The sequence below is a fragment of the Dipodomys merriami genome, unplaced genomic scaffold, assembly GCF_024711535.1.
Source record: "Dipodomys merriami isolate MVZ:Mamm:240054 unplaced genomic scaffold, mDipMer1.0.p SCAF_13, whole genome shotgun sequence".
In the NCBI taxonomy this organism is placed as follows: Eukaryota; Metazoa; Chordata; class Mammalia; order Rodentia; family Heteromyidae; genus Dipodomys; species Dipodomys merriami.
In genome coordinates this window covers 4484500-4601292 of record NW_027202604.1, presented here as the reverse complement: position 1 = coordinate 4601292, position 116793 = coordinate 4484500, and the positions used below count along the sequence as shown (strand labels likewise).

General features: G+C 43.3%; 2 protein-coding genes across 2 annotated transcripts; both read right to left on the bottom strand.

Annotated features, from left to right (window-relative positions):
• Positions 1 to 21166: 21166 nt before the first annotated feature.
• On the bottom strand, positions 21167 to 46564 carry Tkt (transketolase). The gene is made up of 14 exons (XM_070018524.1): positions 46402 to 46564; positions 36595 to 36712; positions 35385 to 35498; positions 34533 to 34630; positions 31006 to 31197; positions 29690 to 29808; positions 27070 to 27263; positions 25625 to 25789; positions 24520 to 24676; positions 24252 to 24382; positions 23283 to 23366; positions 23081 to 23174; positions 22021 to 22143; positions 21167 to 21452 (listed from the first exon to the last, which is right to left on the bottom strand). Exons 1-14 carry the CDS (start codon positions 46506 to 46508, stop codon positions 21277 to 21279), a joined length of 1872 nt encoding a protein of 623 aa, XP_069874625.1. The 5' UTR covers positions 46509 to 46564; the 3' UTR covers positions 21167 to 21276.
• Positions 46565 to 54172: 7608 nt separating this feature from the next.
• Dcp1a (decapping mRNA 1A) lies at positions 54173 to 111851 on the bottom strand. Its single transcript, XM_070018519.1, has 10 exons — positions 111599 to 111851; positions 109404 to 109444; positions 106296 to 106423; positions 84775 to 84841; positions 77107 to 77245; positions 75316 to 75429; positions 62234 to 62992; positions 60563 to 60628; positions 58709 to 58927; positions 54173 to 58394 (listed from the first exon to the last, which is right to left on the bottom strand). The coding sequence occupies exons 1-10, from the start codon at positions 111791 to 111793 to the stop codon at positions 58314 to 58316; spliced, it is 1809 nt and encodes a 602-aa protein (XP_069874620.1). The 5' UTR covers positions 111794 to 111851; the 3' UTR covers positions 54173 to 58313.
• Positions 111852 to 116793: the final 4942 nt, after the last annotated feature.

Sequence of the window (116793 nt, the reverse complement as noted above, 5' to 3'; positions counted from 1 at the left end):
TTTAAATCATGGATTCAGAATCATTTCAGCCTATTAGAGACCTTTGCATCAGTAATAAGTTAAAAATAACACTTCACAAAATACGCTTGCATTGAACTAACTTGTTAGCTTAATTGTTCTTGAATACTCTTTTTGAAAATAAGATGTGCTTGAGCTGGGAAGGTGGCTCAGTGGTAGAATGCTTGCCTTGCATGCATGAGGCCCTGAGTTCGATTCCTCAGCACCACATAGGCAGACAAAGCCAGAAGTGGTGCTATGGCTCAAGTGGTAGAGTGCTAGCTTTGAGCTGAAGACCGGGGGGACAGTGGGCAGACCCAGAGTTCAAGCCCCCTGACCAACCAAAAAAAAAAATTAAGCACACCTTCTTTTTCTTTTTCTTTTCTTTCCTTTTTGTTTTCTTTCTTTCCTTTTTTTTTTTTTGTTATTGTTGGTTGTGGGGCCTGAACTCTGGGCCTGGGCGCTGTCCCTCAGCTCTTCAGCTCAAGGCTAGTGCTCTACCACTTGAGCCACAGAGCCACTTCCGGTTTTCTGGTGTTTTTTTTGGAGATAACAGTCTCACGGACTTTTCCTGCCCAGGCTGGCTTTGAACTTCAATCCTCTGATCTCATGAGCCACCGGCATCCAGCTAAATATATTTTATTTTTTTGGTCAGTCATGGGGCTTGAACTCAGGGCCTGGGTGTTGTCCCTGAGATATTTTTTGCTCTACCACTTTGAGCCACAGCTCCACTTCTAGTTTTGAGGTGGTTAATTGGAAATAAGTCTTTCCTGCCCAGGCTGGTTTCCAACCTTGATCCTCCCATTGCAGCCTCCTGACCAAGTAGGATTACAGTTGGGAGCCACCAGTGCGGCTAAAGTGGCCTAAACACTTTTCTAAAGCTGTCTCAGGTATATCAGGAGCTCGCTCTCAAATACTCCTGTTCATGATGACCCACAATGTACCTCCACCTGGCATGTGCCAACAGGGCTAATGGCCAAGAATGTTGATAGGACACAGACTTGGAGTCGGATCTGGAGTAGGATCTATACCCTTCTGCCCCACCTGAGTGGCCTTGAGCTACTTCCTAGGTGTTATAGTTTGGATCCTGAATCTTCTTCAAACACCCATGTCCTTGGAGTTAACTGAGCCCCAAATTACCAAGAAGTGAAGAGTAGCTATGATCTCACTTGTAGCCCAGGCTGGCCTCAAGCTTAAGATCCTCCTGAATGTTGGGACTAGGTATGCACCACCTCACCCAGACACTTGTGTTAAAGATTTGCTCATCAGCCTATGCTCATATAGGGAGGGGATGGAATCTTTATGAAGTGGGTTTAATGGAAGAAAGTGAGGGGACTGCGGGTACACCCTTGAAGGAGACATTGGAACTAGGGTCCTCCCTGTCTTTTGGCTTCTCCACTGCAAAGTGGACAGGTGTCCTTATACTGATATTGTTACCACTGGCTTAAAGTAACAGGGCCAGAGTTGACTACAGACTAATAACCTCTGCATTGAAAGCATTGAGCCCAAATAATTCTTCCTTCCTTTTAAGTGGGTTGTCTCAGGCATTTTGTCACAGTAGGAAAAGTACCTCCTGAGCCTCCGTTTCCTCATCTGCAGGGTGCACATAGAAGTACTTTTACTGTAGGTGGTAGTTATGTGGCCCAGGAGTGGAAAGCTCTTATGGCGACCTGGAACTCATCCTTACTGCAGAGATGGAAGAATTCTTAACTCTAAGAGCATTTTACAGCTCTTTGTGCTCGTTTGGCCCGGTAGCTATGCTTAAATGGGATGCATGGCTGCTCCCAGGCTTAGCGCAGGAGTCCTACCAAAAGCAGGCACAATTTTCCCAGCATGGGAATGGAGGTAAGAGTCCTGGCTTGTACCTCAGGAGTGGGTTCCAGGCCCTGGAGTAGAGTTCTTCACTCCCTCTCTGCCACCAGCCAGCTCAACAGGAGGAAAATAAGTGCCTGAGGTTGATACAAATAGCAAGAGGGTTTCATGTGGCTTTAAATTATGAAAAAGAAAATTTGAATGTCAAATGCCCCAGTTCTTGGCACAAGTTAAAATAACATGATATGAAGGGTGCTAATTACCACTGTCACAGAACTTCGCTGAAAATGGCAGTAGCATTTGCAGAAAGAGCAAGTAATGCCTGTAACATGGCCCCTCCGCTGCCCTATTCCACTACAGCCCACACAGAAACTTCTTTTCTTTCTTTCTTTTCTTTTAATCAGCCGTGAGCCTGAACTGAGCACTGTCCCTCAGCTCTTCAGCTCAAGGCTAGCGCTCTACCACTTGAGCCACAGCACCACATCTGGCTTTTTCTGCTTATGTGGTGCTGAGGAATCGAACCCAGGGCCTCATGCATGCAAGGCAAGCGCTCTACCACTGAGCCACCTTCCCAGTCCTCCCCCTGCCCCCCGAAACTCCACCAGTGACCTTCCCCACATATTCCAGAGGCAAAGGGCATGGGGTGGGGTGAGGGAGGAGAGCCTGGAGGCCTCCAAATGTGGTCCTGCTGGTAGCATCCTGAGTCTATTGAGGCTTGAACTTGGGGCCTCATACCTGCTGCACACTCTCCATGCCTCCAGCCTTTTTGCTCTTTTAATTATATTTCAGTAGGGTTTCTCATTTTTGCCTAGGGCAAGCCTTGAACCTTAATCCTTCTAACTCTACCCCCTCCCCCCCCATCTAACTGGGATCACTTGGATTCTTGGTGTTGGGGGTCTTGCCAACTTTCCACCTGGACTGACTTTGCACCATGATCCTCCAGATCTCTATCTCTTGAAAAGCTGAGATTATAGATGTGAAATAATATGGCTGGCCAATACTGATGCCTCTTGATCCAAAGGCTGAGGGCTTCTCTAGTGCATGACCCAGAAACGAAAGCTGGCCTCATTAATTCCCTCTGTGAGCATTTACATTGCTTGGTGCTTGTGGAGCTCTGCAGGATGGAAGGGCAGGCCCTGTTGTCTCCAGGGAAGGCAGGTGTGAAGCAGGCAATTACAGGAGGAAATAGTGTGGAGACCAGGGAGTCTACAGGGACTGTGGGTCTACAGCAGAGGTGCTGGCTCTCTGTGGGTGGCCAGCAGCTACCACAAGGAAGAGCTCCTGGAAAAGGGAACAATTATTCTGGACATGCAAAGAATAAGTAGGTCCCAAAGTGAGAATGGCAAAAATTTTTAAAGCTGAATGATGTTGGTGAGAGGCAGTGGGGTCCAGCAACAGTGGAAATACAAATTCCCCTTGGCACCATACTCTCACAATGAAAGCAACCTTAATCTTGGTGATAGCGTCCAGAACATCACAGGTGAGAGGGCTGACTGCCAAATGGTTGGTAACAACAACAACAACAACAGCAAAGGACCAATTAGGAAAAAGCAGAATGTCCTCAGCTGGTGACAGATGATGAATGAAAGCTGAGGCTCTGGGGTACAATACTGGCTTTCCCACTCCCATGGCTCCACGAAGCTCCCAGGTAAGCCCTCCTTCCCCAGAAGCAGAAGGAAGGGAAGGTCTACTTACCCTCATGTCTTTTCTGAAGCCTGAAACAATGCAGCACTTAGCTGCCTGGAGTCAAGGACACAGACACTCCTCAGGGAGTTAGAGCCAGGCCAGGAGGGTAAGGGAGAGGTCTGGAAGAATGAGGACAATGGCAAGAGTTTGACTTTCATCAGTAATGTGTTATTTATTTGCTTATTTATTTATTTAGTGCTGATCCTGGGGCTTGAACTCAGGGCCTGGGCCCTGTGGTTATTTTTGTTTGCTTGCTTGCTTGGTTTTTGTTTTTGTGGCTCAGTGGTAGAGCCTGTGAGTCAGGTTCAATCCCCAGCACAACTTAAATAAATTCTGGGACCTTGTGGTCCCAAATGCTCCCAAGAGGGAAGAGATTACCATCTAGTCAACTCACTAGGGGGGGGGGACAAACTTCACAGGGAGACCCTATGTGAAAGACAGACTGGTAGGATTGAAGTTGGGGTTCAGGGGTAAAACGCTTTCCTAAACTGGAGGCCAATCCCAAATAGGGTGGGATGTTCTGAACAGGCCAAGCGTTTCCTGGAGGGGAGAGTGTGATGGAAATTCTGTAGATGCTTATTTTAGTCTTGTGCTTGTCTGTATGTTCAAGAGGGCTCATAATGATTAAAGTGGTTTTTAAAGACCAGGTAGGCGGACTGACTCTTGACCTGATGGCTGGTCACCCAGGTGTCCCTTTTTATGATTTGTTACTTGGTACTTTTTGTTCTATGTGATTTTCTTTAGAGAAGAGCCATTTCACAGTTGTGAGAAGTTAAAAAGGAAGGAGTAGGCGAGAGGCTGGGTGAGAAGCGCAGTCCTAGCTAGGGGAAGCCGCCAGGGCCAGTGTAGGGTTGGGGAGCAGGGAGCGAGGAGGCCTGGGGAAGATGTGGGATGGGGGAGGGTGCAAGGGCTGCCGGGGAGGATGCTGGACAAGGGTCAGGTTCAGGACCCAAAGAAGATGCTCTGTCCCCCAAGCAGCAGCAGGCCCCCTCCCCCACCCTGTGCCCTGTGTGTGTGCTGGGGCCTGACTGGGGGAAAGGATGGATTTAATGGAGCTCCTGGTCCTGGTGTGGTGGGAGGTAGTTGCTGTGGTCTATAGCTGGTGGCAGCCTTTTCTGACTGGATCTGGTGGCAGCTGCCACCAGATAAGGACAGGGGGTAAGGACAGGCAGAGGCACAGGGCCAGGGCTGCTCTGTGCCCCCCAAGCGATCCCTCTCCCCACTGCAAACTGGGCTTGTAGAGGCTGGAGGAGAGAGAGGTAGCACCCAGGGGTGGTAGAAACCATTAGTTTTTCTGCAGGAAGCAAAAAAATAAGCTTCAAGAGATGGAATGTGTTTAAACTTTATGTACTGGTCCTAAGACTTGAACTCAGTGCCTAAGTGTTGTCTCTGAGCTTTTGTGCTCAAGGCTAGCATTCTACCACTTGAGCCACAGCTCCACTTCTGGCTCTTGGTAGTTCATTGGAGATAAGAGTCTCATGGGCTTTCCTACAGGGCTGGGTTTGAATCACAATTCTCAGAACTCAGCCTTGCGAATAGCTAGAATTACAGGTATAAGCTACTTGTCACCCTGGCAAGATCCTTTTTTTTTTTTTTTTTTTTTTTGGCAGTACTGGGATTTGAACTCAGGTCCTCATGATTGCTAGACAGATACTCTACTACCTGAGCTACACTCCCAGTCCTAAGCATTTTTTAAAGCTTAGGCCAGCCTGGGCTGTAAGCCTCCTCCTTGTGTTTCCCTGTGTCAGATACATACCACTACTTCCATCTGTTCTGTTCATAATTGGAATAAGAAGCACACACCACTTCATCCAGCCATTTGTTGATAATGGGATTTTGAGAACTTTTTTTTCCTGGACTGGCCTTAAACACAATCCACAATTATCCCCCGAGTAGCTAGAATTACAGGCTTGAGACATTGTAGGTGGCTAAATTTCAGAATACTTCCATCACCAGAAAAGCCATACCCTTTAGCCATCAGCTCTGCTTCCCCTGTACTCCCAGCCCTAGGCAACCACTAATGTACTTTCTGTCTCTATAGAGATTTGCCTATTTAGAATATTTTAGATAAGTGGAATTGTAAAACATGTGGTCTTTTATGACAGGTTAAGTGCATTCCTTTCCATGGTTATATGGCAGGCTGCCATATAAACTTACCACAATTTTATCTATCCAAATAAAGGATATAGAATTCTGCTTTAAACTGTTGTAAGAAAACTGTCACGAGAAATAGAAGCCACTACTTCAGAGGCCAAATTGTGAGTCTTTATTGGAGAGCTGGAGGTCTGCTGGTGGACCCTTGTCTCAAAGACCAGCAGCCCCTAATGTAGCTAGCACAAAGTTTATATAGGCCAAGGCCACACAAGGTGGGTGGAATCAAACCTAACAAAAGTGTTATACATAGGACACTTAAACCTAATAGAAATGTTAAATATAAGCAAGCCATCTAGTGAAACAATCAGGGGAAATCAAGGACCAATTACCAAGTTGGTGCATAAGCCCAGTTTCCTTACTTCAAAACTAAGCTGGGAAAAAGAAGCAAGGGTCATGGGCTGGAAAGGTGGCTCAGTGGTAGAGCGCTTGCCTTGCATGCATGAGGCCCTGGGTTCGATTCCTCAGCACCACATAAGCAAAAAGAAAAAAGCCGGAAGTGGTGCTGTGGCTCAAGTGGTAGAGCGCTAGTCTTGAGCTGAAGAGCTGAGGGACAGCACCCAGGCCCAGAGTTCAGGCCCCATGACCAGACCCAAAAATAAATAAATAAGAAGCAAGGGTTGGGTGGTGGGGCGGGGGAGGTGAGGTGAGAGGGGGAAGAAGCTGTATTTACTTTCCTATCTGGACAAAAAATACAACTTAAAAATCTAACATAAAGCTGGGTGCCTGTGGCTCATGCCTATAATCGGAGACTCTTATCTTCAATAAGCCACTCCAAAAAACCAGAAGTGGTTCTATGGCTCAAGTGGTAGAGCACTTGCCTTGAGCTGAAGAGCTGAGGGACAGCACCAAGGCCCAGAGTTCAAGCCCAACAACCAAAAAAAAAAAAAAAAAAAAAATCTGACAAAGATTGAGCATGGATGTAATCCTAACTGCTTGAGAAAGCAGAGCTCATAAGATTGTGGTTTGAGGTCATCCTGAGCATAAAAATTCAAGAGACTGGGCTGGGAAGGTGGCTCAGTGGTAGAGCGCTTGCCTTGCATGCATGAGGCCCTGGGTTCGATTCCTCAGCACCACGTAAGCAAAAAGCCAGAAGTGGCGCTGTGGCTCAAGTGATAGAGCGCTAGACTTGAGCTGAAGAGCTGAGGGACAGCGTCCAGGCCCAGAGTTCAGGCTCCACGACCAAAAAAAAAAAAAAAAAAAAAAAAAAAAAAAAAATTCAAGAGACTCAATCTTAGTCAATGGCTGGGCATGGCGGTGTGTGCTACAAGAGTAAATATAAATAGGAAGATCACAGTCCAAGCTGGCCCAGGCATGAAGGGAGACCATATCTTGAAAATAACTAGCAGGTCGGGCATCAGTGGCTCATGCCTGTAATCCTAGCTACTTAGGAGGCTGAGATCTGAGGATCCCAGTTCAAAGCCAGCCGGGGCAGAAAAGTCCATGAGACTCTTATGTCCAATAAACCACCAGAAAACTGTAAGTGGTGCTGTTGCTCAAGAGGTAGAGCGCTCTCCTTGAGCTGAAGAGTGCAGGGACGGTGACAGAGTTCAAGCCCCACAACCAACAAAAAGAAAAAAGAACTAGCAGAAAAAGGTACTGGCAGGGTGGTAGAATGCCTGCTTAGCAAGCTCAAAGACCTGAGTTCAGACCTTAGTACCAACACTAAAATATAAAATCTTGACAAAATGGATGAAACAGCAGTGTCCAAGACACTGGAGACCAGACAACAAAAGATAGTCATCTCTTAGAGGAGTGAGTCCTGTGCCTGTGACTGCCCAGCTTTGCAGTCTATATATGGTCTCAAGGCTGCCAGACAGAGACTGGCAAGCTGGGCCTACCTAGCCAGTATGGACTTCCTAAGATGAAGTCCAGTCCTAGCAGACTTCCCAAAATGGGAACATGAAATTGAACATCCAGGGAGGTCAAGGTAGAGTTCACAGGAAGTTCTTCTGGGGACAAGAGAGCCTTGGAGAATGAGGAACTATCCCATCCTGGAGGAAAGAACCGTCTGAATCGAGCAGAAGGAATATTCTCAGAATTCACACAAGTCTGAGAACAATGTCTGTTCCTATAGGCAGACCCAAGAGAATCAACTGATTTCTAAAGAAGTGAAGCACATTCCTCAACAAAGCCTGAGAATATGCATAGAATACAATTTAAGGTAAAATTGACAATGTATAACATCCACTAATAACCCTGGCTACTCAGGAGGCTGAGATCTGATGATCAAGGCTCAAAGCCAACCTGAGCAGGAAAGTTCATGAGACTCTTATCTCCAATTCATCACCAAAAAGCTGGAAGTGGCATTGTGGCTCAAGTGGTAGGGAGACAGCACCCAGGCCCTGAGTTCAAGCCCCAGGACTGGAACAAAAACAAAAAATTACCAAGCATGTTGAGTATGGTGGTGCATACATACCTATAATCCTAAAACTTGGGAGGCACAGGGAGGAGGATTACAAGTTTGAGGGCTACATAGGAAGTTCCAGATCAGGCTAGGCTACATAGCAAGATTCTGTCTCAAAAATAAACAACAGATGAGTAAATGAAATTAAATAGAATATATATATATATATATATGTGTGTGTGTGTGTGTGTGTGTGTGTGTGTGTGTGTGTATGTGTGTGTGTATACTATATATGTGTATATAATATATATATATATATATATATATATATATATATATATGCTGGTAATAGGGCTTGAATTCAGGGCCTCACATTATCACTTGCCTTTTTCACTCTACTACTTGAGCCATGCCACCAGCTCTATTGTTTTTGCTGGTTAATTGGAGATAAGAGTCTTGTGGATTTGTCTGCCCAGCCTAGCTTAGAACTACAATCCTCAGCCTCCTGAGTAGCTAGAATTAGAGGCAAGAACTATCAGCACCAGGCAGATGACATATTTTAAAAGCCCAAATTACATTTCTATAGATGAAAACTGTTGTCTTAATAACTTATGCTCAATTACCAGCACATTAGACATTGCAGATGTATTGATTAGTAAACTTGAAAACACAGCAATAGAAACTATCCAAGAAGAAATAAAGGGATATAAATAATTTTAAAAAAATGAATATGGATGCTCAATGGTAGAGCATTTTGTTTATCATGTGCAAAGAGCTGGGGATTTGATTCTCAAAAAGACCCTAGAACATTACAGTTAGGGTGCAATTTCAAGGTATCTAATATATGTGAAATTGGCATCAGTGGGGAAAAAAGGAATGAGATAGAAAAACTATTTGAGGAAATATGGTAAAACACATTCTTTTTTTTTTTTTTTCCAGTCCTGGGGTTGAACTCAGGGCCTGGGCACTATCCCTGAGCTGCTTCTTTTGCTCAAGGCTGGCACTCTACCACTTGAGCCACAGCCCTACTTCTGGTTTCTTCTGTTTATGGGGTACTGAGAAATCGAACCCAGGACTTCATGCATGCTAGGCAAGCGCTCTATCACTAAGCCACATTCCCAGCCCCAGAACACATTCTTAATTTGTTGAAAACTGTAAAATTTGTACCACCAACAAGCTCAAAGAGCTCCAAGCACAATAAACCCAAGTAAAAACTATATCAAAACACACAAAATGAAAATCTTAAAAGAAGCTGGAAAAGCCAAGTACAATGGCTCATACCTCTAATCCCAGCTATTGGGAGGAAGGTATTGGGAGGATTAATCTGTCAGACTTTTTTGCTTAGGCAAAAAGAGAGAGAGAGAGAGAGAGAGAGAGAGAGAGAAAGAGAGAGAGAGAGAGAGAGAGAGAGAGAGAGAGAGAGAGAGACTCTAAGCAAATAAACTGGGGCATGATGGCATGAGCCTGAGGTTCTAGACACATTGCAGGTTGTCAGAAGGAGGATCAGTCTGAAACCTGTCTAGGCAAAAATGAGAGTCTTAGCTGAAAAAATAAGGTAAAATGAAAGAGCTCAAATGATAGAGCACTACCTAGCAAGTACAAGGCCCTGAGTTCAAATTCCAGTACTTCGAAAAAAGTATCATAGAAAAATTTCAGTCATACAAAACTGAAACAATTAATCTCTAGAATTTATAAACATTATTAAAAGAAAAAGCCTTCAGTAAAGAAAAATTATTCCAGATGGGAATACAAAAGGAACAAAGAGGGCTGGGAAGGTGGCTCACTGGTAGAGGCTTGCCTTGCATGCATGAGGCCCTGGGTTCGATTCCCCAGAACCACATAAGCAAAAAGGTAAAAAGCTGGCTGGATGTGGTGCTGTGGCTCAAGTGGTAGAGTGCTAGCCTTGAGCTGAAGAGCTGAGGGACAGCGCCCAGGCCCAGAGTTCAGGCCCCACGACCGGACCCCCCCCCCAAAAAAAAAGGAACAAAGAAGGTGTTAGACCTCTAATAAATGGGAGAGGCATCTGGTCTTTGCTTGTAGAAGAAGGCTAATAGCTCCAGGATTCAAAGGATGACTTCTATCCCATTATAGAAGTCCATGAGGAGCCAGGCTCTGGTGGCTCACACCTGTGATCCTAGCTACTTAGGAGGCTGAGATCTGAGGATGGTGGTTCAAAGTCAGCCCAGACAGGAAAGTCCATTAGACTCATATCCAATTAACCACCAGAAAACCAGAAGTGGCAATGTGGCTCAAAGTGGAAGAGTGGTAGCCTTCAGTGAGAAAATTCAGGGATAGTCCTTATGCCCTGAGTTCAAGCCCCATCTCTCTCTCTCTCTCTCTCTCTCTCTCTCTCTCTCTCTCTCTCTCTCTCTCTCTCTCTCTCTCTCTCTCTCTCTCTCTCTCTCTCTCTCTCTCTCTCTCTCTCTCTCTCTCAAACACACACACACACACACACACACACACGCAGGCATGCATGCACACACAGAAGTCTATGACTATATACAAAGCAGTAAAGCTATCTGCATGCAAAAAACAAAAGGCAGGAAATCTCAGCAGTGAATCTGTACATGAAACCTTCTCAACTGCTCTCACAGTCTTTTCAGGTTTATCTAGTGGCACAATACTACTGCTTATCCTGTTATCCACTTTATGGAGAAGTTATTCACAGAATACCTACTCTGTGCTCAACCACATCCTTGGCTTTGGAAGAAAATAAAGCTGACCCAGATACTCAGGCTTTAAGGATCTCCCAGTGTATAACAAATCACCCTCAAAGGAGGTAATAAACACAAGAGGGAGAGCAAGAGGTATTCCAGCTACAACTACAGAAAGATCATCTCCATTGAAACCTTCTGAAGAATGAGCATTGAGAAATATTTACTTAAGAGAGAATGCATCTTTTTTCTTTTACTTTTTTTTATGGTTGTGAGGCTTGAACTCAGGGCCTGGGTGCTGTTCCTGAGCTTTTTTTGCTCAAGGCTAGCACTCTACCACTTTGAGCTATAGTTCCACTTCTGGTTTTGTGGCAATTAGTTGGCGGTAAGTCTCATGGACTTCCTGCCTGGGCTGGCTTTGAACTGTAATCCTCAGACCTCAGCCTCTTGAGTAGCTAGGGTTACAGGTGTGAGCCACAGGTGCTGGGCATCTTTTTTTGCTTATCTGTTGGCAACTTCTTTTTTTTTTTTTTTTGTCGGTTGTGGGGCTTGAACTCTGGGCCTGGGCGCTGTCCTTCAGCTCTTCAGCTCAAGGCGAGCGCTCTACCACTTGAGCTACAGCGCCACTTCCGGTTTTCTGGTGGTTTATTGGAGATAGGAGTCTCATGGTCTTTCCTGCCTGGGCTGGCTTTGAACCGCGATCCTCAGATCTCAGCCTCCTGAATAGCTAGGATTACAGGCGTGAGCCACCAGCGCCCAGCTCTGTTGGCAACTTCTAATTAAAATATTAAGTATCTTCTTAAAATATTTGAATTTCTCCTGCCTCTGCCACTTTAACTGTGTTTGAAACTGCAAGGGAAAAGCTGAGGAAAAGAGGGAAAGAGAGGTGGGGAGAGGGAGAAGACGGAGAGGGGATAAAGTAGCGGAATGCAGGAAGTTGTTTCTCACTACCAAAATATCTAGATTTACCAATGCCAGAGATGGGTGTAAGAGGATGAACTTAGGGCTTGCAGCAGGTTTGTTGGATGTGTAAGAGATGTAAAAAGAGACAATAGTTTGGTTGGGGAGGTTTAGGAAAACATTTATATTACAGTTCAGTTATTCTATGAATTTATTTCCTTGGTTTAGTACATTCTTGTTTCAGAATTTCAGCCTATCTTGTCTATGCTGAAGAAAGCTGCAGCCAGGCTTTATCTTGGACTTGGAATCTGATAAAATATAAACATCTCCATTCTGAGTTGGACATGGTAGATATACCTGTAATCCCAGCTGTTTGGGAGGTGGAGGCAGAAGGATTGTGAGTTTAAGGACAGCCCAGGCAGTAACAACAACAACAATAATAATAAATAGATGCCAGTGGCTCATGCCTGCAATCCACGCTACCTAGGTTGAGATCTAAAGATTGTGCTTCAAATAATCCTGGGCAGACAAATCAGAGACCCTTATTTCCAATTAACCATCGAAATACTGGAAATAGAAGTGTGGATTAAGTGGTAAAGCCCCAGCTGTGAGCAAATGTGCAAGGTCCTGAGTTCAAGTACCAGAAAACCAAAAATTGGCTGGTTCCTTTGGTTTATTCCCTGTTGTCACTGTTATTGCCACTTGTCTTGTATGTAAGTTTATCTGATTTGGGGAAGGGAAGGGGAATCAGAAATGACGAGACAAAGGGCAAAGGGTGAACTAATGCAACAGCAATACTCAATACTCACAAAATACTACTTTGGAAATGAACTTTACAATTTGGGGGGGGGGAAGCAGAAGAAACAAGGGAGTGGGTAACACTGTTCGAGGAAATACACTCATTACTTATGTAATTGTAACTCCTCTGTAAAAATAGGTCAGGTCAGCTGGGTGCTGGTGGCTCATGCCTGTAATCCTAGCTATTCAGAAGGCTGAAATCTAAGAATTGCAGTTTGAAGCCAGCTCAGGCAGGACAAGCCCATGGAACTTTCATCTCCAGTTAACCACAAAATGCCAGAAGTGGAGCTACGGCTCAAATGGTAGAGTGCTAGCCTTGGAGCAAAAAAGCTCAGGGACAGTGCATAGGCCACGAGTTCAAGCCCTAGTATTGATGGAAAAAAAAAAAAAGGTTGAAGCATGATGGCACGTGCCTGTCATCCCAGCAACTGGGAAACTGAGACAGGATTACAAGTTCAAGGCTAGTCTAGGCCGTGTACATCTATATCATCTATCTTTATATATCGTCTATGTCCACATCTGTCTATATAGTAAGATTTGGTGTCAGAAAAACAAATGAAAAAGGTACTGCTGTACTTCAGCAGTAGAGTGCTTGCCTAGCATGCATGAAGCCCTGGTTCAATTTCTCAGTACCACATACACAGAAAAAAGCCAGAAATGGTGTTGTGGCTCAAGTGGTAGAGTACTAGCCTTGAGCACAGAGAGGCAGCTCCAGGACTGGCAAACAAACAAACAAAAAACAAAATGAATAAGTATGTTTCAAGTTCCAGATGAATTGTTTTAAATGAATTTCTTGTTATGGTAAAGGTACAAATACACAATTTATCATTTAATGCATTTCTAGGTGTATAATTTAGGTGCAGTAAGTAAAATTTCACCTCATCTCCAGAATATCTTCTCAAACAAAACTCTGTACACAGTACACAATTTCTCTCTAGTCTTCCCACCTACAGACCTTGACAAAGCAATTCTCTTTCTGGCTCTAGGACTTTGTTGTAGGAACCTCATATAAATGGAATGAGATAGTTTGTCTTTTTTTTTTTTTTTTTTTTTTTGGTCATAGGGCTTGATCTAAGGGTCTGGGCTCTGTCTCTGAACTCTTTTGCTCAGGGCTAGCACTCTACCACTTAGAACCATAGTGCCACTTCCATTTTTTGAGTGGTTAATTGGAGATAAGAGTTTCACAGGGACTTGTCTGCCCAGGCTGGCTTTGAGCTGCAATCTTCAGCTCTCAGCCTCCTGAATAGCTAAGGTTACAGGCATAAAACACTGGTGCCTGGCAGAATTTGTATTTTTGTATCTGATTTATTGCACTCAGAAATAAGTGCAGGTCTAAGAAGGTTAACCGTGTTGTAGCATGTATCAAAGTTCACCTCTTTTTCAAAGTTGAGTTCTGTTCTGTTGTGTATGGTTATGTTTTGTTCATCCATTCATCCGTCAAGCTTGATGCTCCTTCCCATTGTAAATAATTGTGAGTTTTTGCTCTTAATTCATGTAGTATATCTACCCTGCCTTCACCCCTAGGACTGGGTATTAAATTCAGCCCCTTGTGCTTACAAGGCAAGTGCATTACTTCTTGAGCCAAATCCCCAGTCCTAGAATTTAATTCCTAATTCAATATTTGTGTGTGTGTCGTGGGACTTGAACTTAGGGCCTGGGTGCTGTCCCTGAGCTTTTTTGCTCTGGGGTAGCCTTCTACCTCTTGAGGCACAGTTCTATGTCCAGCTTTTTGGTTGTTAATTGGAGATAAAAGCCTCAGACTATCCTGCTTGGGCTAGCTTCCAACTGTGAACTTCGGATATCACCCTCCTGTGTAGCTAGGATTATAGGTATGAACCACTGGCACCCTGCTCCTCTTGTTTTCATTTATTGTTGTTATTTTGTTTTACTATAGCTGTCTTAATGGTTATTTCTTCTTGTGATTTTGATTTGCATTTCCCTAATAGGTAGTAATGCTGATTATCTTTTTCTGTGCTTATTGATGGGTGGCTTTTTAAATGTAAATTTAAAATGGAAAATTAGCTTTATGTTTATTTAAATTAGCAAGTCAGGATAAAGGAGGTACCTATGAAGTTAAAAATATTTTTATTTTTTTGGTAGGTCATGGGGCTTGAACTCTGGGCCTGGTTGCTGTCCCTCAGATCTTCAGCTCAAGGCAAGCGCTCTACCACTTGAGCCACAGCATCACTTCCAGTTTCCTGAATGGCTTATTGAAGATAAGTCTCATAGATTTTCCTGCCTGGGCTCGCTTTGAACCAGGATCCTCAGATCTCAGCCTCCTGAGTAGCTAGGATTACAGGCATGAGCCACTGACGCCGGGCAAGTTAACAATATTTTTGTAGATAGGTGCTGGTGGCTCATACTTGTAATCTTACATACCTAGGAGGTTAAGATCTGAGGATCATGGTTTGAAGCCAACCTGGGCAGGAATGTCTGTGAAACTCTTATCTCCAATTAACCACCACAAAACTAGGAAGTTAGTCTTTAATTTTCTTTTTTTTTTTTTTGTCAGTCATGGGGCTTGAACTCTAGGCCTGGGTGCTGTCCCTCAGCTCTTGAGCTCAAGGCAAGAGGTCTACCACTTGAGCCACAGCACCACTTCCAGTTTTATTGGTTTATTGGAGATGAATCTCACGGACTTTCCTTAACTTTATATAGTTCAAAGTCTGAAGAATGTTTTAGACAGGTTCTCACTATGTAGCCCAGGCCTGCCTCCAACTCACTATCCTGCCTCAGTTTTCTGAGTGATAGATTTATAAATGTGTGCCACCCTGACCAAAAAGCAAAATTTATGTGTATCTTAAATATAAAACAGGAATATTCAGAGAAATTTCTGACAGGCACTTTCTGGCTCTCATTAGAGGCCTGGGATTGTTTCTCTTCCTTCTTGATAATACAAGTACCAAAGAGGACAAGGCTTGCATGGGATCTCAAGTTGTTGGTGTGGGAACTATGTAGTTAACCAGGACCCTGGGCTCATGTCTCTGTCTGCCCATTGCCTCACCCCAGCAGTGTGTCTAATACCTGGAGGCCTGACCTAAATACTACTTAAGATATAAAAGGTCTGACGCTGTAAGGTAGGGGGTATGAGTCAATGAGGAAACAGAGACCCTTTTGATAGGTGAGGGAGTTGCCTGCTTCCACACCCCCTTGGCATCTGATTCCCTTATATTGGGATTTCTATTCTGGCAATCAAAGCCCCATCTCCCAGCCCCAGTTCACCTCCCTCTACTCAAACATGATGTTTACTTTTGCACAAATAAATGACTCCTGAAATGGCACCCATACTCCCTTCCCTATTTCTCTCATAGTTCACTGTCAGTCATAACCCCATCTATACCTGGAGGCCTTGGCTTAAATGCCCTCCTCTCCCAGAAGTCTTTGCAGAGCCTCCCTCCCTACCATTAAGCTCGATATCCTTTTTGGTTTCCCTTTTCTTCCTGTTGCCAAACTGACTTTTGCTTTCCCAGCCCTAAGGGTTTAGATGCCAACTCAGACTGGGGCAGGGTAGGAGGCAAAAGAGGAAGTGGAGCAGAGTGGCCAGGCTGAGGCCTGAAGAGGATGAGATGGTTCCAGATGAAGCTAGAGGGGAAGGAGGAGGCCACGCCTTGGCCAATGGCTGGGCTTCATGCTGTAGCGATGGGAGAGGGGGATATTTCAAGCAGAAGAGCAATTGTGTTAGCTTTTAGGAGTTTTGCTTGGGCTGCCATGTAGAGGATGAACTAGACAGATGGGCAGAGGTTAAGGCAGCTGAGAGGTCACTGACTACCCCTGTATTGGAGAGAGGGATGATAGAGGTCTGGATCAGGACAGAATGAAGGCAGAAGGCAGCTCATTAGGGATTACTAACTTCAAATAATGACTCTGCTTTAAAGGAAAGACCATTCTGAGGCAAGGATGAGTGACAAGAATTCAAGTTACTTGAATGTGCCACCATGGAAGAGATTAGTTACGTGAATTTTTAGTCACAAGAAAAAGAAAGCAGGAGGGGCTGGGAAGGTGGCTCCATGGTAGAGTGCTTGCCTTGCATGCATGAGGCACTGGGTTCAATTCCTCAGCACCACATAAGCAGAAAAAAAGCCGAAGAGGTGCTGTGGCTCAAGTGGTAGTGCACTATCCTTGAGCTGAAGAGCTGAGAGCGCCCAGGCCCCACACAACCACCACCAACAAAAAGAAAGCAGGAAAGCAATACACTGAACAAGTATATTGGTGGGAGCCTCAGGTATGGGGACTACAGCAAAGTGAAGAAATCCCTCCTCCAGGTTTTAGATGTCATCTTATAGCATCCTTAGCTTTAGGGTTGGTGGAGTTAAAGGTCTGCTAAGCCTAATGATACATTCACAGAAAAATTGGATAATGACAAGAATGTTCCGTCAGATACCTAAGTTAAGCCAACCGACTATTCAGTGACTTAACCCCAGATAATTTTGGCTCACAATCTATAATTTCTCTTAATCCTCATGCCCTCCTCAACTGAGATTGAGCAGTCTGCAGGACCTTCAATATAAAGGCAGCTTCTTCAGAGTATGGATCATTTAGGAGGTAAAAGTCCATGAGCCCTAGTGCTCTTTGGAAGCAGACCTGCTAAGTCTCACAGAAGCTGAAGAATGGTCTGTTCTTCATCCAACACGCCAGTACTATGTGCATTCCAGGAGGCACTGCAATAGCCCTGGAGCTACCTTCTCTGTACTGCAGGTGGCACCCAGGTCCCCAATCCACAGGGGCCACCACCACAGATAAAACGATGCAACATGGGCCTTGAAAAATAGTAGACAGAGCCAGGCGCTGGTGGTTCACGCCTGTAATCCTAGCTACTCAGAAAGCTGAGATCTGAGGATCACGGTTCAAAGCCAGCCCGGGCAGGAAAGTCTGTGAGACTCTTATCTCCAATAAAACCACTAGAAAACTGGCATTGTAGCTCAAGCGGTAGAGCGCTCACCTTGAGCTGTAGAGCTGAGGGACAGTGCCCAGGCCCAGAGTTCAAGCCCCACGACCGACAAAAAACAAAAAAACAAAAACAACAACAACAACAACAAAAGGAAACTAGGGGGGCTGGGAAGGTGGCTCAGTGGTAGAGCGCTTGCCTTGCATGCATGAGGCCCTGGGTTCAATTCCTCAGCACCACATAAGCAAAAAGAAAAAAGCCGGAAGTGGTGCTGTGGCTCAAGTGGTAGAGCGCTAGCCTTGAGCTGAAGAGCTGAGGGACAGCGCCCAGGCCCAGAGTTCAGGACCCATGACTGGACCCCCCCCCCCAAAAAAAAAAAAGGAAACTAGGAGACAGGGAAACTGTGAAGGCCTGAGTCCTTAAGATCAAGAAAATTGTGACAAGATCTTAACTTCAAAGCTCTTCACCCCCTACCCTGGTGGATCTGGGTTGCAGCATGTGCACTGGTTCTGCACATCTCCAATAACTTCCTCAAGGGTTAAGGCTTGTTATCCAGCTCTAAACTGTTTTTCAACCTTTTGGATATGCAGGAGTAAGGATAGAAACTTCTAGTATTTAAAGTATGTTAAAACTCTAGTGAGCCGTGCGCCAGTAGCTACTCAGGAGGCTGAGATCTGAGGATCACAGTTCAAAGCCAGCCCGGGCAGGAAAGTCTGTGAGACTCTTTTTTTTTTTTGGTCTGGTCGTGGGGCCTGAACTCTGGGCCTGGGCGCTGTCCCTCAGCTCTTCAGCTCAAGGCTAGCGCTCTACCACTTGAGCCACAGCGCCACTTCCGGCTTTTTTCTTTTTGCTTATGTGGGGCTGAGGAATTGAACCCAGGGCCTCGAGCATGCAAGGCAAGCGCTCTACCACTGAGCTACCTTCCCAGCCCCAATCTGTGAGACTCTTATCTCCAATAAACCACTAGAAAATGAGAAATTGCTCTGTGGCTCAAGCGGTAGAGCGCTCTCCTTGAGCTGAAGAGTGCAGGGACAGCGCCCAAGCCGAGTTCAAGCCCCACAACCGACAAAAAAAAAAAATAAAAATAAAAATAAAAACAACTCTAGTGAAAACACATGTGAAAAACATTAACTGAGTGTTCAAGTCTGTTTTCTTTTTTTTTTTTTAATTGTAAAAACCATACAGAGGGGTTACAGTTACATTAGTAAGGCAATGAGTACATTTTCTATGGAGCATTGTTACCCCCTCCTTTGTTTTCCCCCTACCATCCCTTCCCTCTCCACCTCCCCAACTCCCCTCCCCTCCCACCCCCACACCAAAGTTGTAAAGTTCGTTTTCAACATAGTCTTGTATATCTCATTGTTACAATGGGTCAACCTGTATTCTTATTTCAGCATTTTGTTACTTCCCTTCCCCTCCCCCAATTAGAAAAATGTAGGGCACCAAAAGATTCAGGGCACCAACATCAAATACAGTGAAAACAGGGGTTATACCGTGAGGGAAGAACATACCAAAGAAACAAAAAAAATCACATAGTACATTATAAATACATTAAAGACAATAGCAAGAAAGAAAAAAACAAGTTGTGTCCCTATCTTGGGGTTCATTTCGCTTAACATCATCTTACATGGTGATATGTACATATTGACCTTTTCTACTTGTCCTAGACATATACTAGTTATAGCAAATAAGGGAAACCATGAGACCTATATTTCTTTGGGCCTGACTTAGTTCGCTTAATATAATCTTTTCCAAGTCTTTCCATTTCCTAACAAATGGGGCAATGTCATTCTTTATGATGGTGGCATAGAATTCCGTTGTGTATATATACCACATTTTCTTGATCCATTCATCCAGAGGGGCATCTGAGTTGGTTCCTTATCTTAGCTATGGTAAATAATGCTGCAATAAACATAGTTGTGCTGGCAGCTTTAGTGTGGCCTTGTTTGTGATATTTGGGTAAATGCCCAAAAAGTGGGATTGCTGGGTCATAGGGAAGCTCTATGTGGAGTCTTTGAGAACCCTCCATACTGCTTTCCAAAGTGGTTGAACAAATTTATACTCCCACCAACAATGCAGCAGCATTCCCTCCTGAACCTGCAGCATCTGTTGTTATTAGAGTTCTTGATTACAGCCATTCTAACTGGGGTGAGGTGGAATCTCAAATGTTGGTTTTATTTGCATTTCTTTTATGGCTAGAGAAGTTGAGCATTTCTTTATGTGTCTATTGGCCATTCTTATTTCCTCTTCAGAGAAGTTTCTCTTTTAGTCTTTAGCCCACTTATTTATCTGGCAGTTGTTCCTTTGAGGATTTGTTGTTGGGGGATTTTATTTTTTGAGTTCTAAGTATATTTTAGATATGTATCCCTTGTTTGTTGGATGGCTAGTGAAGATCTCCCAATCTGTGGGCTTCCTATTGATCTTGCTAGCTATGTCCTTTGCCATGCAGAAGCTCTGCAGTTTCATGCAATCCCATTTGTCCAAACTTTCTTTGATTTGTTGTTTCTGGGTCTTCGTTAAGAGAATTTCAGCCTGTGCCAAGGAGCCCTAGAGTTTCTCCTATTCCTTCCTGTAATGTTTTCAGGGTGTCTGCTTTTATTTCGAGGTCTTTGATCCATTTGGAGTTGATTCTGGTGCAGGGTGATATATAATTCAAGTCTGGTTTCTGAAGGGAACACAAAACTACATCATGAATGACTTGGTGGACTAATAACATCTTTGGTGAGTTAACTGTGACAGAGATTGAAGCAGAAACACATTTTTTGGAGAGATGGGATGTTAAGTGCTTCTCACTGTGGCAAAGTACCTGACACTAACAATTTAAAGGAAGATTTATTTCTGTTGTTTCAGAGTGGTGCCTGGATGTTGATTCTGGCCTGTGGTAAGGCAGACCATGGCAGGAACATTGCTGGAGGCAATAGGAAGCCACCAGGACAAGATAGAGCCCTCAGTGACTGTCTAGGCCACACCCCTGAAAGTTTCCAGACCTTCAAAATAGTTCCATCATTTGGGGACTAAGCCTTCAATACAGGAGCCCATGGAGTACACTTCATAGTCAAACCTTAATCTAGGGAAAGTATTTGCTTGTATTGGAAACAAAGTGTTGCTCCTGGGCAGACCTGGTTGGGGTGGTTAGTAGCCTGCTTAATTTCAGCTCCTTTTATTTTCCTCTGGTCCTGTGGCTTGAATTCAGGGCCCGAGCACTGTCCCTAAGCTTCTTTTGCTCAAGACTACTGCTCCATCACTTGAATCACAGTGCCATTCTGGCTTTTTCTGAGTAGTTCACTGAAGGTAAGAGTCTCATTGACTTTCCTGCCCAGGCTAGGTTTCAACCATGATCCTTAGATCTCAGCCTCTTGAGATCTAGCTAGGTTTACAGGTGTGAGCCACCAATGACCAACATTTTTTCTTAAACCTCAAGTTCCAATACCCAGAATGGTATTAGTATGGAGAAAACTGAACTTAGCACATCTGGGCTGCTATGAACTCAATTGCCTCCTACAAAATCCATAGGTTGGAGCTTCAAGTATCTGTATTTGGAAGCAGAACTTCTAAGAAATAATTGTGGCCTTTTCTTTAGGAGCTGACCATATTAATTCCTTTGTGGGGGCCACAGGGCACAAAAAATGAAGAGGCTGGTTTCTCACTCCTACTTTTTTTTGAAACTGAGTATCATTATGTAGCCCAGGTTGGACTCAAATTCATGATCCTCCTGCTTCATTTGAGTGACTGGATTACAGGAACATGAAGTGTCACCTGGCTGTGCTTGGGAAGTAGCAGCAGTTCTGAGAGTGGAGAGCAGAAGCTGAACAAGGGGAGGTGAAGCTTTGAGATACCTAGGTCCTGGCCCCAAACCAGGTACACACCAGCCTTCCCAATTCCCCTCCACCCTTCTTGCCAGAATCATCCACAGCAAAGAAAAAGGCCTTGAAACCATTCATTTTTCTCAAAACATATATTTACCTCTCCTCTCAGTACATCTTTGAGCACCTTTGCCAGAACCAGGAATGTGCAGGACCCCTTCCCCCCAATACCTGTGCCCTTCCCTAGGCCTTGGTAACAAGGCCCCTCACAGCTTGCACAATGGCGTCCTTGTCAATACCGAACATCTTCAGCAGCTCAGCTGGCTTCCCACTTCTTGGTACTTGGCCAACAGCCAGCCGGGTGACAGTGACTCCAGGCTCTCCCATTACTGCAGTGGACACAGCCTCACCTATGCCACCTGGGCAAAGGGAAGGAGGTTGAGTCTGATGAGGAGGCCTCTGCCCCTAGTTTGAATTTATTCCCTGAGATAAGGATGGCTAAGATTGCATATGCTCTATCCTCTAGCCAGAGCAGTCATCTCTAACTGATCACAGTACACAGTGCACTTTCTGCGCTTCATCTTAGTCTAAGTCTGTCTCTACCCCTGGAACCTCTCAAAGGAATGAATGGTGAGTACTTGGTAGATGCTTGTGAAGGATTCATTAAAGATAAATTCAATATTGCTTTTCCTGTTTGAGTTTGTATAACCACCTTCTTTATCTGAGCCCCAGGAGGACAGCTGTGGCCCAGAAAACTTAGAGCTGTCTGGGAGCAGATGGGACTTGGCCTACTAACAGGCTTCAGACTCAGCTTGGGAATCTAGATAACTGGCAGCTGCTGGCTCGGCTCTATGGGCTCCTGCCAATCAGAAAACCAGCGAGAATTCCAACCCCACTGCTGAGAGAAAAAGGTGGACTATATCCCTGGAGGAATGCCCTTGGACTCTGGCCCTGCTCCAGCCTCCAGTCCAGCACAGCCCCTATTACCTTCATAGTAGTGATCTTCCACTGTGAGGATCCTGCCCTTGGTAGCGCGAGCACTTTCAAGAATGAGCTTTTGGTCCAGGGGCTTGATGGTGAAGGGGTCCAGCACACGGATGTTGATCTTCTCTGTGAGGGAAGAAGGCATGGGCATGGCTGAAGGGAGGGCTGAGTATTGTAGGGTGCCTTACTAGCAATGGATCTTCAATGCCCAATGGTGGAAATGTGTTTTCTAAGGGTTTGCACTGAGAGTCTAGCCTGCAGCCTGTTTCTACCCTGGGAAGAACCAATTGTTCTCTTGTTAGGATACCTTTGAATACCAAGGAAGAGCCACAGGGAAGGTACCAGCTATCTGAAGGCAAAGGCTTATGGAATGACAGGAAGGGGAGCAGTATCTGGTGAGGACCTCATAAAACCACTCCAGAAGGAAAGATCTAAGTCTAACACGCCCTGCCAAAAGTCTAACACGCCCTACCTGGACCCAACTGGTAGGGCTGGGCTTCCCTGGTTCCTCCAGTTCTGTCCTGCTAGCTATAGTCTCCGTCAAGCTTTCCCAAGCCCCTCTTTGCTCCAACTTTTCCTAGTTGATTCCTATTACTCTGAGGTCAACTAAGGATGCCATGCCAACCCTCCACTTTTTGGTGCTCAACATGACTGACATCGGTGTAGTGACATCTGTTTGGTGATTCCATTGCAGGACAACCTAATACCCACTCCCTCCTCATAATATCATTAACTAATATCTGCACAGTCACAATAATAAAGACAATAAATACTAAATCTCGCTAACTTTATCATCACAACAGCTCCGTGGGAAAAGTGCCAGTGTACAAATGGGAAACAGGCTTGCTGATAGTGAATAACTTAATTAACTAGTGCTAAGCTGAGTTGTGTTTCTAGTCCCACCAGCAGGCTCCAGTGCCTCTGATCCGATCAGTATACTAGTGCCACTGGACCAGGACTGTGCCCAATGCAGCCCCACACTTAGCATTCACAAGAGGCTTTTAGTTAGTGCCATCATCATGTAACTAGATGAGACTCTCTCTTCAGGTCCCTTTCACCTCACCTTTCTTCAGCAGCTCAGCAGCAGCCAAGGCCTCGTGTAGGGTCACTCCAGCTCCAATCACAGTCACTTGATCATCCTTGTTCTTCAGAACCACCTGGGGGTGACAGGTCAATGAGGCCAGGGTGGAACCTGACTGCTAGGAGTGGCAGCAGGGTGGGTTTGGCTTGCTCTAAGGGGCCTTACTGGGTAAGAACACACTGACCTTAGCTTGTCCAACCTGGAAGTCCTCATTGTTATTGTAGATAATGGCATTTTCTGGGCGGCTGGTCCGGATGAAGCAGATGCCCTGGGATCAAAACAGATAAAACTGAAGAACACAGGTGCAGCAACTCAGATCTCAGGGGATATAGTCTTTCTAAAGAAGTCTACCCTCCATGTGCAAATCTCGTAGCCCATCAACCCCAAAGGGAAAAGGGGTAGGAAGTGAGGGGTAGGTAAGATAGGTAAGTTAGGCCCTCTCTCTGGAGAAGCCTGCACCTCCTTAAGCACACCTGAGAACCTTTCATGGCTTTGCCAGCCCCAGAAGCATCAGGTAGACTGGCTTCTGGGTGGGGGTACTTTTCCAGAATATATCAGCAGGACCCTAGCCTCAGGCAGAGGAAGAGGTCTACCAGGGGGCAGCTCTTGATCTGGATTATGTGGCTCAGCTCATCTTTTTCTGTCTTGGAGAATCCAACTAAAGAAGGGACAATAGACATGACTGTATAGACATAAAATGCCAACCTGGCAGAGAAAAGATTAGTAGAAGTGTGTGTGTTGTGCTGATACCAGGGACTGAACTCAGGGCCTTACACTTTATTTTTTTCACTCATGACTGGTGCTCTACCACTTGAGCCATATCTTCAGTCTAGTTTTGGTTTTGCTGATTAAATGGAGCTAAATCTTGAGGATTATTCTGCTCAGGCTGGCTCTGAACCAAGAGCTCTCAGATTTCAGCTTCCTGTATAGCTAGGATAACAGGTGTGAGCTACTAGTACCATCTTATTGTGTGTTGTTTTTCTTTGTCTAACTTCTTTAAGCTACAGACAGCAAGAGCAATGTCAATAAGCAACTCTCTAGGGCAGCAGATGAGCAGCCCTGTGTTTTCAGTGTCTCTGTAGCTGGCCTCCTCTTTGGTCTCTTTAGGGACAAACTGCTTCTGGGAAGAGAAAAAATAGCCCTCCCGACCAACCTTTGTATTGGCTGCTAATTCCACTGCCTTCTCAGTAGCAACTCCATCACTTGGGTAAAAGACAGTTGACATGGGGATTGACCGGAACATTGCCAGATCTTCTAGGGCCATCTGTGAGGGCCCATCTTCTCCTGTGGTATAGGAAAGGAGAAGTTGAAATAAGATCCCCATCCATGGATTTCCCTATCCTGGATCCTCGTCCAATCCCCCATCTCCTCTTTCTGATTTAAAGTCAAGTTACATGAGCAAGGTTCCTAGCTAAACTCACCAATGGACACGCCACAGTGAGAGCCACAGAGGTTGATGTTGCTCTCAGAAATGGCTGCCATGCGAATCTGGTCAAAGGCCCGGGTAAAGAAGGCTGCAAATGTGCTGCAGAAGGGCACTGTCCTGTTGCGTGTGGCACAGCCTACAGCGATGCTCACCTGGGGGGCAGGCAAGGTATGTTAGTCCCTATGAGGCAGTTAAGAGGTTCTTGTATACCCCGGACTCTGCAGTTTCATGCCAATCCCATGCTTCTACTACTTGAAATAATCATTTCAAAAGTTCTCTTAAACTTTTTCTTTGGAGCTGTTTTTCTAACAAGCAAATCATCTCACTAAGGTTTCTGGAGTCCTTGCTAGCCTCAAGGCCTCTCTCTGCAGAGACCCTGAGGTCCTCTGCACCTTTCCTCCCAGATCTGAGGGCAGTGGCCTCATGCCATCTGCGGTTCCAGGCCCTAACCCCTCACTCAGAAGCACTATGGATGATACAAACTATGTTCTCCCTCAGTTCCTAAACCTGTCAGCTCATATCAGTCCTCTTTCCCTACACCGGGGGCCACTCTAGCCCCTCCACCCTGCCAGAGTAGTCTGGACTCGGTAGTTTGACAGACAACTTTAGGTTCTGCTGGAGAAAGAACTGTGGGCATATTAGTGGCTTCCAGAAGGTGGAAGCTCCCTGTCCTTAAGGGCCTGCAAGACCGTTCCTGGCCAGGATGAGTTATGTTAAAAACAGGGCAAAACATCTTTTTTTCATATATGCATCCCTCATAGTGTCTGTAGTAAGAGCCTATACACATAGGTTCAGCAGCCAATTAGCTGCTAAATCCATTACATTTCAGCCTCTTGGTTGAATTGCCTTCTTTGACCTCAGTAGGTCCCTTTCTCATCGTTTCTACATAGAGTTCTTCCTATGTGCACCCTCCCCTCTTATACACACCTATTCACCACAGCATATCTGGACTTAACAACCATGAACTGTAGCTACTGAGGGTCAAAGGTCTATGTAAGATCCTAGTAGGTCTTATGGTCTCCCTGGGCTGGCCTACATGGTCAATATGGCTGCCCAAAGGAGCAAGAGGGCTCGGACTACAGACCATTCCTGGTACGCACCATGTTCTGCTCAGCAATGTAGCACTCAATAAAGCGGTCTGGGTGCTCCTTTTTGAAGATCTCTGAGAAGGTAGAATTCTTGGTGTCCCCATCCAGGGCAATGATGCGGTCACTGGCATGGCCCAGCTTGGCCAGGGCCTGTCCATAGGCCTTGCGAGTGGCTATCTGTAGGAAAGAGAGCAGGAAGCTCTGAGTACCACTGGGGCATATTATGTATAGGGATATGTCCTAGAGTCCTGCCTGCCTCCTAGGCTTCTGAAGTTTTTAGGGAGAAGGGTAAGACTGGGGAGTCAGAAAAAAGCAAGACCAAGTAACAGGTCTTCTGGAAAAGTGTGTGTGTGTGTGTGTGTGTTTGTGCGCGCGCGCGTGCACGCACTAGTACTGAGGCTTGAACATGGCCTCTCTTCAGCTCAAGGCTAGCACCCTACCACTTGAGCCACAGCACCACTTCCAGTTTTCTGAGTGGTTTATTAGAGGTAAGTCTCACATGGACTTCCCTGCCCAGGCTGGCTTTGTACTGCAATCCTCAGATCTCAGCCTTCTGAGTGGCTAGAATTACAGGAGTGAGTCACCAGCACCTGGCTGGCCTCATATTCTTTTTTTTTTTTTTTTTTTTTTGGCGGTTGTGGGGCTTGAACTCTGGGCCTGGGTGCTGTCCCTCAGCTCTTCAGCTCAAGGCGAGCGCTCTACCACTTGAGCTACAGCGCCACTTCCGGTTTTCTGGTGGTTTATTGGAGATAGGAGTCTCATGGTCTCTCCTGCCCGGGCTGGCTTTGAACCGCGATCCTCAGATCTCAGCCTCCTGAGTAGCTAGGATTACAGGCGTGAGCCACCGGCGCCCGGCTTGGCCTCATATTCTTGCTCAGCTTTTTCATTCATGAATGGTGCTTTCATTTAAGCCATACCTCTACTTCCAGCATTTTGCTGGTTGATAGGCTCACTCAGGGGAAGGCCCTGGTTCAGGACCCTTGGTCTCATCTGACACTCTGTTCTTATTTCTGCCAGTAGCTATCTGTATGACTATGAACAAGTTCCTTGTCAACTCTGCACATTCCAGAGCTGGCTGTGCTCAAGGCAACTGACAGGAAACAGGGATCCTTAGTTTAACTCATGTTGCCTAATTGATATCTTTCCCAATTTTTTTTGGGGGGGTTAGTTGTGGGGTTTGAACTCAGAGCTTGGATGCTGTCCCTAAGCCTCTTTGTGCTCATAGCTGGTGGTGCTCTACCACTTGAACCACAGTGCCACTTCCTGTTTTTGAGGGATTAATTGAAGATAACCTCAGATCTCAGCCTCCTGAGTAGCTAGGATTACAGGCATGAGGCACTGGTGTCCACCTCCTTTCCCAACTTTCTAGAAGATACATGTTAGCTGTAGGAAACCAGAGAACCAGGACTGCCTCACCGTCAGCCACACCATCACCAGAAAATGTTTTAACTACATACCTTGTCCCCAACTTTGTAGCTGGGAGGGGTAGGCATGCGGATGTTGGCAATGTCCACTGAGGGAGCATCCTCCTGCGGGGGAGTGGCCAAGATCTTCTTTTTGCTCTGGACCTGGCTAAAGATTTCCTGGATGATTTGTTCAGCCATGTTTTTGGGAAGAGGTTTCCCATGCCACGCCTCCTTATCTTCTATACCTGCAGGTACAGCATAGGAGGACAGAGGGACAGGTAAGGCAGACACTCTCAGACAGAAAAAGAGGGTATACAGAAGAGAATTATACTGATACTGCCTGGTCCTCCTTCGCTGAATGGTAAGGAGAGGGAACACCAATATGCAGATGTGTGTGACAAGGGACACAGCCTCTTCCCCTTTGCCACTGTTAATCCACCCTAGGTCCTACAGCTTGCATAGGTATGCTTTTGGAAACCTCTGGCTGCTTGTGAATAGCTGTGAGGGAGCCTTTCAATGAGAAGGGGAAGGTTACAGTCAGAATAGAGTGAGCATTACCAGGTCACCTGATGTATCTGTAAATGGCAGAGTGGAGTCTGCAAGCAACTATGTATGTCTCTGCCTCAGAGCCTTCATGTATGGGAACCAGAAAGACTTAATATCCCTCTCTGAGGTTACCTCAGATGTCACTGCAGCCTAGGACAGACTGATGTTTTTACGAGCCTTCAGAAACTGTGCATAGTTTTTATCTGGGTAATCTAGGGGGTTACCAGGTAGCAGCAATGAGACCACAAAATCCCAGTGCTCTTACCTTGACAGCTACCTGCCCCTAAAAGGCTCCCAGCATAGTACCTTCATCCTCATCTACCCACATACATGCAGGCAGGCAAGGGGACTGCTACCCTATCCCAGGCTGGCTGGCATAGAGAAGCTGACCCAGGGCTAGAATCAGGTCCTTATAGTACCAGGCCTTCACTGTCCCTGGGCAGTTCTCTGACCACTATTTTTTTTTTAAATATGTATATAGTTTATTTTTATTTTTTCCAATTATTGTTATTTTAGAGGTAATATACAGAGGGGTTACCTTTACATACATCCAGAAATAAGTACATTTTCTTTTGCGTACTGTCATCTTTTTGTATATAGTTTAAAATAAGCTTTTAATTATGGCTACTCAATAAGCTAAGATCTAAAGATCAAGGTTCAAAGCCAACTTGGGCAAAAAAGATCTAGGAGACTCTAATGTCCAATTAACTAACATGAATCCAGAAGTAAAGGTATAGCTCAAGTGGTAGAGTACTGCCTTGAGTGAGAATGATGATCCTAATCTCAAGCTCTAGTACTAGCAATAATATTTAAAAAAAATTTTTCGGCAGTACTGGGAGGGTTTGAACTCCAGGATTTGCTCTGCTACCGTCTACTACTTAGTCATGCCTAAAGAGGTTTTACAGATAGGGTCCTATGTTTTTGTCTGTTGCTGGCCTCAGACCTCCTGAGTAGTTGGGATTAAGGCATGTACTACCAAGTCCAACCATCAATAGGACCTGGGTTCTCAGGAAGTTGAACCCTGAAGGTCATAGTTCCAAGTCAGTCCTGGCAGGAAAAACATCTGTGACTCTTATCTCCAATTAACCAGCAAAAAGCTGAGAGTGGAGTTGGGGCAAGTGGTAGAGTGCTAGCTTCAAGCAAAAAAACTAAGGGACAATGCCCAGGCCTTGAGTTCATACCTGGGCTGACCTCTAAATGGCTATTGAGATAGTACTACAATACACACACCAGTGTGGGTATCTCTTCCAATATGCTGATTTCATCTTTTTGGATATATGTTATAGTGAGACCAGTGGACTATACAGCAGTTCTACTTTTAGTTTCTTTGTTTTTGGCACTATTGTGTTTGAAGTCAATATCTCACACTTGCTAAGCAGGCACTCTACCACTTTTAATTTTTGAGGAAGCTTCACACTATTTTCTTTGATTTTCTCCTTTGATGTAGTGCTGGGGATGAACCGAGGGCCTTGAACATGACATATTGTTTTCAATAGCAGTTGCACTAATTTGTATTCCCACCAACAATATGTGAGGGTTCCCTTTGGTCTGGACCCTTATTAGCATGTTCTTTATCTTTTTGATTACAGTCATTCTATAAATGACTACTTATAGTCATTTCCTTATCATTAAAATGGGCAAGAGCCTCTGGGAATCAGATGTCTGCCTCACTCTCAAGCCTGGAGCAGAAACATCATCAAAGCTCACACAGGCATTTACCAAGAACTTACTGAGAGGTACCCACCACACATGCCAAGGGAGAACCCAGACCTTCCAAATGCAGTAGGTGGCTGGAGCTAGCAAAATATCAGCTGGGGTGTGATGCAAGAACTACTCAATGTTTTTACTCACAGGCTCTGTTTAAGACACCCCCCCTGCCCTCCCCCCCCCCCCAGCCTTTTCCTTCCTTCTGCCAGCACATGCCATTCAACTAAGACCAGGCTGATCTGGGCTCAAATCTTGGCTTAGCCATACAGACCAGAATCACTTCACAGAATTCCGCATTTCTTGCAACCCTTCCTTGGAGCCCAGTGTATACAGGGAGAAGATAGGGCTGGTACTTCCCTAGGCACAAAGGACTCAGAGTGACATGACATGGCCCAACCCTCAGTCACAGGGCACATACCTGTGATCCCACGGCCCTTGAAGGTCTTGGCAATGATGGCTGTTGGCTGGTGCTTGGCTTGGCCAAAGGCCTTGCACAGCTCCTCCACACTGTGTCCATCCACAATTATGGTGTGCCAGCTGGTGACAGAGGTGGCAGAAGTTGGAAGTGGCCAGGTGCCAAAGTGCCCTGAAGAACCCCCAAGGAAAGGCCTGGCACCAGCCCTGCCTGTATCCCACACAGTTGGATCCCAAGCTGGAACACCTAAGGTGTTCCTGTCTCCAATTTGGGCTTTCCCTTCCTTTTTCACATTATTTTACTTCCTAACTTGCCTCTTAACAAAGCTGTTTTGGGGACTTGGTAGGTCTGTTTTCTCTTAGATTCTTGAACATCCTGGCTCAATGTGTATATATGGATAACTCATTTGATCCTTCCACAGATACTGGAAACCTTTATAAAATAAACTATGCACCACACACTGGTGGCTCACGCCTGTAATCCTAGCTACTTAGGCTGAGAGCTGAGGATCACGTTTGAAAGCCAGCCCAGGCAGGAAAGTCCATGAACTCCAATTAACCTCCTGCCCCAAACTGGAAGTGGAGCTGTGGCTCAAAGTGGTAGACTCTAGCCTTGAGTGAAAATGCTCAGGGACAGTGTCCAGGCACTAAATTCAAGCCCTATATCTGATAAAAAATAAAAATAAAATGAACCACACTATTCAATACACGGCAAGGGGCTGGGTCAGGGTGACCTCTTTATGCATTGCTTTTATGGAACAGGCGTATTAGTAGTAATAAAGACAGCAGCAAACACACCATATGCTTGTTTTTTTGCCAGTCCTGGAGCTTGAACTCTGGGGACTGTCCCTGAGCTTCTTTTGCTCAAGGCTAGCCCTCTACCACCTGAGCCACAGTGCCACTTCTGCCTTTTTCTGTGTATGTGGTACTAAGTAATCGAACCCAGGGCTTCATGCATGCTAGGCAAGCACTGTACCACTAAGCCACATTCCCAGCCCCATATACTTGCTTTTTGTAGGCATTGTGCTGAATGAATACATTTAAGTTTACAGCCCAATAAGGTAGCTAATGCCCTGTTTTACAGAAAAGCAATGGAGACGCTGAAAGAGTAACTTGCCAAGGTCATAAAGCAAATTAGTAATAAGGCCAGGGCTTAGACAAATAAACTTGCTTATGACTGAGCCTTAGCCCACAAAGTCATAGTGGTCGCTTGAACAATGAATGAAGTCCAAATGTCCAGATTTGGAATTAACGTGGGAAAATGCTATGGAAGGGAAACTGTTAGCTGGGGTTTAACCTCCCAACTTTAGCTTGACTTACCCAAAAGCCTCACAGCGCTTCTGGTAGATGTCCACTTGGTGCTGTAGTGGGGCTGGGTCACTTTGGCCCAGGCGGTTGATGTCAAGAATGGCAACAAGGTTGTCCAGTTTGTAAATGCTAGCAAAGGCCATGGCTTCCCACACTGAGCCCTCGGACAGCTCCCCATCTCCCAGCATGCAATAGACCCTGTAGCTGTAGACAGATGATGGGAATGTGGCCAGTAAGAGACAGAAGAGTGGGGGATGCTGGGGTAACTACCCACTCTGGGTAAAGCCCCCCCCCCATAAGATTAGAGGAGTCCCAGAACTTGCTGGGTGGGCCACAGGACAGACCACCTAGGGGAAAATGGGCATAACCAAGGGCAGTGGAAGACATACTAGTATGGGGTCAGGGTGCTTCATAGGTAAGCTCTTCCCAAGCACCTTAAGACTGGTGCTGCACCTGGCCCTTTCTCCTCCCAGGATCTCTTCTCACTGACAAAAGGCAAGCCTGGTCTTCTCAAAGGCAGTGTGCCAAGGTAAATGAGCATGAAACCTGGGGTGCTTACTCAGAGAACATTAGCTTCCTGGCCTCAGGGGAGGGTGTAAAAGGGGTAAGGCTAGAAGTGAGGGAATGAGTTCAGAGACCCTGACTCTGCTCCTGAGATATGAGGGGATAGGGATGATAAAGATTAACAAATCCTTCACAGGTCACTCAGGGCACCCAGGAACTGGGGACATGACTGGTACTGAGTCTTGTGCTGAATAACATCCTCTTTCAGATGAGTTCAGTTGTTATTCTCTAACTGACTCAGAATGATCAAGGGACTTGTCTGAAGGTCACACTGTTGGGAAATAGCTGAACCAAGACTTAACACTTCTGATAGTAGCCCAGATTGCTCAGGGCACTGCCCTTTTAGCCTGCCCAGTGCTCAGCTGTGTAGCTCCAGCTGCCCTCCTGCTTGTCTCCTTGCAGCAGAACCAAGACACTGCCTGCAAGAGGCTGGGCAGGCCAGCCAGCGCTGTCAGCATGACTCAGCACTTCCGCAGGCCCGGTGACAGGGAGCTTCCTGCACCCTCCCTTTGCCTGGTGCTGGTCCTAGGGCTTGAACTCAGGGGCTGGGTACTGAGCTCTTTGTATCTTTTGCTCAAGGCTCTACCACTTGAGCCACCGCTTCTTGTTCAGCTTTTTGGTGGATATTTCCTGAGGCCTCCACCAAGCCAGGCCACAGGAATCATAACTTAGAGAAGCATTTTTCCCTAGGCTTTTCTGGAACTGGATCCTGTCTCTAAGCTGTCTCCTTCCTCCTTCAGGTTAACAGGGTCTGAGATCCTGAAGCTTTCTCTGGGAACACAACCTCAGGAGCCTGACTCAATTCCAGGGAAGCTGACTGAAGCCAAGTGGAGGACAGCATAGCTCTGGGCCTTAAGAACAGAGACAAGGAAGCCTATTAGCGCCAGGTAGGCATCCTGAGGTCCTACAATCCTGGGAAAGGGACTGTGAACAGGAAAAGGGGATGGTGATAGAGAAACCTGAGCTAACCTGAGGTGGTATTGCCTGAATAGTCAAGATTTAGAGCTGGGGGCTACAGATGATTGCATGGAGGAAACATACTGTTACATTTAAATTAGGGAGAAGTTAAGAATAAATAAAAAGTCCATTTGTTTTAATATGCTTTTTTAACTTCCAAAGGAGACAGCAAGAAACAGTGCCAGAAGCTGGATCTGCTTTATCAGGATGCCAGCTCTCAGTGCCTGGCCAAGCCTGATAATCCCTTGGTGCCCTGACCCCCTCCCTCAGGTAGTCTGAGGGCCTACTCAACCCTGGCTCCATACTACCCTGGCCTCTGGGAACCTGCCAAATCTCTTCTCCCTGTACTGGCCTTTTCTATTATGATGGGGTCAGGAAATGATTTCTCAGAGGGAATTATTTCAAGCAACTGTAAGAAATAATTAACTCATGTCTCTGTTCTAAGGCCCAACAAAATGTTCTTAAACACACATCCCATTCTTTGTGACTCTCTCTTCTCTTCACGGTGAATCACCTCTGATGTAGCTGAGCCTGTGCCAAAACTCAAGCTCTGCTGCTAGGTGACTCTGGCTTGAGGGGCTCTGAGTCTCCTAAAGAGCTGTGTCAGGAGTCCTTGCTGGGAGGCGGGACCTACATGCAGAAAAACATTCCCCACAGTATGTCATGTGGTCAGGCTTCCTAAAAGACCCTCTACCCATCAGTCCCATCACAGCTGGCTATGGCCCGTCTCCTGTAGGAAATGGGAAGTCGGGAGCCCGGAGCCAGGGTTGGGCCCTCCACTCCTCCCATCAGCCTAAGCCTCATCAGCTTTACTCCCCTAGGAAGAGCCTTGCCCTAGGCTCCCTCAGAAATCAGCCCAGGGTCTCCTTAGATGTGTCCTCTGCCTCTTCCTACCACCCACCAGAGGATCTAGGCAACTATCTTTCCTGGTTTCCTCATCCACAGGAGGGTAACTCCTCACACCCATCCTCATCCCTGAGGGGCTTATCAAGGTGAAACCTGACAGCACATGGGCACCAAGCATGGAAAAGGGAGTAACGAACCATTCTTGTGAATGATTCTTCTTAAAGAGACTGTAGCCTCTGTCCTTCAGGCCAAATGTGGCGACAGCAGGTCACCTTATAGCTGAAATGTGTCCTGAGGACAGTGGGTACTTTCCTAAAAACCACCTGATGCTAAGCAGCAAACCTGTCTAGCCAGACTGGAGCTACTGGAGAGTGGGTATCAATGGGACAAGGAGGAGGAATGGAGAGGATCAATATGGTCAAAGTTCTTTATGTGCACATGTGAAAACAGACAATGAAACTTGTTGAAATTATTTTAATAAGTGGGGAGAAATAAGGGAGATAGAGGACAGTGATGGGATATGTTGTCCACATGATAAAAATGCACAGTGAAACAAACTCCCCTTGTCCAGCTAATGTATGCTAATAGAAATCTTAAAAAAAACAAACAAACCCACAAAACACTGCCAAGCCAGGCTCCTCACCTACTCTCTACAGGGTTAGTCTCTCTGATGGCTGACTTTTCCCTGCTGATATGAGATCACCTGAAGACTATAGAACGCTCTAGAATACATAGCCTAGCCCTTTCTGAAGATAAAGGTTAGGTAGCCTGGGCTCCTGGTACCTATTTAGACATAGGGTGGGGAGGCACATCCTTCTGAGATTTCTGGGATACAGGCACTGGGCTTAAGGGGGTAAGGCAGGAGCTACCCAGCCAAAGCACTCTGGGTAGAAAGCATGTGGTAGCACCAGGCACTCAAGGGCCAGCCAGTTGCTACTGAGAGGCACTGGGCAGGTCTCTTCGCTGGGTATACTTCCTTAACTGAAAACAGGGCTACCCATGCTATCCTCAGCAGGTCTTTTTGAGTTCAGAACAGGACATGTACATATGCTACTCAGCCCTAGCCAGGCAGGAGGCAGTATAGCGGTGGCTGAGGGCAGAGAGTAAGGTTGGGCCACCAAGAACCCCTCTTCAAAATTACTGATGGTTAGTGTAAGGAGTAGGGGTGTTACCTGGCTTTGTCGAAGTATTTGCCTGTGTAGGCCATCCCACAAGCGGCCCCAAGCCCCTGGCCCAGGGAGCCAGTGGCCACATCAGTGAAAGCTTGTTTCTGTCATAACAGAGAACCACAGTTATTCATGGAGAGAAGAGAGAGTTGTGTAACTCAACCTAAGATCCTGCCCTTACCAGCCAGGGCAGCCAGGGCAGCCATACCCTCCCCGACCCCCTCCCAGACTGGTTGAGCCCCTTCCCTGCAGAAGGCCTTTTCCCAGAATGTGACTTCTCATTCTCATAGCAAAGTAACTGTGCGTATGGGTTCAATTCCTAGCTCTACCCTCCAGCAAATCATGTGACCTCAAATTGGGGACTAAAACTCTCTAAGCCCCAAATTGAATCACCTATAAACATAGTCTACCCAATATTAATGTAGAATGTTTGGCCTTGGTGAGGACCTAGACCCTGGTGGTGGTTTTGTGGTAACTCATTACTTCCAATATTTGAATGGAGGCTAGCTGACACCTTGAAGAGCAAGCTAGGTTGCTTCCTGGGAACTAACATTCTGCTGCTATCTCCTTATTAATTCCCCAGTGACTCTTCCAACTATATCTGTTCCTGAGCTGGGCAGCCCAGTTGGGAAGGGAAGCTTGGAGGGGCCTTCCTCAAGTTGAAGCTGAGGCCTCACCCTGTGTATAGCATGGGGTGCATACAATGGTAACCTAAATATTCACACCTTTCCTTCCTCATCTCAGCCCCTTCTTCTGCCTTTCTAGCTTTTCTGTGGATGCCGTTTCCCTCCCTCATGGACTGGGAAGAGGAAGTGGAGGCAGGGGCCTAGGAGGTTCCTGGCTGATAGGTGCACTTACAGGGACAGGGTGCCCATCCAAGTCAGAGCTGATCTTCCTCAGGTTCAGCAGTTCTGCCTCAGGCAGAAAGCCAGCTTCAGCCCAGACCGCATATAGGATAGGAGCTGCGTGGCCCTGCAGGGAAGTCAGCAAAGGTGGTCAAATGGAGAACCAATACCTGGGGCTATTCCTGCTGCATGCTGGGCCCCAGAGCCTGGATAAGCTGGCAAGACAGGGTATTCATTTCAGAGAAGGAAGCAAGTGAAGGCCAATTCTCCCCTTTCATGCCTCTCTAGCCTCTTGGTTTCCAGCCCAAAGTTCCCACAGCTAAGGCCAGGCAGACATTACAACAGGTGCAGGGCGCACAACTGTGTGGCTAGATGAGGCCAAAAACCAGCAGGCAGCCGGCTGCCCTAATCCTGGCATATGAGATACTTAGACAATCTTATAACTCCTACTACAGCCTAATCCAAGACCAGTGGCTGCTGAGCTACGCCTGAGGACAGGTAGATCTTAAGCAATTGTTGCATGGTTTGTAGCTGTAACTTTTATCAGAAGAAAGACAAAGAATCCCATCCCAAATCCGGCTACAGGGGGCTGGGAAGGTAGCTCAGTGGTAGAGTGCATGCCTTGCAAGCATGAGGCCCTGGGTTCAATTCCTCAGCACCACATAAACAGAAAAAGCCGGAAGTGGCGCTGTAGCTCCAGTGGTAGAGCGCTAGCCTTGAGCTGAAGAGCTGAGGGACAGCGCCCAGACCCAGAGTTCAGGCACCATGACTGGCAAAAAAAAAAAAACAAAAAAAACCCCACAAATCCGGCTACAGGATCACCACTCCTGGGGGAACACACCAGTGGGAAGCCCCCAACTAACCCAAATCTGAATTTGAGTTCTGCCTATCAATACTCAAACGGAGTGAAACACCTGGCCAGAAAGACACAAAGTTTCTACTGTCCTCTATTATTCTTTTCTGGGTTAGAACCTCATTCATGGACGTGGCTCCATGGAAGGGTAGCCAATTGGAATACCATATGTTCTTAGCTTGCTAGGTGGGTTGGCACAGAGTCAGACAACAAAGAAGGGATCAGGATGAGCAAGTAGAGGAGGATTCTTTGAGTGGTAGGCCAGGCCTGGGCTTAGACTGGGAGTTAAGTCTCCTGAGACCACTCACCATTCTTGAACCCACATGACACCTGGCTCCAAGCAAAGGCTATGTGGCAGCAGGACTCTTACCTTGGAGAGTACAAAGCGATCGTTGTGCGGGTTCCGGGGATCCAGGGCCTTGTAGCGCATGGTGTGGAAGAAGAGGACAGCCATGATCTCAGCGGCACTGCAGCATGATGTGGGATGGCTGTGGCCCAGGAAAGAAGACACGTGCGTCATGGCTCTTGACCTGGAACCTTCAGCACTCCTGGGCCTGTATATGGGGACTTAGGGATGCCAGACTAAAGGAGACTCTCACAGGTCTGGCTTATCTCCTGTTACCTGGGAGGGTAGCACAGGGTCTCAAGATTACTACTGGTAGCTTGGGAGTTTGGCCATTTAGTGGATACAAGGGGCTGTCATACCTTTCAAGAGCACTACCCTGGACCCTCAGTAAAGGCCCCTGGAAAACTCTAAGGCTAGACCAGAGTAAGAAAGGAAGGGAAGGAGACCAAGTATAGCAGATTCAGCTCAGAATCAACATAGGATGATGAGGGTGGGGAGCTATAGAGTAGTAGTTCCTAGCAGGAACCTAAGGACTCAGCTAAGGAGCCCTGGTACTGATAAATGAACCACAGCCAAACAGAGAAACCAAGTTTGTCTGCTTGTGAAGGCATGCTGTTCTTTTCAAGAAGCTGGCCATCTGTGCATAGACTAAAGCTCAGAGGTATGTTTTAGAGTTTCCAAAGACATCATTTGGCTATTTGGCAGCTTTTAAAATGGGCATTTTGAAGGCTAGAGTAAGTAAGTAGCAGTTGGAACCATGCTTTTGTGAAGAATTTTAAAAGCACAAAACCTCATCTTTTACAAAGGCTACAATTTACCCTTTACACTTCCTTAGATGAGGGTTGACAAAATCAAGAACCTAGAGTGGCAGGACAAAGGGGGAGTTTTAAATTCTGTTTTGATAACTGAATGGCTCCTGATAAAAGGAAGTTGACACTACCACGTGCAAGGATTCCATCCTAGAGATGAGACTACAGTCTCCAAGCACGGGCTGGATTCATGAGACATCTACAACTCCTGGAGCCCTGTGGTCCACAGTTCTGTTAGGAGCTCAGCCGCCCACACATGCAGCACGGCTCAGCCCTGACACTGTATTTGAGGTACCAAACACTAAAACATGCCCAACGCCAAGCCCAATGCAAGGGCACATGCAACACATGGGGCTCACAGCAGCCCCCTCCTCCCCTCTAGGGGTCCCCACCAGGTTAGGGGTGAGTCACTCCCAGCACAGACACATTAGTAGAGGAATCCAGAGAGCTGTCCCATGCTGGTTTAGTACCCACATTCCCAGCACACAATTGTCTTATACTTAACCATTTCTATGAACTCCTGGTCATGGGGGAAAGACACTAAAACCTGAAAGAGGGAGGTGAGGACACATAAACAAGAAACGCTTTCCTGCCTGGGATGGACCCTAATCCCCCACTCTCAGTGCCAACCTTGGCCCTTCCCCCCTCCAAGAGTAGCCCACTCCCAAGAAGCCCTGTTTGAAACCACAGCATGGAAGAAAGATTCTGGGCCCAACTTCTCTGAAGAGAAAGTAAAACAGGAGCAGGGGCTCTGCCCACCCTGACCATGTCTAGTGACCCCAGAGTGACTGACACTACCACACAGCCACTAGGAGGGACCCCATGGAGTAATGATGGGACACAAGTGTTTTCTGCATGTGAGAGAGGTTTGCCCTGGCCCTGAACATGGAGGAAATGGAAAAGCAGTTGATTTGAAAGCCCATGGGTTCAAGTACCCAGGTCACCAATGCCCACATTCATCAGCAAGAAGACCAACCACTCAATGTCTCCAACTACTCCATAGTCTGGGAACATGAGGCACTCCAATCATGAGCAGGCAAAAAGGAATAATGAGCTCTTGCTAATTAAATACCAAAGATGGACAGGAGGCATGACTCAAGAGATATTAGCAAGGCACCAATGATTCATACCTGTAATCCTAGCTACTCAGCAGGCTGAGATCTAAGGATTGCAGTTCAAAGCCAGCCCAGGCAGGAAAAGTCCATGAGACTCTAATTAACCACTAGAAAACCACTAGAAAATGGTAGAGCATTAGCCTTGAGCAAAAAAGCTCAGGGACAGGGCCCAGTCCCTGAGTTCAAGCCCCATGACCGAAGTAAAGAGAGATTATGCCAGCTATGAATAAGAAAGCTGACCAAGAGCATGAGGCAGAATTCAAGCCTTGGTACTGGCACCAAAAAATAAAAAAGAATAAAAATGTGCTGAAGATGCACATTCATTAAGATCCAGCAACTTCACTGGGAGGATCACAGACATAATATACATACAGTGTTTCCTGGAAAACCAACATGGCTGTTCCCACATGTTGATCAACAGAATAGTCACTTCAATATAATCACATGTAACAGTATATATACAACAGTGAGAATGAGAGACTCACACATCATTCACCAAACACGGACCTATTATATTATCTCACAAATATATCATGAAAAAAAAGAGATGCATAGATAACAGAGAAGACCCTACTGTTCACAAACATATAGTCATTATTATTATTATTATTATATTTATTTTTTTGGTCAGTCCTGGGGCCTGAGCACTTTCTCTCAGCTCTTCAGCTCAAGGCTATTTTGTTCCACCACTTGACCTACAATGCCACTTCCAGTTTTCTGGTGGTTTATTGGAGATAAGAGTCTCACGGACTTGCCTGCCTGGGCTGGCTTTGACATGATTCTCAGCTTAGATTATAGGAGTGAGCCACTAGCACCAGGCTTCCCTGAGCTTCTTTTGTTCAAGGTTAGCACTCTACCACTTGAGCCACAGTACCACTTTTGGCTTTTTCTGCTTATGTGATACTGAGGAATGGAAATCAGGGCTTCATGTATATGAGGCAAGCACTCTACCACTAAGCCACATTCCCAGCCCATAAAGTTATTTGTACACACTATAAAATACATGATGGAATGACAATAAAAATTTATGTGTATGGAGTATTATGCAGCCATTAGAAATGACAAAATAATGGCATTTGCAGGGAAATGGATGGAGCTAGAAGGAATCATGTTGAGCGAGGTAAGCCAAGAGCAAAGAGACAAACGGTACATAGTCTCCCTGATAAGTGGATGCTAAATCCAAAATGTTAGGTGATACGACAAAACCAACAGGACTTAAGAAACAAAGAACTCCCACTCATTTGGTTGAACCACTACTGCTCCTACTCAGAATGAACTTCTTTCTGACACTAAACGTAAGATTGTTTCTTCATCTGGACACTAGTAGCATATACCTGTAATTATTGCTACTCAAAAGGTTGAGAACTGAGGATAAAGGGTTCAAAGCCAGCCCAGGAAGTCCATTAGACTCATATCCAGTTAACCAACAAAAAGCCAGAAGTAGAATGTGGCTCAAGTGGTAGAGTACTAGCCTGGGAAAAACAAAACAACAACAACCAAAAAACCCACAAAAAAACTGAGTTCAAGTGCACAGGCCCCGAGATCAAGCCTCAGTACTGACAAAAAAAAAAAAAAAAAAAGTTTCTTCAGATCTTTGCCTCATGTGACCACCTCTGTGAAGCCCACACTACCTGATTTAACACTTGCCACCATTTGACATTAAATGACTGATATAAGAGCCTAGCAACATCGCACACATACTGAGTGTACAAAAGAAGAAATGATATATCCTAATCCTGTGACCTTTGAGCTTCAGTATTCTCTAAAATGGATAATAGAAGCTGACTTGACAGGGTAATGTAAGTGTAAAGAATAAAGTTCATAGCCAGGCGCTGGTGGTTCACACCTGTAATCCTAGCTACTCAGGAGGCTGAGATCTGAGGATCATGGTTCAGCCAGCTCAGGCAAGAAAGTCTGTGAGACTATCTCCAATAAAAACCACTAGAAGACCAGAAGTGGCGCTGTGGCTCAAGCAGTAGAAAGCTCGCCTTGAGCTGAAGAGCGCAGGGACAGCACCCAAGCCCAGAGTTCAAGCCTCACGACCGACCAAAAAAAAAAAAAAGAATAAAGTTCATCATGTAAACATTGCTATTTGTTCATCTATTATTCACTCCTATTAATACCAAAGATTAAGTCTAAGTCTAATCTCATTTTGAGGATGGCCCCCTAAGGTCCACAGAAAGCAAGGAACTTGCTCAAAGAACCAGTGTCTGCCAGCAGCACAGCTAAGACAAAAGCAAAAGACTGAGGGGAGAAAAAGTGAAGGAAAACCAAGGAATAGATAAGCAAAATGTTGGATATTCCAACAAAGGAATATTTAGCCATAAAAAAAAAAGAAATGGAGGAGCTGGGCGCCAGTAGCTCACGCCTGAAATCCTAGCTACTCAGGAGGCTGAGATCTGAGGATTGTGGTTCAAAGCCATCCTGGGCAAGAAAGTCCATGAAACTCTTATCTCTAATAAACCACCAGAAAACCAGAAGTGGCGCTGTACCTCAAGTGGTAGAGCACTAGCCTTGAGCTGAAGAGCTCAAGCCCCACGACCGACCAAAAAAAAAAAAAAAAATTAATGGAGGGGCTGGGAAGGTGGCTCAGTGGTAGAGTGCTTGCCTTGCATGCATGAGGCCCTGGGTTCGATTCTTCAGCATCACATAAGCAGAAAAAGCTGGAAGTGAGGCCATGGCTCAAGTGGTAGAGCACTAGCCTTGAGCTAGAGGCCCAGAGTTCAGGGCCTTTGGGGGCCTGGACCCCCCCAAAAAAAAGAAAGAAAAGAGAGACAGGAAGGAAGGAAGGAAGGAAGGAAGGAAGGAAGGAAGGAAGGAAGGAGAAAAGAGAAAGGAAGGAAGGAGGGAGAAAAGAAAGGAAGGAAGGAAGGAAGGAAGGAAGGAAGGAAGGAAGGAAGGAAGGGAGGGAGGAAGGAAAGAAAGAAAGAAAGAAGGAAAGGGAAGGAGGGAGGGAAAAAGGAAAAGAAAAAGAAATGGAAATTCTAGTTCATGTTACCCCTAGATAGCCTCCTTCCTGCAGGAGGGAATTACAGAATATGCAGGAGGGATCTTTCAGGGATAATGAAATATTCTAAAATTGGATATGATAAATTTACTAATTTACTTCCAACTACTGTAAATGAATCTTAAACCCCAGAATGTTACAATATGAAATTATACCTCCATAAAGCTGTAAAAGGAGAGGAAGTTCTCAGGTGTCTGCACTTCTCTGACCAGTTGTGTAACCCTCAGAGATTATATCCAGTCTATGAATGCAACTGATTTCTGAGCAAGGTTTTCTGTGGGAGCTGGGTCAAACAGACACATCCACTCTACCCTGCCACCAAGAAGGCAAAAGTACAATTTGCCTAAGAGCTCAGCTCTGGACATGCAGGCACAGACCACCAGACTCTGGTGACAATAGGCCTTTTGAAATATGTCAAGTCCAGGAGCAGGGCTGCAACAAGAATCAGAGCTGAAGTTCATGAGAATTCAAGAGGATACTCTTGTCAGATCCTTGCCAGGGAGCTGAACCTTGCCCCAATGCTTTAAGAAAGAATCACTGACCATTAGCCTTGCTTAGTTCAGAGGTCACTTAGGGGGGAAAAAAGCCATCCCAGGGCAACCAGGTGTCTTCACATGGAGTTGAGTAATGCTGCTGCAGCAATCTCAACGGCTCTGTTCTTGCTTCAGCCAGTGTCAGGAGGGACAGGAGCCACAGCACTCAGCCAGCACTGGGTACCAGGGATGCAATGCAATTCTGGTCACTTCAAGGTCACATCACTACTATAACGAGATATTAAACACAGTAGGTGGTGGGTCCTAGGGCTTCCTCACTCTGCCTCACTCCTAAGGGACCCAGTTCCTTGGAAGGCTAACTGGTTCTTCAAGAGAACATATACTGTGCTGTTGGGACTTTTAGAAACTAAAACTATAAACAAACCTTTTTGTCTTTATAAAGCTAGTTTACCTCAGACATTTTGTTATACTAAAAACTGCCACAACAAAGTAACTACTTTGCTATGGATCTCTCTATTTATTTTTGTGCTAGTCCTGGGTCTCGGGCCCTGGGCACTATCCTTGAGCCCTTTTTTGTCAGTTGTGGGCTTGAACTCTGGGCCTGGGTGCTGTCCCTCAGCTCTTCAGCTCAAGGCTAGAGTTCTATCACTTGAGCCACAACACCAATTCTGGCTTTCTCTGCTTATGTGGTGCTGAGGAATCAAACCCAGGGCCTTATGTATGCAAGACAAGCACCACTGAGCCACCTTCCCAGCCTCCTTGAGCATTTTTGCTCAAGGCTGGTGCCATACCACTTGAGCCATAGTTCCACTTCCAGCATTTGGGCAGTTAACTGGTGATGCGTCTCTCAGATTTTCTTGGCTAGCATGGCTTCAAACTATGATCCTTGGATCTCAGTCTCCTGAGGAACTGAGCCACCATCGCCTGGCTAACCTCTCCTTTAAAGATGGAGAAAATGAGGTAGGATGGGTAGGTCTTTTTTTGACAGCTGCTTATAACAACGCTGGTTTAGATGGGCTGGGAATGTGGCTTAGTGGCAGAGTGCTTGCCCAGCATGCATGAAGCCCTGGATTTGATTTCTCAGTACCACAAAAATAAAAAAAGCTAGAAGTGGTGCTGTTGCTCAAGTGGTGGAGTGCTAGCCTTGAGCAAAAGCAGCCCAGGGACAGTGCTCAAACCCTGAGTTCAAGCCTCAGGACTGGCACCAAACAAAACAAAACAAAACAAAACAAAACGCTGGTTTAATCCTCATCTCCTTGTGTATACCAGCCAGGCATGGGCATCTAGTAGCCTTTCAGGTACCCTCCTCAAAGCTATTATTCTGAAGACCTGGGAGACCTGCTGAAAGCACAAGGCACCTTCTCCTTTGAATCAGGTGTGAGTGGGGTGATGAGCACCATTTAGATAACATGATCTGGCCCTGATTGGTAAGAAATGAGAAATCCTGGCCACTTCTTACAAGGCCACTGGGATTTCCAGTGTGTGCTGGACCCTTGTCATAGTGCCCTTAGCATGCAGAGGAAGAGGATTCAGAGACACTCTGGCCACCATGGGCACTGTCTCAATAAAAGGCCTCTGTGAAGGCTCTATCCCTCCACCTCCAGGCCCAGCTTCTGACACAGAAACCAGTGTGGGGAGATCCACAGCACATAGAGACAAGACTGGGAAAGCTGTTGATAGGACATCACCCAGCCTGAAACCAACATCCTGGATCTTCACTGACTGAGTGAACCAGTTCAGCAGTGACCAGCAAAGACTGTTCCAAAGTCCTGCTTCACCACCAGATTATAAGTTCTCCCCCAGAAGAGTGGACACTGCAGAGTGCACCCCTGAGCTGTGACTGCAGCCCGCCTCAAAATGAACAGAAGGGAACCAGACACTGGCCATGTCTCAAGTATTTTTTGGACATATATACTCTTGCACACACATTTCAAAATTTCTCTTGTGACAGAGATTGCATAGAATGCTACTTCCTTCTGAAAAGTTTCCTATATTTCTTTCCTGGATTGCTCATTTACATAAACACACACACACACTCACACACATATACACACACTTTATACCCTTTTTCCTTTTGCAAAGAAATACTTGAGTTCAGCAAGTTCCTCTCTAAGGCTACAATGTAAACATGGGTGTAGCTCTTGGTAGCCACACAAAGTATCTTTTCTGGGTGGAAACTATCTAACAAGGACCAGGAGGCCTACAGCACACCCCATCTTTGGGAGTCTCCCAACAGTTGAAAATATTATTTAGTTTCTCTTTAAGTACCTATCAAACTAGTATCTATCATGGCTGTATCTCCCTCCATTTTCCCTGTCTGATGCTGCCCCCATGTCCAAGGAATTTCTGAGCAGAGGCCTGACACCAGGCAATAATAAACAGACACTGGTTATTAGTTGGAGCAAGCCACCTAATACACTAGCCTCAACATCCTCATCTTTAAAATGTAAACACAGGAGGCAGAGATCTGAAGGATCAAGGTTTTAGGCCAGCCTGGGCAAAAAGCTCACAAGATTCCATCTCAACCAGTAAGCTACATGTGGTGGATCACACCTGTCATCCCACCTACATGAAAGGCTTAAATAGAAGGATCACCATCCAGGCCTTGATAAAAATATAAGACCCTAGGACTGGGAATATAGCTTAGTGGTACAGTGCTTGCCTAGCATGCATGAAGCCCTGGGGTCATTCAATTCCTTAGTACCACATTAAACAACAAAAAGCTAGAAGTATAAGTGGTAGAGTACTAGCCTTGAGCAAAAACAAGCTCAGGGACAGTACCTAGGCCCTGAGTTCAAGCCCTAGGACTGGCAAAAAACAACAAAGTATAAGACCCTAGTCTCCCTACCCCGCACAAGGCCCTGAGTTCAAACCCCAGTACCACCCCCCAACTTTCAAAAAGTGGACTAATATAATCTGGCAGTGCTACTCTCAAGAACACAAGCAAGGATGCTGTATCACACCAGGATTACCTACTTAGCTGCTTAGTGACCCTTTGAATGTCTTCATGTCTTACCCAGCTACTCAAAATGCTCAGATGTGTGGCACTAATTGGGTAATGGCTATGTTACTCTAGCCAGACTGAAATGGCTAAGGGAAGCAGACCCAGTATTTACCATACAAGCAATACAACACGTTCAGAACCTGCCCCAGGCTGGGGCAGGTCTGGTTGCAGTGGAAGAAAGCTAGATCCCTGCCTAAGCAGGGGATACCACACAAAGGACTGCTACAAGCCCAGGGGAGATAAGAGGTCCAAAGTATGCATGAGTAGGGTGGGAAGGAAGTGACCTGCAAGAGGGCCAAACCTTCTAGAAATAAGGTATCTTAAAGGCAAGGAGAGTGAGTGCATACTCACACAGCAAGATTACTTCTTAATAATATATCCTGTATGAAACTGGCCAGAAGCCAGAATCTTCTCTGTTCTAATCTCACAGGTTGGTTAAGAAGATCCCTGGAAACCACTCTCTATCCAAATAATGATTTGTCCACCTTGCTGTCTGTCACAGGTCCTCTTAGCATGCCTGAAGTAGAGCACTGGAATTCTTCAAACTATCTACTGTAACGTGGAGACATTGTTACCCCACTTCGCGTGAACTCACAGGGCCTTCATTCATTTAAGACTCCAAGTTCCCTTCCTCATTCCTTCCCCACACCAACCTCAGGCCTCAGCTTAGATCCTAGGCCTACCTCCCCTTCCACCGCCAGGGTTCTGAGTCCACGTGCCACCTCCCTGCGTTCCCAGCAGCCCACTACAGACCCCGCGCCACAAGTGCAGGAATGTGAAGTCGCGTCGGGCCGGGCCGTGGGGGAGAGGGCAGTGCGGGGGAGGGGAGCATAATTCGAGATGGAGAAGGCCTAGGCCGGGTCTCAGTCAAGATGGTGGGTTGGAACAGGCGTTGAACAGTCGGGTCTCAATCCCAGCTCTCGCAGTGTGACCTTGGACAACTGACTTAAACTCGGTGCCTCAGTTTCCCCACCTGCAAGGCAGAACGTTTCCAGCGGAGCCCACAAGCTCAGGGAGAGGGCAAAAGGGCCAGGTTTTCCCGAGAGTATTAATGGTGGCTTTCCCAGTAGCGCCTCAGAGGAGGGGCTACGGGAACCACGACCCCCACCCCGAGTCACCAAGCATCGGGGGACCCCGAGACCACGGCAGCAGACGCGACTCGTCGGAGGAGGTCGAGGCCCACGCAGCCCCAGCCGGGAAGCGGAGCGCGAGCGCGCAGCGGAAGGCGCCGGTGGCCCGGGCCCCGCTCCGCCACCGGGCCGCGCCTCTGCCACCTCCCTCGTGGTGGCTGCGTGCAGCGCAGCACGGAGCGCGGCGGGCGGCGGGCGGCGGGCGGCGGCTCCCCCGCCCACCCGAGCCCGGTCGCAGCCCCGCCGCGCCGGCCGCCCCTCCCCGCGCTCACCCGGAGCCCGCCGCCGTGGTGGCCTGGATGGAGCTGATGCGCAGGCGGTTGGCCGTGTCCTTCAGGGCCTGCAGCTTCTGCTGGTCGGGCTTGTGGTAACCTTCCATGGTGCAGCCGGACGAGGAGACGGCGCCGACGAGAGAACGCAGCAGCGGGTCCAGCGGCGACTAGCGGCGGAAGAAGAGCGGCGCCGCGCCAGGCGCGTTAAGTCGCCTCGGGAGACGCCCTTGGGGGCGGGACGAGGGGGTGGGGCGGGACCAGGGGCGGGGCGTCGGATCACCCCAGACGACGCGCGCACGCGGCCCCGCCCCGAAGCTCCAGACACCTGCGGCTGCCCGAACTTGATTGGTAGGCTTCTCTGCTCTGCTCGAAAGAGCCACGACGATAATTAGAATTACAATAACATAATAATAATAATAAATGGTAATATAAATTATAATAATAACAATTACTACTCCAGGTCCTAAGTTTAGCGAAGAGTTTAGCGGTTTATTTGCAGATCGATCTTTGTGGGGTGTGTGTGTGTGTGTGTGTGTGTGTGTGTGTGTGTGTGTGTGGTGCTGGGGCTTGAACTCAGGGCTTTGCGCTGTCCCTCATCATTTTCCGTAGTCCTTCAGCTTTTTCCGTTCAGGGTTGGTGTTCTACCACTTGAGCCACACCACCAGTTCCTGCAGATCTTTCCTGTGATAGGTGGGATTCACAGGGGAAGTAATCATTGCTTTACAGATGAGCACATTGAGATTGGTCAGGTCAATCAAGGTCATAGGGATGGTGGGTGCCAATCTGCTCCAACAGACCAGCTATAGCAGATTGGCACCCACCAGCCCTGAGATACCAACACCAGCCCTCACAACTGAGTCATCCTTTAGGACCCATGCAGCAACTGCAGTGAAGGGCACCCTCAGGGAGCCAGCGTCCAAGACCTTCCAGATCACCAAAACATACCGAAGGGGATTAAGTATTGCTATTGAGGTTATTAGTTTTTGGTTACTGGAAGGGAGTTATTGGGTTGTACAGGCTGCACAGAGTGAAATGTGGAGTCGCAGAATCCTTCCTTCCTTCCTTCCTTCCTTTCTTCCTTCCTCCTTTCCTCCCATCTCACCTTCCACCTCTCTCCTCTCTCTTCTCCTTTCCTCTCCTTTCCTCCTGTCCCCTCTTCCTTTCTCCTCTCCTCTTCTCCTTTGCCTCTGCCTCTGCTTCTCCCCCCCCCCCCCACACACAGAGGATTTTGCTGACAGACTAACCTCTAACTCACTATGTCACTAAGGAAGGCTTTGAACTCTTCATGGTCCTACCTCTTCCTGAGTGCTGGGATTCCAGGTGTAGACCACCATGCCCAATTCTGGAACAACAGAATTCCGAGTTGCACTTAATGGCAGCTAGTCAGATCCTAATTGCCTGAAATAATAATTAAGCACACAGATCTCTGAATAAGTCTCTGGAATGGAGCCTATCACTCTGAAATGTTAATAAGATTCTCAGGGAAGTATGTTGGGCTTCTGGAACTCTGCAGGAACACATCACTAGAATTTATGATTCTGGAACTGAGTCACCCTAGGTTCAATGCTTTGCTGGGTACCCCCAGAGGGCTGAAGGCATTTTAAAGTCAACACCAGGTAAGTGTGTTGGTACAGGCCCATAATCCCAACATTGGGAACCTGAGGCATGAGGATCAAGAATTTTGATGGTCTGCTTGTGCTACAATAGTTTTAGTTTGAATTTGACAGCATGAGACTGTTTTGCAAGTGTGCACATGTATGTGTATGCTTCTGTGTGTGTGTAGGAACTAGGGTCTATCCCTCTTTTATTCAAGGCATTCAAGCCATAGCTCACTTCTGGCTTTTCTGGTGGCTGTAAGCATTATGCCCCCCTTTGGTCCTCAGCTCCATCCAGACCTGCTGGCCCCTCCCTCTCTCCACCCAGACTCACCTGAACTCCCATCAACCTCACTTCCTACCCCGGAGACCTTGCTGCTACCTAGATAGTGGAGGCTGCCATGTGCTCGCTCCCTCTCTCTGGGAGAAATATGGCTCCTCTAATAAACCTTGTAATAATTTTTCTCCTGTGCCTGCCTGCCTCTGTGTGGTCCCCTGGGATGAATGTGATGGATCCTTTCAGTGGCTACTTGGAGATAAGAGTCTCATAGACTTTCTTGCCTGGCCTGGCTTTGAAAGAAAATCCTCAGATCTCAGCCTCCTGAGTAGCTAGGATTACAGGTATCAGCACAAAGTGCCCAGCTCCTTTTCTTTTTATTGGGGTTTAATGGCAATGAACACAGTTGGCTTATAACCAGAAGAAAATAAAATTCCATCTTGAAAAACATCCTGTTGCAGTTGGGGGGGGGGTGTCTTTGTATGAAGGCACATTTTTTCTTCATTTCCCATGATTATGTAAACCCATGTCTATGTTTCATAAGCCAGGCTGCTGCCCAGGATGTTTTTGGGTTGAGAGCAGAGCCCCAGGCTGTGGGGGCTGCTGTTCTTACTTAGCTGTCCACATGCAACTCAGGGCAAAGCTACTGTGATGTGCTCCGGCAGGTTTGCCATCCGTTGTCCACTGAGTGAGCACTGATGAGGCGTGAATGGCCCTGAGCAGATGCATTCCTGAATGACAGTGTCGGGCATTGGTTTGGCAGGGCTGGGCCCATGTGTGGGCTCCTGACATGCCTGGGCCCAGTGCTGTGAGTCCCAATTCAGCACAGGGATTACAGTGGAGCCAAAATCTTGATGATCCTGAGACCCTTCCTTTGGCTCATACCCAGGGCCCCTGGTCAGCAATAAAGAACCTGCAATAAGTCCTTTTGGTGTAAGTGCCCACCTTTGCCCCTGTGCCTCATGGAGGCCTGGTTGTAGGCACCTGACAGAGGCTTGTAGGTTGATGAATGGAGTTTTAATAAATCCATCTCTCCTCTTCAATGCCTGGTTTCTCTTTTGTTTCGGAGGAAATACCTCTTTTAATGTTGTCCCAGGAAAGCAAGAACACAAAAAAACTTGGACGCACATTTTTCTCATACGGATATATATATATATTTTTTTGCCTGTCCTGGGGCTTGAACTCTGGGCCTGGGTACCATACCTGAGCTCTTTTGCTCAAGGCTAGCACTGCACCACTTTAAGGTACAGTGCCACTTCTGGTTTTCTGATTAATTGGAGATAACACTGACTTTCCTGCCCAGGCTGGCTTTGAATCACGATCCTCAGATCTCAGCCTCCTAAGTAGTTAGGATTATCTGGCTTGGAATTGCTTTTTAAAAATTTTATTTATTTTAGTACTGGTACTGGAGCTTGAACTCAGGGCTTTGCAAAGTTAGTGCTCTACCACTTGAGCCACTCATCTCAACTCAACATCTCCATTTTTAACTTATTAATCAGAAGTGTCTTTTACATTTGTCTGCCTGGCTGGCTTTGAACTGGGATCTTCAGATCTCAATCTCCTGAGTAGCTAGGATTATATGCATGAGCTACTGGCAACTGATTTGGCTTTTTTTTTTTTTTTTTTTTTGTGAAACTGAGGGTTGAAAATCAGAGCCTCATGCTTATTAGGCAAGTACTCTACCACTTGAGCCATGCCCCTGTCCATTTTTTAAAGAACACTCAATTTCTGATTGTAAAAGTAAAACATGCTCATTGTAAAAACCTGGAAAATATAGAAACTTTAAAAGATAAGTTAAGCCACATATACTTCCACCCAAACAGGACCAGCGTTAGTCATTTATTCATGTGAAAGATATTGATTTATTATAAATGTCACAGAGAACATAAAACAGGGGCATGGGTAGAGGGAAGACTAGAGACTCACAGTAGAGTGGACATGGGGGCTAGCTACCTCAGAGAATCAGGCAAAGCTGGAAACAGTCATTGCTCAATAAATTTGTTATTGTGGTTTATTACTAAAAAAAAAAGTGTCAGGATCCTATGAAATATACCTTTTCTTCTACATTCTCCTCCTAGCAATTCACAATTCTTCCAAGATGTTATTTGGACTAGCTATGTAATGTCTGATCATAGAGTGCTGTTCTCATTTATTGTTCATCCCCAGAGATGACTGGATGGCTTTTGTTTTCTCACTGGTAGATATTACCTTGCAGTTAACATTTTGGAATCCACATCCATGTCCTGAGGAGTTACCTCTAAATAAGAAACTACTGGGTCAGAGGGTGGCAACCTTCCCAGGGTTCTGGATACAAATTTGGCAAAGAACTCTCCAGAAAGTCTGGTTCTGCTAGCTCAGTCAACTTTGCTTCTAACTGGTAAGGTTCCATCTTGAGATTGGGAGAAAGTGTAAAGAGAGGGGACCTAAAGCCTACTTGGCCCACAGTAGATCTTTGCTCTTGACTGAGCCTCAGTTTCCCCACATCAGTAAAATGGGATTTTTCTTTCAACACAGATGTTGAGTTCTTCCTTCATGCCAGGCTCTGTGCTCTAGGTTAGCCTTGTCGGGCCAGAAGAGTGGAAACCTGCTGACATATTTAGGTATAAGCAGTGGGCTGTAGAGGCAGGGAGGAATTAAACCTTTGTGGCCAGGAAGCAAAGGGAAGTACACAAGAGGTGTGCACTGGAAGTTTTTTTCTCCAGGATATCTGCACTCTCCCAGTATCACCCCATGTCCAGCCACCCAGAAAGTTTATCAAGTAATCAAATGTATTTTTTTTTCTTTTCCTCTTCTCTTCCCTTTCTTTCATGTCCCTCCCCATTCTCTTTCCCTTTCTGTGGTGCTGAGGATTGAACCCAGGGACTCTTGAATGTGAGGTAAGTTCTTTATATCATGATTTACAGTCCTAGCCTTCTTTTTTTTTTTTTTTTTTTTTTTTTTGAGGTCCGGTTGTGGGGCCTGAACTCTGGGCCTGGGCGCTGTCCCTCAGCTCTTCAGCTCAAGGCTAGTGCCATACCACTTGAGCCACAGAGCCACTTCAGGCTTTTTTCTTTTTGCTTATGTGGTGCTGAGGAATCAAACCCAGGGCCTCATGCATGCAAGGCAAGCTCTCTACCACTGAGCCACCTTCCCATCCCCTAGCCTTCGTTTTTATCCTCCAGCCCCTCCTTATTTCCTAAAGAAGATTGCACTAAAGGTCCAGAGAATTAGCTGGAATCATAGATTCCCTTATTTTCAGATAGTCATGAGGATGAAATTAATTCTATTCATAACAAATAGTGACATGCATCTCTGTGTGCCACCCTGTGAAGGCAAAGGGACTTGAGCAGCCTTGGTCCTAGGTAGCCAAAGTGTTGTCAAGCACAGAAAGACTGCCACTTCCAGCCTGATGGGAAAGGGGACTAACAGCATCTCTGTTTTCCAATCTTTCCTCTCCTACCTGCCCACCATTCTATTGACCTCTTTGAGATGGCCTGGAAGGTGCTGAACCATCATGAAGAACTCCAAAGTCCTCTTGGGGGCATTAATAATCTCACCATCTTGGGCTGGGAATGCAAATACTGTTCAGCCTCCTTTCAGGTAGGAAACCATAGATGTGAGAGATGAGGGCTTGGGCTGGAGGGTGAGGGGGATTTTGAGAAATTGTGCAATTGTGCTCAGGTACATCTATCTCTCCTTTGTATCACAACTGCTTTAAAATATCCACAATCTTTCTTCCTTCCTTGCTTTTTCCCTTCTTCCCTCCCTCTTTTCTTCCTTTCTTTTCTTTCTCTTCCTTCTCTTTTTCTTCCTTCCAGTACTGGGGTCCTAGGTGCTGTCCCTTAGTTTTTTCTTTTTCTTTTTCTTTTGTCGGTTGTGGGGCTTGAACTCTGGGCTTGGGCGCTGTCCCTGCGCTCTTCAGCTCAAGGCGAGTGCTCTATTGCTTGAGCCACAGCACCACTTATGGTTTTCTAGTGGTTTATTGGAGATAAGAGTCTCATGGACTTTCCTGCCCGGGCTGGCTTTGAACTGCGATCCTCAGATCTCAGCCTCCTGAGTAACTAGGATTACAGGCGTGAGCCACTGGCGCCCGGCTCCCTTAGCTTTTTCCACACAAGGATAACTTCTGACAACTTGAACCACAGTTCCACTTCTGGCTCTTTGGTGGTTAACTGCAGGTAAGTCTCAGACTTTCTCACCTGGACTGGCTTCAAATTGCAATTTCAGAGCTTAGCCTCCTAAGTAGCTAGGATGACAAGAGTGAGCCACCAGCACCTGGTCATTAGGTTTATTTTAAAATAATAATTATTATGCTTGTGGCTAACACCTGTAATCCAAACTACTCAAGAGGCTGAAATCTGAGGATCACAGTTCAAAGCCAGCCCAGGCAGGAAAGTCTGTGAGACTTATCTCCACTAGCCACCAGAAAACCAGAAGTGGCGCTGTGGCTCAAGTGGTAGAGCACTTGCCTTGAGCTGAAGAGCTGAGGGACAGGGTCCAAGCCCAGAGTTCAAGCCCCACGACTGACCAAATAAAGAAATAAATCTAATGATTTATATTGCTAAATTTTACTTAAAAAGCTGTGTGAACCAGGTGCTGATGATAGCTACTCAGAAGACTGAGATCTGAAGATTGTTGTTTGAAGCCAGCCCAGGCAAGAAAGTCCCTGAGACTCTAATCTCCACTTAACTACCAGAAAACTGGAAGTGGCACTGTGGCTCAAAGTTGTAGAGCACTATCCTTGAGTGGGAAAAGCTCAGGGGCAGTGCCCAGGCCCTGAGTTCAAGCCCCACAACAACCCAAATCAACAACAAAACCCCAAGTCAACAAAAAACAGCGTGTGGAGCTACAGGTAAGAGGATACTAAAGAAAAAAGAACAGAAGATTTGTTTTAAAAGGAGATGAGGGGGGCTGGGAAGTTGGCTCCGTGGTAGAGCGCTTGCCTTGCATGCCTAAGGCCCTGGGTTCGATTCCTCAGCACCACATAAGAAAAAAAGCCGGGAGTGGCGCTGTGGCTCAAGTGGTAGAGCGCTAGCCTTGAACTGAAGAGCTGAGGGACAGCGCCCAGGCCCAGAGTTCAGGCCCCACAACCGGACCCCCCCCCAAAAAAAAAATTAAAAAAAAAATAAAAAAATAAAAGGAGATGAGGGGCTGGGAATGTGGCTTAGTGATAGAGTGCTCGCCTAGTCTGTATGAAGCTTTCTATTCCTCAGTACCATATGAACAGAATAAGCCAGAAGTGGTGTATGGCTCAAGTGGTAGAGTGCTAGCCTTGACCACAGAGAGGCTCAGGGACATTACCAGGCCCTGAGTTTAAGCCCTAGCACTGCAAAAAAAAAAAAAAAAAAAAAAAGGGCCCAGTGAGGTAGGTTGGGTGCATTAGCTAATGCTTATAATCCCAGTTACTTGGGGATAGGGAGGCTGGAGACAGGAGGATCAGACGCCAGCCCCTGGCAGAAATGGCAAACCCTGTTGGGCACTAATGGCTTATACCTGTAATCCTAGCTTCTCAGGAAGTTGAGATCTGAGAGTCATGGTTCAAAGTCAGCTTGGGCATGAAAGTCCAAGAGACTCATCTCCAATTAAGGATCAAAAAGCTTAGAGCTGTGGCTCAAGTGATAGGGCCCTAGCCTTGAGCACAAAAACTCAGGGACACCACCTAGGTCCTAAGTTTAAGCCCCAGGACTAGCACCAAAAAAAAAAAAAAAAAACAAAAAACCCCCCAAAAATCCAAACCAAAAAACCCCCAAACAAACCCAACAAACCAGATCCTACCTGAAAAAGAATAGTTGGGGACATGGCTTAAGTGGTAGTACAAACAAAGAATGTGACACTGCAGGATTCTAGAATTAGAAATAAAGTCAATATCCTTAAAATGAATTTGTTATAATTTGTCTTTAGATATACCAAATCCCTTCCAGTACATACATATATACATATACATACATACATACATATATATATATATATATAAATACACACATACACACATTATATAAACACACACACTTATTGTCTAGTAGTTCTGTTTCTCTGGGGAACCCAAAGTAGACAGACTGGGAACAGGTGGATAAGGTTTTCCTTGTTTGTTTCATTCTTTCTCCTACTCTGTCTCACCAGAATAGGGTCTGGCAAGATGCAGGGACTCAATTCAAAAGTTCCTATTTCTACAAATTAAATAAAAACACAATTAAAATTTAGTAGGTGCTAAAACTTGGTTTTGAAATTTTATTAAAAAAATATATTTGCAAACATATAAAATTTAGGATGAAAAATGCTCATTTTCAAACATGTAATAACTTAATATTTGCAAACATACACAGATGGTATAAAACCCATACCATTAAAAATGTTAATGATGCTGTATTGTGCTCATAGAATGAAAACCTTGCTGTCATTCCAGAGCTTCTTGTCTCCATGTTTCAGGGAGCCGAGAATCCGGTACAATGAAAGTCATGAGAGTCACATGGCCAAAGCAGTAATATGGAATAAAAGATTACTTTAAACATAGTTTAAAAACACATTTTCTAAGGGAAACACAACTTTGCATTTTTTCCCACTTCAAAGTGATCGACATTGCATTTTAACATTTTAAAGAAAGATGTCAAACCCAAATTGAAGCAAGACATTGCACACATTTCTCCTGCTGAAGTCTGCTGGGGAAAAAAAGGCTTCTTGAGGCCCTGGCCCACTCATGGAAGCGTTCTCAAGTGCAGCTTTAAAAAAAGTCTATTAAGCTGTTCTGCTTCGCCAGATCTTAATATTATAAATACTTGAAAACACATGACACTATTGGTTCCAGAAGGTACCCTGAATAGCACTGAAGAAAACCAAAGATTAGGCAAGAAACACATGCCCAACAGCAAATGTGCAGCAAGGGCCTGGGTTTGAGGCCTCCTCACCTACATGGCAGAGCCCACTCCTGCCTGTGCTCATTTCATTCCTCTCCAAGTTACAGTATGATGGCTGATTTTGTTTATTAAGCAATTAGGCACCTTCGATTTCATGTTGCATTATTAGTAATACAATGGCAGTTATGGCCTCTTCTAACAAAGTAAGAAAATACCAAACTACATTCTTAGTGAGGAGAGAAAGCTGCATGATTTAAAATATTTACCTTGTAATGGATTCAATAAGAGTTTATAATTGCCACAAGAAAATAGAGGCCAGAAATAGAATGCTTAGTCATGCAAAACCTTGTCAGCCATATTCTAAACTAAGTCTGCATCCTCCTGTAGAGAAGGGCCCAGGATCTTGACTTAGGTTCTAAGAAAACCACCACTCTATCTAAGGGAAGCTGAGGGTGTCCTATATGGAGACCCCTTAAAATGCTTCTCCTTGCAGATGGTTACTTGAAAATTGAAGATTCAAAGTCAAGCAGGCCAATGTCCATGCCCATAAATTCTGGAAGATGCATCACAAAGGAGGAACAAAGCAGTTTGGAAGGTACTGGTGATGAGGGGCATGTGAATCTACTCAAAGGCATCACTCACATCTCACATTAACTACAACAAAAAGAGCAATGCCCCCACCCCCGGGGCACCCCAGACATACCATACTCCAAGCTTTGGGCTGCTCCTCCCAGAGCCTACACTTGGACCACAGGCGCAAAGGGTGTGGGCGATGCTTACAGATGGACAGAGTGGACTAAATGCAGAACTCCAGAGGTGCTGTAAAACCTAGCAAGAAGCATCTCCATCTTGGCATCCATTTTAGAAGGTTCCAGTAAAGATACTGTAATAATGTAAACATGCAGCCTAAACTAGCATGAGGTTCTGGATAGTAAGCCTGAATGAGGAATAAGGCAACCAAATGTGACTTTCAGGCCAGGCCCATATAACTGCAACTATCCAGGCTTGGCCTGGTTCTCTGGAGACATGCTGGCCTGAACTTCTGGTAATCATGATCACCAACTTCTGGCTTCTGAATTTTAAGTAAATGCTTTGAATATATAGATTTGGGAGTTGAAACAGGTTGACCCTTTTCAAGTCTCCATTTCTTGGGCACTTAAAAAGCTTATGTCCACACTAAGGAAGTCTTATCATAGATTCTCTTTTAACTATTATATCCATCCCTAGAATTAAAGGGCAAAAATTAACAGATTTGATTATGGACCCTTTTTAGAATATTTGCTCTTTATCTCACATATTATCATACATATACAAAAGCATCATTTAAATTCAAATGTCCATTATACATCTCTTGATATGTCTGTTTACTGAAGCCTACTGAGACTATAGTTGGGTGTGATCAAACCTACTGGTATGTCATATTATGAGAACAGCCACGTGGCCCCTTGGACACCATCTCCTGGCATCAGCCACACTCCTAATCTTACTACAACTTCATCTTTCCCAGATGATACATGAGCAGTTCATTTTTGGTTGCTGAATTTACATACTATCTTTGAAAACAAACTATTCCTAGTTGAATGTAACTTACAAGCTTCCCTGAATTCTGCACAATGGACATCTAACTAGGTAGACAACAAAAGAATATACTATATTGAGAAGCAGAAACATTGTTCAGGAAGCTTGCCCAGATTTACAGAAGCCAACCAAACAAGGTATTCTTTATGCTAAAAACCTAGGCCAAACTAAAACAAGTATGTAATTCATAAGTAATTTTCTAAAAATTCAGCTAGAAAGAAATCTATGGATTTACGACTGAGTTACCATTAAAGCTTAAATGATTGTTCCCAAGGAACCATCACATTTGTCAGCATTATTCACAGCTAATCCTTATGCTAGCTGGTTGAGCCAATTGGGTTTTTTCCCCCATCATTAAATAGTGCTCAGAAAAGTAAGCAGTGCATCTTAATAGGTTAAATACTACAAAATGACCTGTATCATATAAACAAAGACACTCATTCAAAGAATATCTTAAAATTACTATTGCTGAAATAAATCCAATTCTACATTAAAATCTTACTAAACATCATTACATGCCATAAAAGAATAAGTATAAATCATGGCAGATCAATAGCAGCATAACAAAGCGTCTTTATATATTTCACACTTTGGGCTGGGAAAGGATTCACAGCCTAGAAATACATTGGTAAAGTTCTGAATCTCACGCTTTCTTTTTAACTCCACATTCTACAAGAAAGTAAGGGCAGTGTGAATAACAGCTCCTTTTTCTGCATAGCTTTAAACTGTTTTCAGTACACTTGAGGAATGGAACCAAAATGGCTTTGTCAGGTTGGTCCACTGGTCCTTTTGTCAAAGTGTTAAGGAAAACAATTAACAATGACTTCTGTGTTTAGACAGAAAAGGAAAATAAGGCTGTGTTTCACACACAAACTTAACATTTTCAAAACCACTGGAGAGTTTAACTTAAAATGGAGATTTCTAGTAGGATCTGGGCATGTGCAGCCCCAGCCTCAAAGGTGTCACATGCCTCTTCCTACATCACTAAAGAGCCTCCTTGCAAGGCCCTGGTCAAATAGCAATGCCGCACTGGGGCCTACCACATGGCAGGTCTGGGGATACTTAAAAACAAAACACAAGGAAATTTCAGTACTCTTAAGGCCCAAATGGGGGTGCTCATATAACATACACTTCACTTGAACAAATAATTCCTAATTCATCAACCTGAACTCTGATCCTTAAAAGTGAAGCTACTTTGCAGAGCTAGCTCTTGCTTAGTTTGGAACTTGACCATCAGCCAGGGTTTCTAGGGGTGGGAGTGAGGGAGGGCTGCTGCTGAGGCTGAGCTTGGCTTCGAGGCTGGTGACCACTCTCCCCAAGTCCTTGAAGGTGAAAACAAACTGAAAAGTCAGACTCCTTATGTCACACATGTGCTCACAGCTGATGAAAACACCCAGAGGACATAACGATCTTTTTTGTTTTTGTCAAAACAAAGGTCTGCTGGTGATGCTTCACAGTGAAACCTCCATTATCACTGAGAATGTCACTTGGAAAACATTCAAAGGCGTGAGTCTCTTTCTCATAGGCTCAATTTCAGGATTCTCAAAACTCCATGTTCCACTCAGAGACAGGTTTCCATAATGAAGCCTATTTGTGGGGCTGACTCTTGCCTCCAGGTCTACTCCATGGCAGTCATAGGTTGTGGTTGTCTTTGTTCTTGTTCAGAACCTGCAAGTAAACTTCATGAAGTGTACTGAGGAAGCTGGAATCATTCTGGAAGAGATAGCAAGGGTAAAAACATATCATGTCACATTAATTTGTTCAGAGCCCACTTCCTTAGTTGGTAACAGCTTAGGAAAAGATTATACAAATGATTGGTATGGCTTATAACTAATTACTTAAATAGTCTCACCACCCAGAGCTACTCATCAATATCCTGGAATCTACTCAGTTATTATTCTATTAGGAACAAATGCTTGGAGGATAAAAACATTACTCTCAGCTATTCTGAATTTATAAGAACTTATAAAATTAATTTTCTTTTATTAAAGAATTAGAGAACCCAGACTAATTGATGTCTTACATACCTTTATTAGATGTATTAATGTATCCTGGAGCTGAGACTTGCTGAGAATAATGGAAGGCTTTTTCTGATTTTCTGGAGTTGTAACGGTGAGGGGAGATGGGGGGCCTGTTTTCCTCTCAAGGTCTACAGACCTTGGAGCTGTGTTCTGGAAAACACTTGGGGCCAGCAAGACTGAAGCTACTGCAGTAGTTGTTGCGGTAACCAATGGAGGGCCTGCAACCTGAAGGGGAAAAATGTCATTCCTCACCCAAGGGTAGAAGCTGGGGGCCCCATAGCCCCCACCTGCTTTTATATGTCATCTCATAATTTACAAATAGCAAACAGCTTGCCAGTTGACTTTATAAACTTAACTTATAGGTTGGGGATATAGTTCAGTGACAGGACACTTGCCTAAGGCCCTGGGTTTGATCCTTAATACTGCAAAAAGTCTAGCTATATGATTAAAGCAACAACAACAAAACCCCAACTACCTCCTTTCTTCCTTCAGATGTGCTTCTATCTAGTTATACTTAATAACAAGATTACAATATATCAGTAATACGAAATTTAAAATATTTCTCACATTCTCTTGACTTTTGTATTTTGGGTGCTCGAGACTAAACTCAAGGCCTAAAGCATACTAAATATGTGCTATACCAGGGAACTTCACCAGCAGTGCTTTTGCTCTTACAAAGAGCTTGCCAGAGTTTTAAGGCTGTGTTTTCTGGCATCTAAGCCATTTAGCCTGGTTTTTGGCACAAAACCATGCTAAGAGCTATTGATCATGTGAAAACATGACAAGCTAATCAAGATCAGGCTGACTTTAAATTCTGAGCCCCAAGGAGAGGTGTAAAGGCTCAAAGCAAATGGGAATTTGACATGTGAGGAAGAAAAAAAAGAATATGCATTTTGGGGCTGGGAATATGGCTTAGTGGTAGAGTGCTGGCCTACCATCCATAAAACCGTGGGATCGATTCCTCAGTACTACATAAACAGAAAAAAGCTGGAAAGTGGCACTGTGGCTCAAGTGGTAGAGTGCTAGCCTTTAGCATAAGAAACTCAGGGACAGTGCCCAGGCTCTGAGTTCAAGCCCCATGACTGGCAAAAAAACCCAAAAAAACCAAAAAAAACCCCAGAAGAATATGCATTTCAAAGCTGGTGATAATGAGGATGGGGCTGGCTAATGCTCCCAGCTGGCTCCCAGCTACTTAGGAGATGGAGATTGGGAAGATCAAGGTTCCTAGCCAGCCAAGGCACACAGCAAGATCCCAACAAGCTGGGTATGGTGGTACTTGCTTGTAATCCTAGCTATGCAGGAGGCGTACATAAAAGGATTATAGTTTGAGAATGACCTGAGGGAGAAAAAGTATGAATCTCTGAGAAAAAACAAAGGAAAAAGGGATGAGGACGTGGCCCTACGTGGTGAGAATACGAGCAAATGTGAGACCCCAAGTTCAAACTGCAGTACTGACCAAAAAACAAAGAAACCAAAAAAAAAACACAGGGTGAGAGTCAGGGAGGATAAACAAGGGATGAAGAAGACACAGACCCGGAGGCTTTACATCAGAGTAACAGGAAATGAGAGGCTTGTGGCTGTGTTCCCTGGGATACCATAGCTCTTCCAGAACACTACTTCCTTCTTAAGAATTCAGGCTGACATACTCTTGGCCATCTACTTAAAAGGGCCAAGCAAAAGCCTACCCAGGACTGTTCTGACCTCCATTTGATTAGGGAAGAGATCATAGGAGAGGACATGAGGCTTGGTCTAGGTGATGTATCAAAGATGGGTTAGGGCGTGAAAGATAAAAATTTCACCTTGCATGTAAAGAAAAACAAGAAATCCTCAATGTACTCTTGAGAAAAAGGGGATCCTTACCGGGATGGCACTGGACAACACCTTGGGTTGGGCAAATACTTCAGGATCCTGGTTTTGCTGCATAGACTGCAAGGTTTAATAAGAAAAGATGAACAGATATACCAAGTTTCAGTTAGTTAGTGGTGAGAAATCAAGAATGGTTCACACATTTAGCTATTGGATTGCTGGGAGAACTTGTCACAGTGTGATCAGTGACTCTTGTTGTAGAGACAACAAGAACCTCAAACAGCTCTCCTATTGAGGTCCCCTCAGAAAAGGCATGCAGTCAGATCCTTTTACATGTCTTAAAAAAAAAAGGTGATGCCAGGAATGGTGATGCATGCCTGTAATCACAGCTACTTAACTCAGGAGGTAGAGTGGGAGGGTTTTGGCTCAAGGGCAGCCCAGGCGAAAAAGTTAGCAAAGTTATTTCAAACAGTAAGCTGGGTGTGGTGGTACATGCTTATAATCCCAGCTTATAAAGAGGGGGACATAGATAGGAGGATCCTGGTCTGAAGCTAGCCCTGGAAAATTATGAAACTCTAGCAAAAAAAACAAAATACAAAACCAAAGCTGGGACCTGTATCTCATGTAAGAATATAATTGTTGGGGACAGCTCAGGCCTGTTTCTGCTGCAGTATGTAGATTAAAGACCTTGGGGAGCTAATGCTCCCCCCACTCTGCTAGCTTCCTAAGGTCCCAAATGCTCTCCTATCTCCAGGCCTCTGTACACTATTCTCTCAGTCTCAAATAGTTTTCAACTCTGAACAGTGTAGCTAACTTCTGAGACTCTTGAGTAGCAGCTGACATGTCAGTTTTACTAGAAAGCTTTATTGGCCCTATACCTTCAGATTTGGGGTGCTGGCACTTGACAAGTACTGAAGGAGGTGCAAATGGATCTAAGCCCAGAAAGGTTTGGATCTATAGCCAACTGAGGACTCCTGGGACTCTTAGGCAAAAATACAAAGAACCTTTAAATATGGTGTCTTATTATTAGGCAAAAATACAAAGAACCTTTAAATATGGTGTCTTATTATTAGGCAAAAATACAAAGAACCTTTAAATATGGTGTCTTATTATTTTAAATCAGTTGAACTAATTTTGGGAAGCAGAATTGAGTGACAGCACCACTGACTAATTATGATTAGTTCACAAAGGGCTTGTTACCATCCCTTTCTCCTAGCCCTTGATATTTTTTCCTCCCTGGTCCTGGGGCCTGAATTCTGTGCCTGGACACTGTCTCTAAACCTCTTTGTGCTCAAGACTAATGCTCTACCACTTGAGCCATAGCCACTTTCAGCTCTTTCTGAGTGAGTGGTTTATTGGGTATGAGTTTCATGAACTTCTCTGCCTGGGCTGGCTTCAAACTGCGATCCTCAGATCTCAGCATCTTTAGTAGCTAGGATTACAGGTGTGAGCCACTGACTCCCACCTCTTTATAACTACTCTGTCTCACATCAATCAAAAGCAAAATCTTGCTGAACACCAGTAGCTCCCATCTAGCTACTCAGGAGGCTGAGATCTGAGGACTGTGGTTCAAAGCCAGCCCAGGCAAAAAAGACCCCGTGACTCAGGCTCAGGGATGGCACCCAGACCCTGAGGTTAAGCCCCACAACCGACCAAAAAAAAAAAAAAAAAAAAAAAGCAAAATCTTTGTTTCCCCTACACATGCCTTCCTGTTTCTGCCATTACCTGGAGGGGAGCAAGCACCATGTTGCTCAGGGAGGCTGGGGCTGCTGTTCTTGCTGCTGCTGCCTTACAGGGAGGCTCTATGAAGCTGTCAGGTGTGGCCAGCTGGCCAGCTGCTGGAGAAAAGCTGGGTGCCACTGCACCTTTCCCAAGTGGCTGTGTTGGTATTTGGTCGTGCTGTGGGGTCAACCTGAGTTTCTGGAGAAGATCAATGCTTGGGAGGGATGTAGCAGCCGTGTTTGTCATGCTCCGTGGAGCTCTGAAAGGGCTTTTGCTGGCTATTAGACTGGTGTGGCTTAGTTCAGGGACTGGCTGGTTCAGGAGTGGAGACCTCTGTCTAGGTGTAGTCTTCACTGCCTGCATCATGGTGCTGTTTCGAGGTAAGCTGGGGGGAACCTGTGTGGTGGGAACTTCTGCTGGTAGAGTGGGACTGAGAACAGGACTCAAGGGGATGCCGTAGCTCGGGGCATGCTTTTCACTGGACTGCGTGATGGAAGCTGGAGTGATCAGCAGTGGAGTGGTGACTTCAGGCTGGACAGCATGGTGGGTGGCTGAATGGACACCCAGGCTTTCTGACTGAGGGGCTCCTCCTGACTGATCAAAGGGAAATGGAAGGAAGGAGCTAGGCTCTTTCTGGGATGTATCTTCTGGTAGTTTCTCCACTTCTTCTGAATCTAGACCCACAACTGCTGGCTGTTCCTTTGGTAAAGATGTTCCAAACAGCTCTTCCACTGTCAGATGTTTCTGTCCAGATGCAGCAGGCTGAAAAACAATCAGACCACCAATGAAAAGAACTTCTGTGGACCTGTATAACCAAACTTATTTTCCATCAACCAAAATAGTTTTCAGAAGCAAGGGCAGATGGAGACTTAAAATAAGGAATGGAATAGAATGGAGATGTGCCAGGGTTAGATCAGAGTATACCTGTCTCTCCAGATTGGTGAATGGAAATATGCACTAATGATAAATTCAAATTTTTGGGCCTCTAGGCAATAGTGTTAGAATGCCTTTTCCCCCTGGTATATGTTGAAGTAATTATGCCCAATTGCTCCATGTCAGCAACATGCAAAAGGGGGAATGATGTTAGAGAGGATAGTGACTGAGTTCTACTCAAGTGGTTTATTTTTGATAAAAGCTAGTATTGCACCTCAGGGACTGACTAGGTCCTAAATACCAGGAAATATATTTAACCATTTAATAGCATGTCTTCCCCACTCTGTACTGTCAAGTCACAGAATCTTCAAGAAAAACCAAGAAGCATGGCTTAAATGCTCTAGCACCTGCTTAACAAGCACAAGGTCTTGAGCTCAAATACCAGTACCAATACAAATGAAGAAAAACCAAGCTGCCAAGTTAAAATTTAAATACAGTTTAGTGAACTGACTTACCAACACTATTGCAACTATTCAAAGGGGGAAAACACTCACACTTTCCATGGGGTGCTTCTTTGTACCTTTAGGTAGTATTGTTGGGCCACTTAACTTTTTTTTTTTTTTTTTGTCGGTCATGGGGCTTGAACTCCGGGCCTGGGCGCTGTCCCTCAGCTCTTCAGCTCAAGGCGAGCGCTCTACCACTTGAGCTACAGCGCCACTTCCGGTTTTCTGGTGGTTTATTGGAGATAGGAGTCTCACGGTCTCTCCTGCCCGGGCTGGCTTTGAACCGCGATCCTCAGATCTCAGCCTCCTGAGTAGCTAGGATTACAGGCGTGAGCCACCAGCGCCCGGCGCCACTTAACTTTTATACCTGAGTACTCACAGGATTTTTAAGTCCTGTTCTGACTTGAACTTAAGGGACATAAGCAGAGAGTAAGAGTCTTCACTGAACTTCCTTTAGTGTGACACATTAATGTACTAAGTACTTTGAAAACACAAGCAGTTAAGTCAAGGTTTTATTCTTAAAATGTGTGATTAGTTTAGTTGCTTAGATATATCTTTAGCGTGAAATCATTAATTCATGGAGACACATGACTTTCATGGCTAAAGCACACTGCACTTGCATATCATAGTGACGCCACTGTAGTATGACCTTTCTATAGGACTGCATTTTTTATTTTTTTGTCGGTTGCGGGGCTCAAATTCTGGGCACTGTCCCTGAGCCTGTTTGCTCAATAATAGTTCTCTACCACAGCACCACTGAGGTTTTTCTACCCGGCTGGCTACAAACTGTGATCCTCAAATCTCGGACTCCTGATGATAGGATGAAAGGTATAAGCCACGGGCACCTAGCTAGGATTACAATTTTCCAGGGTTTTTGTAAAGTATTTGTTTCATGTAACTGTACACTCTGGTGTCTACATAAAGAACAGATTGGAAGGATGAAATTACAGACTTCTGAATTTAAGACTAGCAGAGAAGATGAGAAATAAGGAGTTAGAAAGGTAGGAGTCAGGGGCTGGGAAGGTGGCTCAGTGGTAGAGCGCTTACCTTGCATGCCTGAGGCCCTGGGTTTGATTCCTCAGCACCACATAAGCAAAAAGAAAAAAGCCAGGAGTGGTGCTGTGGCTCAAGTGGTAGAGCGCTAGCCTTGAGCTGAAGAGCTGAGGGACAGTGCCCAGGCCCAGAGTTCAGGTCCCACGACCGGACCTCCCAGGCTCCTCCCCCCCTCCCCCCCCCCCCCCCCCCGCCAAAAAAAAGAAAGAAAGAAACAAAGAAAGGCAGGAGTCAGTGGCTGGCTGGTCAGCCAGCCCAGTAGAGTATAGAGTATAGTTAAGAGGATACCTGGCCAGGTACCAATAGCTAGGATTGTACAGGTATAGTTTTTGTGTAAAAAAGTTCAAAGAGGATACCCTGGTACCTGGGTGGGAGTGCCACTTACTTGGGAAGGTAAGCTCAGAAAAGGTCCCAAAGAGGAGGATGTGAATGTATGTATGTGCCTGCGCGCGCGTGTGTGCGTGCGTGTGTGTGTGTGTGTGTGTGTGTGTAAAGTGAGCTCTCTGTGGGACATATGAAACCCAGAGGTATTGAAAGTTATCAAAAGTGTTAATGTAAGTCGGGGAACAAATCTCCCTCAGCAAGGACAGGCCTCCAGCAACATTGCTGTTACCAGGCTCTTTTTCTTTTCTTTTCTTTCTCTCCTTCCCTCTCTTCCTTTTTTGCTGGTCCTAGAGCTTGAACTCTGGGCCTGGGCTCGGTCTCTGAGCTTTTTTTGCTCAAGGCTAGCACTCTTACCACTTGAGCCACACACTGCCACTTTCAGCTTTTTCTGAGTAGTTTATTGGAGATAAGAGCCTCAAGGACTTTTCTGCCCCAGCTAGCTTTAAACTGTGACCCTCAGGGGCTGGGAAGGTGAGGCCCTGGGTTCGATTCCTCAGCACCATATAAGCAAAAAGAAAAAGCCGGAAGTGGCACTGTGGCTCAAGTGGTAGAGCGCTAGCCTTGAGCTGAAGAGCCGAGGGACAGCGCCCAGGCCCAGAGTTCAGGCCCCACAACCAGACCCCCCAAAAAATAAAAATAAAAAAACTCTCAGATCTCAGCTTCCTAAGTAGCTAGGATTATAGGCATAAGCTACTGGCACCCAGTTCTGCTCCTTTCGTATGATGCAGCCTAGGGAGCCATTCATTTCTGAGTCTTAGTAACTCTTTGAAGTCGGAAGGGCTGGTGGGAGGTAGAAATGCATGGAACTCAGCTCACAGGGGAACGTTTAAAGTTAGTATTTCTAGTAACCAAAGTGGAAGGTGGGTTCCTCCAAGGCAGAGGCTCTTTCTCATTCATTTCCTAATCCTTGCCCTCTATCCTCCTGGGTTCATCTATCTATACAATGGCGCCACCATCCAGTTAGTATAGACTTCACCCTGCTGTTCCCAAGTCCTCCCAAGAGGGAAGACAGCACTAGGAGAGAGCTCACTAATAGCAGACCCTGTCGGTAGAGAATGAGGAATTCCCTCCAACAAAAAAACCCAGTGCCAACAACTGAAGATCCAGGAAAGTTTGTGAGTGGCAGTATAAGGGAGTACCGTTTTATATTTTCTCTTTGATGTGTGGTGTCATGTTATGTTAGAGGGGACAAGGCAGGTTTGAGCAGAAGCAGTGTGAAGTAACTGCTATGGATGAAGAGGCAGAGCTTCCGCCAGTGGTATTAACTCTAGTTTTAGACCAGATCATTTTGTCTTACAAAAGAATAAGGAAAAAGAATCCTATAATATCCAGGCCCCTACTGTGTAACACTGGTGTGGCTACCTGTCAACACTTCCTAGTATTTTAAAAGGGGAGTTTCCAGATTCAGAACCTCAACTGTTTATAAATGCTCAAGAATTTATTGATTCAAGTACTTCATATATTTTTGCTTCTGAAAAAACTGTAGAGCTCAGGGTCTAAAAATCAAAGATATCTGTTAACTCTGGAAAAATTTTATAATCTTCCTAATTACTCATCTACAAAATGGGGTAACTGTGGCAATTATTTCACAGAGCTGTTATGAATTTAAATTATCCCTGTGTTTGGTACCCACGAGCTTTTGATAAACTCAAATTGACCTACACTATAGTCACAAATATGTTTTTTTGGTGGTGGTGGTGTTAGGATCAAACCAATGGTCTCAATTAACTACATAATCACTCTACCACTGAGCTACAGTCCCAGTCCAAACACAGAATAATTCTAAGAGCAACCATGATAAATCTGTTTGGATGCTTTTAAAGAACACCGAATACTCTTTTGACATAATAGAAATTCACTGACTCCTTATGGAATATCACTCCTATAATGTAAAATAACAACACAGTCACCAGATGAGACAGAAAAGCTGTGCTAGCCGGGCGCTAGTGGCTCACGCCTGTAATACGAGCTACTCAGGAAGCTGAGATCTGAGGATCGCGGTTCAAAGCCAGCCCGGGCAGGAGAGACCATGAGACTCCTATCTCCAATAAACCACCAGAAAACCGGAAGTGGTGCTGTAGCTCAAGTGGTAGAGCACTCACCTTGAGCTGAAGAGCTGAGGGACAGCGCCCAGGCCCAGAGTTCAAGCCCCACGACCGACCAAAAAAAAAAAAAAAGAAAAGCTGTGCTATCATAAACCTGTTTGTTCTTTCGCAAGGGATCATTAGGGACAGTTTTTTTTTTTTCATTAAAAATTCCCTTGTAACATTGCAAACTCATTTAAGTAAAACCAGACAATGAATTTCTCTTTGAGATAGGTTCTGTTTGTCATGGTCAACACTGTGACTTGATTCCTGGTATCCTAAATGTCTGTTGATGGAACAAATTCTTCCCCCGCCCCTCGCCGCCCCCTGCCCTGTATCCCTTTTAGTGCCAGTACTGTGCCTTGAATTCAGGGCTTGGGCGCTGTCCTGGAGCTTTGTTGCTAAAGGCTAGTGTTCTATTACTTGTGTCATAGCTCTACTTCTGGCATTTGGTGGTTAACTGGAGATCAGTCTCACAGACTTTCTGGCTTGGGCTGTGTTGAATAGGGCTCTGGTGGCTTACTCCCATATTCCTACCAACTGCGGAGTTTGAGATCTGAGGATTAGAGTTCAAAACCAGCCTGGGCAAGAAAGCCCATGAGACTCCTATTTCCAATTAACCCCCCCTCCTCCCCCTCCCCCCGCCACACACACAGAAAAGAAAAAAAAAAAGATGAAGTGGAGCTGTGGCTCAAGTGTTAGAATGCCACCCTTGAGCAAAAAAGCCTCAGGGACAGTATTCAGGGACTGAGTTCAAGCCACAGTATCTGCACAAAAATCAAACAACACAACTCTGGTAGACTACTCAGGAAGTTGAAATCTGGGGATCATGGTTAAGAACTAGCCTAGGCAGGCAAATCTGAGACTCTGATCTCCAATTAACCAGCAAAAATCCAGAACTGCAGGCATGGCTCAAAAGGAGAGCAAGAGCTATGAGCAAAAAAGCTGACTGTGAGGCCCTGAGTTTAAGCATGCAAAAACCTAACTAATAAACAAAATGTCTGTGATAGTGTCAGGCATAGTAACACTTCTGCATAGTCCCAACTACTTGGAAGGCTGAGGAAGGAGAATCATTTGAGCCCAAGAATGTAAGAGGCTAACCTGGGTGACATGGCAAGACTTTATTCTCTGGGGGTGAAGGAAGGTAGTAAAAGTGGTAAAAAAAAACACATGAAACTACATTTAAGCAAAAAAGTTCAATAGTATTCTGTATATTTACCATGTTGTATTACCATTACCATGATCATTTCTGCAACTTTTCCACCATTATGAACAAATATTCTGTACCCATTAATTAATACTTATCTTCCCGAGTCCCAAGTAACCTTTGTTGTACCTTTTGTTTCCATTATTTGTTGATTTACCTATTTTAGATACCTCCTAAAAACAAATCATACATTCTTTATTCTTTGTGACTGGTTTAGTTTATACCATGTACCATGCATTGGAATTCCATTACTTTTTATATGTACTATGCATATATATCACATCTCTTTAACCATTTGCCCATTGTTAAGACACTTGAGTTACTTCTACCTTTTGACTAGCACAAATAATGCTGCCACAAACAATGGTGTAAAAGTATGCCTGAATACCTGTTTTCAATTCTTTGGGATCTATCTATCTATCTATCTATCTATCTATCTATCTATCTATCTATCTATCTATCTATCTATCTATCTATCTATCTTTCCATGATAGGAACCATTGGATCATACAGCTATTACATACATTTGCCACCATGTATGCATAAAATTTTCTTTTTATACCAATTATATTAACAACAAAATAAGCCAACATAAAAAACAAAAGTACTAGAGTTGGGCACTGGTGGCTCTTGCCTGTAATCCTAGCTACTTAGGAGACCGAGATCATGAGGATTGCAGTTTGAGGCCAGGCTAGGCTGAAAAGTATATTGTTGTGTGCTTGTCATACCATTTATGTTAGGAGGCTGAGACTGAGGATGCTGGGTTAGCCTAGATAGAAAAGTCTACAAGACACCATCTCAACAGAAGAAGCTGAGCATAATGGTGAATGCCCATCATCCCAGCTACAACAAGAAGCCTAAAATAGGCAGACCCAAAAAGGAAGTGAGACACTATCTCAGAAATAACCAGTGTAGGTCTGGGAAGGTGGCTCAGTGGTAGAGTGCTTGCCTAGCATACAGGAGGCCCTGGGTTCGATTCCTAAGTACCACATATACAGAAAAAGCTAAAGGTGGCACTGTAGCGCAAGTGGTAGCACTAGCCTTGAGCCAAAGAAGTTCAGGGACAGCGCCCAGGCCCTGACATCAAGCCCAGGCCTGGCCAAAAAAAAAAAAAAAAAATTATAAGAAATAACCAGTGCAGAAAAGGGTTGGAAATGTGAAGGCTTTGAGTTTAAACCCCAGTACCTCCAAAAAAGAAGTACTGAAAAACATCAATTCTTATTAATAATAATTCTTATTTATTAATAATTATAAAGATGTTAACCATCCTTCTGTGATTATAGGCACAAACCAATGTTTAGATATACCTACTTTGAAAAACAGAAAATAAGGTCAAGTAATAGGAATGGAGAAAGCTTATAGTAAACAAACACCTGAGCCTTGAGTAAAGAAAGCAAAAAACAAAATAGAACAAACTAGGGAAATGGTTTCAAGGAAATTTTTGTTGTTTGGGACAGGGTCTCAATGCGAAGCTCATGCTGGCCTTAAATTCTCTATTCACCTAACTCAGCCTCTGGTGTGCTAGGATTATAATCTTGTGTCATTACTTCCAGCCTCAATGGAATTTAACAAAATGAACTGTGCCTGGGTGAGGTGGTTCACTCCTGTAATCCTAGCTACTTGGAAGGGAGATGTAGGGAGGATTACAGTATGATGCCAGCCTAAGTCCAGACTCCATCTCAACCAATAAAAGATAGGTTCCATAGTCCACATATGTTATCTTAGTGAGGCTAGATCATGGTCCAGGTATAAACAAGAGGGACTCTATTAAAAAAAAAATGCAATATAGAGTGAGGGAACAGAAGACACTATATGAGGGGCTGGGAATGTGGCTTAGTGGTAGAGTGCTTGCCTAGCATGAATGATGCCCTGTGTTCAATTCCTCAGTGCCACATAAACAGAAAAAGCTGGAAGTGCCACTGTGGCTCAAGTGGTAGAGAGCTACCCTTGAGCAAAAGAAGCTCAGGGACAGTGCGCAGGGCCTGAGTTTAAGACCTTCAGGATTGGCAAAAAAAAAAAAAAAAAAAAAAAAAAAAAGATGTACGAAAGGAAATGTACTTATTACCTGACTCATGTAATTGTAATTCTTCTGACCATCACTTTTATAATAACAATGAAGTCAATTTTTAAAAAATTAGCTTTTTAAAGCTGGGTGCTGGTGGCTCATATCTGTAATCCTAACTACTCAGTAGGCTGAGATATGAGGATCATAGTTCAAAGCCAGCCCACATAGGCAAATCTGTGAGACTCTTATCTCCAATTAACCAACAGAAAAACTGAAATAGCACTGTGGCTCAAAGTGATAGAGTATTAGCCTTGAATGAATATGCTTAGGTACAGCATCTTGGCCCAGAGTTCAAGCCCCACAACTGACAAAAAAAAAAAAAAAAAAAGCAAAAAGGGCAAGGGACTTGATTGAAGTGGAAGAGCACTTCTCTAAAAATAGAGAGGGCCTGAGTTCAAACTTCGTATTGGAAAAAATTTAAAACGTGAACTAAACTGACAGCATAATTTGTTCCTTAGCACTAGATGGCAGTGTTACTAAACAATGCAATGTCTGCTTTTAAGGCAGAATTGTGAATTGTGAATTTAGGCTGATCTCAGGAGATCATATAGCTTTTGTATTTTGTAATTTTTAACATTTTGGTTTTAAAAATAAAATTTTATTTTTATTGAAACAGAGTCTTGCTATGTAATGCAGGCTGGCTGGAGATTCTTCTGCCTCAGCCATTCCAGTGCTGGGTTTATTGGTACATACCACCATATTTGGCAAAATAGATTTTATTTTTTTTCAAAATAGATTTTAGAAGTATGTGAGATCAGAGGAATAACAGCATCATTATTTGTTACTATCCTCATTATTTGTCATTTGCATTAGAGGTATACCCCAATCCTGGGACTTCAACTCAGGGCCTAAGCACTATCTCTAAGCCTCTCTGAGCTCAAGGCTAGCACTCTAGCACTTGAGCCACAACACCACTTCTGGATTTTTCTGTTTATGTGGTACTGAAGAAATGAACTCAGGGCTTCATGCATGCTAGGCAAGCACTCTACCAATAAGCCACATTCCCAGCCCAGTGCTGTGTAATTCTTAAACCTTATTATTTTTTCCGTAGTAACTACTTCCTTTGGATTACACCATAATCCTGAGCAAAGTAGTGCAAGAATCTTTAACTCTAAATTCAAAAAAGAAAAAGCGACAGCCTATCTAACACTCTCAGACAGTTCTAAGAACAAAAGGAATCTATGATCCTGGTATATTATGACTATGTCTCTGTCTCTGTATGTTTGTATATATGTGGAGACAGAATTTCATTGTGTAGCTCACAAGCAGAGGTCCAATTTGTGATCCTCTCTTAGCCTTCCAAGTGCTGAGGAAATACTATAGGCCTGGGTGCTGTTCTTGAGTTTAGTTTTTATTTATTTTTTAAAATTTATTTATTTTTTTGGTCAGTCATGGGGCTTGAACTCTGGGCCTGGGCGCTGTCACTCAGCTCTTCAGCTCAAGGGGAGCACTCTACCACTTGAGCCACAGCGCCACTTCTGGCCTTTATCTGCTTACGTGGTGCTGGGGAATCGAACCCAGGACCTCATGAATGCAAGGCAAGCAGTCTACCACTGAGCCACCTTCCCAGCCCTTGAGTTTAGTTTTTAAAAATGTATTTTCCTCAGTGAGCCAGTAGCTAACGCCTGTAATCCTAACTACTAAGGCTGAGATCTGAGGATCACTGTACTAAGTCAGCCCAGGCTAGAAAGTCTGTGAGACTCTTAGCTTCAATTAATCACCAAAAAGCCAGAAGTAGAACTTGGCTCAAGTGGCAGAGTGCTAGCCTTGAGCAAAAAAGCTCAGGGACAATGCCCAGGCCTGAAGTTCAAGCCTTAGCATTGGCACACACAAAATTGAATTTATAGTAAGATCTTTGTAATAGAACTGTATTTAATGTATATTTGACTTTCAGGATCCTCCATAGAAAGAATGGGGCATGAGAATGTAGGATTCGAAATACGATTAATCTAAATACTCCAAAATACTATGGACTATGGACAAGGGCTGGGAAGATGGCTCAGTGGTAGAGTGCTTGCTTTGCATGCATGAGGCCCTGGGTTCAATTCCTCAGCACAACATAAGCAGAAAAAGCCGGATGTGGTGCTGTGGCTCAAGTGGTAGAGTGCTAGCCTTGAGGTGAAGAGCTGAGGGATAGCATCCAGGCCGAGTTCAGGCTCCATGACTGGCAAAACAAAACAAAACACTATGGATGTATTTGTTTTTCAAATACTTATTTATTTATTGGTAGGGATTGAACTCATAGATTTCTGTTTGCAAGGCAGGGATACTACTCTATCACTTGAGCTAGGCCTCCAGTATAAATTTGATATTTTGTCCATCATCTTTTATTTTATGTGTTTGATGGTACTGAAGTTTGAATTGATGTCTTAAACGTGCTTGCTTGTTTAGTGCTCTATCACTTGAAACAGACCTCCAGCTCCAAAAACATTTCTGAAGGGATGTAAAATGGTACAGCTTCTCTGGAAAGAGAAGCTTATAGTTTCTTCTTTTTTTTTTAATTAGTTTTTTATATTTTTTTTATTTTAAAGAAAGAATAAGGAAGGAGGGAAAGAAGGAAGAAAGGGAGGGAGGGAGGGAGGGAGAGAAGGATAAGTTTATTTTTGGGGGGAGGGTCCAGTCGTGGGGCCTGAACTCTGGGCCTATGCTCTGTCCCTCAGCTCTTCAGCTCAAGGCTAGCGCTCTACCACTTGAGCCACAGCACCACTTCCGGCTTTTCTTCTTTTTGCTTATGTGGTGCTGAGGAATCAAACCCAGGGCCTCATGCATGCAAGGCAAGTGCTCTACCACTGAGCCACCTTTCCAGCCCTTATAGTTTCTTCTTAAATGAAGACATGTAATTACCAAATAATCCAATGTTTGGACTGGGCATTTATCCCAAGAGAAATTTATATTCACACAAAATCCTACAGGTGGAGGGTTTCGGAAGGGAGGTAATTAAAACAATTGTGAATGTATGTGTGTACATGTACTGAAATATCACAGTGAATCTCATTAACATGTATAATTAATGTATGTTAATAAAGAGAAATCTATACTCAAATATTTAAGTGTTGCTATATCCAAAAAAAAAAAAAAAAACAAACCTGAAAACAAGCTAAATATCATTCAATGCATAAATGATCAAAAATGGTTAAGATTCGAAATCTATGATGTTAAAAAACCCTGAATCTTTTGAATACTGACATTAGGCCACAGTGAAAATACTGTAGGCCTCTCAAAATACAGATACACTGAACATACTATACAAGATTACCTTCACACTATACATATAAGGTATATGTGAACATAATGAATTTCTGGTTTAAATTTAAGTCTCGACAACTCCCAAGAATCTCTCTCTCTCTCTCTCTCTCTCTCTCTCTCTCTCTCTCTCTCCTCTCTCTCTCTCTCTCTCTCTCAAGTATTTTGGTTAAGGAATAGTCAATCTGTTCTTCTGTTACCTAATAATACTTAGCAATGAAAGGGACAAATTTGGGCTGGGATGTAGTAGCTACTTAAGAGGCTAAGATCTGAGTATTGAGGTTCAAAGCCAGCCTGGGCAGGAAAGTCTGTAAGATTCTTATCTCCAATTGACCACTAGAAAAAAACCCTAAAAATCTAGAAGTAGAGCAGTGGTTCAAAGTGGCAGAGTGCTAGCCTAGAGCAGAAGAGCCTAGGCCCTAAGTTCAAGCCCCACAACCAACAAAATAAAACAAAAAAGAATCTCACATGGTGACATACCACATGATTGCCTTTTCATAACATTTTTGAAATAGACAACATTATAGAACTGGAAAACAGACTAATGCTTGCCAGAGTCTAAAGACTAGGTGTGTGTGTGGGGGGGGGTATTAAGGGAGGAGGCAGAGAGGGTATTACAGGGAATCAGTGGGATAATAGAGGAGTAATACAAAGGATCCTATGGGGACAGAGGCATTCTCCATCTTAGCTATGATAGTGGATACAAAAATCTGTACCCGAGACAGAAGTTCACAGAGCTGAACACCTTCCCCCTCACAAATGAATGCAAGTAAAATAGAGGAAGTATGAACAAGATGGGGGTAGCTTGTGTCAATGTGCTGAATGTAATATATTTTGTGAAATGTTATCAATGGAGAAAGAGAAAAGGGACACAGGATCATTCTGAATTATTTCTTCTAACTAAATTTATGGTTATTTCAAAATGAAAAGTTTAGGTTAAAAACAATAGGTTTGATTTGATTTCTTTTATCAGTCTATCATTATAAAGAAAATAGATTAACTCACCAAATATTTACAATGCTAGATGCTTAAGATACACATTGATCAAGGCAGATGAGATAGCTGCCCCAAAGAGCTTTTACTTTGGTGGGCTTGAGATAGAGTTATGCACTGTTAGCTGATTAGAAATCTTAGTGAGAAAATAAAGCAAGGAAGAGAAGGCCCCAACTAGACAGTACATTCAGGAACTGAGGACAGGGAGAAAAACATACCTGGACAAAGATACTGCAGGCCAAAGGAAAAGGAAAGCCTTTCCTGAGGTAGGAGATTGTCTGGCACATTTGAGGAAAGGCAGGAGAGCCAATGAGATTGGGGTCAAGTGAGCAAGGCAGGGTGGTAGAAGATAAAGCCATAGGGGGAGGGGGCAGACTAGACATGGCTTTTAAGTGATAGGACATTACTGAGGTGTTTTAAGTAGAGAAATGAAACATATTTTACCAAGATTATGCTGGCTGAGGGATTGAAAATAGGGAAAAGAGCAGCAAGAGCAAAAGCTAGGAGATCAGTAGGAGAACCCAGAAGAAATAGACCAGAAACTACCTGAATGAATGTCATTATGTTGTCTCACACACATCTTTGATAGATAAGTGACATCAAACTTTCAGTACAATCACAACTCTTAAAAAAATGGAACTCTGTTTTGTTACTTTGGACATAGCTAGGACTTTACAAACCTTATCTTGTGACCCAGAGGGTGTCTCTTCCAGAGTCTCAATGCTTCCCAGATTGGAGAGCTGAGTGCTTGGTTGTAATCCAGGGCTAGAGATATTTGAGTCACCCATCTGATTCTTGGGGGAAAAAAAAGCAAAAAATTTACTATCAAATAAAACTTTTGCCACTTACTACTATTTGACTCATAAAAATAGCATTAGGAGTTATCAGAAATCTGATTTAAAAAAAAAGAACAAAAAAAATTCCTCAAAATGAATGCTCTGACTTTTGAAAATAGTATATAACAAAGCTTTTAAAAATCTGAACATCTACTTTAGACATTAACAACTGTTATCTTTATTTTTTGTTGATTGTGGGGCCTTAACTCTGGGCCTGGGTGCTGTCCCTCAGCTCTTCAGCTCAAGGCTAGTACTCTACCACTTGAGCCACTGTGTCACTTCCAACCTTTTCTGCTTATGTGGTGCCGAGGAATTGAACCCAGGGCCTCATGCATGCAAGGCCACTGAGTTACCTTCCTAGCCACTACAACTCTTTTTTTTTTTTTTAATCAGCCTTTTAAGGAAAAGTCAATGACACTATTTTACCACATATTCCCTTATATTTTGTTTTATAACATCAACAAAATTAATTGTTCTCTATATAGTTCTATTTGTGTATCCATCTACCTCCACACAGCCCAGATACAAAATAGTTCCATCACAAAAAAAGCTCCCTTCCAAGGCCCCATTATAGCCAGATCCTCTGACCACTCCTGGCAGAGTTACTTGAAATGTGTTTTTTCAAACATGTCAGCTGGGCGGGGTGCTGGTGGCTTACGCCTATAATTCTAGCTACTCAGGAGGCTGAGCTCTGAGGATCATGGTTTGAAGCCAGCCAGGGCAGGAAAGTCCATTATACTCTTATTTCCAATTAGCCACCAGAAAACCAGAGGTGGTAGTACAGCTCAAAGTGGTGGAGTAGGGCTGGGAAGGTGGCTCAGTGGTAGAGCGCTTGCCTTGCATGCATGAGGCCCTGGGTTCGATTCCCCAGCACCACATAAGCAAAAAGGAAAAAAGCCGGAAGTGGCGCTGTGGCTCAAGTGGTAGAGCGCTAGCCTTGAGCTGAAGAGCTGAGGGACAGCGCCCAGGCCCACGACCGGACCCCCCCCCCAAAAAAAAATCAAAGTGGTGGAGTGTTAACCTTGAGTGAAAGTGCCCAGGCCCTGAGTTTAAGCCTGATGACTGACCAAAAACAAAAAAACAACAACAAAATGTCATCATATTAACTAAAATATGGTATGTGTAGGGGAGGATTTTAATGATTTAACTTTTTTTTTTGGTCAGTTGAACTCAGAGCCGGGGTGCTGTCCCTGAGCTCTTCTGCTCAAGGCTCACACTCTACCACATGAGCCATAGTGCCACTTCTGGTTTTTGAGTGGTTAATTGGAGATAAGAGTCTCATGGACACTTTTCTGCCTGGGCTGGCTTCAAACCTGGATACTCAGATCTCAGCCTCCTGAGTAGCTAGGATTACAGGTGTGAGTGCCCGGGCGCCCGGCTGGTTTAACTCTCTTTAAAAACTAACTTAGTTTAACAAAATGAATACCAGGAAGCTGGAACTTGTGGTGTCAGGATGGGAGAAGCTCAAAGGGGGGCGGGGGAGAGGAATAGAGGAAGGGTGGGTAGAATGTAGTCATAAAGTTCAATCTATATATGCAAAAACAGAACAAGGAAAATTGGGGGCATGAGTGGGTTTAGGAGAGATGGAGAGAATTATGAAAGGGTGTTTTCTGGGCAGTATCCAGAGAGCCTCACCCTCTCATACTCATCCTTCGCTCTGCTCAGCATCTCAAGGATGTCGATGGGCCTCTGGTTGCTGCAGCCATTGGCCTGGCTGGGACTCTGTTTATCTCGAGCAGCCTGCTGCGATCGTCGTGTCTCCTCTTCTACCACACTAGAGAAGGAGAACCAGATTTTAGATTCCTGGAGCTTGAACTCAGGGCCTGGGTGCTGTCCCTGAGCTTTTGTGCTCAAAGCTTACATTCTACCACTCGAGCCACAGTTTCACTTTTGACTTTTTTGGTGGTTAATTGAAGATAAGAGTCTCATAGACTTTGTTGACCTGGCTGGCTTTGAACCATGATCCTCAGATCAGCCTCATGAGCAGGCAGGATTACAGGTGTAAGCCACCTGCTGCATGTGGCTTAGCAATGTTTTTTACACAAACTGACTCAAGTATCTTTGGTGTCTGTTCACAACAGTGCCAGCCAATGTATATTGCCTTTACAAGAACAAAAATGCAGAATTCCTTCCTAGAGGTATTGGAAGTTGGTACTTTAAAAACTCCATCAAAGACAGGCGTGGTGACACATAACTGTAATCCCAGTATGCAGGAAGCAGAGGCAGGATTGAAAATTCCAGATCAGCCTAAACTACATAGTAAAAACCTAGTCTCAAGCAAACATATTTAGACATACACATATCCACATAAAACAAAACTCCTCTGAAGTATCTCCTTTTCTCCTATAAGTAACACAAAATCAGTTGGATTAAGCAGTAAGATTGTTACTAATGTTATATGTTACTAAGACACTGAAGACTGACTATATAACTCAATAATACATCATGGACTTACTCATACTGAACCAGCCTAGAAAATGAGTCTTGGTGAATCTTTTAGAGTTAATAGCATTAATGAAGTGGCACTATAGCTCAAGTGGTAGAGTGCTTGCCTTGAGCTGAAGAGCTGAGGGATAGCGCCCAGGCCCAGAGTTCAAGCTTCACGACCGACCAAAAAAAAAAGCTTTACAAACAGAAAGCTTGCCACTAATTTGACTCAACTCAAGGTGGCTGGGGGAATGTTCTTTATTTCTAATACTTAATTCTTCATTTGAAAACCCACAAAGCAAGAAGTCTCCAGTTAAGAATGCTATCAACTCTGTGCCTCTGATCATATAAAATAATATTTATATAAAAAAAGAATGTTATCATTAGGATTAGGACCTTTAAATCTCGTGGCTTTCATTTTAAAGAACATTCCATTCCCCTGTATAGAAAGGCTCAAAGTAGTTTTAATTACAATAGTAATTAAATTTTAATTAATAGTAATTAAATTTTAATTACAATAGTAATTAAAATAGTAGGAATTAAAAGTTGAACAAGAGGCTGGGAAGATGGCTCAGTGGTAGAGCGCTTGCCTTGCATGCTCAAGGCCCTGGGTTCGATTCCTCAGCACCACATAAGCAAAAAGAAAAAAGCCTGAAGTGGTGCTGTGGCTCAAGTGGTAGAGCGCTAGCCTTGAGCTGAAGAGCTGAGGGACAGCGCCCAGGCCCAGAGCTCAGGCCCCATGACTGGACCCCCCCCCCCAAAAAAAAAAAGTTGAACAAAATGATATTTTATTTCCTGTATGTTTCTTCAAGCTTGAAATAAATAATAAATTTTTAAAAGCTGCCTTTTCTAATTCAGATTTCAGTGACAATTACCATGGGATTTTATGGATATGTGCTATAACTTGGTAACTGTTAAGTGAGAACCTGCTAGACAATGATAATAGGCAATAAAACAATTCAATACCAAAAGGTCTTTTTGAATAAGAGGAACAGGTTAGAAAAGACTCCGTGGTGTCAGTTTATGGGTTTAAAACCGTCTGCATATGAATTCTCAATTTTTGGGGAGAGTGTCTTATTACATAGACCAGCCTGGCCTTGACCTGTCTCTTAATCATTCTACTTCAGCTTCTTGAGGACTGAGATTACAGGCCAGTGCTGAGGTTACAGGTGTAATCCAGTTGCCATTCTGAGTTTTAACAAGAAGAGTGAACTTGTAAATTCTCCCCCTTTCATCCCTCCCAACCTCCCTCCCCGGGGCAGTACTGGGATTGGATCTAGGACTTTATGTTGTTAGGCAAGCACTCTACCACTTGAGCTATGCCCCCAGTCCTCCAAAATTGATTTGACCACTCTGCTACTTTAAGGGCATGGGTAGTCTTTCTAGAATCTCAGCTCTTAAGAAACAATTGTATGGGCTGGGAAGGTGGCTCAGTGGTAGAGCGCTTGCATGCCTGAGGCCCTAGGTTCGATTCCCCAGTACCACATAAGCAAAAACAAAAAAGCCGGAAGTGGCGCTGTGGCTCAAGTGGTAGAGTGCTAGACTTGAGCTGAAGAGCTGAGGGACAGTGCCCAGGCCCAGAGTTCAGGCCCCACGACCGGATCCCCCCCGCCCCCAAAAAGAAACAATTGTACAACAAATTTAGCATGAAAGTCTTTTTGATAGACTGAACAAGACTGGTATGTTATATGAGAATTTGATCAACTATCCCTTATTGGCCACACCTTACTACACCTTCAGAAGAACTCTCACACTATCTGTTTTCTACCTATTTCTCACCATGACCCCTGACTTGGCCAACTGGTATGCAACTATTTCCTGACTGGACTTGTGATTTTGGCTCAAAAGTACATTTTTAATAATCCTGTGGGAACAGATACTGCAGGAAGCTCACAATGGTCAAAGGAAAAGGAGTTAATGAACAAAGCCTGTTCTAAGGCCTCTTCAGTTACTACTTAGCAAGTACTGAATACTTTCTTCCTCTCTCTTCCTTTTTTTTTTTTCTTTTTTAATTGAAAAGGTGATGTGCTGGGGGGTTACAGTTACACAGGTAAGACAATAAGTACACACACACACACACACACACACACACACACACAGAGACACACGCACACGCACATGCACGAGCGTACACACACGTCCCTGAGCTTCTTTTTGTTCAAGGCTAGCACTCTACCACTTGAACCACAGCGCCACTTCTGGCTTTTTCGGTGTATGTGGTATGGAGGAATCAAACCCAGGGCTTCATGCATGCGAGGCAAGCACTTTACTACTAAGCCACATTACCAGCCCCAAGTACATTTGTTTTTAATCCTCATTACCCCATCCTTCTTTATCTCCCACCAAAATAGGTCCCTATGACTGTAAGTTCAGGAATAAAGTTCCACAAGTTCTCCAAGTTTTACACAGTATCTGGGCAAACATCCAAACAAATTTTTATGATTAACAACAGTTTCTGACAGACCAGAGTCTTTCTTTAGGGAATCCCCTTTGCCTCTGACCACAGAGAATATCCAAATTTAGATATAGAAGGTCTAGAAGTTCACTTAATTTCCTGCACAGCTTCACAGCTTTTTAAAATGTCTTTTGGAATAAATCATTTTTATTTGAAGATTTTTATTATATTGTGGCTATTAAGAGTAATGAAAAGAAATGCAGTTAACCAAATGGGTACTGACAGAAACATTTGTTTGTTTGCTTGTTTTTTGTTACTGTGGTACTAGGAATCAAACCTAGGGCCTGGAGCATGCCGAGCACACACTCTATCAGTGTTCTACATTTCCAGCAATGCATAATATATCAAAAAGTTTTATTTGTATTTTGAATCATGTAGAATACAGAGGTGTATAAATGCACATTTAGAGTTTAGAACAGTGGTAATCTAGGAATCACAGAGCCATTTATCCCAAAATTAGTGTTAACATTTATGAAGCATTCTCTTCAGCTATAATTAGCCAGGCACTTAAAAAAATCTCACTATCAACAAGGATCTTCCTGGTTATCTTTTTTTTTTCCTTCCTATTTTAAAAACACAGACTTACTATATAACCCAGGCTGGCTTCAAACTTACAACCTTCCTGCTTCTGTCTTCTGAGTACTAGGAATCCAATACACCCTGCTTCTAATTACTTTTTTTTGGCTGGTACTGGGGCTTGATCTCAGCGCCTGGTGCTTTTTTTCTCTCTATCACTTAAGCCACAGCTCACTTCCACCTTTTTGTTGGTTATCTGGAGATAAGAGACTCTTGGATTTGTCTGCCCAGGCTGTCTTTAAAACTGGCTTTACAATTTGAGCCTCCTGAGTAGCTAGAATTACAAGTAAGCCATTGGCATCTGGCCCTAATTATATTCAGTATTTTCCCCATTTCAAGTCAAATAAAGTGAAAATTTAATCAAAGGTCCCTTTGTTTGTGTATTTTAAGTGAAATTCCCCTGAGTGTTCTTTCGTTGTTTTTTTTTTTTTTTTCGGTCATGGGGCTTGAACTCTGGGCTTGGGCACTGTACCTCAGCCCTTCAGCTCAAGGTGAGCGCTCTACCACTTGTGCCACAGCACAACTTCTGGTTTTCTGGTGATTTACTGTAGATAAGAGCCTCATGGACTTTCCTGCTGGGACTGGCTTTGAACTGTGATCCTCAGAGTGTTCTTTACTTCTTTCTCTACTGCCTCATCCTATTTTATGGTGCAACACAATATTTTCAGATAAGAGTTCAGCCTTCAGCTTCATTTATCATTTGAATTCTTGCATTCTCCACAGCTGTTAGGGCTCAAAAGGCCTTTTTTTTTTTTTTTTTTTTTTTGCTCAGAGGCCCCAAACTCTCATTTAGCAGGACCAAATTTGAATATTTCAATATTTTCCAAAGTTTAGATCTGTAAGAGAAATAGTCTAGATTTCTATGTAACCACAAATCAACAAACCACAAATGTCTTCCAAATAACCAGAAAAAAGAATGTGTTTTCATTGTTACTTTCAAAACAAATAGAAAAAGTGATCACAGACTGGGGTACAGCTCAGTGGAAAGATGAAGCCTTTTTTCTTATAAATTAAAAATGCCTCTATTGAAAATGTCTTATTTAGATACAGTGTTTTAAAAGCAAAGTGCTGCTAAAGACCCATCAATTTCCTTCCTTCCTTCCTTCCTTCCTTCCTTCCTTCCTTCCTTCCTTCCTTCCTTCCTTCCTTTCCTCCCTCCCTCCCCACCCCCCTCCCTTCCTTCCTTCCTTGCGTCTGTCCGTGGCAGTCTGTGGCAGTACTGAGGTTTGAAAACAGGCAACAAGGCTAGGCAGGTGTTCTACTACTTGAGTCAAGTCCTCAGCCTTCTTTTGCTTTAGTTACTTTTCAAGTAGGGAGTGAATTTTTGTCCAAGGCCATCTTCCTACCTATGGCCTCACAAATAACTCAAGAGTAACTAGGCTTCACATAGCTGGGGGTCACAGGCACATATCACACTGTCTGGTTTACTGACTGAGATGGCATCTTGCTAACATTTTGCTCAAACTGGCCTCACATTTTTTTTTTTTTGGGGTCCGGTCGTGGGGCCTGAACTCTGGGCGCTGTCCCTCAGCTCTTCAGCTCAAGGATAGCGCTCTAACACTTGAGCCACAGCGCCACTTCCAGCTTTTTTCTTTTTGCTTATGTGGTGCTGAGGAATCGAACCCAGGGCCTCATGCATGCAAGGCAAGCGCTCTACCACTGAGCCACCTTCCCAGTCCTGGCCTCACATTTCAATCTTCCTGCTCTCTGTATCTCAAATAGCTGGAATTACAGTTATGAGACACTGCATGGGCCTTACAAATATCTCTTCTGATAAGAGTGATTCTAAGTTCACAGGAAGAAATACTCTGTAGGGTGCACTTAATAAACATAGAGATGGGTAAACATCCAATATGAACATGTTTGGTATTAGTTATTGCATCTCTCTCCCTCTTTTTTTTTTGCTGGTCCCGGGGCTTGAACTCAGGGCCTTTGTCCTATCCCTGAGCTTTTTTATTCAAATGCTCTACCACTTAAGCCAGAACTCCACTTCTGGCTTTTTGGTGGTTAACTGGAGGCAAGAGTCTCATGAACTTTCCTGCCCAGACTGATTTCAAACTACAATCCTCAAATATCAGCATCCTGAGTAGCTAGGATTACAGGAGTGAACCAATGGTGTCTGAAAGCTATTGTATCCTTTTAAAAAATGTAAATATTCCTGGGTATAAAGTTTTGAGGACTACTGATTTAAGTTCAATTAATTAAAAATTAAAGTTAATTGGGCTGGGAAGGTAGCTCAGTGGTAGAGTGCTTGTCTTGCATGCATGAGGCCCTGGGTTCGATTCCTCAGCACCACATAAGCAGAAAAAGCCAGAAGTGGCGGTGTGGTTCAAGTGGTAGAGCGCTAGCCTTGAGCTGAAGAGCTCAAGGGACAGTGCCCAGGCCCAGAGTTCAGGCCCCACGACCAGCAAAAAAAAAAATAAGTAAAAAAAAAAAAAGTTAATTAAAAAATTTAGACTTTTCCCAAACATGTAGATACAAACCTTACAGGAAAGAGAATTTTGACAGAAGGAAAGAGATTTATAAGGATTCTGATAAAACGGAAGGGAAAGCAGAGGTGCACCAGAAACAATCCTCTCACTGCAGCATTTTGCCAGAGCTCTGTAGGCCCTTAGGACCTTCTAGTACCAATGTCTTGGGTTCTCAGAATCTAGGGTAGCAATCCAGAAATGTAGATAGGAATGTCAGCTGTGGTTTTCTATGGGCCAGTTTGCAAAAAGATGAATCATCCTTCAGAACATCAACTAAATGAAAATTATTTTAGTTGAGTATCAGTGGCTCATCCTTATAATCCTAGCTACTTAGGAAACTAAGATCTGAAGATGGAGGTCTGAAGCCAACCTGGGCAGGTCAGTTTGAAAGGACCTAAATAAAATTAAACAGTAAAGTGTCAGAAGGGCTGGGTGCCATGGCTTACATCTGTAACCCTAGCTACTTTGGAGGCTGAGATAAGATTGCAGTTAGATGCCAGCTCAGGCAGGAAAGTCCATGAGACTCTTATCTCCAATTAACAACCAGAAAACTAGAAGTGGAGCTGTGGCTCAAAGTGGTAGAGTGCTAGTCTTGAGCAAAAGAGCTCAGGGACAGTGCCTAAGTCCTGAGTTCAAGCCCCATAACTAACCAAAAAAAATCCAGAAAGGGGCTGTAGTTCAAGTAGTAGAATGCCAGCCATGAGTGGAAAAAGCACAAGGTTATGAGTTCAAGCCCTTGATAACAACACAGATTTACTTTTTCCAAATTTCAAGACTAAGTTACAAATATTGACTAGAAGACAATCTATAGACTGCTAAATCTAGTTGTGTCAGAAGGAATTAAATATGGACATATGAGGAAGTTCTCTATGGGGGCTCATGAGTGCTATATAACAGTTGTTAAAATAGAAATTTGGATAGCTTATATTTGGTTGTCAAACTGTGCACTGAATGCAGCTGATATTCTCTGGAGCTAAGGCTTTTTGGCAAGTGTAAAGCACAGGATTGGATATATTGAAGTCACTATAACTACTACAGAGGAAATTTATTGTCTTGAAAAAATGCTGTTGACATTTAAAAATGAGATGATAATATACTCTGATTTTCATAAAAACAATCACATATATCAGCCTAATATACACATAAAGAAGTAGATTGGAAGGAAACAGACATTTGGGAACACTTGGAAGTACTGTGATTGTAGTTAACTTTAGATTTCGTTTCTTGCCCTTTTTGATTTTTTGGCAGTAAAAAGGCAATAAGGGAAGATATGTGAGTCAATAAACTTAAGTAACAAAGATATGTGGGGAGGGGAGTATACACACACACACACACAAACATATATGTATTAGTTAAATCTATTAATATACTTACTCAGCCATGAGTTTTGCTATGCGATGACAGTCATTCTTGTCATAAAACCAGATACTGTATATTGACACTTGAAAAACAAAGGAAATGGAAAAATGATGAGGGGAAGCAAGGTTTCACATGTATATACATAAATAATAAATTACCACCAAAGACTATCACTGAATTTACCATCAGACCCCAGTTGTTAATAATCTTGCTAAAGAAAACAAAATACAAAGCAACAAACCTCCTGACTCTTAAAATTAGGACAGGTAAAATATTTACATGGAAATTGCAAAAAGCTGGGAGGCTCATGCCAAAATCCTAGCTACTTGGGAAGCTGATGCAGATGGATGGCCAGTCGGATCAATTGAGCAAGTCTCTCAAAATTTTAAAACACACACACACACACACACACACACACACACACACACACACACACACACACACACACACACACACACACACACACACACACACACACACACACACACACACACACACACACACACACACACACACACACACACACACACGTCCAAAAGGCAGTTGGCTTTAGATATTATTACCAAATCTCACTGAACCCAAGATGCCACTAAATATAAGATGCACCATGCCACTAAATATAAGATGCACCATTATTTATTACCAAGAAAAGGCTGTCAATTAAACTATGACTCAATCAATGTCCATTTTAAAATGTATTCCAAAATGATAGAAAGTCTTCACTATTAAACACCAAGTTCACTAGTAGAGAAAAATACTAACTCTTAAAATATAGAATTAAAATAGTGTTACAGTAAAAGTTTTTTTTTTTTAAATTGTATTTTATTTTATTTGAGAACATACTGTACAGAGGGGCTACAATTACATGGGCAGGATAATGCATACATTTCTTACCAAGCATTGCAGCCTCCTCCTTTGTTTACCCTTCACTTCCCTTCCCCGCCTCCCCCCTCCCCCCACCCAATTTTACCCCCCTCCCCCCACCCAATTATACCCCCTCCCCCCCCCACACCGACATTGTAAAGCTGGTTTTGACATGACATTTTGTACTTCTCATTGTTGCAACAGGTCCACCTGAATCCTTAAACGACTTGTTTGTCCCCATCTCCTCCACATGTTATACTGACATCAAATATAGTGAAAGCGGGGGACAGTAAAAGTTTTCATTAAAAAAAATAAAGTCCATATCCAACCTCAGATCAACTATACTGGGCTTACTTGTTCATTTCTTCTGCATCTTTCCCAACATACTTTTTTTGGAGGGTCAGTCATGGGGCTTGAACTCTGGGCATGGGCGCTGTCCTTCAGCTCTTCACTTCAAGGCTAGCGCTCTACCACTTGAGCCACAGCGCCACTTCCGATTTTCTAGTGGTTAATTGGAGATGAGAGTCTCATGGACTTTCCTGACCAGGCTGGTCACTTTGAACTGTGATCCTCAGATCTCAGCCTCCTGAGAAATTAGGATTATAGGCCTAGTTACCAGCGCTCAGCCTAAATGACTTTTATTACTAGAGATAACATAGAAATCTACTGCAAGCATATTTTGGACAACGTAGGTAGAAATAATGAAGAAAAGTCCTCAAGATTTCATCTCCAATTAATCAGAAAAAAGTTGGATTAGAGGTGTGGTTCAAGTGGTAGAGCACCAGCTGTGATTGAAAAATCCCAATGAGAGAACTCAAGGCCTTAAGTTCAAGTCCCAGCACTAGGAAAATATAAAGACAAACAACCCCCCACCCCTCCTCCTGGACAAAAACTGAAAAAAAAGTAAAAACAAATAGAAATGTCTTCCTTTCATCCCTATTTGACTAAAATAAATCATCAATAATCATTTAAAGAAAAAAAGACTACTGTTAAAAGGTTACTTTAGTGGCAAATTATTTGTTTCATCCTTTTTTTAATTTTTAATTTAATTTTATTTGTGAACATACTGTACAGAGGGGTTACAATTACATGGGCAAGATAATGCATACATTTTTTACCAAGCATTGCAGCCTCCTCCTTTGTTTACCCTTCACCTCCCTTCCCAGCCTCCCCCCTCCCCCCCATCCAATCCTTCCCCCCCCCCTCCCCCCTCCCCCCCCCCCCCCCGCCATTGTAAAGCTCCTTTTTGACATGACAATTTGTACTTCTCATCATCCTTAATTAAGGCCATTATCCTACAAAAGATTTCAAAGCAGATCACAACTTTAAAAATTCTTAATTTTTTTTTATTGCTAAAAAATTCTCCTCTTGGGGGCTGGGAAGTTGGCTCAGTGGTCGAGCGCTTGCCTTGCATGCCTGAGGCCCTGGGTTCGATTCCTCAGCACCACATAAGCAAAAAGAAAAAAGCCGGAAGTGGCGCTGTGGCTTAAGTGGTAGAGCACTGGCCTTGAGCTGAAGAGCTGAGGGACAGTGCTCAGGCCCAGAGTTCAGGCCCCACAACCGGACCAAAAAAAAAAAAAAAAAAAAATTCTCCTCTTGAAGGAAATAAAAGTTGAGGTTTTCAATTGTTCTTGAATGAATGAACACTCATAAACAAACACCTTTATTTTAATGAATGAAGACCACGAACAAGATTTTTTTCTACCCTATCTTGTTTGTAAGGAGTCTTCTGTGACAGGGAAAGTCCCAATCACACTAAAAGTTCTCTAACCTTGGGACCCCAGGTCTGGCTGTAGTCCTTAAAGGTGATGGCCCTACCTGAAGGCAGCTTAGCTGGTCAGCCTTTGAGCATTCAACCTGCTGCAACCAGCTTTCCATGTTTAGAACCCACTGTCATAGTGGTTATTCTGTTCACATTATTTCAAAACACTGAACGTGCTTACAACAAAAAACCAGTAATTGTAGAATGTTTAACATCATGCAAACCAACAAATTAAGTCAGCTTTGACATCTAAATGAAAGGAACACAAAAGTAGCCTGTTATAGAGGAGATAATTACTAAGCATTATCTCAGTTATGCTCTTAGCAGCTAAAGCTCACTCCAAGTTAGAGTAAATCAGATTGGCTTTGAAAAGTCTCCATATATGGCAATAACATGCAATCATCTTTCTTTAAATATGCCCTTTCCAATTTTGGCAAGGAACACCCAAACACTGAAGTTCAAATATAAAAGGTTCCAGTTTTCCTCTAATACACAATATATATCTGGACATATCCATGTAATTTACAGCAATGGAAAAAATGTTTATGATATATAATATACTGAGCCCAGAGAGGAACACAAAATTTTTCTGGGCTAAACAAAGGCAATTAAGTGTTTTCTTAGGGGATTCTAAGTTAAACTCTTAAAATAATTCCATAGGGAAAATAAAAATAATTAGAGCTGTCAACTTATGAAAAACATTTACTTATTCCCTTTCAAAGAAATAAAATTTAGAAATAAGACAAATGTTTCTACACTTCTACACTGTCAAATAAACTGCCAAAAAAGAGACAAACACTTTCAAAGGCATGTTTGCAGAAGAAATAAAGATAAGGAAGCTACAATGATAACTTAATGGGTAAAGGATAAGAGTCACACTCAATTCTGCCAGAAGCAGACCTGTACAGGTTCAGAGACGCATCCAAGAATCAGCTGTCTGCCAACATATCAAATGCTCAGTGCATGCAACTGGCAAGAAAGCCCAGGGAGCTGCCACTGAGCCTGTCACTGCCACTAGTGAGAAAAGACAGATAAGTTCACCAAATGGCTAAAACCGCAGAGGACTCTGTCTCTAAACCTAAGTATTCATCTCTTGAGAGAGCTTACACTTGAATGTCCAACATATTCTGCCAACAATTCACTTGCTGAGACATTCTGAAATAATTTCCTGATAGTATTATTTTGCCATAGCAAAAAAATAGCATTCTGCTTTTTAAGTGGATTTTCTCAAGATGAAAACAAACTAGTTAATTAATGGATATCTCTGGTACTAATTCAGTAATACATACTGGAAAGTCACTGAAAAGCTAGGAGGTGTTATAGAACATCTAATTGCCTTTAGGTTGTATTTTTATCCACATCAAGATGCAGATAAGAGACTAAGGGTCCAAGAAGGGCCTGCACGAGGAGGACAACAGAGTTTGCTGTCTCTGGTGCATTTTTAACCCCTCCCCGCCTCCAAGCCTCAATAAAGAGGCTTGACTTCCTTTCCCCTGCCCCTCTCCCAACCCCCAAGAATATCCAAAACCAGCTTGGAGGTGTGGCCCTAGTGGTACAGTACCTGCCCTGTAGTGTAAGGCCCTGAGTTCAAACTCCAGAACTCAAAAACGAAATGCTTCCCTTGCTTTTCACATGAAAACCCTTTCCTTTAGAAAAAGTATAAAACAGTATTAACAACAAATATTATATGTATCTGGATTTAATACCGAGAAAAATGTAAATGCTGAGAAGAGAGTTTTCTAGTTTCTAGAGAACGCTCTTCAAAGATCCAGCTACTTATTAGGATTTGATGCTATAATATTACTCTGTTTTTCATCTTGGGTGGAGTATGGTACATGTAGAAATCAAGAATATTCAAGTGGTTAGGAGACTTTGTTAAATCCTAGAGTCTTGCTGGGCACCGGTAGCATACTCCTATAATCCTAGGTACTCAGGAGGCTGACATCTGAGGATCATGGTTCAAAGCCAGACTTGCAGGAAAGTCCATGAGACTCTTATCTCCAATTAACCACCAAAAATAACAAAAGAACTGTGGTTCAAGTGATGGAACACTTAAGCACAAAAGCTATGGAACAATGTCCAGGCTCTGAGTTCAAGCCCTGGGTTTAGCCCGTGCATGCATGCATGCACGCACGCACGCGTACACACACGTACACACACGTACACACACGTACACACACACACACACACACACACACACTCTCTCTCTCTCTCTCTCTCTCTCTCTCTCTCTCTCTCTCTCCTGACAGCTGAAAATCTCTCATGCTTTAGCATATAGATCTGGTCTGCTTCCTTTTTTTGTCAGTTGTGGGACTTGACATCTAGGCCTGGGTGCTGTCCCTTAGCCTTAAGCTCAAGGCTAGCGCTCTACCTCTTGAGCCACAGTACCACTTCCGGTTTTCTGTGTGGTTTTATTGGAGTTCAGAGTCTTACAGACTTTCCCTTCCTAGGCTGGCTTTGAACTGCGACCATCAGATCTCAGCTTCCTGAGTAGCTAGGATTACAGGCATGAGCCACCGGCGCCTGGCTGTTTTTTTGTGCCAGTACTGGGGCTTGAACTCAGGATTATGAAGTTCTTGCTTGGCTTTTCTTACTCCAGTCTGGTTGGTGCTCTACTACTTGAATCTTGTTTCCAGTTCCTGCTTTTTTTCTGGTTAATTGGAGATAAGAGACCTTGGATCAATCCCTAACACTGAAGAAATAAGTTGTAAAAGATACATACTGATGAAGATCTGCATCAGGAGACAATGGAGCTTCTTTTATTTTTACTTTTTTTGTATTCGTCTTAGGGTTTAAAATCCAGGCCTGGGTACTATCCCTGAGCTTTCTTGCTCAAGGCTAGTATTCTACTATTTAAGCCAGAGTTCCACTTCTGATGGTTAATTGGAGATAAAGTCTCATGGATTTTCCTGCCAAACTGGCTTTGAAATGTGATCTTCAGATGTCAGCCTCCTGAGCAGCTAGAATTAAAGGAGTGAGCTACCAGTGCCTGGCTCTAGAAATTCTGAGTTTACTGGAAATGGGGTTTGAATTCAGGGTCTCATACTTGTTAGGCATGTGGTCAACTACTTAAGTTATGCCTTTAGCCTAAAAAAGAGGCTTTGATTATAGAAAACTACACTTTTATATTACTTCTCTATTCACACAGATCTTTCCTTTGGGGACAGAGAGGAGAGGGAGAAGGGGAGGAAAAAGAAAGGGTAGCAAGACAAAGAATGACTGGCCTGCAATTTACACAGGAGATTTGGGTAGGTGCAAACACTTAGATGAGAAGATTCTATGTGCCTACAAGTAAAGCTGGTAAGTGTGGCTCAAGTGAACTTAGCAATTTACCCCTTTTGGCTTAAAGAACAGTCATCTCTGGACACTAATGTGCTAGAGAAAAAGCCAAATTTCTAAAATTCATGTAGTATCCATTTACTGAACAATGGGTAAAAGATGTAAGCCAGATCTAGAAAATGCTATCCTGAATGCTCCTCAGTTTGTAATTTTTTTTAAATGTGCACTCTTTAAATTGAGAATATATTTACCAGAAATATTGCTTCCATTAAAAAAAAAAAACAGGATCTCAATGTAAGATTCTGCCATATGAAATGACCTCTAATCTTTGGAGAGTAGGAAAATGAATCCAATAGTATTATGGCTGTTCACTTCTGTATCAAATTTTTTATTCTTCACTTACAGACATCTCTAAATAAAACAATGAATCACACTAGAGTTTGCCTGCCAAAGATGACAGGATTACAGTCTGCTACATAGTACTCCACTCCTTAAGGCCTGTTTCTTCTCAAGGAGTTGTTGAAAATGATTATTGTTGTTTTAAAGTGATAAAATGCTGGTAGAGCAGACAAATATCTCCCCAGTTTCTCTTTTTTATACCTTTTACCTACCAATTTACTAAACCATCCAAATCAGAGGTGTAAGCGCAATTGCCTACAGTGTATAAGAAATATCAGGTGTGGTGGGATTAGTGAGTGGCAAGTACTAACTAGAACTCTGATATTTACAGGAACACTAATGGCCAGGAGCTATAGAAATCCAGATGAATAAAATGTTCGAATTCTTAAATGTTGGTAACAAATGCTTGGACTTTTCATTACTTAGAGGAAAAAGAAAAAGCTGGAACTAGTGACTCTAAGTAACTCAAGTCTGCCTGGGTCCTCCCAGGTACCTGAACCTTCAGTCTTGAGGCCTATTCTGCCCAATCCAGAAGTTTTTTGTTTTTTTTTTTTTTTGGTTGGTTCTGGGGCTTGAACTCTGGGCTTGGGTGCTGTCCCTGTGCTCTTCAGCTCAAGGCGAGTGCTCTACCGCTTGAGCCACAGTGGCATTTCCGGTTTTCTAGTGGTTAATTGGAGATTAGAGTCTCACGGACTTTCCTGCCTAGGCTGGCTTTGAGCCTCCTGAGTAGCTAGGATTGCAGGTGTGAGCCACCGGCGCCCGGCTCCAGAAGAGTTTTTTGTCCCCTTGGACTAGGAATTACTCTAGAGTCTCTGAAGTTACTTTTTTTTTTTTTTTTTTTGCTGGTCCTGGGGTTTGAACTCAGGGCCTGGGCACTGTCCCTGAGCCTCTTAGTGCTCAAGACTAGCGTTCTACCACTTGAGCCACAACAACTTCCAGCTTTTTCTGAGTGGCTTATTGGATAGAAGAGTCTCTGATCCTCAGATCTCAGCCTCCTTGGGTAGCTAGGATTATAGGTGTGAGCTACTGGTGCTCAGCTTGAAATTACTTTCTAATAGTCAAATTTTAAAATTGCATTGAACTTTACCACTTTTTGTGAATTTTCAAAATAAAACATTGTCTATTAGTTAATATAATAATTACCTAGGAGACAAATAGTCTATATATGGTTAATTTTTAAAGGCTTTACTGTTAACACTGTATCAAAATAAAAAGATATAAGGGGCTGGGAATGTGGATTAGTGGTAGAGTGCTTGCCTAGCACACATGAAGCCCTAGGTTCAATTCCTCACTACCACAGAAAACCCTGGAAGTGGCGCCATGGCTCAAGTGGTAGAGTACTAGCACAAAAACTAGGGACAGAGCCTAGGCCCAGAATTCAAGTCCTAGGACCAAAGGTACAAAATAAAAAAGATAAAAATTATTTTTATCTCATAATAGTATCTTAGAGGGGAACAGTCAGTAACCAGTGGTGAATCATAATGAAAAGAATCCACTTGGGAAATTCTGAAATGCTCATGGACTAAAAAACTACTAAGAAGAGGCTTGGTAGTGGCTCTACCAGAATAACAAGCAGCAGATACCATGAAGACAGAAAGCAGTGCGTGTTTTTCAAATGCCTGACCTCACAGCATCACAGTTAGCCTTCCAGTCTAAGTTCCTATATGCTCTCATGATGCTTTTACCTCTTCAATCTACGAAAGGGGCAACAGTGAGGCTCTTTACTTATCTGGGTCCTGGAGGCCAGACTAATGCAGTTACCTTCACTGATTACAGAATCATACCAACAATAGCAGTGTTGCAGCTGATGGTGGAAGACTGTCTTTCTTCAACACTGTGAAAGAAGTGCTCAACCCAACGATCACAAAGAATGAACCGTGGAACTTTTCTTATTGTTTATAAATTCCTCTTTTAGTTTGGAGGTAGAACTCACATTTTTTGACTTGATAAATTATAAACTCATCTTACAAAGAAACTTCTTGCACTGTGCTTTTAAGTCTGAAGAGCTGTACCAAATGCCAACAGCCACCTACCATCTCTACTGTTCTGAGTCTTGCCCTTGAACTGAAAAAGGACTAGCAGAGACAAAAAAAAAAAAAAAAAACCCAAAAAAACAAATAACAAAAAGCACATACTACAGCATTTTTTTTCAGCTAAAATTTTCCATTTGACAGCTGCATTTTCAACACTATGGAAATGAATCTACCTACTTTTTCTAGTGATCTAACTTTAATTAAAAATACTCTCTTTCAAGAAACTGATGCAAAGTATAAAGGAAAAGTTGTAAGTGAAGTGGAAACAGAAGGGTACTTCTCCCAGGCTTTTGCAGGTAAGCTCTTTAAATACTATATAGCAAGAATAATTTATATTCAATTGTATTTGTTAGGCAATTTGTTGTTGTTAAGCTGGCTAAAGAGTAATATACTATATTAGTAGCTGTTTTGTCAATTAACACTTTCTTCAGAAAATTTCAGGTTGGGTTTTAACCAATTACTATTTTCAAAGTGTTGCTAAAAACACAAATCTGTTACTATAAAAATGAAAAAAATAAAATTCAGAATATATCTGGGTTCTTTTGAAAAACTGAAGAGGATTTTTTTTTGCTTAATTCTGTTTAATTTTCCAAAGTTACTTTGGTATTATAGAAAAGATTTTAAAATGATGATAGTTGCATACAGTAGGAACTTGCCTTAGGTGTTAGGTTAAGAACCCCTGAAAGCTGTCTTTGTTAAAAAAGCAATTACTTTCCAGTGCGAAGATGCCAAGTCTAACACACACATGAAATAAAATAATCACTTATCTTTGGCTAAAATTTTCCTAAGGTCATTATAAAGTTAGACTGAAGAGAAAATTCTAGTTAATGTATGACTTTTATTATTGAAAACAACCAAGAAAAACATGTAAATATCTTTATACCTCTCTGGCAGATCAGATTTTCAGTATTTTAGGCTAATTATTTTAATATACAGACCTTAAATCACTTTTTCCCACTGATCCACAGATGAAGAATAAACATGAATAACTCAGGGCTTAATGTAACATCATATATCATTAACTATCTTTGACCCTTACCAGGAAGGTAAGGAATTTCTGACATTGAAGGATCCAATATACCCTAGTGACTTCTGCTTATAGTTTTCTAAGGAAACAATAGAACTTAAAGACAAGAAAAAAAAATTTCTAGAAGTATACCAAACTTTTAGTGTATATAGTTTAGCATCTAGAAAATGATCTATCACTAAATTAAGGTTTGCTTATGAATTAAATAACTACCTTTGTTAACTTAAAAACAAAGTAAAAAGCAGTAATGGAACAGTTTCTTATAAAACATATAATGTCAGAACTGAGCTGGGTGCCAGTTGCTCACGCCTGTAATTCTAGCTACTAAGAAGGCTAAGTAGTGAGAAGTGCGGTTTGAAGCCAGATGAGACAGCAAAGTCTTATCTCTAATTAACTAGCAAAAAGTCATGAGTGGAACTGTGGCTCAAGTGGTAGAGTGTCAGCCTTGAATGAAAGAGCTCAGGGAAAGTGCCCAGACCCTGAGTTCAAGCCCCAGTACTGATTTTTACAGAGCTTGTGGGTATCACAAATCTGCACCTTAATAATGTCAATTAACTAAGTTATATTGACTATTGTCTAATTGTAAAACAAAAACAAAACAAAAACCCAAGAAAACAGTTTTGTTAGATTTCATTTTCTTTTTGATTTACCTATCAAGTTTTAGACTTCTAAAAAAAATTGCTCAAGGAGGAAATGGGAATACAGGAAGGGTGAATTTGTTCAAAGTAGACTGTGCATGTATGGAAGTATCACAATGAAACCTCTTCATATGTATTAACAAATGTATGTTAGTTCAAAAACAAAATTTTTAAAATTGCTCAAAATTCTTGGGGGACTTCATAGCTTCATAGTCCCACAAGATATATTACACACAGACACAGACACACACACAGACACACACACAGACACAGACACACACACAGACACACACACACAGACACACAGACACACAGACACACAGACACACACACACACACACACACACACACACACACACACACACACACACACACACACACACACACACACACACACACACACTATACAAAGTATATATTTGCAGACATCAGGTTACCACTTTCACTCCTAAGAGGTACCACAGAAGTAGTCCTCAAAGACCCCTAATGGAGGTCTTGGGGAAAAGCACGCTTGCTGTACAGAGGGGTTACAGTTACATGAATGAGGCAATGAGTACATTAGTTGATCATTGTTACCCCTTCCCTTGTTGTCCCACTAACATTCCCCCCACCCCCGACTGAAGTTGTAAAGTTCATTTCCAATATACTGTCCTGTGGGTCTCATTGTTGCAATGGGTCATCCTGTGTCCTTGTTTCACCATTTTGTTATTCCCCTTCCTCTCCCCAGATTAGACAAATGTATATACAAGATGCAAGGTACCAAAATCAAGTACAGTGACAACAGGGGATATACCATAGGGGGAAGAACATACAAGGGAAACAAACAAACAAAAATCACCCAGTACATTTAAAACAACAACTCAGACCTCTAGTGTCCATATCTTGGGGTTGATTTCACTTGGCATCAACTTTTATGTACATAGCGTTTGAGCTTTTCAGCTCATCTGGTAAGATTATCCTATACATATTCTATTTATTGCAAATAAGGAAACCATGAGGCCTAACTTTCTCTGGGACTGGCTTACTTCACTTAATATGATTGGGAAAAGCATTTTCTATGAGAAACATTAGTGAGGTGTTGTTGTGGCAGGTGCTCACCATCTTGCTGGTCTAAGGAGGTAAATTCATTGTAAAAATAAGGTAAAAAATGTGTAAGTTCTGAATCTGCCATTTCAGAGGCTGTGTCTCTATATGGAGAACCTGTCCTAATACCATTTGCTGTGTTTTCTTTAGATGTGTTAGGAGAGATTTTAAAACCATTTGTTTGAGTTCATTCAGATGTTTTCATGCCTGAGGATACAGGCAAAAGTTCTTCATACTATTTTCTTGTTTTAAAAAAAATCCTTAAAAAAAAAAATCTTTGTGAAGCTGGCACCAGTGGCTCAAGCCTGTAATTCTAGCTACTCGGGAGGCTGAGATCTGAGGACTGCCATTCAAAGCCAGGCCGGGAATGAAAGTCTGTGAAACTCTTAATTGCCAGTAATTCAGAAAACCCGAAGTGGTGCAGTGGCTCAAGTGGTACTAGCCTTGAGCTGAAGAGCTGAGAGACAGTGTTCAGGCTCAGAGTTCAAGCCCAATGACCGACAAAAAAAAATTTTGTGGGGCTGGGAAGGTGGTAGAGCTCATTGGTAGAGTGCTTGCCTTGCATGCATGAGGACCTGAGATTGATTCCTCAGCACCACATAAGAGGAAAAATCCAGAAGTGGCGCTGTGGCTCAAGTGGTAGAGTGCTAGCCTTGAGGTGAAGAGGTGAGGGACAGTGCCCAGGCCCACGACTGACCACCCCCCCCCCAAAAAAAAATCTTTGTATACAAATACAATTCTCCTAATATTGCCAAATTCTGTTCTCTTTCCTCTCCCTCCACCATCTCCCCTTCACTGTCCCAGAACTTTGGTGCTCAAAGCTAGGACTTCACCACTTGGAGCCACAGCCCCACTTCTGGCTTTTTTTCTGGGTGGCTAATTGGAGATAAGAGTTTCATGGATTATTCTGCCCCGGATAACTTCAAACCTTGAACCTCAGATTTCAACCTCCCAAATAGCTAGGATTATAGGTGCAATCGCCAGAGCCCAGCCCTTTTCTCTTTTTATTGTTGATGGATCAATCATGTTACAAACTTGTTTTGTGCATCTGCTCTATTATTCTTTTGCAATTTCTACTTTCTGCAATTAATTTCCCTTCCTACCTTCCTTCCCTTCTTTCCTGTCAGTCATGGGGCTTGAATTTAGGCCCTGAATGCTGTCCCGGAGCATTTTTTGCACAAAACCACTTTGAGCCACAGCTTCACTTCTGGTTTTCTGGTGGTTAAGAGACTCACAGACTTTCCTGCTTATGCAGGCTTTGAACTGTGATCCTCAGATCTCAGCCTCCTGAGTAGCTGAGGTTATAGGCATGAGCCACCAGCACCCTACACTTTTAAAAATTTTTACACAGATTTCCCTTTACTCCTTAATTTTTTAGGATGGATGTCCTACATGCCCTAACTCTGCTTTTAAGAGTATTATTGCTGGCACCAGTGGCTCATGCCTGTAATCTTAGCTACATCAGGAGGCTGAGATCTGAGGATCAAGGTTTGAAGTCAGGCTGAGTAAGAAAATCTGGGAGACTTTATCTTCAATTGATTAATCTCTCTTTCTCTAGTAGTAGAGTGCTAGCCTTGAGGGGAAAAAAACAAAACAAAATAGCAAGCTTAGGGACAGTGTCCAGGCCCTGACTTCAAACCCCGAGACAAGCGTGTGCACACACATGCGCGCGCGCGTGCGCGCGCGCGCACACACACACACAATTACTAAGGTGACCTGCTAAAATTTCTCACTGTAACTATGGATTTTTAACATTCAATTTGCAATTCAGGCAGACCAGATACTAGTTTTCAGTTTTACTTTGTTGTGGTCCATAGAAATGTCCCTTATACTCCCCTTTTAGCTACAGTCTCCATTTAATATTTTATGCAGTTTAAAATCGTCTCTCAACTACATTATTTTATTTTATTTTTTGGGGGGGTCCGGTTGTGGGGCCTGAACTCTGGGCCTGGGCGCTGTCCCTCAGCTCTTCAGCTCAAGGCTAGCGCTCTACCACTTGAGCCACAGCGCCACTTCTGGCTTTTTTCTTTTTGCTTATGTGGTGCTGAGGAATTGAACCCAGGGCCTCAGGCATGCAAGGCAAGGGCTCTACCACTGAGCCAACTTCCCAGCCCTCAACTACATTATTTTTATTCCTTTTATCTACATGTGATTTTTATCACATTTCTTTGGCCTGCTAGCTCAGCTGTCACTTTAGATTAGCTCTTTGCTAATTTGGTGACTTCTCAGGCTGACTTCAAACCTCAATTCTCTAGATCTTAAGACTCATGAGTAGCTAGCATTATAGGTATGAGCCCTGGCACTTGGCTTTTATGTTCTCCTGGATTACTGATTTGTTTTTCCTCAGTTATTTAAGAAATCCATCAGTGACTGGTGCTCCTGTGAATATACATCATCTTAAGTAGCCTCTGGTTGCTTTTCTTTCTTTGCTATAATGTGACAGGTGGTTATTTATTTCTATTGTGCCTGGGGTCTATTTGACTGCCTAAATTTGAGACATCTTTTATGGACACTGGAAAATTCGCAATCATAATCTCTTCAAATATTTTCTCTACTTTACTATTAATTTTATCCATAATATTAGATGTTATAATTTTATCCTCTCTGTCCTGTTTCCCTTTCTTTTCCTCTTTGGGAGATGCATCTGTATTCCCTCAGATGGTTCTTCTAGCTCACCAATTTTCTCTAGCTATCATTAATTAACTGTTGAATACAGGTAGAGGTTCTTTCAGTAATTAAAAATTTAATTTCTGTAAGTTCTACTTGGTTACTTTTGAATCTGCCTGTTACTTTAATAGCATTTGATTCTTCTATTTTTTATTGTTTATTTTGTAATCTACATTTGGCAGTTGTATCCACCAAAGTCTCTATCAGGGGTTAGGAACCTTTTCTTCTGCCAAGGACCATTTAGCTGTATGTTACATCATTTGTGGGCCCAAATAATCAATACAGATAGGTGGGCTGTAGGCAACCAATGAGAAGCATGAGTCTGTCCTGTGCCACATAATTTTGAGGTCCTTATATAGCCTGTAGGCCAGATGTTCTTACCCCTTGCTAACTGATTATTCTATCAACTAAAGTTTTTCAGAAGGGTTACATAATCCTGCTATTTGTTATACCTTACCTCTCACTCACTGAGAATTACTTCCTTGGATAATGAGTGACTGGGGACCATGAAGACTTTGTGGAAGCTTATCTGTGAATCCCTGGGCAACCTGCCTGAAGGATCTAGTCAAAGAGCTTTGTATTTGTGTCTGCCAAGTATCCTAGAGTACTTACCTGCTAATGATTAATTTTATATTAGCTTCTTGGCTTGAATAGAAACTATACAAAATAAGTGGTAATAACTTGAATCCCAAATTTATATGAGGAAAGGCTCATGGTTATAATTTTTAGAGGGGACACATTTCTTTTAACTGATAACTCAGACTGAGATAGACAAACTTGATTACCACCACTCCAGGTTGGTGAACAGGATCTTTCCAATTAGATCTGGCATATACTAACGAGTGTGTTTCAGCACTAACTTTCCACTTTATGAAGTATGATATCCTCATGCTATTATACACTTTTTTTCCCCTGGCGCTACTGAGGTTTGAATATAGGATCTCACACTCTACCATACCTTTAGCCCCCCACCCCCCCTTTTTTTTTTGCTGGTTGTGGGGCTTGAACTCTGGGCCTGGTCACTGTCCCTGATCTCTTCAGCTCAAGGCTAGCACTCTACCATTTGAGCCACAGTGCCACTTCCAGCCTTTTCTGCTTATGTGGTGCTGAGGAATCAAACCCAGGGCCTCATGCATGCAAGGCAAGCATTCTACCACTGAGCCACCTTCCTAGCCCCCTTCTTCTTCTTCTTCTTTTTTTTTTTGCTCTAGACTTCAGACTGTGATCCTCTTGTCTACATTTTCCATGTAGCTGGATTTCAGGAGTATGGCACTATACTAGGCTAACTTTCAGCCTGGGCTGGTTTCAAACCACATTCTTCCCAATCTCTACTCCCTGAGTAGCATCTACCAATACTAACAGCATGCTTAATTAAGGGAAACTCCCACCTCTAAACACTTCTTAATAGCTGATGTCATAGTCAGCTCAGTGCCTCTTGTCATTGCCTTCAATTTTACTTTGTTGTGTCCCATGGCCCATGGAAATGTCCCTTACTTCCTTTTTGGCTATACTCTTCATTTAATATTTTATGATTATGGAGGCAAGATTTTCTGTCCAGATGTCTCTGTACAAGAACTGAATACTTTTTTAGATTTGTGTATGTCACGGAACTCCTAGTTTAAAGTCTCCAAGGAATGGTTTTATAATCCAAGCAGCTATTAAAAGAGTCTATTTGCAAGCAAAGACAGATTGTTCATAATGTATATGTTATACAGTAAATCAAGCAAACAAACATCCCTACCCCAAAAATCCAAACAAAATCCCTTTGTATCAACATCAAAAGATCCACTGATTGGAACTGTTATCACTGAGAATTTAAAAAATTTTGGGCTGACTCTGATACAGTAGTGCTTGTATGGCATGCAAAAGGCTTTGGGTTGTATTTCTAGCATCCCCCAAAACAAAAAGACTGAAGTGAGGGTCTCATGCATGCTAGTCAAGTGCTCTGCCACTTCAGCCACACCTTCAGTCCTCTTTGTTTGTATATGTTTTTTTTTGTTGTTGTGTGTAGGACCTGAACTCTGGGCCGTGGTGCTGTCCCTCAGCTCTTCAGCTCAAGGATAGTGCTCTACCACTTGAGCCACAGTGCCACTTCTGGCTTTTTTCTGCTTATGTGTTGCTGAGGAATCAAACCTAGGGCCTCATGCATGCAAGGCAAGCACTCTACCACTGAGCCACCTTCCCAGCCCCTGTATGTATGTTTTTAAAAACACGGTCTCAGTTGCTTTGCCTGGATTGAGCTTAAAACTATCCCAGTCTTGGCACTATGCCTGTAATTACATGCCTGTAATCCTAGCTATTCAGCAGGCTGAGAATTGAGGATCACAGTTTGAAGCCAGCCCGGGCAGGAAAGTCCATGAGACTCCTATCTCCAATAAATTACCAAAAAAGCTGGAAGTGGTACTGTGGCTCAAGTGGTAGAACACTAACCTTGAGCAAAAGAAGCTCAGGGACAGCGCCCAGGTTCTGAGCTCAAGCTTCAGATCTGGCAAAAACAGCCCCTTTGTCCCCCCTGCAAAACAATAACAACCACCCAAAAAACTCTTCTACATCCAGCTCCCAAGTAACTAGGACTGTAGGTGTGTATCATCACAGTACTAAGAGTTCAAAATTTTAATGTACATATTTTTTCAAAGTCCAGGCTGCTAATAATGGCTCCTGAAACATTTGAAAATAATACTTGTTAAGAGAAACAAAGAGAGCTAGGAGTATAGCTTGGTAGTGGAGTGCTTGCTTGCCTTGCATATGTGAGATGTTAGGTTGGTATTAGTGGTAGAGTGGTCACCTAGTGTATATGAAGTGTTGGGAATGAGAGAGACAGAATAGCAGAATTCTCAAATGTATCTATGGTACTATTCAGAAGGGACAGAAGAAGCATTTTATAGGTATGGTTTAGACGAGAATCTTGATAATACTTAAGTCCCTACAACTGCTTCACTAGTAAGATCTTTTAGCTTGATTTTAGGATGGAGACAGTCTGATATAGTTCATATTTGTAAGTGACTGACAAACTACCTTATACTCATGATGCCTTTTTACAATAAGCACGTCAGATCAGCTATTTAAGTCATTTTATCCAACGTCACAGTCAGTAAAATGACAAAGCCTAGAAATATATGCAAACTAAATCCAATGTCAAAAAAGTGTTACCAGGGCAAAGCCACCCTTAAGGATATATTCTGTAGCTTCTCTATACCTAAAAATCATTTATATATTTCAAAAAGGAATGACTTAAGAGATATGTTTTACCTCAAGTTTCCTAAGCAGTTGTTTGATTCAGGTATGGAAGAACTAAACATACATTAGTGTACAGATTCATGCTTTAGATTTTTATCCAATGGTTGCTAACAATGCATATAGCTATATAAATTCAAAGGAATTTAATAACCTAAACCAATGCAGAGTTCTAATGGACAGCATTTCTCTGGAGTGTGGATGCAGGAATTAAATAATTCTACTGCTTCAGCAGTAGAAAGAATATTGCCTCTGAAGACCAAAGTACTAAATTTGAATTGTACATCTTTCACTAATCTTTCATTTATATCTTTCATTTATTCTATATTTCATTTATGACTCTTGAGCAAGCTTCTAAGTATCTGAATGTCTTGTTTCTTCAATCTGTTATGAAGTTGGGAACCAGAATAATAAGGTGACGGGAAGGAATATCACCGTTGCTCAATAACTACAAAATGGGGGGGCTGGGAAGGTGGCTCAGTGGTAGAGTGCTTGCCTAGCATGCATGAAGTCCTGGGTTCGATTTCTCAGTACCACATACACAGAAAAAGCCAGAAGTGGTGCTGTGGCTCAAGTGGTAGAGCGCTAGCCTTGAGCAAAAGAAGCTCAGCGACAGTGCCCAGGCCCTGAATTAGGGTCCCAGGACTGGTTAAAAAAAAAACAACAAAAAACTACAAAATGTACAACATGCCATTCTTCATTGAAGCCCCATTAAAAGCCTTTTGTGGCCTTGTGCAGAACAGAAATATACTGTTTCTGAAGATTAGAGAGAATTACCACATTTAAGGCCTTGATTAATAAAAATATTTCCCAAGATTTCACATTTCTCTTGGGAATGGCATATGTGGGTATGAATAGTCATGTATGTAAGAAAAACTTAAAAATATAAGTGCATAAAACAATTATAGAACTGGAAAAAGTTTCAGTTCAATGCTCTCTCACATTAACTTAAAACTTTATCTGATTGAAAGAAGGTGAATATGAAAGTATAATTTTAGTTAAATGGGTCAGGTATCTTGGTGGTATTTCCCACAGGAGAGCAACAAAAGAATAGCTATAGAATCAGGTATAATTACATAGATGCATAATCAGATACTAACTTTTTACTTACAGAACAAATCCCTAAACAACTCAACAGCTTACTCACCTGATAAAACTATTTTCTACTTTTAAAACTAGGTAGACAAAACTCACACATTAGAGAGGCTTTAGTATTTCCAACTGAATACTTTTTTTTTTTTTTTTTTGTCGGTTGTGGGGCTTGAACTCTGGGCCTGGGCGCTATCCCTCAGCTCTTCAGCTCAAGGCGAGCGCTCTACCACTTCAACTACAGCGCCACTTCTGGTTTTCTGGTGGTTTATTGGAGATAGGAGTCTCACGGTCTCTCCTGCCCCAGCTGGCTTTGAACCGCGATCCTCAGATCTCAGCCTCCTGAGTAGCTAGGATTACAGGCGTGAGCCACCAGCGCCCGGCCCAACTGAATACTTTCTTGGCACTTCTTCTTGACATAGCTTTTCTTTTAAATACTTTCCCCAATGGAATAACTTGGTAAAGTGAGTATTCTGTTCAAGGAAAGAAATCTTTTTTTCTGTCCCTTGTTGAAAATCATTCTAAAATGCATTAGTTTACTTTTCTTAAGTACATGCTTGTTAATGTGCTAATAAATACTACTGATGACTTAAGGTGTCATCACAGTAAATTAATCTACAATATTAAAATGGGGCTATAATTATAGGATACTGACAATTTTGTATTAATCTCAGACTATAGTATAGATAGCTATGTTTTCACAGAATAAGGTTGGTAATTAAGTTGATTGCTTTAACTGGTTCTATACATGGTTTTAAAATACATTTCCAAATAACTGAAGTTCTGTTGTTAGTTTCTATTTGATTATGGTTCAGTTATATGTCACATTTCAATTTCATAGATCTCTTTACTAGTGAGAGAAATACAATACAATTTAGTCTTATGCTAAATAGTAATTAGATTCATGAGTCTCTCAAATCATTTTCCCTACTGACTATTAGGAGTAATACATATTGAGTTTCCAGAAAGTTAAAAGCAGAATTAGCCTACTCAGGGCCTGAGCTCTGTCCCTGAGCTTTTGTGCTTTAGGCTAGCACTCTACTACTTGAGCCACAGCTCTACTTCTGGCTTTTTTGTATGTATGTATGTATGTATGTATGTATGTATGTATGTATGTATGTATGTGTGTGTGTGTGTGTGTGTGTGATTAAATGGAGACAAGAGTCTCATAGATTTTCCTGCCCAGGTTGGATCGAACTGCAATCCTCAGATCTCAGCCTTCTGAGTAGTCTCACTGATTACGGTAAGCCTATTCAATTAAAAAAAAAAAAAAAAGCTGTATGCCAGTGGCTCACGCCTGTAATCCTAGCTACTCAGGAGGCTGAGATCTGAGGATCACAGTTCAAAACCAGCCCAGCCAAGAAAGTCCCTGAGATTCTTATCTCCAACAAACCACTCAGCAAACCAGAAGAGGAGCTGTGGTTCAAGTGGTAGAGGGCTAGCCTTGAGCTGAAGAGCTGAGGGACAGTGCCAAGGCCCAGAGTTCAAGCCTCATGACCAACAATAACAAAAAAAAGATCTGCTTTTTTTTGGTAAAATTTTCCCATTAATGGAATGTTTTTTTTTTTTTTTTTTTTTTTTGGTCGGTCGTGAGGCTTGAACTCTGGGCTTGGCCAGAGTCCTTGTGCTCTTCAGCTCAAGGCGAGTGCTATACTGCTTGAGCCACAGCACCACTTCTGGTTTTCTAGTGGTTTATTGGAGATAAGAGTCTCACGAACTTTCCTGCCGGGGCTGGCTTTGAACCTCGATCCTCAGATCTCAGCCTCCTGAGTAGCTAGGATTACAGGCATGAGCCACGGGCGCCCAGCTTAATGGAATGTTTATCCCAAAGAAAATAGCCACGTGAATAACCATGTTTATTATTATGCTATTTTAAAATAAATCTATATGAACTCACAGATTAAAAGGCATTTCTTAGTACTTTTAACAATCTGAGAGGTACTTATCTGAGAAAGTTTACTGAAATATCAAGAGATAGATCTTGTCTCACTTAAATATTTAAAAACAAGTGATGAAAAATGTGGGGCTGTCAGCTTTCTAACAGATTTTACTACTTTTCACTCAGGTTGTTAGAGGATGTGTATCTACTGACTTTGTATGTTTTATACTGAAGATACCCCCCAGTCCCAATTTCAATTCCTCCCAGTTGGGTGAAATTCAAACACAGTTAACTTTTACTTTTTAAGTTAGCAGCAACATTTATCTAACAATAATCACACTGCTACCAGAACCAATTCTTATAACCCTACAGTTAATGTCAAAATGACTGCTCTCTGTCAATTATCCATACCTTCAATCCCCATACTAAAATACTAGGACCTAATGTACTTTTTTTTTTTTTTTTTTTTTTTGTGGTGATAGGGATGAAATCCAGGCCTCCTACAGGCAAGTGACCTCTGAGCTATGTTCCCAACTGCCAAGTATACTTTTTAGCACAGATGATTCAACCTAAAACTGTATTCTCTTATGCTGGGCCTCACGTGCCAAGCCACAGCTCCCAGTCAGCCATATAAGCACAATGGCAAGTAACTGATAGGAAGCTATAAATATGGCAGTTTAGATGTTTATCAGGAAGTAATCCCCTGAGAAATATTCATACTGTATTTTGTTGAAAGGGCACCCTCACCTTTGGTGGCTGCATTAATCATTATTAGAGACTATAAAGACCTTGAAAAGACTCTGGATGAGGAAGCAAAAAAAGGGTTACAATCCTAACTCTCCAACTTAGTGCCTATCATGCATCTCTGATTTTGGTTAACTATTTTATTGTATCTTTACCATTGAAGCATGATAGCTTTTGGTACAAAAGCTATCCTGATACCCAGGAGATGTTCAGTTAAATAAAAAGATGGAAAAATACCACTATTCAGGGCAAAGACAGTACTTTTTCTGTGGAAAGAAGTATCAGTATCTGTTCCCATCTTGTTTTTTCCAAACTAGGTCCTGACACTCAGGGAACATGGCCAGCCAAGAATTTAGTGGTACAACAAAACAAGGAGTATAGCTTATTTTCATAGAAGAAAAAAGTTAATAAATAGTATCAACTAATAGGTTATTATGCTATAAAAAGTATGTTCAATTATAGAACTAGTTTTTAAAAATTTGCCAAGTTCTGATTGCTCATACCTATAATCCTACCTACCAGGGAGGCTGAGATCTGAGGACAGTGGTTCAAAGCCAGCCCAGGCAGAAAGTCCATGAGAATCTTATCTCCACTTAATGACCAAAAAGCTGGAAGTGGAGGTGTGACTCAAGTGCCAGACTTGAGTGAAAAAGGCAAGTGAAAGTGTGAGGCCTTAAGTTCAAGCTCTATTACCGGCCAAACAACAAACTAACATTGATCTTGCCAAAAGACTCATTTATAATACAACAGAGTATAGGCTATATTTTGTACTATAATTTAAACTCCAAAATATGTGGAAACTAGTCACTCGATATTAAATGTAAACAGATATACTCACAGCTTGCATTTCTATACAGAAGAAATGGTTCATGGAGCTGAAATTCCAAATCTTTATTCACGGGTTCAACTAGGTTGTGCATATTCAGCCGATTTACAATGGTAAAACCATGGTGAGGCGAAGCTGACCTTAGATTTAATAGAAGAAAATCTGTAGTTACCTTTCCATCTGTAGAAATGCTGTCTACTTCTTGATTTTCATAAAAAAAAAAAGTATATTGCATAAAATTATTTTCTGCCAGGGGCTCCCACCTGTAATCCTAGCTACTCTGAGGGTTATGGCTTGGAGCCAACTTGGGCAAGAAAGTCATGAGACTCTTATCTCCAATTAATGACCAAAAAGTCAGAAACGGAGAGCTGTGCCTGAAGTGGTAGAGTGCTAAGCCTTGAGCACAAAAGTTCAGAAATAGCACCTAGGCCCTGAGTTCAAGCCCCAGGACCAGCACACACATACACACAAAAATTTAAGACAGGTCATACCCCTTCTCTACTCAAAAGTCTGTAAGGAATCAGTGCCTCAGTATAAAGGCCAACAGGGATCTACTTGATACTACCACACCCCACCACCTCATCTCCTACGTTTCCTTCCTTGATTCCCTTGCTTCAGTCAAACTGGGCTCCTTGCCAAACTCTCTGCAGATATGTTTCTACCTAAAAACCTCTGCCTAGACTATTGCTCCCAAATATGCACATCTTCAGCAAGCATTTGCTCAAATGTCACCTTCTCAAGGCCTCTTAGAATTAATGATCCCGGTCTTAATACCTCTAACCCTTCTCTATTGACCTGTATCACTTATTTTTAAACAGATATATCCAAACACAGACAAACAGTAAGCCTGCTTGGAGAAATATTCATTTATATAAAATGTGGTACAGAACTGTCTACAATGAAATCAATTTCCTTTTTTTTTTTTTTTTTGCTTTTTCAAAACCCCAAATTCAGGATTCTTGTCTTTTTTTTTTTTTTTTTTCTTTTTGGTACTGGGGATCAAACCCAGTACATAGGCAACCGCTTTTTTTTTCTTTGGGTCCAGTCGTGGGGCCTGAACTCTGGGCCTGGGTGCTGTCCCTCAGCTCTTCAGCTCAAGGCTAACGCTCTACCACTTGAGCCACAGCACCACTTCCGGCTTTTTTCTTCCTGCTTATATGGTGCTGAGGAATCAAACCCAGGGCCTCAGGCATGCAAGGCAAGCGCTCTACCACTGAGCCACCTTCCCAGCCCCAAATCCAGGATTCTTACAAGTCCTAGTGGTTCCTACAAAGCGATAATCTGACATCTCGATATACCTTTATCTAACACATGTAAAATATTTTCATTATTTCCCAAAAAGAATTTCTTGACTCTCCTTTTATTAGAATCAATGCCACATAAGCCTCCATGAAGTGGATAGTCAAGCCACTCACTGTACTAAATCTACTATTTTCCACAATCAGATCTGTTTTATATCTTAAAATAAGGCCAGTAAAGTATTTTCCAAATATCGCAAATACCACAGTACTAGTAAGAGCTAAAGTTTCTTTGAGACTTATTACATTGCTAATAAGAGTAATGAAGGGCTGAGAATATATATTTTAAAGGAGGAAAATGTGTAACAGGAAACAAAGTGTCAAAGAAAGAAGAGCTTCATATATAAATACCTAAGCACTTACTTAAGATCATTGTTTAAGTGAGTGTTTAGACAAGATCTCAAAGCTTCATACAGAAATTTAGAGGAAAATAACAAAATCTTTTAGATTAGCAACAATGGAGAAAGGCTAGCCTGAAAAGCTAATAAAAAAAAAAAATCAGGACTCAATAGTGACTCCTGGCTGCTACCACCTAAGCTCTAGAAAATAAGGGAACCTTCTTCTGTCAGAAGATCTTAGAAGAGTCCAGGGAAACAAGCACCCTATGACCCTCATATCCTGTCAGTTGCCTTTAGGGCCTCTCAGTGGTCTAGCAATACAAGAGCTATAAGCCATCACATTCTTTTTTTTTTGCCTGTCCTGAGGCTTGAACTCTGGGCTTGGGTGCTGTCCCTGAGCTCCTTTTTCCTCAAGGCTACTGCTCTACCATGTGAACCACATCGCCACTTCCAGCTTTAGGTAAGAGTCTCATGGACTTTACTGCTCAGGATGGCTTTGAACCACGATTCTCAGATCTCAGCCTCCTGAGTAGCTAGGATTACAGGCATAAGCCATCAGTGCCTGGCCCAATTACATTCTTTTTTTTTTTTTGTCGGTCGTGGGGCTTGAACTCTGGGCCTGGGCGCTGTCCCTCAGCTCTTCAGCTCAAGGTGAGCGCTCTACCACGTGAGCTACAGCGCCACTTCTGGTTTTCTGGTGATTTATTGGAGATAGGAGTCTCACGGTCTCTCCTGCCCGGGCTGGCTTTGAACCTCGATCCTCAGATCTCAGCCTCCTGAGTAGCTAGGATTACAGGCGTGAGCCACCAGCGCCAGGCTCCCAATTACATTCTTAAGATGGTAAATTCTCAAAGAAGTGGAAAACAAAACATGTGCAACTCAGGCTGGGAAGGTGGCTCAGTGGTAGAGTGCTTGCCTCGCATGCATGTGGCCCTGGGTTCAATTCCTCAGCACCACATAAGCAGAAAAAGCTGGAAGTGGCACTGTGGCTCCAGTGGTAGAGTACTAGCCTTGAGCTGAAGAGCTGAGGGTCAACGCCCAGGCCCAGAGTTCAGGCACCATGACTGGCCAAAAAAAAAAAAAAAGTGCAATATGAATAATCTAGTCTCTCTATAAAGTACTCTCAAACTACATATTACCAAAAGTGCTATCTATAATCCAGACCATTGGGGGAAATGGGGTTGGGAAGGGGGCAGAACCAGTCATTGAAGATAACCTCTAATTTTTTAATCATTGAACAGGGAAACAGGCCTGTCAACTACTTTATAGCAATAATGTACATATTATATTTTACACATAGACTCACTCTCTTTAATTTAGGGGGAGGCAAATATGTATTTCAGACTCATTCATTACTAGGGACCTAGCTGGCTTAGTATCTCACATGGAGGGATAAAAACCAGAGAGGACAAACAGAAATGAACTACTTCATAGGACAATGTTCTTTACCACTAAAAAAATGAAACACATTTTTAAAAGCTTACCTTCTATATACAAATAGAGTCCCTTCTATATCAGTTTTCTCCTATAATAGAAAAATAAGTCTATTAGTTTTCCAATCTCAAGTAGTTGCAATGGAGAAATACTTCATAGTTAAGACCATTTTTTTTCCAAACTGTAAAATTTATCTTTCTTTGAAGATATTGGGGTTTAAACTCAGGACCTTAAACTTGCTAACAGAGCCATGTTCCCAGCTTGTAGAAAAAGAAGGATTGTAGACTTTCTGATCTCCATTTCTGAGTGGCCAAGATTAAAATGTAAGCCATCTGGTTGGGCCTAAATCAATCATTTTGAACAGGAAAAGCAAGTCATCTTCCCCACAGACTGTTGTTATCAGTTTCATATGTATCCACTACAAACTACTGATGCATACATAAGCATATGCAACTTTCAATACAACATACCTGCCTCTGTAGTATTTTCTTTTTAACTTGTACAGAAGATTGTAGAATAGCTTTAATTTTTTAAAAGCTAAAAATGTCTCAGAGTTTTAAAAAATGTGTTCAAGGCTTGTGCTCTACTTGAACCACAGCTCCACTTTTTGGTGGTTAACTGGAAATAAGAGGCTCAAGGACTTTCTTGCCCGGGCTAGCTTCCAACAGATCTCACTGAGTAGCTACGTTTACAGGTATGAGCTACCAGCACCTGGCTATTGGTTTTGTTTTTTTTTTTAATTTTTAAAATTGCTATTACAAAGGTGATGTATAGAGGGGTTATAGGCTCATAATTTAGGTAATGAGTACATTTCTTCTTGGACAATGTCTCACCTCTTCTCTCCCTCTCTCCCAGTTTTTCCCTGCTGTCCCTACCCACAAATTGTACAGCTCATTTTCAACATAGTGTCTAGTAGGTACTACCACTGCACCATTTGTTTCTCCTTGGTCCCTTCATTTCTGTGTCCCACCCTTATTCTTGTGAAGTCTTGTGAACATGTTTTAGCATTTGAAACAGAATTCTACAATCCAAGATTTTAAAATGTTGAATATCTTTGTGAAAAACTAGAAACAAATATTAAGTTGTGACCTACATTTATTTGCTTGCAATTTATATTTCAACAAATTTATCTGCAGGCCAACAAAAATGACTCAAAGCACTTCAAATTCGGGCAAAGTTTAAAACAGTTACATTTATAAAATCATCTATAATCTTACTCCTTGTGGCTTTCAACAAAGAAAAGAGGAAAAGAAGATGGAGAAAAATTTTGAATTCATTGTTCACAAATGCCAAATGATTTTCACAAAATTACTATAATCTATGCCTAGTTTAAAGATTCCATTGCTCAGTGAAATGTGAATGCCAATTACTGATCAATTCTATACAACCATCATTTAGGGATTGTAAGTGAAGGTTATAGATAAATGAGTTAATTAGGAAGTCAGTTACAAGAAATGGGAATATTATGCAAACAACTAAAGTGCCTCAAGGAGGGGCTGAGAAGAGTTAGTGAACAAACTGAATATAAACTTTTGAATCCTCCCTCCAGTGCACAGAAACCTAAAAGTATCTTAAGTCTGAAGAAAGTATTCAGAGGTGACATCACTGTTTCCCTCAACACATCTTGGAGAATGCAACTAACCTAAAGGCCTTTCCCTAAATGCCTTGAAATCTTTTCCCAAACTCTGGAATATGGTGTAGCTCGATTAAAGGCGGACTCACTCTCCCATTCTCTTCCAAGAATTAATTGGATTTCAAACTTCAAATCCAAATGACCTCTGCGAAGGGGGTCTATAATTTACGAATGTTGGGGGTGGGGAGACGAAGGGTGTTTATTTTGTTAATTATGTATGTGCAACTTATCTAATAATCCTAAAACGTCATACTCAAGTTTTTGAGCACCTTGTGGGTGTCACCAGTCACATATCCTCCACGCATTTGTAGAGCGGGCAGGTCGCCCCGGTCCCCAGACTCGACCCCAAGGGACTGATCTTGCTCCAATCCTCCCCTCCATCGGCTTTTCCCCCCGAGGCCGCTCCCGCAAGCTTTTCCCATTCCCCCCGCCCCACCCCAAACCAGCGCACTCCGTCACCCCTCAGGGTCGGGCCGGACTCTAGGACAGGCTCTGGCCTCGCCTTCACCGTCTAGGCTTCCTGCCTCGTCGCCCCCCCTCCCCCAGCAGCCTGCGCTGTCCCTTTAAGAGGGGTGGCCGGGCAGGCGTCCCCAGTGACTAGGCCGCACTCACCCACTGGTTAGCTTTGGGGGAGAAGGTGTACAGAGCGACCTGGCCCGTGAGGTCGGCAATGCTGGTGATGTAGGGGTCATGCTGCTTCAGGGCCGCCAGACTCATCTCCTGCCCAGCCCTACTCGGCGACTCCATCTTGAATTTCGGAGCCGAGCCCCTTCGGCGGGGGCGGAGCCGCGGACCGGAAGGTTCCATCCAGGCACAGTTCCCCCAGCTCCGTCAGCCCTCTCAACTTCCGCTCTCTCTCCGGGCCTGACTCAGGGCGGGGGGATTGAGGGGGTGGTGGTGCAGGAGTTATTCCTCTCCGCCGCCCGCGCACGCCTTCATCTGCCGGGTTCCGGTTCCCGCAGGGCCAATCAGCTTGAGGAACGAGCTGGGTAGGCGGTGGCAGGTGGGAGCCGCCCAGCGGGCGGCCGGCGCTACTTCCCAGTAAGCTAAAACTTCAGACCCGGGGCCGAGCGCCGTCCACGCCCTCCTCCGAACGCTGCCGGGCCGGGCTGGGCGCCTTCGCGGTGCCGGCTGGGGTCGGGGACGCAGCGGCGCGGGAAAGGTCCCGCGCACCACAGGGGAATTTCAGGGGTCCTTGGACCTTTTAGAAAGCACAGAGCAGCGTGGCAAGGGGGAAGCTCAGCTCAGACCCGGGCTTATCACGGCTGTTAGAAAGCTCCCCCCCCCCCCCCCAGGAGAGTGCCAGTCCAAGGGCTTGAACTCAGGGCCTGGTCGCTCGTGGCTACTGCCCTACCACTGGAGCCGTAGCTTCACTTCCGGTTTTCTGGTGGTTGGTTGGACTTTCCTGCCCGGGCTGCCTTTGAACTACAGTCCCCAGATCTTAGCCTCCTTAGAAGCTAGGATTACAGGCGTGAGCCACTTTTAAAATCATCAAAGTAACTTTATGGCAGCGCAGACTGGCACAGATCAACACTACGTTTCAGAGAGGATAAAGGAGTTTATTGGGGGCCACTCGAACCAGGCTAGTGCCAGAAAGAAGTCAAGAACCCGAGGGAGGGGAAACCCTGGGTTTTATACAAGCTGGTTACACACAAAATAGGCATAATCAGATTTGTAAAAGGTCAGGTGGACAAGTCCTTTCTAGTTGTTCAGAAATCATGACATCCTGGCACTACCCCTTTTGTACTGTTATTTTTAAATGCCTTGTAGGTTTCCCACTACTGATTCAGATAGCTCCACTTAGTCGTCCCCCAACCCATTTTCCAGCAACAGCCCCTCTGGGCCACTTTCTTGCAACGGGGTGAGGGATTAGACCGGCAATTAGATTCTGGAAAGTCCTTGCACTAGGAGGGGTAACTTTGTCTAGTTCAGAATTACACAGTAGTCTTTCCTATCCACTTTAGCCTCTAATTTTCCTGTCTTTCCAGTCTAGGGAAGACTCCTTGAGGACTTGCGTTTGTCTTGCATCATTTAAAGTATTAAATAGATGACTCATTCTTTGAACAATTTAAAACGATATAAAGAGCTAGATACTAGTTAAAGAATAAAATGAGGTATGGAAACTATAGGAAGCTTTATCCTCCCAGACTTGTTAAAAAGCATTCTTTTTCCTTTGATTGGAAATACAGCCCAACAGAATGGAAACCTTTTGAAAGCAAAAGGAAAACAAAACCACATTTTTTTTTTACCAGAATAACATGACATATTTGTGTTGTCTACAATTTTATATCCCAGGGTCATTGGTCAATGGGAAGAAAAGTCTTATATTCGTTACAGATTCAGGCATGAAGCATGTACAAAAGCAGGCAAAGAAAGATATACCATTCTCTCTCCCTCCTATAAGTATTTATTGAAACTATCATCATTAATTGGTGGCCACTTAGGAGCTTTTAACTCTAGCACATCTTGGCTCTAGGAGACATTGAAAGAAATAGGATAATATAAATAACCAGGGATGATGCTACAGACATTTATCCTTGAAACGTAGAAGATGGAGCTACTAATTTAGTTGTCTGGGAAAAGGAGGCTTCAAGGAGGAGGTGGTGCTTGAATTGGTACACCAGGTATGAGCATGTGTTTTTCAAGGAAGCAAGGTACAGGCTCCAGTTTGTTTCACTGGCCAGTGGTGAGGCAGGGAAGATTTGATCATCTCCATATGGTTTAATTCATACCCGTTAGGAAGAAGCCAGTGGCTCAAAATTCCATGTTGGTCAGAGATTCTGGTGATAGAATCCAGGGAATCTTGCCTTCTATGGTCGAGTCTTATTCTACATACAAGAGTTGCCTTTCTAGCCAGGTGCCGGTGGCTCACACCTGTAATCCTAGCTACTTAGGAGGCTGAGATCTGAGGACTGCGGTTCAAAGCCAGCCAGGGCAGGAAAGTCCGTGAAACACTTATCTCCAATAAACCACTCAGGAAAACGAAGTGGCGCTGTGGCTCAAACGGTAGAGCGCTCACCTTGAGCTGAAGAGCTGAGGGACAGCGCCCAGGCCCAGAGTTCAAGCCCCACGACTGACCAAAAAAAAAAAAAAAAAAAAGAGTTGCCTTTCTTCCTCTTACTGGCTGAGAGCAGGAGCCTTCTTCCCTTCTGTCCATTTGAAGAATCTGTAGCCTGACTAAAGTACATGTATGAAATTTAAATAGATAATACATTTACCTTTTGCTAAATTCAAATGACACACCTGGCACTGCATTTAGTTTTTTTTCCCCCCTTACATATATTTCCTAAAATGATTTCTCTCAGTCAACTGTTTTTGGCAGTACTGGGGTTTGAACGCAGCTAGCTAGGCCAGTGCTCTAATACTAAGCCAAGCCACCAGCCCTTAGTCTACAGTTTTTGATTGAGCAGGGATAAACTAGTAAAGAAGAGCAAGATATTTTAGGTTCTCATACTTAGAATAGAAAATCACTTCAAAATGCATTTTGGTCTGGTGTGGTGGCTCATGCCTGTAATGCTAGCAGTTGGGAGGCTGACACGGGATGACTGAAAGTTTAAGGGCTACCTAGTCTGCATAGTAAAACTCTGTCTCTAAAAATCATTTTGGACGACCCAGACATGCTACTATTGATCTACTTTATATAGCTTTGAAGTCATCTGGAAGTTGTAAATATTTTGGAATTGAAAATCATCCTTATTTTTTTTGAGCCCTAATATTTTCTTATATTTGTGAATCAAACCTTAAGAGTTTTCTTGTGTCTGTAGACAATAAACTGGGAGACAAGATGGCAGCTTAGTCTACTAGATCACCAGTAGATAGCCCAGTCCATAGCATAGAGTAGATTCTCAATAAATATTAGTGAGTGAATGCATCTTGAAACCCAACTCATTGAAATCTACACAAAATGCTAGTGGTAAGGAAAGGAGGCTTATTCTACATCAAAAATTTTCAGTCAGGGCTGGGAAGATGGCTCAGTGGTAGAGCGCTTGCCTTGCATGCTTGAGGCCCTGGGTTTGATTCCTCAGCACCACATAAGCAAGAAGAAAAAAGCCGGAAGTGGCGCTGTGGCTCAAGTGGTAGAGCACTAGCCTTGAGCTGAAGAGCTGAGGGACAGCACCCAGGCCCAGAGTTCACGCCCCATGACCGGACCCAAAAAAAACAACAACAACAAAAAATTTTTTTCAGTCAGGCAGAGTCTCACCCTGTAGCCCAATTCATGGTCCTCTTGCCTCAGCCTCCAAGTGCTGAGATAACAAGTGTCTGCTATCTTACCTGGCTTCAAATATTTAAGAAAAATAATTATAAAAGAAAACTTAAAAACTCATCACTATCACCTCTTCTCTCTTCTACATTGAACCTCTTTATTGAAAAGAAAAGTTGCCATTTAAGCCAGTGTGGTGGCTCAAGTCAGTAAACTTAGCTTCTTGGGAGGTGGAGATTGGAGGTTTCGAGATTTGAGGCAAGCCAGGTATAAAAAAGAAGTTTGAGAGACACCATCTTAATCAATGACTGGGAATTGTGGTTCTTGCCTGTTATTCCAGCTATTGGGAAAGTACAATAGCACAAGTGCACAACAATGCCTACCTGTCATCCCAAATGACACGAGATACCAAAAGAAGGAAGATCAAGGGGCTGGGAATGTGGCTTAGTGGTAGAGTGCTAGTCATGAGCAAAAGAAATTTAGAACAGTGCCTAGACCCTAAGTTTAAGCCCTCAGAATGGAAAAAAAAAAAAAAAAAAGATCAAAGCCCAGGCCAGTCTGAGCATTGGAAACATGGCTCAAGTTGTAGATCACCGGCCTAGCAAATTCAAGGCCTTCAGTTCAATACATCAGTACAGCATTGAAAGTTACCATTTAAAATTATGGGACCAAGCCAGACACAATGGTGCACAACTGTTGTTCTAGCAACTCAGAAGGCTGAGGTAGGAGGACTACTCTAACCCAGGAGTTTGAGGCCAGCCTGGGAAACGTAGCAAACCATATCTTAAAAATAAAAAAAGAAGAATAAAAAGAAAAAAGAATGGAATGATCTGTCTGAGGTAAAGAACACTGGAATACAACTCAGGTAATCAGTTTTTTAATTCCAACCTTAACTGTGTTACTTGGTCAGTTACAAACCTCCCATTTCTCCAATGTAAAACCCAATGACTCTGCTATAGTCTGGAAGACATGGCTTTATCTGATCTCCTACTATATTTTCACTACCATTTTTTATAAGTTGGCCTAGTAAGTTTTTCACCCTAGGCAGCCATCTGGTCTCCTTGCTATCTATTCCTGTACAAATACTGTCAAAAGGCAAGATTATAACAAATTTTCACTTAAACATCTAATTGACTTAAAAAATAAGCTTATGAAGGGAGTTATTTCATCATTACATTTCCACACATGTTTACAATGTTTCCCAATCAATCTTAATCCATGTATCATGGAATTGGCTTTTATTTGTGGTTCTAGAATCCTGCAATACTTCATACTTCTTTGAAGGAATATATAGAATGCAGCCCCAGCAACCAAATATACTTGCTATAATACAGAAGCATGATTGGAGAATCTACCTGTCTGCATCAGAGCCGGACATTAAAGAAATCTGTAAAAATGTTACAAAATACAAACACATTGAATGTTCTGAGGAACTGAGCACAACAGGCTGCTTTATAAACAGGAAAGGGCTGACAAAAGGAGATGTGAAACAAAATAATATATTGGTTGGTTTAAAGTTACTTTCCTTACAGGATTTAAGTAGAGGCCTTTCTTGGTATGCTGGCTTAGGAAAACTGATCGGTTGCTGTCAGTCTTTCGTTTTTGG

What these genes read in the sequence shown, in the direction of transcription:
- Tkt (XM_070018524.1), bottom strand. Translation starts at nt 46,508, where the DNA reads ATGGAAGGTTACCACAAGCCCGACCAGCAGAAGCTGCAGGCCCTGAAG. An exon ending in ACATTGCTGAGCAGAACATG is followed by an intron (nt 24,677 to 25,624) that starts GTGCGTACCAGG and finishes CCTGCCCCCCAG; the next exon opens with GTGAGCATCGCTGTAGGCTG. An exon ending in AATTAGCAGCCAATACAAAG is followed by an intron (nt 23,367 to 24,251) that starts GTTGGTCGGGAG and finishes TTTTGATCCCAG; the next exon opens with GGCATCTGCTTCATCCGGAC.
- Dcp1a (XM_070018519.1), bottom strand. Translation starts at nt 111,793, where the DNA reads ATGGAACCTTCCGGTCCGCGGCTCCGCCCCCGCCGAAGGGGCTCGGCT. An exon ending in TCTGTATAGAAATGCAAGCT is followed by an intron (nt 84,842 to 106,295) that starts GTGAGTATATCT and finishes TTGTTTTTCAAG; the next exon opens with TGTCAATATACAGTATCTGG. An exon ending in CATTAATACATCTAATAAAG is followed by an intron (nt 58,395 to 58,708) that starts GTATGTAAGACA and finishes TATCTCTTCCAG; the next exon opens with AATGATTCCAGCTTCCTCAG.